The sequence below is a fragment of the Eretmochelys imbricata genome, chromosome 6 (assembly GCF_965152235.1).
Source record: "Eretmochelys imbricata isolate rEreImb1 chromosome 6, rEreImb1.hap1, whole genome shotgun sequence".
Taxonomy (NCBI): domain Eukaryota; kingdom Metazoa; phylum Chordata; order Testudines; family Cheloniidae; genus Eretmochelys; species Eretmochelys imbricata.
The window spans coordinates 23,070,877-23,213,931 of NC_135577.1; the positions used below are offsets into that span (position 1 = coordinate 23,070,877).

A 143,055-nucleotide genomic window follows, 5' to 3' on the forward strand; every position below is an offset into this window, starting at 1 on the left:
ACAGATTTATTAACTATAAGGATAGATTTTAAGTGATTATAAGTCAAAGCGTAACAAGTCAGATTTGGTCAAATGAAATAAAAGCATTCTAAGTTGCTCTTAACACTTTCAATGTCCTTAAAAACTTAGATGCTTCTAATCACAGGCTGGCTGGTTACTTTTCAGTCAGGCTCTCCCCTTTGATCAGCGTTTCAGTCCCTTGGTGGTGGTGTCTGTAGATGTAGGTGGGAGAGAGAGAGAGCATAGCAAAATCTCTCCCTTTTATCATGTCCTTTCTTTCCTCCTGGCTTTGCGCACATGCCATGCCGCCCCCACAGAGGCAGGTGAGCATTACCTGATTGCAGTCCCAAACTGACCAAAGGAAGAGGGTGACTCCCTCGAGGGTCTAACCGATTCTTTTGTTGCTGCCTAAGCCAGTGTCCATTGTTCCTGTGAGGCTGAGCTAGGTTTGTCCTATCCATACCCTGACGAGGTGTGAACTGCCTCCCTGTTCTTGGAGAGTTTTTGCATGGGCTTACTTTAAGCCAGGAGGATACATTTTCAGCTTCATAACTATATACATGAAATTATAACCTTACTGTAACAGTTACTATAAAAACCATGCTCAGTGCATTATGAGCCTTCTGAAGACACCCAACATGACAAACTTTGCATTGGATACCACATAATCATTTTATAAAGATGAACATGGGGGTGTAGGGTGTCCCCCTGAGGTACAGAGAGTCACATGGGGTGAATAAGTCTTGGGGTGCAGAATTAACTGGAATCTTGGGACTTGGGGAGAAGTAAGGAGCCCTACAGGCACACAGGGAGAACTCCTGTGGGGTGAGTGGGTGTGCATATGTGTAAAAATTGTTACTCTATAAACTTTGGGAGAGTTGGCAATACTGTTCTTGCCAGGCCTATGGGGAACGTCACTGGACAGACCCAAAACCACAATCTATCTCTTTAAAAACAATAAAAAACAACCCTCAATTTTGGGGGCCTGACTCATGACATTGGAGCTCCTGCAGCTGGCAATATTGCACACGGGAGTATATAGGTTATCAGGTTCTTACAGGGTTCAGAAACTTTTCTGAAGTGCTGAATGCTGACGGCTCCAACGGGGCACCCACAACTGCCGTCAACGTGTGTCCAAAATCACAGGCTAAGCATTTTCCTCCCATCTCTTCTTTATCTTCTCCTGCCCCTCCCTTATCCAGCAGTTTGGACGGTTAAGTCTGATCCTCAAAGTGTACTGGCCACTTAGGAATGTGGCAGAAAAGTGTGTACAGGTACACACGTGGACACACACACAACTCAGAACAAATGTTTTGTTGTACAGCTGACTTTTCTTGAGGCTGAAGTAGCTGGTAACTTTCAATGACCAGTTTGCCTTAGTCTTTTGAATAAAAAAATAAGTTAAAATTAAAACAGAAAGAGGGGGTGTGTCTTATTTGATTATTACCTGGTTAGGTTCACTCCCTCTGGGGCACCTGGCTTTGGCCACTATGGGAAGACAGGATGCTGGGCTAGATGGACCTTTGGTCTGAGCCAGTAGGGCCTTTCTTATGTTCTTATTCGCTGACTCGGGATTCACTGTCTCTGTGGTGCTGACTGCAGTGTTTTTGCAGCCATGTGAGTCCGATGAAGTGAGCTCTAGCTCATGAAAGCTTATGCTCAAATAAATTGGTCAGTCTCTAAGGTGCCACAAGTCCTCCTTTTCTTTTTGCGAATACAGACTAACATGGCTGTTACTTTGAAACTAGGCTATTAGAGAGACAAGGTGGGTGAGGTTATAGCTTTTATTGGCCCAACTTCTGTTGGTGAGAGAGACAAGTTCTCAAGCGAGCTGCTCTGCCTCCAGATCACAGTAGGCTGCATCCGATGAAGTGAGCTGTAGCTCAGGAAAGCTTATGCTCAAATAAATTGGTTAGTCTCTAAGGTGCCACAAGTCCTCCTTTTCTTTTTGCGGCTACAGGCTAACACCGCTGCTACTCTGAAACTAGGCAGTTATAGTCCCTCTGCCCACTAGGGGTCTCTGGGTTATGGGAGAGAAGGATCAGAGTTTATTCAAACAGTTAAGCCTTGGAGCAGCTGCTGGCTGGAACTGCGGGGACTGGGAGGGGTCTGGAGCAGCGGCTGCAGAGCAGGGCTCGCGCTGCCGGGTCTCACTGCGGCGGCAGCTCTGCCGGAGGGAAGGTGGGACTCGCTCTCCTGCCCCAGGGGTTCGGGACTCGGCTCGCCGGGACCAGGTAAAGGGAGGCGCGCGGGGCTCTGCTCAGCCTCTTCGTCTGTCTGCAGGGGAGAAGCGCGCAATGGCCAAAGCAAGGAGCTGCTGGCGCGGGGACCGGCAGGGGGACGCGCACCTGAAACAGCAGCAACAAAGGAAGCCCTCTGCCCCCCTCGCCCCACCCCTTCCCTTCCCAGGGCTAGCAGAGGAGGAGCGGAGCCTGGGTTTGCCGGGCTGAGTCAGCGAAGGGCACGTGAAACGCTTCCCGGGGATTTCCCCCGAGCTGGGTATTGTTAGAGAGGGGGGCCGCGGTACAGCACGTTCCCGTGGGTGTCCCCTTGCAACCCAAGACGCGTTTTGTTTACACGGGGGTGGCTAAACTCTTCTTCCACCCCCAGCTCCTCGCCTTGCAAAGGGTCTCCAGCTTCCGAAAGGGCTGGTTGGGAAGAGCCGAGCTCTCCCTGCTGCAAGGCAGGTTTCACTGGCGTTTTAAACTGCAACAATCCCAAACTCGGCGAGGTACAAAAATGCCGTGGGTTGGGTGTTTTTTTTTTTCTTTTCTTTTCACCACTGCGTGACTCAAGAGGTTGCTGGCTCAGACCGTGACTTCAGAGCGTCCCCCGCCAAGAGCGGCCTAAATCCCAACCCCCTGGGGCAATGCCCCGCTGTTCCCTGGAAGGCCACGAATTTCCATGCAGCCTAGGCGGTGCCTCGTGCGAAATCCAGACTTCTCCCTTTTCATTTCTCTAGAGCCATCGGAGGCATAAAGCAGTTTGGGGACTTGCCCCAGGGCGCACACGTTGTCGGTGATCTCCTGTGGCCAGCTCTAGGGCTTTAATCGCCAAACCCTTTTCCTCCCTACTGAGAGGCGAGTTTCCTGAGTTGTGGTTGCCTTTTTTAAAAACACGATTTCCTCTATCGCCAGCAGATCCCTAGGGATCGCCTTGCCACAGGGCTTCTGTGTCGTCTCTTGACTTAGTTGCATAGAGCTTCTCTCTCTCTTCACTTCTGGCTTGTCTGAGGCTCCCCTTCTGGATAAATAAGATCTGGGCTTTAGGTTGAAATACTGGTGAAATCCGTGGGGTGGGGTGGGGAAGAGAGAACATATTTACCAGGAAATCCAATCAACTGTTCTGCTCCACCTGCTGCTTGTTCTGCTTCTCTGTTCTCCCTGTCTCCCATTTTGAAACTGGCAGGCCCTGTGCTGGCTGGGTGTTACTGTAGCTGCACCACCCTTGTTCCTTGACATGCAGAGCCTTCCCCAGCAGGCTTTGCTTCATGGCATCGAGTGTAAAGGATAGACAGCCTTCAGGATGTCTTGATCATAGAAGCCCTTGATCATGAATCCATCCCATTGCAGCAGCTTGTTGGTATTGAGGAGGAGTATATTTAACGGAGAAACCTCTGGATGCCCTATTAAAATCCCTGTAACTTATTCTGCTTCCCCCCCTCCCCCCCCTTCTTGCTCTTGGGTTTCACAAGGTGCTAAAGATCAGCCCTTCCCATGGATCAAGGGTTTAATTAAAGGTTACAGAGGTGATGCACGGTGGCAGAAGTTTTGGTAAAGTTATGCCATACAAGACAACCATTTGGGACCCCATTTCAGAGTAGCAGCCGTGTTAGTCTGTGTTCGCAAAAAGAAAAGGAGTATTTGTGGCACCTTAGAGACTAACCAATTTATTTGAGCATAAGCTTTCGTGAGCTACAGCTCACTTCATCGGATGCAAAAGTGAGCTGTAGCTCACGAAAGCTTATGCTCAAATAAATTGGTTAGTCTCTAAGGTGCCACTAGTACTCCTTTTCTATTTGGGACCCCAGTTCAGAAAACTGACTTCTACAGTCCATGATGTTTTAACAGTGGCCTAGGTTCTGAGGGAGGCTTCTAGCGTGACAAATATCATCTAGTTAACATGCAGACCAAAAGTTCTCTCAATTGTTTAAATCAACATGAAGACAGAGCTGAAAGGTCTGCCCCGTCCCTGGACTTTGGCATCACTAAAACTGGTTGCTGCAGATGGAGGAGACTCAGAAAAGCCCTTTCTGAGTTAAAACCTCAGCCCCTGGGTATTAGTTTGCAGTGAAGGTAGGAAGACAACACTTTATAGCACCTAGCACATAGTTTGCCTTTAGGCTCTGTGGGTTACCATAGCCCTGCTGTCAGGGTGGATTTGATTTAGTCAGGGAGACTCGATTTAATCATGGATTTCTACATAAAAGTGAATTCTGGAATATGCTGCTCAAACAGTTTCACTTTTGTTTGTACTGCCTGTCCCTCCCATCTCACATTTATCTCCAGACTTTTTCTCCTTGTCCAGATCTATTCTGCCCCCAACAATCTTCTGTTCATTGAACTTTTTGAAACTTTGCACTTTTAGAGAGAGGTAAGGGATTGACTCTGAGTACACAAATTTGCACAGGGACAGTAGGGTTAAGGTCTGTTATGTCTCACCTCTATATATTATTTATTTAAAAACATTTTTGCTCTTAACAAGTATGTTATCTCTGGAGAGACAAATCCACAGTTTGAGAACTGCAAACTAAGCGTCTCTGATGGTATCTTCTAGACTGAGCACTGAGTCCCATTGGGTAGATAGAAAGATTAACCTAAATAATCTATACGGAAGCCCCTGGAACCCAATAAGATTGGGTCTGTAATCCATGAACTATTGGAACTCATTTACAAAACTTTTCTTAAACATTGCATGAATATATTGTCTCATACTATAGAATTTATAATCCCTATTCCATGATATATTTGAGCTATAATGTATCTTAATTAAAACTGTCTTTAGATTGCTTTTTGAGGAAAAAACCTTTTTATCCAAAAACTCCAATTTAAATAAAAAAAAATCAGATTTTTTTAAATTTTTTTTTTAAATAATTAATTTTTATCCACCCTGGCTGCTGTTAACCTGCCTCTTGCCATAGGCTAGGGAAAGTGGAGTTCAGGGCAAAATGGGCGCAGCTTTTGTGTGCTGTGACTGATCTGCTGCTCTACTTGATCTAACAAACATAATAAGGTTTCATACACTTTGATCACAGTGGTGCCTTTTTGACTTTAAGCTATGCTGACGTAGGCTATCAAATGTCACATCTTCTACTACTGTGTTTATACGTTGCTAGCCCAATGGAGCTGCGTTCTTGGGTGGCACTTTTATGCACTACTGTAAATCAACATGATTAACAAACCCAGTGCCTCCAGCAGGAAAGGGAATTGTACTTTTCTGTTACGGAAGTGAACGCTACTGAGCTCAGCAGATCCCTATGGTAACAGACTACCACACTGTGACCAGGAGAGCTAAGCTGTTTTTTGAGATCTGCAGCTTCTGACCCCTCTCATACCACTTCCTTTTCCCTCCATAGTTTCAATATTCTTCACTGCCTCACCTGAAATTGTTGTGTATTATTTGTATAAGCTTCTGAAACAGCTTCTGAGCATTCTCTAGCTGGCCACTTTACAGTGCCAGATCAATTAGTCCATGTCTCCCTGTGTTTGGTGTCTCAAAAGGCAAGAGAGAAGTCCAAAAGAGCCTATTAGTTCAGTCTCCCAGAGTCACCATGAGACTTTCCACTCCCACTGGTACAAAGGCCTTGCAGCCCTGCTGTAGTTTTGAGATAGGTTACCCCATGTAACAGCCCTCCCCACCTCATTCTCCTCTTCTCTAGGCTCTTCCTCTGAGCTCTTCTTACGGTTCTCAAACCGGTTCTGCATTCACTCATTCCTGCTCTGCTCAGTTCAGCTGCACCCCTCGTGCTCTCAATTCCTACCCCATGCCCTCTTTGCCAGAGTGGGTGGGCATCAAAGTCTCCCTTCCCCTAGGTGTTGTTTCTGCGGAGGCCAGGTGTGTTTCAGAAATGCTTGTTCTAATGGTTTCATCTCTGTGCAGCTAGTATAGAGGGAGCAGAGCACTGTTTAGGATGAACTCCCTAATAGCAAGATTGGCCTGATTGCACCCTGCTCTGGGGGTTGTGGGGGTTAAAGGAACCACCTTATGGGCATCCCGTACTGAGCATTTGTATGGCACTTGCCATCTTCAAAACACTTTGCAAACACTTAAGCCTGCTGACGGGCCTGCAAGATAAGGAAGTGTCGTTGCAATTTTATGGATAAGGAAAATGAGGCAGACAAATTAAGTAACTTGCCTAAAGCGGCTGCAAAGTCAGTGTTAGAACTAAGATGAGAACAACAAAATTCCTGGCTTCTAGAGCTGTGCTCAGAGCACATCTCTGAGACGACATTATCGTGTAAAATGTGTGGCAACAGCGCTCATGGTCACCAGCATCCTTGCAGTGCGGTGGCCGGAGGGGGTGATATTGTATTGCTCTCATGAAACCAGTGGTTTTTTGGACTGTGGGTGTCTCACCTCCGTCAGGCTCTCTGGCAGGCCCAGATCTCCCTGCACTGTCTGCTCTTGCTGATCAAATGCAGTAACTGTGGTGATGACCTTTGCTAGCACAGACTCTCTCTCTCTCTCTCTCTCTCCCTTGCCTAGATGCAGCCTGGGCTGTTTCTCTGGGTGTTATTTCTCTTCCCCTGCCCCCATCTCGCCAGGCTGGAAATGATTACAGAACCTGCCTTAGTGAAGGCACGCTCCCACTCAGCCTGGTGCTATGCTGACACACTGAACATTGACAGGTTTCAGAGTAGCAGCCGGGTTAACTTAACATTGCCTCTCCTGAAGTATAATAAGGTGCTTCCTGTCTAAATCCTGGCTCCACAAGGGACATTTCCAGTGTGGCCTTCCTAGGCTTAAATGAGAGATTCTTTGGGAGGGGATGGAGAGAAGCTGCCATCTTTCTTTGTAGAGCAGAACAATGTTTCTGCCTTGGGTGGCTGATACAGGGCTAATATGGCTCTCAAGAGGCAGATTGGATTATATGAAGCTAATAATAATGGTAGCTCGACTGCTGTAGCTGCTCACTCTGTGAGAATGTTACAGAGTCTGCAACTATGTATTTGCTCACCCTCAGAAAAGTTGTCCCCTTTATGATGTCCCAAGCTAGGTGGCCAAAAATCAAGGTACCTAAAAATCTCTAATTAGTTCAGAAAATGTTGGCCCTTGCTTGCTGTAGGGAGCTACTTCCTTCTTCCTCTGGCTAAATATGCATGTGTTATAGTAAATGTGAGTGTTACTTTAAAACTCCCCTCAGTGAGAGTTTTTGGGGAAGGAAAACAGCTGGATATCTCTACCCTCCGTGCATCTTTTAGCAATATTAGCAGAAAGCAAACTGTCCTGTCAGATCTCTCCATGCATCTCATTGTAGCTTCTTCACCTGGCTTCCAGCTGTGGTGCTGTCCCCACTGCCCTCACCCCTATCGCATGTTAGTTTCTAGCAGGTAGAGTCCAGTGCATGCAATACAGTGCAGCACTTCCCATAGGTAACACACACAAACTGAAGAAAGAGTGGGATCAGAAAGGAAAAGAGCGGCACTTACACGTCTCCCCTTTCTTGCTCCACGCCCTGCAAACCTCTGTCGGCATTTCTGCTATTCTCTCTTTGCTTTTGCTCCCCCATCTCGTACCTGCCCAATTACTTATGGGAGTCAAGAGCCTTCTACTCTCTACCTACTTCTAGTCTCCATGCCCAGTTATCTCCGGGGGAGGGGGCTGCTGCTGCAGCTGGGCCATGTGTCCCAGACAAGTTAGATTAGAGGACTGGTGTCAGCCAGAATGAATCAGGGTGCTCCACCAATAAGTCAGGCCCCTCCCTATCATAACAGTCCCAATGGGCTCCCACCAAGACCAGGAAAGTAAGTTAGTCTTGACAGTTTCAAAACTTCAGGAACCTGAGGGTTGATCTCCCTCCATCTCTTGCATTCCCTGACACCCCCTCCCCCGCCCCCCTCCGTGTCCTCTCAGCTGTTGGGACCCACTGTACACCTCTTAATCTCTTACACCCCATGTGTTCCTTTCCCTGCCGCACCTTCTGACTGCAACCAAGCCTAATAAACGAAGCCAATCCTACTTTGCAACATGGCCATGCTTTCCCTTCCTCCTGCGTACGTCCTTTCTGGGAGCCTGGTGACTGTGTGTGCATAGCCATCCTGGATGGGGGTTTGCAAACTTCTCTATCTGGGGAAATGCCCCCCCCCCCGCCATCATGGTGCCCTGAGTTGGGGTTCACTCACATGGAGGGTGGGACGAGGCCTGGAGGGGATGGGGAACTGCAGACTGAGAATGAGGTTCCTTGGCAATAGAGCAGGTAGAGTCTTAGGTCTTCCTTCCCTGTGACGCGAAGGGAGTTCACACCCAGCCCCTGTTTAGAAGCGTCAGAGCTCTGTTAAGAGCGTAAGTGACAGTATGTTCTCGTTTCCTGCTCCATCCCGGTGCCTAAGTCTTTACCAGTAACCTGCTCGTACCAGCATGTTGGATTGTTCTGTTCATGATCTCAGCAGCTTGACATACAGAGGAAGCTACTTCAGTCAGTCACATTAACCCCGTGCCCTGGCTACTGTGTAATAAACTACTGCACAGCAAAGGAAAGACAGCAGGACTATGATTATTAAAGACCCTGTGGCACTTTTTGCAAGAGTCATGGCCTTCACTTTGGTGTCACAGCCACATTGCGCCATCCTCATTTCCACCCTAAATTCCCCTTGCAGGTCTAGGTGATGGGATTCTTCACTTTCTGCTGTAAACTGTTGTGGGATGTTGCTGCTTGGTTCTACTCTAGCAATGGTTACATTTCAGCAGTTGGTAAAATAATCCTTGTGGGTGACTGAAAGTGCTTTTGGGTCTTGGAGGCATATAATAAAATGTAGCTGTCATCTTCTGCTTCAGGGCACACGCCAGCCACTATCCACATGAGCTAAGGTTATTCCATTCTTGCATCTTTCTTGGATGCAGCTGGTCCTGTCCAGCATAGGCTCCAACTCCGGGGGTTCTCTGGGACTGGAGCACCCATGGGGGAGAAAAATAGTGGGTGAGCAGGGGTCGGAAAGGGCGGGGCCGTGGGGCTGGGGCCTTGGGGTGAAGCATCCCCTGGAAAAGTAAAAAGTCAGCACGTGTGCTGTCCAGTATGGGAGACAGGATACTGGACAGGATGGGCCATCAATCTGATCCAGCAGGGCAATTCTGGTATAGGATAGTACGTACTATGGAGGCTAATAACAAAGTTGCCCCTTTTGCCCAGTGGAGTTGGGTCACCCACCTATGCCATTGTCAGCTGTGTGTTGCACCTTGGCCACTGGGAAAAAACGGAATGAGACATACAGTAAGTGCAGCACCAGAGCGGGTGTTAGCCAGACCTGTGGGTTGATCTTGGCAACAGTATCTATGATCTGCAGGAACAAACAGAGCTGAAAGCTGGGAACAAAGTAGCTGCTTGGCATTAGATGCTGGGTTTTTTGTTTTTTTTGTTTTTTTAATCTGGTGCTGGAGCCTAATATTAAACGTGCAAAGTCTGCTTTTGTTTTCTCTTTTCTCCCCCTTCCCCTCCACCCCAGATGCGTAAGATATTCAGTGCACTTTTCTCATGTCCCCCAAGGGGGCTGAGTGTGCAGAGCGCGTGTACTCAAGGGAGGAAGGGCACTGAAAGAGATGTTGGCCTGTGTGCGTCCCTTCGTGCACTGATGCTGCTCCTGGAGGCGCAGCGTGAAAGGCTCCTGTTCTCAATAAAGATGTAGGTGCCAGTGTATGCTGTTGAAATTACAACTGCGGCGCCCCCCTCCTGGGTGAGTCTTTGCAGGGGCAGAGTGGGCATGGAAGAAGAGAAGAACTTCGCGAGACGTTGTCACTAATGTATTCGAAATCTGAGTCTGAGAAATGAGCACAGTGAATGCGGCTTATGTCAGCCAGCTCTGTTACAGGCCTCTGCTACATCACGGTGCCACATTCCTTGTCTGTATCTGAAGCCGGGTTTGGGTTGTGTTGAATGATACTGAGCCATGGAAAGCTGGAGCAGGGTTGGGTCCTGTGTGAGTTGAGGACCGTTCTCCCTGGCAGAAGGTCAGCGCCATTAACAGACTGATCAGCATCTTCTCTGAAAATAATTAGCTGCTGTAAAAGGTTTTTAATAAAAGTGGGAGTCTGTAAGCTGCGGAGACTCTTGTAAATGTAAGGACTTAAGCTGCTGTGAGATGCAATCAGAACCTTTTCCTGGGCCTCTTTGCTCCTCAGTTACCAAAGCATTATCCTGCACTAAATCCCCTTCAGTGTACAACGTGTAAACCGGCAGAAGGGGATGTGGTTAGATGTTTGGCTGCATGTGTGTCTGTTCTCTGTGTGCTGTCACAGCTCTGTGCAGCGAACTGCCTAATGACCACAAGATCCATTAAGGTACGAAGGCATCCAACCAGGTTTTTTGCCAACAAAGCATGTTCCTAGCTCCCCGGATCAATGTCTACCGTTACACTAGCCCATGTATGCCCGTGACAATGGACACAGCTCAGTCAGTGGCGGTTCTTCCCATTGCCCCCTCAGGAGGCGAAAGACGCTCCCTCTAAGATACATCTTTATACACCAATACAAACAAATTACGTATTGCCCCATACGTATCAGGGTGCCACCCTCTGACCTTTTAGGATGCCACCCATTACCTTGTACCTGTAGATTTGATCAAAACATCTCTATCCATCATGCTGTCATCCTGACCTTATCCTTAAGATGGGTCAGCGTGTTCCTGTTATCTTTGGGGAATGTGTTTGGTATTGAGGTGTTCTGGTGTCACCTTTCTAGAATGTGGTTGCGTATATATTCTTGTGCCTAGCACTACTTAGGAATGTGTGTTTCTGCAATAGCAGCCCTGTGCTTGCCAAATTCTGTGAGCTGGGCCTGCCTCTTGTTCACAACTTAACTTTGCTTTATATCAGCAAAGTTTTCACTACTTTAGCTCAGGCCTCTGATACGTGTTTCAGGGCCTCTTCTTATTATAGGGGGGCTGAATTGATGATGGGATCTAGAGTCTTTAGGCCATTGGTTCAGATCCAGTCCAGGTGGCATTATCGGCACTCTCAGCAAATTAGCAGAGAGGCTGAGCTCCCTTCTCAGAGCTAGGGGTGATCTCTCCTGCTTATCACACTACTGGGGGCAGAGGGTATCAGTCTGATACTACTGCTTATATTGTATGTGTTAGTCTGGGACTCGGGAAATCTGGGTTCAATTTCTATCTCTGCCACAGACTTCTTGTGTCACCTTGGGTGAATCACTTAACCGCTCTGTGCCTCAGTTCTCTGTCTGGAAAACGAGGATAATAATACATTCTTTGTCTGTCTTGTCTATTCCTACTGAAAGCTCTCCAGGGCAGGGACTGTCTCTTACTCTGTGTACACACAGCACCCAGCACAATGGCACAGTGAGCTCAGATACCATATACAAATGATAATAGACTACTGATGTCAGTTTAGCACATTTAACCCACACAGAATGCAGTGAAAATTTGGGACAGGAGGAACTGGAGGCAGGAATTTCTGGTGACTTTTTAAAATTGTGTGTGTGTTGTGGATCTTTTTTTTTTTTTAAGTGGCTGATTAGTAACCCCTAAATTCTAAAAGCAGATGTTGCCTTTGGTGTGTGCAGAGCTGTGTTTCAAAGGTGCTTTTGTCTCCAATGAAGGTAATGCAAGAGCGGAAGAAATATAGTGGAAGAAAGACTTCAGCAGAATCACCATGCTCGGTAGGCCCAAGCTATGCAAACAAAATCATGCCAGGATTTTGGACATGCTGTCCAGCCAGCAGCACAGTTTAGGTGCCAGGAGCAGTGGGAGTGAGTCATGGGTTGTGAATCTCTCTTGGTATCTTGCATTGGCCTCCGTGGAATCCGTAAGGGAAGAATTAACATCCATTTCCCCTGACAACAGTGCCTTGCCCCATGTTTAATTGTTTACCTTCTTGCTTGAGGGCTGCACCCTGAACTTCCCCCGGATGCCAAGGGGAGCTGTGCATGCAGTCACAGAGCAGCGTCTGGGGCTCTTAGTTTGTGCAAATGCTTGTGTTCTAAGTGCCACCGCTGAAGGAAGTGCTTTAGATAGAACTGATAACACAGTGGGTTGAGGTGCCACAAACATTCTGAGCCGTGTTGTCTTTAAAAAAAACCAAGACCCTGTTTGGATTCCTACCCTGTTTGGATCCCCACCCTCTTCCCCCTGTTTGGTTCTCTGTCTTCTGATTAAGTAACTGCATAACAACAGGAAAACATTTGCCTTTGTGTTTGCAGACTTCTCTGCAGTGGCAGTAAATCAAGCCCTGGAGTGGGAAGGGATGAATTCAAAGGTGTATTGAAATGCAGCCTAGTAAGAGGCGGAGCTGCCCTCTAGACTGAAGCTGTATTTTGGGTTCTGTAGCCCCACTGACACCAGTCACCTTGTAATCCCAGGAAGCCCACATCGTGATATGCAAGGGAGTTTAGGAACCTCTCCTCCTTCAGGGGGCACATCAGTTTGAGTCCTCTCCCACCCTTGGCCTTGCCTACACCGGGGATTTGCCAACCACTGAGGCAACTGCACCAGTAAAACCCCCCAGCTTCCCAGGTCTACTGTAGGGGTATCAGCTGCTCAGATGGCTGAAGTCAGGGCAAATCCACACTGTAGACAAGGCCTTTCTCTGTGTTTGGGGAGGAGAAACCATTTGACTGCTTTCCCTTGAGCCTGTGGCTGCTGTGTGAGCCCAGAGGTTGGGTATCAGTACTGTAGGAAACCTGCTGCTGTAGTGGCTGGAGAAGGGTGCAGGTCTCCCTGTGCCTGGTCCTCAGATGCAAGCTCTGGGATGTGTAGCAAACACTGCCCCTCTTCACCATCCACTCTTGAGGGATTGTTCGCACCGGGAGTTACACTAGTGTAACTCTTTCAGTGTAACTATACTGGTATAATTCTACCTGTATAATGGGTGACACTGTCCCGTATAGACAAGCCCTGAGAGTGTTAAATATCTCTGGCCAATGGGAGGGGAGCCAGCACACAGCCCAAGGCCATTAATATCGCAGCAAGGTTGTATTTCAGCCCCCACCCCCCTTGGGCCAGCCTGTACTTGTGTTCCTTGTAGCTCCCTGTTCAGATTCTTTCCTTCTCTGTGTTTGTGCTGCGATAATTAGAGTCCAGGTTGATTGTATGGGGCCTTTTAGCCAGATGCTGTTTTGTAACTCGTGTGAGGCTGATGTGAGGAGTTTATTCAGTTGCACTCGTACGGCCCTGATCTTGCTGCCTTTGCAGTCAGTAGCAACCTACCCGTCAACTCATTTCAACAGGAATGGAATTAGAGCCTAGTGGGGTCGTCATGGCTACTTTCAGCATGATGTTTAGATTTAAGCCAACCTTTGCAGACATGACTAGTGGCTTGGGGTGGTTGTTTTTTTGTTTGTTTTTTATGAGCCTCATTTTTCAGTTGCTCAACTTAAAAGGGCCTGACTTTCAGAAAGTGCTGAGCTCCTGCCCTCTGAAAAATAGGCCCCTTCAAATTATCACCATGTTGGGCACTCAAAAATGGAGGCATCTAAAAATCACTGGTCACTTCTAGACACTTTGGCCGTAGCTTTCCTGAAAATTCTCACTATTTCTGTTAAAAACCGAGGACTGGAAAGATCCCATTCTTAGTGCTGAGATCTTAAAGGTCGAATTTAAACACTACAGCTCTGGTTGTTCCCCCAACCCCACTGATGCCATGGGGATGATTTGGGAAGCAGATGGTGAGCCAGCGATACCTCGGACAGTTGTCACATTGGCATCTTCCCTTTGAACTCTGCTAGTATTTAATGAACTTAAAGAAGCAGGCAGAGCCATCTGCAAGAGCGGAACCGTTGGAACAAGCTACCAGGCATGTGGTGGATTCTCCATCTCTTGATGCCTTCAGAAAGGCGTCCAGTCTTCACTTGGAAGATTATGCTTTAGTCAAGTCAGTTATTGGGCTCAACAGAGGGTTACTATATGAGATCATCTGGCCTGTGTTATACAAGAGGTCAGACTAAATCAATAGTCTTCAGCCTGTGGTCCACAGACCCGTGGGGGTCCACAGACTGTCTAAGTTTTCCAAAGGGATCTGCACCTCCATTTGAAATTTTTTTTAGGTGTCCGCAAATGAAAAAGGGTTGAAAACCACTGGGCTAGATGATCTAATGGTCCCTTCTGGCCTTAAACTCTATGGGGAGAAAATAGAGGGAGTGAACCCAAAACTGCTTTTATACTTCGTCTGTGATGAGGCTACCTCCTTCCTTCTGGGGTAACCAGAGAGATGGAAGGATGGAAGAAACCCCATGTCGGCTAGCTGCAGAAATCCAGTCCAGGATTTCCCAGCCATAATCAGAGTGCTGACTAACAGACAGCGTTGGAATGCAGTGGATCTCTTCTCTCAGCTACAGATCAGTGGTGTATTAATTCTCAGTAAGGATGGTGATTCGCTGAGGTGGCTTCAGAGTCTACTTTGCATACTGCTAAAACTGCATCCGCTCTGCGAGGCGTGGCACCACCTTAACTGTACCGGTATAGTTAAAGCAGCACGAAGTTGTGTGTCGACAGTTCCTTAGTGACGAAGCATTCACTGGTACCTGTAGGGACAGTGGAGTATGAATGGGGGCAGAGAAGGAGTATGGCATCTTTCAGAGGAACCTGATTTACAGCTTGAATGGTGCCAAGTATCAGAGGGGTAGCTGTGTTAGTCTGTATCCACAAAAACAATGAGGAGGATGCCTCTGAAGAAGTGGGTTTTTAAACCCACAAGAAAGCTTATGCCCAAATAAATCTGTTAGTCATTAAGGTGCCACCGGACTCCTCGTTGTTTTTGATTTACAGCTTGTTTGAGTGTGCTGTTCCCCCGCCCCTCTAACACTGGCACTCAGCCAGCTTGTAATTGCCTTTAAACAGCCCATGCCTTCCCCTTGTTTATTCACATGCTGATACTTCCCTGTGATGTTTGCAGGCTGCTCTACAAACAGCTGAGTAAATGGTTTTGTCGATCCATTAAAGTTTGCTGCAAAAGAGAGGGGGAGGGAGGGATGGAAGGATGGAAGGAACTTCTGTTTCTAGCAACGGGGTGTTAATTTTGGTTCTAAGGAGGATTATTTTAGAGGCAGCTCAGTCCTGAGTTTGCTGCACATAACATGTTGCTGTTGCTACAGCAGCAGAGAGAGAGGCTCCCACTGCTTCAGGAGATGAACTATCATTTAATTTGCCCTTGAACAGGCTCAATATTTGATTTTTTTAAAAAATTTTTATTTGATTTTTTTTTTTAGTAAATGATCTCAACTGTGGAGAAAAGAGAGAGAGAGAGAGCTACTCAAAGCCTTAATCATAGCCAGAGATACTCAGGCTTCAAAAACGGAGCCCTCAGAGAAATGGAAACCAGAGACATGTTGGGCACCTGCGAGTCTATCCAGATAGGAGCAACTTTAGATTGCTTTTGGCATTCACAGAACAGCGCAGTGGGTAGACAGTCGCTTATGGGCTTGGGAAAACAAGCACTGAATGGTCGGATTGTGTTATCATGTGGGTTGGTATGACGAGCAGTGGCTACAGTACTTCTGGATGCGGAAAGCCACCTTTCTGGAGCTGTGTGTGGAGCTCGCCCCTGCACTGCAATGCAAGGACACCAGAATGAGAGCCGCCCTATCAGTAGAGAAGCGTGTGGCAATCGCTGTGTGGAAGTTGGCAACTCCAGACTGCTACCAGTCGGTCGCGAACCAATTTAGTTGGAGTGGGGAGGTCAGCCATTGGGGCTGTGTTAATGCAAGTGTGCAGGGCAATAAATTGCATCCTGCTACAAAGGACTGTGACTCTGGGAAATGTGCATGAAACAGTGAATGGGTTTGCATAAATGGGTTTCCCTAACTGTGAAGGGGTGATAGATAGCACACACATTCCAGTTTTGCCACCAGACCACCATGTAACTGAGTACATGAATAGGAAGGGGTACTTCTCCATGGTATTGCAGGTGCTCATGGTTCACTGTGGGCATTTCACTGACATCGGTGAGGTGTGGTCCGGGAAGGTGCATGATGCACGCATCTTCAGGAACACCGGCCTGTACAGAAAGTTGCAAGTGGGGACTTCTTTCCAAACCAGAAGATTACAGTGGGGGATGTTGAAATGCCCACAGTGATTCTGGGAGACCTGGTATACCCCTTACATCTGTGGCTCAAGTGGCTTACACGGGACGCCTGGACAGCAGTAAGAAGCGGTTCAGCAACAGGCTGAGCAGGTGCTGGATGACAGTGGAATGTGCCTTTGGCAGATTAAAGGCACGCTGACGTTGCCTTTAGGGCAGGTTAGACCTTAATAAAGATAATATTCCCCTGGTCATAGCCGCATGTTGTACATGGCATAATCTCTGTGAAGCTAAGAATGAAAGGTTTGCTCGGGGTGGAGTGCTGAGTTAGACTGGTTAGCTGCCAGATACCAGGGCTATCAGAAGGGCCCAGCGGGGGGCAGTTCGAATCAGGGAGGCTTTGAGGTCTTAGGTGAAGCACTGGAGCAACAGTTTGCCTCCTTTGCCTTATGGTATGCCTGCCTCCATTTCTTTATCTTTACTCTGCACTGCAGCATGTCCTGATCATACCCTTTTCGCGCAAGCCTCGAGAAATGTGCCCATTGGTATCCAAGTGTCTACAGTTCAAGCACAGCTGTGACTGCACAGCCTCCTCTCCCCATAAACTGACCAGATCCAGCAGCTGCGCAGTGGTCCAAGCAGGAGAGTGTTTGCTGTGGTAACCTGCCATGGTCACCTGGAAAGATGTGATGAGACTTCTTGGAATTTCAAAAATTCCTGGGGCTTCTAAGGGGGAGAGGCAGATGGTTGTTTACCTGGCTGCAGGGCAGTGGAGTTCAAACTGCTGACCAGAGCAGTCGCGGTGGGCATTGTGGGACACCTCAGGGCGGCCAGTTAAAGTGATAAAATCAAGCGTGGTGTCTACACTGGCACTTTGAGAAAAATGTAGAGGAAAAAGATTTATGTCTCTCATGGGGGTGGGTGTATTTTGTTGCCAAAACCGGGCATTTTTCCCGACAAAAGTCACATCGCAGTGTGTATGCATTCATTGGGGGGAGCGATAGCTCAATGGTTTGAACATTGGCCTGCTAAACCCAGGGTTGTGAGTTCAACCCTTGAGGGGGCCATTTAGGGATCTGGGGCAAAAATTGGGGATTGGTTCTGCTTTGAGCAGGGGGTTGGACTAGATGACGTCCTGAGGTCCCTTCCAACCCTGATATTCTATAATTCTTTTGTCAACAAAACTTGGTAGTGTAGACAAGGCCTTAGTCTGCCTGTGCCTTAGTTCCCTTTCTGTTAAATGGGGACAGTGCTGCTCTACCTCACAGGAGTGTTGTGAGGATAAATACACTAATGGTGGTGTGGTGCCCTGCCGAGTTGCTATGACGACTCTGGGGGCTATAGAAGCACCTTAGCAGCTATTGCATCTTCCAGTGGTTCTTGAAAATATGTTTTATTGCTCTGGTTAAAGTCTACTAACTGTGAATTATCACTGCATGATAACTAACTGCCAGCATTGGCGTACACCTAACACTGCATGTAGATCCAAAAATATGCCTGGCTTGGGGACCACCACTGCGTCTCCCGCTGGCACATCTGGGAATTAGCTCTGTCCATTGTGGAGCGCCCTCTGCCGGTGGTGTCCCGTCCATCATCTGCTCCCCCATTGGTACCCGGACTCGTATTGCTCCCCGCTCGGCAACATCTACTTCAGGACACTGCCCTCCGGCAGTGCCCCCCTTGTCCATCCTTACCCCTTTAACAGCGGGTTTAACAGCAGTCTTCCAACTTGCCCCTGCCGCAGTGGCCAACCACAACCTCCAAAGTCTAGCCCCTCTGCTCAAGAGCCAGTTGCAGTCTGTCATGGCCACTCTTTCATGGCCAGGTACAGTACCGGGGGGGAAGGAGGGGACCCAGGCCTGCCCACCACTCTGAGTCCCGACCCAGGGACCCTCTAGTGGCAGCCTCTCTGCCCTCCTTCTCTCCTCTCGTCTGTCCATCCTCCCGGGGTCACTTCCCCGCTGACCCCTTGCACCCTCTAGGCCCTTCTAGTCAGGGTCCGCAGTCTGACAGGTATGGGGCTGGAGCTCTCCTCTGCTCCCCCAAGCCTGCCCTGCGCTGCACTGTCCGAGGTGCTGGTCCCCTTAGCTCAGGAGACAAACCTTCCCCTCTGAAGGTCTGGGAGAAACTGACTGCTTCTCTCCTGGACAGCCTTTATATAGGGCCTAGCCTGGCCCTGATTTGCTGCCCTCTGCTCAGCACTGATTGGCTTCCCCACAGGCCCTCTCTGATTGGCTGCCATTCTGCGCAACCGCTCTGGCCTGTTGTAGCCCAATCTTGCCTGGGGGTGGGGCACCACCCCACCACAGGAACTAAGATGATGATGAGGGATCTGTGAATAATAAATAGAAAGCACCTTCTATAAGAGCTCTGTGGACTCAGTTCAGCTAACAGTGTTTACCTGCTGAGCTAAAAAGTTACAGTGCAGTTTGGCTAGCCAGTGTCGATGAGGTGAAACTGTCTTGTAAAAAGAGCTTGATGTACACTTGAGAAATTCAACTGGTTAAGGCCCTTAGAATATTTGTTGAGCACTGCACCCCCACACACACATTCCCCTAACTGTCTGCAGGTCGGTTACAAACCGTCTAACCAGTTCAGTTTGAACTGATTTAGTGCCATCGTGGATTCAGAGAAGCTGAAAGGATTCAACGAGTCCTACCACAGTGCACCGGGGACCTTGGGGAATGGCCCCAATGCGTCGTCTGTGGGAACTGAGTGGGAATGATCAGGGAGTTGATCAAGACAGCATCAGTCTCGTATGGAGGGGCGCATAACTTCCATGGATTCAGCACGGTCAATGCAGATGCACTAAATCGCTTGTGATTAAACTGGCATAATGCACTGGATCCAGTTCTCGAGTGTAGACAAGAGCCCTGCCCTTTAAATAAGGGCTTTGAGTGGAGATGGATAGCATGGTGTCGAAAACACCAGAGGCCAGACTACCTAAGTGCTCCCTGTCTATAGGCTACCACTGCCACCACTGCGGAGCTTCACCAGCAGTAGTAACAACGGGGAACTTGGAGGGGAAAAGGAAGTGTCCTCACAGCAGGTTTGTCGTGTCTGTCAGCTGAGACTGACCTAACTCATCCACTGTTCCTCGGGTCCAGATCTCAAGGAGCTCTTTGCAAACACACAGCAGGCCCTGAGCTCTGGCACTTCTCGTGAAGAGTGAAAAGCCTTTTATTATCCCTCTTTTCAGCTCAGTGGCTGGTGAAGTGGTTCCTGTGTATAAATAGTATAAAGTGCTCTGAGATCCTTGGGGATGAAAGGAGCTTTCTTTCAGACATGAGGATGCGGTTTGCATGGAAGAGCTTTCATTAAATCCACGCAGTGGAGTGCCCATCTCCAAACCTGCTCTGTCTGCAGCCCTGTATTTTGCACTGTGTACCACCTTCAGCTGTTTTGGAATCTGTTTTGAGGGACCCGTTGCTTTCCAGAGGATCAGGTTCTGGGAGCTGTGGCCTGTAGCCTCCTGGCCTAGGGTTGCCAATCCTCCAGGATTGCCCTGGAGTCTTCACAAATTGAAGATGAATCTTTAACTAAATCTTTAACTAAAGGCTATGTCATGTGATGAAACCTCCAGGAATGCAGGAATATGTCCTGCCACGGCAGCCGCCAGGAGCTGGGGCTGGGAAGGAGGGGAGTCTCTCCCCGGTGGCCGCAGCTCTGGAGCTGGGGAAAGTCACCTCTTTCTCTGGCCGCTGCAGCCCTGCATGTCCCAAATTCCCTTCACCCCCTCTTCTCACCCCACTGCCCCCTCCCACCTACCTCCTATTCCCCCCAAGGCCACCACCTCACTTTCCATGTGCGTCTTCTTGGGCCAGGCACCTAATTAGTGGAGCCACGGCTGCGTGGCTCCACTAATTAGGTGCCTGGCCCTTCATTCTCTCATGTTCAGCCGCCCCGGCTTGCACCTTAGAGCGAACTATCTGTAGACCACCTGAATGGAGCTCGTGGACCACTGGTGGTCCATGGACCACAGTTTGAGAATCTCTGCACTAGATCATGCTTCCATTCAAAAACCAAAGAGGAATCAGAAGATGGGGAGGGGAGTTCAGCTCCATGTCCGTTCCATACGCCTGCCCTTGAGTAGCTTCCTTGTCTCATATAGTTTAAGGTTTTGATCACACTCATGCTTTTCACCACCCCTAGAGGCATTGATGGTTTGACTTTCAAGCGTGTTCTAACTGGTTGAAATGAAAAACGCATTTTGCATCCTGGGGACAATTCTCCTCTTGCAAGGGGAAAGGGCATGGGGGCAGGCAGCACCATGATGAGCTTCAACAAAGGGCAGAACACAGCTGAAGTTCCTGAAGATTTCAGGCCCAGCATGTCATGGGGAGGCAGGACTGGACATTTGGCTCATGAGTTGCTGCACTGTCTGAGCCTCAGTTAAGAGTCTGAGAGCTCTTAGAGCTAATGAGCGCTGCCAGGAGTGCAGACAGCCAGGGGAAAGATCTGGTGGAGACCTGTGTACACATGTAATGACTCTGAATCTGGCTGAGCTAGACTGAAGGGCTGGTCCTAGGAAATCAGAGCCCTTGTCTGGAGTGCTGGGCTTTGAGGCTGGCAGCTTTACCTCAGGGAGGAGGAGAAAACAGGCAGTGGTGCTCTGTCACTCAGTGTCGGTCAGCTGGTGTAGAGTGTGTCTGGAGAAGAGGTTGGCAACCTTTCATAGAATCATAGAATCATAGAATATCAGGGTTGGAAGGGACCCCTGAAGGTCATCTAGTCCAACCCCCTGCTCGAAGCAGGACCAATTCCCAGTTAAATCATCCCAGCCAGGGCTTTGTCAAGCCTGACCTTAAAAACTTCCAAGGAAGGAGATTCCACCACCTCCCTAGGCAACGCATTCCAGTGTTTCACCACCCTCTTAGTGAAAAAGTTTTTCCTAATATCCAATCTAAACCTCCCCCACTGCAACTTGAGGCCATTACTCCTCGTTCTGTCATCTGCTACCATTGAGAACAGTCTAGAGCCATCCTCTTTGGAACCCCCTTTCAGGTAGTTGAAAGCAGCTATCAAATCCCCCCTCATTCTTCTCTTCTGCAGGCTAAACAATCCCAGCTCCCTCAGCCTCTCCTCATAAGTCATGTGTTCTAGACCCCTAATCATTTTTGTTGCCCTTCGCTGGACTCTCTCCAATTTATCCACATCCTTCTTGTAGTGTGGGGCCCAAAACTGAACACAGTACTCCAGATGAGGCCTCACCAATGTCGAATAGAGGGGGACGATCACGTCCCTCGATCTGCTCGCTATGCCCCTACGTATACATCCCAAAATGCCATTGGCCTTCTTGGCAACAAGGGCACACTGCTGACTCATATCCAGCTTCTCGTCCACTGTCACCCCTAGGTCCTTTTCCGCAGAACTGCTGCCTAGCCATTCGGTCCCTAGTCTGTAGCGGTGCATTGGATTCTTCCGTCCTAAGTGCAGGACCCTGCACTTATCCTTATTGAACCTCATCAGATTTCTTTTGGCCCAATCCTCCAATCCTTTCATTACTTTTTTTTTTTTTTTAAACATTGCTGACGTTGCCCATTTGTTTTTAAATGGCTCTCCTAGGAACACAGACAGTAGAGGTAGGAAGGTCCCTCCTAGCTCACCCAGCCCAGCTCCCTGACAATTCTAGCTCCTCTGAAACCTGATTTATATTCCAGTGCTTTTCCCAGGTGACTTGCAAGCATCTTAAATGTTGGGGCTCCTCCCACTTACCTTAGGAGACTGTTCCATGATCTAAGACTTTGTCTATATTACTGATTACTTCGGTATAACTCATTTTGCTCAGGGGTGTGAATAATTCACAACCCTGAGCAACGCAAGTTATACCGACCTAAGCACTGGTGTGGATAGCACCAGGTCAGTGGGAAAGCTTCTCCCACCGGCATAGCTACCACCTCTTGCAGAGGCTGCAGTTACTAAACTGACAAGTCTACCGTCCGCTTAGATCATCTCCATCACAAGCGCTCCAGCCTTGCAGCTGGGCCACTGTACATGCTGCATTGTAGATGTGGTCTAATAGACTCTTCGCTGCCAGGAAGTTAACTCTGCTTCTTCCAGGGTTTTTTTGTTTTTGGCAGAGAGGGGGAGGAGGAGAATAAGGGATGTTGGAGGTACCTGAGACTTTATCCCTTGTACTTCCCTGTGGGCCATATTCAAACTCTTAGCAACTTCAAGGGGCATCTGCCTGACTAAAAACTGGGTGAGAACCTGGGGTTTTGACCTTTGGGTAATACTTACCCCTTTTCTTCCAGGTGTGTCACAAAGACCAATCCTTATAACATCCCAGCAAGGCAGGTTAGTCAGTATTAATGAAGACCAAGAAGTGAAGTGACTTTCCCCAAGCTTCAAAGTGAGTTAATGCCACAGCCGGAATAGAATGCAGGGAGTCCTGATCCTGTGCTCAGACTGCTGGATCACACCACCTTTGCAGGGGATAAATCAATGCCAAAGCCCCATCCTCAGCCCCAGCAGCATTGCCAGCAGGGGCAGAGATTTCAGGAGAGAGAAAAACTCTTGAACGTGGAATCCGCTGTGTTTCTGCATTGTCCAGCATTTTGAGAAAAATCTCAGACTCACTTGTTTCCTGTTGTTCTGCAGCTAGGAGTGTGACTTTAAAGACAACAGAAGTAAACAGTGTTCTATTCTGGGGTGGGGAACAGAAGCAGTGGGAGTAGAAACAAGTCAGCTCAGCCGTTAACACTATACTTCTGCTCTCCTTTAACTTGCAGAACCCCAGACAGTATTTTTGTTTGAGGGGGATGTGTGCAAACTGCTTACAAGTAGGAATTCCAGTTCCCCAGCTGAATCTCCACAAGCAGCTAAAGGGCAAGGCAAGGTGTGGGGTGGGGTGGGGTGGGGTGGGGGGAAGAAACTGTAGCATTCACACTGGGAGGATACATTAATGTTAGCTTTTCAGAGAGGCAGACTGATCATGGGAGGATGGGGATTTTTTAATTCTGTGTTTTGTACGGTGTTTATCACAGCGGGGTCCTGGTCTGCAATATAAATAAGTGGCTTTAGGTGAATTCCTGCCCCCTTCTCCCCTTTCATGTCCTGCGGTTTGTGACGAAGGATTCCCAAACCTTGCCAAATGCAGATTATCGGGAGCCTCAGGGCTGCACCTGATTTGGGCTGTAATTAGTTGTAGCCATTCTTAGTCTTTCTGTGAAGATGCAGCCCATGGAGACTTCAAGTCCCCGCATGCAGTGCTCTCTCTGGAGAACAGGCAAGTTGTCTAAACTCCTCCCCATTTCCTCCCCTTCCAAAAAAAAAAAAAAAAAAGAAGAAAAGAAAGAAAAGTTGGAGCTGGCTACCCATTTGACTTCACAGCGAAAGTCCTGTAGGGTTTCATTGCGAAGACTCCAGGAGAGGGCTACAGAAATGCAATAGGCTTGTATAGAAATTATTCTCAAAAGCCTGTAATATTTAGTGGAGAATGAGATCCTTTCTGTAGGTTTGTTTTTAACCCGGAGGGCTAGTCAGTTCACAATTGGGGGAAGAAGCCTTAGGCAGGGTGGGGAGGCAGTGGCAGGTAAATCACAACGGTGACCTATGTCCAGGCAGTACTGCTTGGGCTTATCATAGAATCATAGAGTATCAGGGTTGGAAGGGACCCTTGAAGGTCATCTAGTCCAACCCCCTGCTCAAAGCAGGACCAATTCCCAGTTAAATCATCCCAGCCAGGGCTTTGTCAAGCCTGACCTTAAAAACCTCTAAGGAAGGAGATTCTACCACCTCCCTAGGTAACGCATTCCAGTGTTTCACCACCCTCTTAGTGAAAAAGTTTTTCCTAATATCCAACCTAAACCTCCCCCACTGCAACTTGAGACCATTACTCCTCGTTCTGTCATCTGCTACCATTGAGAACAGTCTAGAGCCATCCTCTTTGGAACCCCCTTTCAGGTAGTTGAATGTCAGGTTTGAGGGGCCTTTTCAGCTGAGAGAGACACTGTGTTGCTGAGCATGATACAAAAACCTAGACAGGCAGGGGAAGTCAGATGGGAGCCAGACCTGGATCAGCTGTTCTTCTGGGCTGTCATTAGCCTGTTAATAAGATCACTCGCTGATAACTCGTGCTTGGACAGGGACTGGCTTGGCATATAGGCCCGAATTCTTGGTCCCCCAACTCCTGTGCTTGGGACAGAGCTGGGGGCTGGGAAAAGGTGACTTAAAACCACGGTTGTGCCCTGCATGTTTTGGAGCAGCTGGGGGCCCTTCCTGGCTCTGGGTGTCAGCCTCAGAACTGTTCTATCTGTGTTGGTTTCTGGAGCTCCTTATGAGCTCTGGCAATTGGTGAATAACAGTAGAACTGTGAGCTCTGGCCATGTGCCCCATTTCCATCCCTGCTTGCCCACTTCCGCCCACTCCATACCCCTGGCCCAGTCCTGACATGCCCCCTATGCCAGGGGCTGGGAGCAGAGCTGGCTTGGAGTCCTTATGCCAGCTCTACACTGGCTGGGGTGTCTTCCCGGGCAGGGCATATTCTCCATGGGCTTTCTCAGGGAGCCATTTCCACCCCTTCTTAGGCTCCTTTGTGTTGCCAGAGTGCACCTGTGCTGTGGTTTAGGCAGCCTTGACAGAAACAATAGCTGGGTTTACGTGATGTTACAGACATGTGAATATAAACCCAGTGACTGGCTGCCCCTTTCTGGGAGCTTCCGACACTAGAGGGCTACCTATCATATCTCCCAGAGTTGCAGCCTGGGCCTTCCTCTTTTCCTCCTCCCAACGCACACATGTAGCATGCTTTGTGAGCAGACGCTCTGATGTTACAGAATGAAGTTTTGATGGAGATGCGTGCTATTAGCTTTTTAATATAGGGAAAGGGAATATTTTTTTGCTGAGGGCTGTCTTCCTTCTTTTTCAGTTGTTCTGTTCCCTGTATCTCATTGAAGACGAGAGCAGGTGAAAGAGAAAGACATCCCCGTGGAGAACTGAGAGGTCTCATTTGTGTTCCAACTTTTCCTCCCCCTGAAAGGTGAGTGAAGCCGTGTTTGTTTCCCCTTTGAGCATCCCCTTTAGGCAGATAATAGCACTTAGCATTTATGCACTACAGAGCACTTCACAAGCAGCCCTTACAATGCAGCTGGCGGGAAGGCTGTATTTAATGGTTCATAGCTGTTTTCAGTGTCATAAAGCACCCAAGGGCAGAGGTGATAAGCAGCAGGATGACATTTTTTAAAATAAATCCTAGCTGGTAGATCAGGGAGTGCTAGTGGGATTTTCGTTTGGCACAGAGAGGTTAAGGGCTGGATTTTCAGAAGTGCTGAGCACCTGTAATTGCCCTTCAGCTTCTCTGAAAATTAAGGCCTTAAGTGATTTATCCAAGCCCAGCAAGTGGTTGGCAAAACCAGAACTAGAATTTAGTTCTCAGGTGAGACTATCTTGTGCATTACGTATGTGGGTGAAGATGGGCTGTGAAGTCCACTATGGACCTTACAGTACAGCTGCACTGCATCTGTCCAGCACTTAGCTACTGTGGCCATGGGTGCCACCAAAAGGTTGAACAGCTATGAACTCTATTTTCTGCCTGACTTGTGTTTAACTGGGGAGAAAATAAAGACACATCATTGGGCACACCCTGGATACTGCTTGCCTCCTAGTTGCTATTCATTAAGTGTTGCCTTTTATGGCCTGGGAGTTATTTAATTTACTTAGGTTAAGAAACAATGCCTTACCTCCCCATCCATTAGACATAGCTTCAGGGCAGGTTATGCAGAAAAGTCTTCAGGACCGGCTTGCTTTCTTTGCTGTCTAATTGACTCCTGGTACTGGGCAGGTAGAGGCAGATTCATTGAGCCACTTTGTGTGTGTGACTAGACAAGTGCCTATAACCTATTTGAATGCAGGAGCATGTGCTTTCATAGCCTTGGCATGTGCACATACATAGATGAGCTAACAAAATCCAGTGGGCTGGGGTGGGACCCCACAACAAGATCTTGAGACGCAGGTGCCTCAGCCCAGGATAATGGATGCTACAGTACCATGTTTAGGGCTGGACTGTCAAGTGCCACAGTTGGGGTTATTTTCGAAAGTGCTCAGCTCCCACTGTGTTACTTAAGCTATGGCCACACTTGCAGATGTAGAGCGCCGGGAGTTGAACCAGCCCTCGGAGACAGCAGCAGGGAAAGCACTGCTGTGTGTTCACACTGTGCTCCTTGTGACTGTGGAGCATGTCCACATTAGCAGCTCTTGCAATGCCACAGACAGCAGTGCATTGTGGTAGCTGTCCCAGTGTGCAAGTGGCCGCAGGGTGCTTTGGAAAGGGTTTGCAATGCCTAATGGGGCAGGCACAGCGTCACATGATGCCGATTTCCCAATCCCATTGTTCTATGGGCATCCGACTAGATTGCCAGCTGCTTTTCAAATGAGGGGGTGGGGAGTGTGACAGGGAGTGTGTTGTGTGTATGTGGGGGGAGAGACAGTGTGTTTTCGGGGGCAGAGTGTGTCAGCATGCTACCTTGTAAGTTCAGACAGGGGGAAGGGGAAAACCCGACATCAGCCCCCACCCACACTCTCTCTCACACACAAACACAAACACACACACACCTCTGCAGCAGGAGCATTCCACAGTAAGGGTTTGCTTTGTGTCCCTGGGCTGTCAGAAATGAGCTTTGAAAGGGGATATCCGCAGGCCTGCAGTCAGAGTTCAAAACAATGACCAGAGTGCCCACTGGACTTCAGGGGATTATGGGACGTTTCCGGAGGCCAATCACAGCACAATAATGCCACACGTCCTCCACACTCACACCCCTGTGCTCCAGCCGGGGCGCAGCAAGCTCTATGCTTCTCATGGAGGTGGATTACCAGGAGCGCTGCAGCTGCAGAGTCCAGGCGCTCGAAGTGCCTTGCCAATGTGAACACCTCAGGAGTTATAGCACCTGGGCCTGATTTAATGTGCTCTAACTTGCAAGTGTAGACAAGGCCTTATGGCCATATTGTCGGAGGAGCTCAGCACCCAGCATGCCGAGGCCCCAAAGGATCATTTTAACGCTCCACATCGCTCCAGGGCTTTTCCAGCAATGATGCAGTTAAACATCATGGAAGGCATGGATGCTCACCACTGCTCAGGATCAGCTTCTTAGGTGCTTGGGCAAGGGGTTCAATACAAATGTATCTTTCCTTTGTCTATTTCCCTGAAGATGGGTGTTGCTCCCTACAGGGCAGCCTGGAATAGCCTCTCGCAAAGAGCTAGTCAACTCTGTGTGGTACAAGGAAAAGAAAATGCATTACACACACAAGGGAGGGTCCAGAAAGAACCACGTGTTTCCATGAATAGTTTCCTTGGCTAGTCACCAAGCATTCAGGAGCAGCCTGTACTGGCTAGGAGGAATAGATCAAACGAAGACAGCCATGATTGCTCTGTGATTCATTGGCTACCACCCTTCCATGAATCATCTGTGCTTCATAAACCTGCAGCTGTTCTCTGCCTGCTCTTTGAAAACACACACAGAGGAGGACCTCTTGTGTGCTTTTACTGCTCCTCTTGTCAGAACAGCTGAGCTTAGTTCTGCAAGATCCTCTGAAAAGTCCTTACCTGAGGCTTGTTAGAAACATCTGTGTGTGAGAGAGGGAATTTCCCAGGAGGCCTTGAGCAGTGGCAGAGGTTTTGGTGTAGAGGGTATGTAGTGACTGCCTCACCCAGGGTTGATTAGAGCCTAAGTGGAAAGTCCATTGCCCACCCCCCACACCAATGCACAAGATTCTGGCAAGTCTGACATCTCCCACTTTAAATACATGGGACCCTTGGGAGGTGTCAATCAGCAGGGGATCTGGCCCAGGGCAGGGAGAGTGAAATACTAAAAAGGCAACCCAGCGACAGTAACAGGCTGTACTTTTGCTGTTTGGCAGTGAAGATGTCATCAAAGAGCCCCTATTTTGGGGGGGGGGGGGGGGGGGGGATGGAAAAGTGTGGTCACCTAGTTAGACTGGGAGATTGGGTGAAGTGAAAATCTGATCCCATGGAGCTTAGGGGAAGTGGGTGCATTGTTCAAGATACACGGCAGATCCTCAACGAGTGTCAATCAGCCAAGGGAGCTATACTGATTTACACTCACTGAGGATCTGGCTCACAATGATAACTTGCCGGTACTCAATAATGACAAAAATCAAAGTCTCCAATCCAGATCTCATTATTAATTATTGGTGTTACAGTAACACCTAGAGGCAGCGGTGAAACTCAGGGCCCCATTGTGCTAGGCTTAGTGTGTGTGTGTGTGTGTAGAGAGAGAGAGAGAGAGTTTACAATCTAAATAGACAAGACAGGCAAATGCTGAGAGGAGACACAGAGACACTGAGCATGACTTGCCCAAGGTGTCCCAGTAGGACCGTGGCAAAACCAGGAATAGAACCATGGTCTCCTGACTCCTAGTCCAGTGCATTAGCTACTAATCCACAACACCCCTCTTCAAATTATGCTCTCCTCAGGGCAGCCCAGAACCGTAAGCCACTGTGTTATTCCTCTGCCTTAGCCAGTGTACTTTGTGGGCGATTAGACTGTGTCAGCTCCCTGCCATACCAGTCTGTCCTCTTCAACCACAAGCTCCTTGAAAATCCTCCAGTCTTAACCTTGCTTTGCAGATAGCAGTCAGTGAACCCCAGTAATTGAGTTCCCCAGAGATGTCTGTCTGTAGTTTCTAGTCCCTCTTACTGGATACTCGGAAATTATTACATTTGCTGCCCCGAAAGAGACAGTGTATACACCAGCCTGCTAGGTTAGCTGTGTACTTTCTATATTTAATATAATAGCACTGAGATAGTTTAGAGTAAAACTAAGAATAAGTTTATTAATAAAGAACAGAGATTTAATTGATACTAGGCAAGTATAAAAGAGAGAAAAAAGGGTTACAAAAATAACATATTTTCTAGAGCCTAAAATGTAATTCCTTAAAAGTTATACCTTTGCTTAAAACAGTTTCTCACTTACAGCAAGTTATCAGCAGCTCCTGGTCTTCAGGCCAAGAAGATCCACCATTCACAGGCTCAGAGGTTGCTGTTCCCCTAGTGATGGATGACTAGAATGTCTTTTTGTTTCCTCTATATTTTCTGTTGTTCATTGTTTTTGTCTCAAGAGCCAGGAAGACTTCCTGGGCATGCAGACTCACTAAACTGTTTCCTCCTCTACTTGATTGCTTTGTTTACCTTATATGTAAATGTACTTTCATTGTTCTCTGCCTGTAATCAAGCCAGTCAACAGTGAAATCCCCATTCCTTTGGCTAGGGCAGACATGCTGTATACACTGCCTCCAAAACACATTTGAAGAATGTGTTTCTAACACACACATACACACACACCTTTATATACAACCTCTACATACATCACACAATGATTTTTGGGACCAGCATGTCACCAGTTTACATGTGATACCTTACACAGACATCTTTTAATTATATATCATCACAGCGTGTGGGGGTAATGAGTGTGTCAGGCTTGACACAATTTATGTTATATTGGGGCCTTGACCAGCGAGTATTGAGGGGCTCTTAGGGTCACACCTCGTCTCCCACTCAAGCTTATCTCTTCCAATGATATCCCGTCCTGGGGCATCTGACTGTCTCTTGGGAAGGGAGGGGAAAGGCTTGCCTTTCCCCCGCCTCTTCTCTGTATTAGTTGCTGTACATACGTTATAAGGATACACCGTAAAGTGCTGTATTGTGTGAGGACACCCTGCTGCACCTCTCAGGAATCTCTTACTCCCAATATGTAGCAAGCAGAAGAGCAATTCGCCGGTACCGTTTACACTGAGTGCTCAGCATAGGCTTTGGCTTCAGAGGGAATTAAGAGCTACACACACACCCCCTTCCTGGAGACACCTCACTGGGGGTAGGGTGCTGATGAGGACAAAGAACCAAAAGGCTCCTCCTCGCTACATGTTGTTGTCATAGTGGTTTGGATCTTGCGGGGAGTGTAGGGGAAATCTAGTGCTGGTGGAAGTAAATCACTGGTAGCTTGATCCAGAAATAGCTGGGATAATTGCTCAGCAAGCTTCCCTCTCACACAGATCTGCCTGCAACTAAACCTTAATCCACCACGCCCTGCTATTTCATTCCTGCATCCCCTTACGCAGCTCAGCCAGTTCACCTCAACTTTGACTCCTCTTCATCTCTTGCTCTACTATTTCTAGTTTCTCTCCTTTCTCCTGCCCCCACCCCTACCCCCCGGGTTGTGTTATTAAACCTCAGACCTAGCCTGCTGCTCCTCCTCCTGTCTTTGGTTTGGATCTTCTCTTGGGGAAAAATGGCCACTTGTGTTGCCTCATATCCAACTGTTGGGTGGATTCACGATGTGAATAAATATCTACTAGGGACTAAGACATATTTCCATCACTGATTTAACGTACACTTACATCCAGGTTGCTGTATGTGAAAGACCAATGCACCAACCTACCGTGGTTGCACTTTCTAACTAAAGCTGATGCAGTGTCAGGTGACTGCATAGTGCGGTTCTTTGTGGGAGCAAGAAAATGTTGCGGGGGGCATCTGTATCCTGGGATCCTATGAGGGTAGGAGTGGGCTCCAGTGTTGGGTGCTGGATGGTTCAGGGGATTAGCAAGGGTCTATTGTAGACTTTTCACATCTAGGTTGCTAGTTCAAATCCTATACAGCTTGGCAGTAACGGTTACAATTTCCTGGTTATTTAGTTAAATGAGTTTGTTGATCTCAGGAGGGTTCACATCACAATTTGCACTCCATGGCCCCTTCCTGGCAGTCTTGGGCAATAGGTCAAGGACAGCATGGGCCCTAGAGACTGAATTACGTAGAGATTGTCTAAGCAGGTGTAGGCTGAGGCACACGGATAGCACAGTGTGTAGAAACTAGCCCCACTGCTGCTGCTAAGTGTTCTGTGGTTAAACAAAGATTTTGGGACTTTAAATCTGTCACCTTCCAGGAACCTGAAATTCATAGGACCATTGTTTAAAAGGAGGGAAAAAACCCTCTGATATTACAAGTCTGTTCAGAGCAGATGACGGCACTATCATCCGCTCCCTCATGCTTTTGCTCAGCAATGTGTTAATTAATCTTCTCTAAGGACATGTCTATGCTGGCAGAGTTACAGCACCGGGAGTGACAGCGCCGCTCAGAGAGCGCTGAAGGGAAACCGCTGTTGTGTGTTCACACTGTCAGCTGCCCGCATAATAGCGTGTTCACACTTGCAGCACTTGCAGCGGTATTCGGAGTGGTGCACTCTGGGCAGCTCTCCCACAGAGCACCTCTTCCTCTTCTGCCGCTAAGAGTTGTGGGAAAGCGGAGGGGGTCGTGGGGCATCCTGGGTCCTGTCCCAGTGCCCTGTGATGCATTGCTTCTCATCCCAGCAATCCCTGTGCTTCCGTCGGCATTTGGCGCCTTCTTTCAATGGTTTCTGTATTGCGCGCCCTGCCTCTTCGGGCTGCAGGAATGGATCCCGAACTATTGACCAGTATGCTACTCGCTCTGACCAACCCGTCACGAGTGGCAGTGGAGTTATACCTTAAACTACAAAGACAAGAGGCGTGTGACATTGATCTCACCACACGTAGTAGCTATGACACAAGATTGCTTGTGGCATTCACAGGGGTGCTGACCACAGTGGAACGCTACTTTTGGGCTTGGGAAACAAGCACTGAGTGGTGAGATCACATCGTCCTGCACATCTGGGATGATGAGTAGTGGCTGCAGAACTTTCAGATGAGGAAAGTCACATTCATAGGACTGTGATGAGCTCACCCCAGCCCTGCAGTGCAAGGACATGAGAATGAGAGCTGCCCTACCATTGGAGAAGCGTGTGGCGATTGCATGTGGAAGCTGGCTACTCCAGACTGCTACCAATCAGTCACTAATCAGTTCAGAGTGGGAAAGTCTACTGTTGGACTCGTGTTGACGGAAGTCTACAAGGCCATTAATCGCATCCTGCTCCGAAAGACTGTGACTCTGGGCAATGTGCGTGACATTGTAGATGGCTTTGCACAAATGGGCTTCCCTAACTGTGGAGAGGCGATTGATGCCATACATATTCCAATTCTGGCACAGACCACCTAGCCACTGAGTACATTCATTGGAAGGGGTATTTCTGTATGGTTCTCCAGGTGCTTATGGATCACCGTGGGCGTTTCACAGACATTAACGCAGCCTGGTCCAAAAAGGTTCAAGATGCATGCATCTTTCAGAACACTGGCCTGTTCAGGAAGCTGCAAGCAGGGACTTTCTTCCCGGACCAGAAGATCACCGTAGGGCAAGTCAAAATGCTCATTGTGATCCTAGGAGACCCCACCTACTCCTTAATGCTGTGGCTTATGAAACCATACATGGGGCAACTTGACAGCAGCAAGGAGCGGTTCAACAACAGGTTGAGCAAGTGCAGAATGACTGTTGAATGTGCTTTTGGCTGCTTAAAAGCCCGCTGGCGCTGCCTCTGTGGGAAGCTGGACCGATGACTATTCCTATGCTTATAGCCGTGTGCTGTACGCTCCATAATTGTGAAGGGAAGGGTGAAAGCTTCACTCATGGCTGGACCACAGAGGCTCAGCACCTGGAGGCTGAGTTTGAACAGCCAGAGACCAGGGCTATTAGAGTGGCACAGAGCAGGGCCATAAGGATCAGGGATGTCTTGAAACAGCAATTTGAAGCTGAAAGACACTAATGCTCGTTGCTATGCTCGGGATTGCAGTGCTTGTAATGCTAGGAGGTGATTGGTGCAGACAATGTGGGTTTAACATAATTGTATGTTGCTTTGCAGTGTTCTTTTTGCTTTCAATTAATAGAATAAAGATTGCTTTCAAACCAACACAATTATTTTATTAAAAAACGACAACCGGAGGAGAGAGTCAAGCCAAAAAAAACATAAGCAGTGAGGGGGATAAGGGAAGGGAAGGTTCCAGGAGATGGAGGGGTCGCAGGATGGCTAAAGATTTGTGTATGTCCAGGGCTCATATCCAACCTTCTCCTTTGGAATACAATGCAGCGGATACTGTGCTTCAGCTGGGCCAAATTGCAGAGGGATAAGTGTTGAGTGCCGTGGGTAGTGGGAGTCCGCAGTGCTGGGCTGTGATGGGGGAGGAGTGGAATGCCGCGGGTATAGGCTGGAGTCAGGAGGTTGATAAGAGTGTGTTGGTGGTGTCTGGGGGAGCATGAGAAAGAGTTTTGCGACAGCGGCTGCAGGGGAGGGCAGGCGCAGAGCTGCTTGGTTTGCAGTGCTAGTAGCGCCTGGAGCGTGTCTGCTTGGCGCTCCATAACCTTTAAGAGCCTCTCCATGGCTTCATTCTGGTGTGCCGTGTTCTCCTTTTGGCCCCTCTTCTCGCTGTCCCGCCACTCCTTCAATTCCTGTTTCTCAGCAGTAGAGTGCATCATAACATCATGCAGAAAGTCCTCCTTAGTTCTTGGCCACTTTCTAATTCTGCACAGCCATTCAGCCAGTAACAAAGGGGGAGGCTGGACTCCCAAGGTCATCTCTGTGAAGTTTAAATGCAACATTTTACAGAAGCAATATTGTTTGCAACACATAGAACACTAATTCAGGGATTTAAAACACAGTCAATACTCTTACACCTCTCACTAACTGGCTGACTCCAGGCAAGCACACATGAGCCACAAGACCCCCAAAATGATGAGTAGCGGCAGGGCCAGGGTAAATCACGCGTCCCAGACCCTGCTGTACACTGGGCACGTGGCTCTTGGGGAGAGCCAGCACTGTAGGGGGTCTTGATAATCATTTCTGTCCCCACACTTTCCACAGGATGTGATCGTTATGGAAGAGGGTGAGCAGGGAATTAAGGGAGGGTCTTCTCCAAGACTGCATCTTCCGCCCTGGCCCTAATGCGGCTCGCCTGTGTGCAGTAATGGTTCCCCCACTCCCGCTCGTGATGGCACAGTGGTGCGGGAAATTTACCGTTAATGGGGCAAGAAACAAAGCAGCTCTGCTGAAGAACCTGCAGCAGTGGATTGCCCAATATCTCCACAAGAGTTTCCTGGAGATCTCTGAGGGAGATTCCCATGAAGTGACGGAGTCAATCAACAGCCTGTTCCGCCACTCAGACTAACATGTGGTGGGAGACATGCCTGCTTTCTGCAACCCTCCTTCCCCCCACCATCTCGCTTCAGCAATTCCCAAAATCAAATCCACTTACCAGGGGCCTCCTCTCCTGTTTGCGCTTCACCAACATCTGACAGCTGTGACTGGCTAGTCTCCGGGGTAGAAAAGAGCTCCTGGCTGCATGCATCTCTGACCTCCGAGTCATCCTCTGCCTCTGGGTCATCCCCCATACATCCTCATCTAAGATTTCCTCCTCCTGGCTTGGTCCACTTTCGACTGACACGTGAGCCACTGAAGTATCCACAGTGGCCTTCACAGTGGAGGTGGGGTCGCCGCCGCGTATCGTGTCCAGCTCTTTGTAGCGCCGGCAGCTCATGGGCGCAGCACCGGAGCGGTGGTTTGCCTCCCGTGCCTTGTGGTAGGCGTTCTGCAGCTCCTCCACTTTGACCCTGCACTGCAGTGTGTCCCGGTCATGGCCCCTTTCTGTCATGCATCGTGAAATCTGTCCGTAGGTATCATAATTCCTCCGGCTGGAGCACAGCTGAGACTGGACAGCCTTCTCTCCCCAAATGCTGATGAGGTCCAGCAGCTTGGCATTTCTCCAAGCCGGGGATCGCCTGGTGCGTGGAGCAGGCCTGGCCACTTGGAAAGATGCACTGAGACCACTGCACGAGTCAGCGAGCAAGCAGGAAGCGGACTTTCAAAATTCCCAAGGAATTTATAGGGTGGGGATGATGGTTGGTCACCTGAGAACAGGGCAGCAGAGTTCAAACCGATGACCAGAGAGGCAAGAACAGGCATTGTGGGACACCTCCCAGAGGCCAATTGCAGCCCTGTAACCGACCACGGTGTCTATACTAACAAGGAGGAGTCCGGTGGCACCTTAAAGACTAACAGATTTATTTGGGCATAAGTTTTCGTGGGTAAAAAACCACTTCTTCAGATGCAACACTGGTCTACACTGGCACCGCAGCGTAGTAGCCCCGGTGCAGAAAGCTGCACGCCTCTGGTCGGGGTGGTTTTTTTTTTTTTATAGCGCCGTGCAGTTTCCGCACACGAAGTGGGTTGGCAGTGTGTACACCTCAGGCATTACAGCACTCAAAGCTGCTTCACTGCGCACAAACTTGCCAGTGTAGACAGGGCCTGGGTGACAGTGGAGTTGCCCAGAGGCCAGGGGAAAAGAGCCTGATAGTTATTCTCCCCGATAAATACCTCCATCTCAGAGCCACTCCCATCCCATGTGAAGTGACTTTCTCTTGCCAGCTATGGTGTCATATCCTCTTCTGGGCAAAATGTTTCCTTGTAAAATCAGGACAGGCTGGGGCAGATCAGCTTTGGGGATGGGTGCATTCCCATTACTGCATTCCTATGGCTGATTTGCTGGCTCCTAAAACACTGGCCTATCCTGGATGTTTGCTGACCAGAGAAAAGCAAAGGGAAATTTCTCCCTGCAGTGGGCTGACCTGCCTTTCCGAAGGGCTTGTCTACATGTACAGCGCGATAGCTGCACTGCTGTAGTTCTTTAGTGAACACACAACTATGCTGATAGGAGAGCTTCTTCCATCAGCATAGTCAATCCACTGCCATGAGAGGCAGGAGAAACCCTCCTGTCGACACAGCGCTGTCTACACCAGGGGTTAGGTCGGTATAACTGCGTCGCTCGGGGGTGTGCAATGACCAGCAGATCATATGAAACCAATTTGCATGTGCTCTCCCTCCTAGTATTCGTTAAAACTGACCTTGGGAGCCAGAGCTGGCTCATGGAAAGGGCTTAGGGCCTTCATGATCTATAGAAGTAAGGGATAACATACAATTAGTAAGGCTATGTTGTAGTCACGGGTATTTTTAGTAAAAGTCATGGACAGGTCACGGGCAGCAAAAAAAAATTCACGGCCTGTGACCTGTCCATGACTTGTACTATACCCCTCACTAAATCTTGGGTGCTTGGGGGGGAGGGGCTGCCCAGGGGCACCACAGGCGCTCTGTGGGACGGGGCGACCCGTGACCCCCGCTGGTGCTCGGGGGGTGGGGGTTGGCGGGCTGGCAGGCTCCCTACCTGGCTCTGTGTGGCTCCGCAGAAGCAGGGACATGTCCCTTGGTTCCTAGGCTGAGGGATAGTCAGGGGGGCTCCGTGTGCTGCTCCTGCCCTGAGCTCTGGCTCTGCAGCTCCCATTGGCTGCAGTTGCAGGTGGAGGCAGCGCACAGAGCCCCCAGTCCCTCCACCTAGAAGCCAAAGGGCATGTCTCACTTCTGGGCAGCCCCCTGAGGTAAGCGCCACCTGGAGCCCTTACCCCTTCCCGCGCCTGAGCCCCCTCCCACACCCAAACTCCTGCTGCTGTTGTGGGGGGGAGGGAATGGTGGCCCAAGACTGCCCTGAGCTGCTCAGGTGGCCCCCGGGACAGCCGCACTGGCTGCTGCAGAGGTCTCAGAAAGTCACAGAATCCGTGACCTCCGTGACAGACTCACAATCTTAACAATTAGCCATTGGAACCCATTGCAACAGGATATCTCTTGGGCCAAATGCTTCGCAGGATTCCAAAAAAGAATTGGATATTTGTTAGGCTAACAAGTCCAGAGTTATAATAGTCAGGATTAAAAATAGGCAGGAGTTTGGAAGGGTTATAAACTTTCCTGCTTAAGGGTTTAAGGCAACCTCTATTAAGTTATTAAGGTTAGGAGGGAACTTTTCTAGGGGGCAGATACCCCACAATTGTGAACTGCGGGATTTCTTGCTCCTTCTTCTGAAGCAGCTGGTGCTGCCTGCTGTTGGAGACAGGATACTGGACTGAATGGACCAGGGGTCTGATCCAGTCTGGTGATCCCTAAGAGAAGTGTTGACATAAAGGATTTAGGCTCAGGCAGAAGGGGAAGTGGTTGCTACAGGAGTTCGTGCTGGTGATGGTTGTTGAGTGTAAGGAAGAATTTCAGGGAAGGGACTGAGTCATCTGGACAATGTCTAGGATGGGAGGATTTTTATCCTGAGGGTGAATCACACTTGTATAGCGCTTACTCTTTCCTGTCCACGAAACTCCTCTCCGTTCCCTGATTTCTTCTCATGGAGTGATTCCTGTTTGATCTGGATAGTGGATGTAGTTTTGAACAGGCCTGGGACTTGCATTTCCTTTGTTCAAATAGTGGGGTGGTAAAATGAAAAGGGGGAGGAGCATGTGTCCATTTTCTTCCTGAGATGTTTCCGTACTGTGATGTTTGGGATTGCTATTATAGTAGGCAGTACAGTGCCCCAGTCAGGATTAGGGTCCCATTGTGCTAGGCTCTGTGCAAACATGTGGGTAGCCTGGTCCCTACCCCAAAGAGAGTACAATCCAACTGCAGATGAGCCATAAGAAGTGTGCCTAACAAATAGCGGGAGGAGTGGATGGGTGATAACACAATAAGATGAGATGATTACACAACCTTTCTCTGATTCTGTCAAGGAGCGATAGAATGGCCATCAGGATGCAGGGGGTTCATTTTACAGCAATGAGACTTTCTGGAGTCCCATCACTCACCATGCTGGGATTCCTTGGTTGGCCACCTCAGCACAGGCTTTGAGGAGTGGTTGCTGTTTGCAAGAGGAGAGCAGTGATGCCGCCCTGCTGGGAGACAGGAAAACTAACAGGCTTTTCTTCTTGTGTCACGTTTCAGAGACCTGCTGAGCCGGGAAGATGCGCGAGTACACGGAGAAGAAGGAGACGTGCGGCACTATCTGCCTCAAATACCTGCTCTTCATCTTTAACTTCTTCTTCTGGGTAATGTGCCAGCTTTTGTGTGCCTCAGCCCATTTGTGTGCCTCACCACATCCCTCGTCGAGGGCTCCATCTGTTGTTTCAGTGGCCAGGGTGGTGGGATGGATAGCATGGGTGAAATCCTGGCCCCACTGAAGGCAATGGCAAAAATTCTGCTTGACTTCAGTGAGTCCAGAATTTCACCCCAGGTATCTGACTAGACCCATGCTGCCAACACTGGGGAGAAGGACTATAACCTGCCTAACCAGGAGTAAGCCCTGAAGTGATCAGCTATCGACAGCAGTGGGTGGCCTGAAAAAGTGCTTTTTGCCCACTTCAGGGGATGGTGACCCAGGGCACAATTCTTAAGGCATCAGATACTCCAGGGCAGCCCATAGACACAGGACATCATTCAGTTCCTCTCTCGTCCTGCCCAGCAACATAGCACAGGCTGGCAGTGGAACGAAGATGGCTAGGCTGGGATTATGGGGGTAATAGCTGCGGTTATGTCTACACTAGAATTTTTACCTCAAGTTAACTGTTGGCCAACGGATCAGACTATTGTCAGCCACAGACATTCGTGGGCTGGAAGAAATGATTGGGGAGGGTCCAGACTAGCCTTTACAGAGGAATGAATTATGAACTGCCTCAGTGAATTGGCAACCAGGTAAAAACCTCTAGGGAACACAAGGCCCATAAAGAGGAAGGGGAGCCTGAAGGAGAGATGTTGGTTCACCCAGTGTGCCCCGACTGCAGGGGTATTCCTGTGCTAATGTTCATTCTCACTGGAGTTTAGCTAACCAGGATTCCCACCTTTTACAGCCTTGCCCCGCAGTGGTTCTGTCCTGGAGGGAGGTAGACACAGCTGTTGTTTAGAAGCAGTCAGTATCACTCCTGGATCAGCCAGCAAGGGTGCAAAGCAAAGCATCCCCTCCCTCTCCTCATCTTCATTCCCTGCGTCTAGGCAGCGCTCAAGCAATCGTGAGAGCCAAGAGCCTGGTTAAGGTTGGAAACTTAGAACTCCAGTTACAAAGTTCCCCACTCGGTGTGGGCAAACCCCCAGCCAGCTGTCATCCCCTTCCAGCTGGAATATTGTGCCTTGACGCCCTGGAACCTCCCAGGGCCCTTGAGAGACTGGGGAGAGAGGAAGAATCTGCTTCATTTAAGGCCTGATTCAAAGCCCATTGAAATCAGTGGGAGTCTTTCCCTGGACTTGAATAGGTTTTGGATCAGGCCCTTGGTCAGCGAGCTGAAATCTGATCCCTGTGGCCCAGCAGGGGATGCCACTTCTGAAAAAGAGGAAGTGCCCACCTCAGATGCATCTCACGGGCTTGCCTCTCTCTTTATTAAGCTGGCCGGTGGGGCGGTGATGGCGGTGGGGATCTGGACTCTGGCCGAGAAGAGCGACTACATCAGTCTCCTGTCCTCCAACACGTACATGGCGACCGCCTACATCCTGGTGGTGGCGGGAATTGTCGTCATGATTACTGGCATCCTCGGGTGCTGTGCCACCTTCAAAGAGCGGCGGAACCTGCTGAGAGTGGTAAGGTTTCCTATTTGCCCTAGGACAGCACGGGGCACCGAACGTCTTGTGTGTATGAGGAGAGAGTTGCATCTCTGTTCCTCTGGACTTGGAGAGCTGTACCAGTGACTTGCCCGCTCTCCCTGTTGGGAATGGATGGCCTCTATTACAGAGGAGACTCCTTTCTTTCTGTCCCACCCAGAAAATTTATTGGTTTCTGTGCATTTCAAAAGGTGCTAAATAATAAATATACGGTGCTTTTCATCTGAGCATGTCAAAACATTTCCAAGCAAAGGAAATGTTCAGGCTGGTAGGGAAAAAATGGTAATAAATTCAGGAGAGAAGGCAGGGTGGGACAGTTTAAAACCAAAAAATAAATAATTGTGTTTCCACTTGATTCAAAGCAAAACATTTCTTTTGATTGGTTTGTTGAGCCAAAATTTCGAACCGTGCAAAAATTTTCACACATACACCCAATTTTTTTTTGGTCCAAAAAACAAACAGATGAAAAAGCACTTGAGATTTTTGACCAGCCCTCATATATCTCAGTTCTGGGCTAAATTGCAGACCTATATAGGTGTAACTACGTCGCTCAAGGATGTGAAAAATCCACACCCCAGAGTGACATAGTTATACCAACCGAACTCTCCATGTAGACAGCGCTATGTTGGCAGGAGAGCTTCTCCTGTCAATATAACTACTGCCTCTCGGGGAGGTGGATTAGACTAAAGAGCTCTCTCCCATTGGCATAGAACGTCTTCATTAAGATACTACAGCGGCCCATCTGCACCGATGCACTGTTTTAAGTGTAGACTTGCCCTAATTCTCACTCGCGCTCTCTCAAATCTCCTTTGCGGTCCAGACGGTGGCAGTGGTTCATTAAGCAGCTCATCTGCAGTGGTGAGTGTAGTGACTGAAAGCAAAGGGCCATTAATTGTCATTTCATAGTAACAAAGGGGGACTCTTCCACTCGGGCCTTCAGCATTCCTTCAGTTTTACAAGCTGCTGCTGGCCTGAATGTCCCATCCCCTTTGTCCGAGTGGAGTGGAGACTGGGGTGGGGTTAGGGAAAGGAGCCATGATGAACAATACCTTCTGACTGTGATCCCACTTTGTGGGGAGTGGCTGTGAACTGAAACTACAAGGTGGTGGAAAATGCCCCTAAAAGGCCTGTGATGAGCACTCAGGAGCTCTTGTTAGTGGTTCATTCATTTGGTTCTGAGGGATGGTATTTGGCCCCTGGCCCTTAGCAGTTCATTTTGGTATAGCACAATTACTCACTGTTCTAAAGAGCTCTATTCATCTGCCTTTGTCTCTCTCTCTCCTCCCCCGCCCTTCTGAAAGTTACAGATGAAAATCTGGTGGGGTTTTCTTTGTTATTCTGACACAGAAAGCGAACAGTTGTCTCATGGAAACAAAAGGTTGTTCTCTGTCTTTTCTTTCCCCCTCTGAGTGGCTGCCTGTGACAGATCTATTGTCTCATCCCTCCTCTGGTTTATCTGATACTAAGTAATCCACAAAAGAAATATTTTGTGCTGGGCAGGGCTGAGTTGGTCTGGCTGGAGGCTCCTGCCAGCTCTGAGCTCAGCCAGTAATCCCAACATCTTCACAACAAAGAGAAAGGTGTCTGTGCCAGTCGGTCCCAATTTCTCTCTGTACCAAAGGGCCATGTATTATACAGAGAGACGCTGTGATAGGGAGTGTCCTGTAATTTTCCAAATCCAGAGGCTCTTTAAAGCAAGTTGCAAGAATAATTTCAGATGGGGGGTGGGGATGTATGTGCACTTGGGGGGGGGGTGGTGGGTTTGAACCCAGAAGGTATATTCTAGCTACTTTTATAGCTACTGGTGAGTTTTCACTCCCAGTTCAAGGCTTTCCCCTGTGTTTTGTTTCTCATTGCTGATTACCAGGACATTTGTGTGTCAAGAGCATTTTTCCTCTTTCGCAGCCAGCCTGATTCACTCAGGGATGCCACAGTGATCCAAGCACTTGTGATACCACAGTTGCTTCTGTGGGTTCCAGGGCTGCAGCCTGTTGACTTCGGTGAGAGACACTCCCATGAGCAAGAGCTGCAGGATCAGGCCTGCGGTGACGAGCTGTGATGTGTCAAAGTCTGGCTTGTTATAGTTCACCCTGACTCTGAGTTTCAGACTCCCCACCAATGGCACAGCAGGCCAGGGAATCGTCTGGTCCCTAGAATAGGCTGGAGCAATCCCAAGGCCTACTCTAACTGGAGCTCAGATGCTATAGCCATTCTAACAGTAAAGAACAATCAGGGCACAGGGATGGTGAGGTTGCACACCCAACACACCCTGAGATGTCCCTATCCTATGGACTGCAAAGGTGTAGGGTTGCCACCTAGGATCCCCCCTTTGCCAAGGAAATGGCCGTTAAGCCAACTTTCATCATACTTTACACTGCTGGGATAGCATAAAGCAGGGAGAAACATAACTGAGAATCAGGAACATAATGTATATGTCACTGTTGGTGTACACAGCTCATTACAAGCAGGTAGGGTGATCATCGGTCTCTTAACAATCACGTGGAAACAAATACAGTGCACATGATAAAAGCAGGAGCCAGTCGGGGGTCACCAAATGAAATTAAGAGGCAGTGGGTTTAAAACAAACAAAAAGAAATATTTCTTCACACAATGCACAGCCAACCTGTGGAACTCCTTGCCAGAGGATGTTGTGAAGGTCAAGACGATAACAGGGTTGAAAAAGGAACTAGATAAATTCATGGAGGATAGGTCCATCAATGGCTATTAGCCAGGATGGGAAGGGATGGTGTCCCTAGCCTCTGTTTGCCAGAAGCTGGGAATGGGTGACAGGGGATGGATCACATGATGATTACCTGTTAGGTTCATTCCCTCTGGGGCACCTGGCACTGGCCACTGTCGGAAGAGAGGATACTGGGCTGGATGGACCTTTGGTCTGACTCAGTATGACAGTTCTTATGTAGGATAGAAGAGCTGAATATAAAAGATAGCCCTTGTTTTTCCCACATACACATGCCTCTCTCAAATATTTACATACATTGGAAAAGAGAATTGGTGGAAAGCATTTTGTTATTATTATTTGGATTACAGCTCTGTCCAGAGGCTACATCTAGGCTGGTGGCCCATTGTACGAGGTGCTGTACATACAGAGTAAGAAACCGTTCCTGCCCCAAAGAGCATAGTCTAAATAGATAACGTGTGACAGGTAAATGAAACAGCCAGGCAGGGCTAACAATAATAACAAGATGTTTTAGCACAGTCTAGCTGAATGGTAGCTGTAGTAACATTCACTCTATATAGGCTTTGATAAAACCTGTTTGCTAAAACTTGGGAGGGCTCTTTAAGATAATATGGTGAGCTGAGGCCTTGTGATACATGCCAGCTGCACTGGAATGCCTTTGACATCAGTGCAGAAAATACTCTGTATGTAGAAAATAGATGAAGGAAAGAGAAACTTTCCAGTTAATTGGTTGTTTTCTTTCCCCTAAAACAGCAGCCTGACAGCACCATGATGTCAGAGAGGTATTATGTAACCAGGCTCCAACAAAAGAAAGAAACCTTTTGTTTAGGAGTGTTCCTCTCCTTTTCTGTCCCTTTCAGCCTCCCATTAGTGTGGTGCCCAGCCTTTGGTTATCCAGCCCTCTATCGGGTGACTCATTCCCGTGGTATGAATGCGTACCTTGTACAAGCATGTGCAGACACTTGCACTGTTCAGCTGAGAGCCAGTGGGGGGAGTTTAGGGCTGGGAGTGAATGCCTGAGATTGTACACTCCTATTAAAGCCCAGCCTGCAGATAAAACCCAGTTGTCCCTCACAGGCAGCTGCTGAATCCTAGCAGAGGGTGAAAGAGGAAATCTGACCCAATGGACAAGGATTCTGATTTGGCATAATCTCACTGGGGCAAGGGCGTTTTGATTACCTGTGTCTTCTGACAACGAGGGGAAGCGCAGTGAGAAACGGAGGTGTCGCTCAGCAAAAGACGAGCTGTGATGCAAAGGCAAATTTGTTGTCTCCAGTCCTTTGCTTTTCCTAGCAGGGTGTTGTGGTGGTCTATTTTTTGTAACATACAGATGCATTTATTTGATGCCAACCATGGATTTTTGGAGGGGTGTGTAGCTCCTTTCGTGGGGCCAGGGCTGTAATAATAGATGGTGTGCTGGTACAGCTAGATATCAAATCCGATAGTGAGTGTGTTTCCCATGCAGAACCACATGAGGCTGCAAAGAGAACAGCCATCATGGGTGGGGCAAAGATGGGACTTTCCAGCATGACTTCTTTCTGTGAAATAAGCTTGTGTGCATGGGGCAGTGTCTCTGTCCGGTTCCTAGTGGAGTAAATCACCATCAGAACTGACGCTACCTGACAGTCTTTGCAGAAGAGCCACAGTTAGAATGAATACGGAGCCATGACAGTCCCTAGAGGTGGTGTCTCCAGCTCTAGGCAAAGTTCTCTGGTGGGGCAGTGTGTGGGGAAGACGGCATTGCCGAGTGCTGTGCTGTGATGACCTAGAGTATTACGGGATGAGCCCGAATTTAGGCCCTTAGAGCTGTAGAATGACCTGGCCGTAGCCGCTTAGGTGACCATCACCATGTTGACATGACAGTCAGGATAGTAGCTTAAACAAGGGCAGGGCATAGCCCTGTTTTCTGAGAAAATTGTACACGATGCGTAGATCCTACAGCACTGGATGCTTTAGAAAGAGAGCATTGGGTGGTCTTCAGGGATGGCAATTTGATTCCTTCACCAACTTTAAAATTACATTAAGAGCATTTTTTGAAATTTTAAATAGACACAAGGACTGCAAAAGATTAAACAATATGCCCAGATTCAATTCATCCCTTCTGTATCTCAGTGGACTCCAAGAGTTACCCCAAGGGTGGAGGTCAACTCTCCATGGTTAATTGTTGTGGGTGAAATTCACTTCTAGGGCTTACGTACCACTGTGACCAGTACAATGTATGCACTGCTTAAGGTGAGGCTCTCTTATGAGGGTTACTTGGGACCGGTGTGGTGCATAGGGATGAATTTCGCCCTGTGTGAGTAACAGGCACATTTCAATACAGAACTCCAGTGATGACGTTGCACTCTGCATTCTGCTTGAAGGTCCCCAGAGCAGGGAATTTCCCACCCCAAATCAGGAGGCATTGCAATTGCCAAATAGTGCCACCTTGTTGCATTGTTTCCTCCTTTGAACAATTGGCTGACTATTGAGTACAAAGTCCCTGCACTTGCTGTCTGTACTGCAGCCTCATCCTTGGCTTCTACTCAGTTTTGAGAGCCCTCCCCATAGGATGCATGGTTATTCTGGGACTCCCACCGCCTGGTGCAGTCAGATGTTCCTCTCCTATTTAACAAGCTAGTGTTGAGTTTCTACAGAGGAACTGGTGCAGCTGCATTTTGTGGTGGGTGGCATCAGCAACTGAGCTGTTGCATCCGTGGAATCTAGTTAGTTGCATTTCATTAGTTATACGTGACGGCTCATATGAACGACCTTACCAGATCACACCCATGGTCCAGCCAGCCCAAAATCTTATGTCCGTCGCTGGGCAGTACAGGCTGCTTCAGAGAATGATGCAAGAGCCCCCAGAGAATAGACAATTATGGATTAACTTGCCCAGAGTGATAGTTTCCTCCTAACACCTTTGAGCTATGCCCTGAAACATGAAAATTTAGTTCTCTTATACATTTTCTTTATCCCACCTAATGTGACTGGGGATGTTCTTAACCAAATCAGTGTCCTGACTCTTTTGGAACCATGCTGAACTCTTGCCTTCATGATACATTGTAGCAGAGAGTTCCTCCCGCTAAGCGTGCATCATGTAAAAAGAGAAATCCTGATATCAATAAATGTTACTTTTCCATTTCATTGGATACCCCCTTGTTCTTGAAGTAGGAAAAAGGGTAAATAGGAGCCTGTCTCTTCCAGTTCAGCTGTAATTTTTGTCTTGCCCTTCACTAGATACATTTATATCACTATTACTCTCATCTGTCCTTCCTCCTCCACTTCCTACTCTTTGATAAGCCCGCTTGTTGCTGCCTGTCTTAAATGACATTATAACCTTTTCCATGCCCAGCACCCAATACAATGAGCCCCTCATACTGATCAAGTCCTTTGAGAGCTGCTGTAATACAAACAATAATACTGATAGATTTAAGGCTTTTTCCTGATAATCTAAATTTAACTTCCAGGACTTCTCTCCCACCCTTCCTGATGCTCTCTTTTAACACAGACAATTTTACCATTGTTTTGCAGTACTTCATATTGCTGCTGTGCATTTTCCTGCTTGAGATCATTGCGGGTATCCTGGCCTATATCTACTACCAACAGGTAAGTGGATGTCGAGCTAAGAGGATCAATCCAGAGAAAGAGGGAGCAGCTACTTATCACCCAATTTGTATTTAGAGATGGGGCCTAAACCAACATTTCAAGGGCTTTGAATCCGTGGTTGGGTTTGGGCCCATCTATTCCTCACCCCAGCTTGATCCCTCCTTACTTACATCCCTCCATATACAAAATGCATGAGGTTATAAGCCATATTTGACAAGGCATTAGTCTGTTATGTGTGTATTTGGGAGTCAGATACAGTTCAGCTCCTTCCTGCACATCCTCTTTTCTCCCCCTCCCTCTGTGATGCCTTATGAAGAGAGCTGCTGGAGTGAATCGTCTTGTTTCTAGTACAGAGGGTCAGCCTGAGGATTTTTCTGACGCCCAGGAAGGTAATGCAGGCAGTTGTAATGACAGTTGTGCCATCTAGCATGTCCATGAAGCAGAACATAGGAATGGCCCATCGAGCCCAGTATCCTGTCTTCTGGCAGCGGTCGTCAATGGCGGCTGCTTCAAAGGGAATGAACAGAACAGAGCAATCATCAAGTGATCCATCCCCTGTTGATCGGTCCCAGCATCTGGCAGTCAGAGGCTTAGGGATGCCCAGAGCATGGGGTTGCGTCCCTGACCACCTTGGCTAATAGCCAAGCAGAAACGCTCCCTGCTAAACCCAGCAAGCTCATAGACGAGAAATGGTCTAGCTGGGGATAGAGCACCACCGGCGTAGCTCAGAATATCTCTGAGGGTCTGCGGCAGTCGTAGACAGCTGAGCTTGAAATCCCCACGAGGGAGCGATGGCTTCATGTTATCACACTGGATATGGCCGATGAGAGGCATACCACTTGGGAGGCTCCCTCAGACAAGGCTGCCCACATGTCTTCTCTTCCCCCATCCTTTGAGGAAGGCTGGGTGTCTGAAGAGGGCAGACTGTTGGAGATTGTCTGAGGAGGTGTGTCTGACAGGGAAGTGTACATTGCAGAGGGCTGCAGGCGTTTTCAGTGGCTCTGTGTTCACATACTGTAGGCTTCCCTGGATTACACCCTTAAACTGGGAATTTTCATCCTGCCTCAGGGCTCCCAGGCTTTGCCCCTCCTCCCCCAAGGGTGGCATTAGCAATTTGCCTGTAGCCAGAGAGCTACGCCTCATTTGTATCAAGTGGAATACATTCCAGCTGCCTCCGTCTTTAATATGGAGGGATAGGCCCCATGGAGGCTATGGGACCCAGAAAGCCATGCTCCATGTGGAGCTGAGCAAAGACTAAAGTAACACTTGGCAATCAGTGAAATGGTGGAAACTTCCTGGATTAAGGTGGAGCGTGGCATGCTGGTATTGTAGTCTCTCTGGCAGAGCCGCAGGCTGCTTTGTAGATCACCCACTGGCATTTGGCTTACTAGCTGCACTGATCCCCCCACGCTCTTTTATGTAAAAGTCCTTCCTTCCCTGGGCTCCGGCTGCTTTCTCTCTTAGCAGTTGGTTTTCTTTCTCCCCTTCCCTTGCTGTCCTGTCCAATGCGTGCGTGTATATAAACTGTGTGTTTCTTTTGCTGTCTTTGTTCCATGCTGCAGTTCTTCCCCGTGAGCCTGCAGGTAACTGCTTTTCTCCTGAGTAATATTTCCACCAGTAGACTCTTTCTCTTTGTTTGCCTTTGGTGCCCATGAGCTCCCAAACTTTTCTTCTTGTCTTTGCTCCCTAAATATTTTGCGCTTCTAAAGAGCCTCCCATCCCAAGATCTCAAAGCACTTTGCAAACGTTAATGAATGAAGTCTCGCATCACCTCTGCGAAGTAGGTGTTATCCCCATTTGACAGAAAATTAAGACCCACTGCTACATTCAGCAGATTTGAAGTGGGGGAGGAAAACTCAGGCCATATTCCCCCAAACCAGTGTAACCGAAATTTTCTTTTCCTGCATTCCACCGCACAGTTATTGCTTATTACTAAGAAGTACATGTACATAGAGAAGCTTTTCCCTATCTGGCCATCTGGCCTTTCTCCGTTTGGTTTATTCAGTGATGCCATTTACACCTGTGACGACATTGTTCAGGAGCATGGGAGAATTGTGATTTCACAGGCACTGGATTATGGCATCATTACTGAATGGATCAGGCAGGAGGAGGCTGATTAGAAAGGAGGCAGACTTCAGCTATATTTTGTGTATCAGCAGGGATGGGCAGGAAAATACCAGGAAAGGACATCGAGTGGTGCATCAGCCAGCTCAACAGAGAGAGACAGTTGTGGATACATTAGTGTGTGTGTGTCACTGTAAAGGACACTTTTATGCTTGACATGCTCCAAATATCAGACCCTCTTTCTGAGCAATATCATTCTTGCTTTCTGAACCTATCTCTAGTATCACAAGGGCTGCAGCCAGGGAGGCAAGAGTCTTAAAATCCCTCCTCATGCTCTCAATCTCCTTGTGTTACGTCCCATTCAATGATATAAAAGGTATTTAGACTGCACAACTTCAGCCCAGCAGGCCCAGGGATCTGAATTCCTAATACTCCTCGACAGATCCTTTTGGATTTAGTGCTTCCAGAGGCATGAGAGCCCCTTTGATCCTAGAGGAATATTCATAAGGCAAGAATGAGATTTTTAGAGAAGGGCAATCCTGTTCTGGGGCAGGCCTGTCCCTCTGGATGGTATCCCTTTCAATGTGGAGGCAGGCCCATGCTGGGACCCTTGCAGTGCAGCATGCCACAGACGGACACAGATTTGGCCCCGTGAGAGTCTTTTGCACTTTAAAATGGGAGAATGATGTTTAAAGAGCCAGGAGAAGCAGAAATAAGCAAATGTGCTTTCTTGGAACCAATGGGGTCTACATTGGAGGCAGGGTTATAGCTTCCACAAAGTTCTCTGCTGTTCTCCAGGAATGAAGATGATAGAAAATATAAAGGGGTGATGATAAGGAAGGTGTCCGCCTCATGATTTCACCCCCAATGCCCCTTTTGTTTAGCTGAGTATGGAGCTGAAGCAAAACCTGAAAGAGACCATGACCCAGAAGTACCGGAAGGAGGGAGAGGAGGGCGTGACCAGCGCGGTGGACAAACTGCAGCAGGAGGTAGGCTTCAAAGACATAGGGAGAATTAAACCTATGATAGAGATAAAAAGTATACCATCCTTAGATCACTGGCTCTTTATCATTGAAGAGATAAAGGTGTTCCCGATGTCACACTGTCTGGAGTGGTCCATGCACACCAGCCTCAGGCAGACTGTCAAAAAGCAGGGCAGAGACCCCAAACTTGTGGTGTGTTCTACAATTGGATTTCACCAAAGCAGTAACAGATGTGAACTCCTGGATCACTGTGCTAGTCTTACCATGAAGTAACAGATAGTCACTTTGGGCACTCCGGTCTGTCTTGCCGCCCAGGCAAGCCAGACTTAGTGACAAAAGGTCACTTACACCAAAAATCACAAAATATTCAGGTTGCTTCCAGTCCCAAGAGAATGCTTTTGTTTCCTAGGTCCAGCCCTTGCGAAAATCCAAACAGCAAAGATATAACCATTTTTTCTTATGAGCATCTTTATATGTCCTTCCCCCAGAGTTCAAACTGATGGGATGAGCGCTCCTGCACATAACTTCTTCATGGGTGGATGGGACGATCAACAAAGTTTTTGTCCAACATTGGCCCATTTAGTCTTGATAGTCCTCCTTGATGGGCGGGCGTTTCCTGCCTAGGTTCACCTGTACTGAGCAGGCATTTTTATAATTATAAATCAAGACTTTCATATTATCGTATAGCATGGGATACAGGCATTACAAATAAGATTAATATATGCAGCAACTTACAAGCATTCTATTGAGTCCAAACATTAAACACATCCTTTCAAGTCTAACGCCTACCTTGAACAATATTAACATACAAGATGCGCTGGTGTGGTTTCCAGCTATGAATTTGTCAGTGCTCAGCTGACACCTCCAGCCTTGGCAGGAGCTGGCACCTGGCTTACCAGCATCACACCCCACTTCCCCCAGCTCAGACAGGATGGATATGATGCTGCGTCTGCTGTCATAGAGACTGGGACTCCTGCTCTCTGAGCAGTGTGATTGCTTGAAAGGGGAAGGAGGACATTCACATCACTTGTTGAATGAACTAGTGCTGGCCAGTTCAGTATTGATAGCTGCTTCCAACAGGTTGTCTACCAGAGGAGTTTGGGAGGAATTACTAATGTTAACTAAGCTTCCCAATACCCTGGAGAGTGAAGTATAATAACTGAAGTGCCCTGTTGCTCCAGGCACTGCCAGAGAGTTGGGGGACTGAGCCATCGGAATGGCTGAATAGTCCTGATAACTTCATAATCCAGTACCTCTCAACCCCTCCCCAGGAGACATGCCCTTTGCTATAGACCTGAATTTACCTCCAACCCACACCAATCTGATGTCCCACTGCCTGACTCTCACTTCTGTTATGATACATGTCCATGAGAAGTGCAGGATCACTTGACGTGACATTCTCGGGAGGGTTGTACAGGCTTTAGAACTGACTCCCACGTCGCTGGGGTGGCCTGCCATGGCGCTTTCTCACGTTCCCCATTCTGCTCTGCTTTCTCATGCCCCGTGTTAAGGTGTTGAGCGGCTCAGTGTGTATTCTAGTGCTTGGTGTCTCCTGATTCTGTTCTCAAGGTACGGAATCCATAGAGCTGAGGGCTTGTGGCTTGTTTAGGTCACAAATAGAGAGAGGTCCAACCTTCAGCAGTCAAAGCAGTTCTGTTTGTGAATGAATAATACTAACCGGCAGCTCTGTAGTGCCTCCTGTCTGAGGACCCCAGAGCAATGCACAAAGGTTAATCCGGGCCTTGTCGCTATCAGGTGAGTATTTTACAGATGAGGAAGCAGAGGCAAAGTGCAACTAACAACGCAGTGCCCTCTGTGACGGAGATCAGAATTGAGCTCTCCTCTCCTGATTCTCAGTCCTTGGCCACAAGCCCGCCTTTCCCCTCATCATTGCCAACAGGATCTGAGTGTGCCGAGGGCACACGGATGCAGCCCTTTATGGTCTGAGGGCATGAGTTGTTCCCAAAAGTGGGATGAGAGACAGACAGCTGTGCGGGGACCCACACAGGGAACAAGCTCATTCTGCCTACTACAACTACCCCCTAGGCTGTGGATGTGCTGAACAGCTAAGTTGCCCGCAGTCGTCTGTAATTTGATTCAACGTGCGCATGATTGGTGCTGTTCAGTTTTGTTGTCAAGACCACAAGGAGCTGCAGACGAGGCCCATCTCCGTACAGAGAAGTAAGTGGCACTGAGGCCACTGCAGCTAAAAGAAAGGCACTGCAGATCTTTAAGGGACATTTTTAGGAACCTTAGGCACAAAGGTCGCTCATAAGTAGAGCAGCTCATAAAAACACAGGCAGACATAAGCAGCTGGACTCGCCGATTGACGATGCTCTGTGGGGAATGTCACTAGGAGCTTGGTGCGGTGAGGATGGATGTAGGGGATGGTGCTGTGCTTTCTGGTGACAAACTGCAGGCTCACCCTTTGCTTTTGTGCGCATACAGTTCAAGTGCTGTGGCAGCAACAATGCTACAGACTGGAGCGAGAGCATCTGGATCAAATCCGCAGAGGCCGGAGGGCGGAAATTCCCAGACAGCTGTTGTAAGACGATAACAGAAGGGTGTGGCCGGAGAGACCATCCTTCCAACATCTACAAGGAGGTAAAGAACAGGCTGATGTCAACGTTCCCAGGATCACACTGGGGGGACCTGCTGGCAGGACCGGCTCTAGGCACCAGCAAAGCAAGCACGTGCTTGGGGCGGCCCATTTCCAGGGGCGGGCACATTCATAGGCGCCAACTTTACCCGGCGCCGGTGGGTGCTCGCCCCGGCCCTGCCCCAACTCCGCCCCTTCCCTGCCCCTATTCCAACCCCTTCCCCAAATCCCTGGCCCCGCCTCCTCTTCCGGGCACGCTGCATTTCTCCTCCTCCACCCTCCCTCCCAGGTTTGCATGCGAGGAGGTGGGGGCTGCAGGAAGTAATCTTTGGTGGGGGGCAGAGGAACCGCTCCCCGCCGCAGCTCACCCCCATTCCGCTTCCACCTCCTCCTCCAAGTGTGCCACTGCTCCACTCCTCCCCCCTCCCTCCCAGGCTTGCCATGCAAAACAGCTGTTTCACGGCAAGCCTGGGTGGGAGGGAAGGGGGAGAAGCGGAGTGGCGGCAGTGCACTCAGGGGAGGAGGGGGAGCGGGGTGGGGAGCTGCCGGTGGGAGCAGAGCACCCACCAATTTTTCCCTGGGGGTGCTCCAGCCCCGGAGCACCTGCGGAGTTGGCGTCTATCCATGGGCGGCATATTTCTGGGGGTGGCCAAAAATTTTTTTGCTTGGGGCAGCAAAAAACCTAGAGCCAACCCTGCCTGCTGGACAGACTGGTTTGGTGCTTCCGTAGTGCTGAATACAAAGCCTGTGGAAGTCAGGGGGTGGGCAGGGACTTTCCATTGAAGACTTGAGTTCTCGAACTTTGTTCCCCACCTCCAATCCCAAATGCTGTACTAATCACAGCTGTCATGGGTGTGGGATCAGAGCTGATGTCCTGAGTAAGCATGGTACAAGTTACCTAGGCAGCATCTTGCAGATGGGAGTGTGGATTGGGCAAGTAGTTCATTTAAAATCAGTGCAGAAATCACCTTCCAAAGCTCGAGGAGCATGTTAAAGAATCCTGTGCAGCAGACAGCAATAGCGACTCGCAGCACAAGGAGCAGGAAACTTGGTTGTGGGTGGGGAACGTGATGCTGACAAGAAGTGCACCCCAGGAAATGGGGAAGGGAAGAGTAGGAAGCATGTTGCTGATGGGGGAAAAGTGAGGCTGGCCTAGTGCTTCTCCTCTTCAGTTCTGGGCAGGAAACCTGGGTTTGAGTCCCACAATGCATGTGGTATCTCAGCAGCTTTGGCAGGCTTTGAATGGAGTCCCATCCAGTCCTCGTCTGAAAGGGTGGTAGGATGGTAGGGAAGATGGATTTAGCCTCCAGCATGAAGGAAAGAGGTAGGAAGAGGAGGGAAAGGGGGTGTCGTAGAGTCAAATTAGTAGAGTCCCCGTTGGCTAGAGCTGGGCTAGGCAGTGTTTGAGTAGAGGGGAAACCCCGCTTTACTCAGACAAACAAAATAATCAACAAATTAGCAGAGCACACAAATGGGTAGCTAAGCAGTCATCTACCTGACTCGAGGAGGGGTGAGGTCTTGCAGGGGGAATTGATTGTGGCACCCACCATATTGTTGCCCTTTTTGACTCGAGCAGCTAGTCAAATTTTGGGGCCCTGAGGATGTTCCAGTTAGAAGTGGGAAGCAATGGAGTCTGGTATTCTCTTTAATGAAATCTTATTTATTTTCAAGGAGCGCACCAAGTCCTGCTTCTCGGGAGGAACCAGGAACAAAAGGAGCCATTTTTTAGTTAACCACACCAAGAGAGACCCCAAAGCTCTCTCTAGCTTTCCCCAAGATCACACAAGCTACTGCTTGCTTGGATTTCTTGCTTTTGGCCTCTGCTTCCCTCTCCATTCTTGTTTGTTCTCAGTTTCTATTTTTTTCTCAGTACCGAGTGTAACCCTGCTCCCACGTGGGGCTAGTTTCTGGGCAGGCTCTAGAAGGCCTTGTTTTAGGTGTGTTCCCTTAACTGTCTCTTACAGCTATTGTTCACACATAGGTTGAACAAGGTTTTAACTAAGCCTATAGCAAAGTTTCACCTGACTCATAACAGTATAAATACATTTGCCTCAACCAAGGGACTGTTCACTGGCTTTCTAGCCTGATCTTCCCAGCAGCATAGCCAGCGCTCTAACCTGTGGAGTCAGCACCTTGCCTGGCTGCCTTGAGACTGGTAATTAGAGGGGTGGGGAATGCCTGCTGGAGTCTTTTCCTTGTTTATAATTTCCCACGTTAGAGACACCGCAAATGAAGAGGTGGCCCCTTTAAGTCCGATATTCCTCTCACAGAGCATGTGCTTTCAGCAGGGCTCACGTGAGGATTAGACAGTTTTAGGAGCATGAGTAACATTTGCCGCTAAGTTGAGCAGATCAGATGGATATAAGGGAAATCAGCCCTCATGCCTCTGGGCATGAATAGTGAGGGTGGAAGCAGAGACTCTCTGGTTCAGCACAGTCGCCTCAAGTTCAGCTGCGTAGCCAGACTGCTCTGAGCTAGGAATGTCAGGAGAAAAGGGCGAGCTCAGGAGATTTGTGGCTCTGGGCTGGTTGGCTAGAACTGGGTAGAGCCTCTTGCCTGGCACTTCCCCCACATCTGCTCCTGGCCCCAGCAAGGAAGTGCAGAAGTGAAACCAATGACGGAGGGCCCACAAGGCAACCCTGGGACAGCGTAACGGAGGAACCCATGTCAGAGATGGAGTTGGGGGCTGCCTTTTTTGCCTCTCACTGCCCGCACAGCTGCCCAGTTGACCTACAAGGTGGGTGTGGTGATACCTTTCATTGGACCAATTTCTTTTGAGCTACACGGAGCTCATCTTGTCTCTCTCACCAACAGAAGTGGGTCCAGTAAAAGATATGACCTTACCCACCGTGTCTAATACCCTGGGACCGATAGGGCCACAGTTACACTGAGAGCGAGCGCCCAGGGCTTGGAGGCTGGGTTAGCTGGCAGGAGAGCCCATCGGTGGTGGGGGCCAGGTAAGCTGTGGAGAGCAAGAGACTGTGGGATAGCGGGGGGCTGGGTTAGTTCTGAGGAGAGAGAACCTATGGGGTTTCAGGGGCTGGGTTAGCTCTCGGGAGAGAGAGCCTGCACAGTGCCCCCCCCAGGGTTTGGCTAAGAGGGGGTAGTTCAGGCAAGATTTTAGTGGGTTTGAAAAAATTAGATAAGGGTTGGGTAATGAAGGTAATAATGGCTCCAGAATGGGGCAGCTAGGGGTAGTTTAGATTTTGAAGTCCAATCACGGAACAAGCAAAGTCTGGGCCTCTCCACCCCAACCCCCTCTGCCTGTATGTTACACTCCTCTCCCTTCCCTCTGTCTCTCTCTGTAGGTTGTAAGCTCTCTGGGGCAGGAGCCTTGTTACCCTCTGTTTGGAAGCTGCCCTTCCCCACAGAAGATCTGCCTCGCTAGATTAACCCACTTAATCATTTAAAGACCCTTGGATCAATATTCAACCAACCCTGTTGCTGCTTCTGTGTCAGCAATGGCTTGGCAGGGCTGGGAGGGGAGCAGGCTGCCAACCAAGGACACAATTACAAGATGAAGGCGGGCAGTGCCTGACCTTTTTGGGCCCACGCCGCCCCACCTCATCACTCTTAGAAACAATCCTACATGGAGTTCTCCTTTAAAGGGCTTCTGCTGTTTTAGGAGACCTTGTGGCTGGTGCAAACTGCTATTCCTGGAGACCCGGCAAGGGCTTCCATGTTCTTTTTCAGGTCAAAGCCGTTACAGTTGTCGGGTGGAGCCTTTGGGGTCACTGGGTATCGATGCAGTATCCCCTGCAGGCAGGTTCTGGCAAGGACGAGGCTTTCCACATAGCTTGGGGTAAAATTTCCTCCCTGCCACCAGAACTCAACTCAGCCCCAGGCGTATGGGAGGTCATGGTCTCACCCATCTCTGACTGCAGGGCTGATGTTGGTTTCTGTGAGGGCACTGCCTCCCCATCACCTGTGCCCAGCTGGGCTGCTGTCTTAGCCTAAGCTCTGCGGTCACTGCCTCGCTCGCTTGCCATTTGTAAGTCTGTTGCCCTGGACCTGTTGAAGCCTGCTTGCCATTTCTGGGGAGCTGCCAGGCTCCCTGCTATCACAGTGGTTACTGTCCATGCTGTACTGTTACATTTGGTATCTGTAACAAGGGTGGAAGTTTCAGAGTAGCAGCCGTGTTAGGGTGGAAGTGTAGATTATGAGCTCTCTGTGTGCTGTCTGTACAGCACCTAGCACGATGGGACATTGATGCCTGACTGGCGTTCCTGGATGCCACCATAACACAGATAAGAATAAGTTGTATCAAGGAATCCATCCTGTTAGTTTTCACTGCCATTCATTCACCCACTTTACAGGGTTACAAACGTTGTAAGGCACGAGGGGCAAGGGATTAAACCAAAACTAACTCCCATCTATCCTTCCTGTTCTCCCCCCCACACCCTTCCAGGGCGGCTGCATCACTAAGCTGGAAAACTTCATTCAGGAACACCTGAAAATTATTGGAGCGGTGGGGATTGGCATTGCTTGTGTTCAGGTAAAGGGACTGACTGACTTCTCGGGATTGGGGAAGCTTGGCTCACGTTAGAAGGACCCTAGGCCAGTGAAGCACCATCTGCTGAGCCCAGAGCATGGCTAGGGAGTTATGGCACTGATTCATTGGAAGTATGGTGTGTGGGTCTCCACAAACTGTGCTAATCTAAACTTGTGGGATGCAAGGTTCAGATGCCCTGAGCTAGTTCCCTTTCCTTGTGTCTGTGAAAACGGAGGCTTTAACTATGCTTCCGAGAGAGAAATTCTGATGCTAAAACCCAGTGCAGTGGGCTGGGGAGAGCTGAGTTACGCGTTTGCTCTGAAATGCGGACACGGCATGGGTTCTGCTGTTCTCTACTGCAGACTGAGGGAGACCTCTAGCGGGGACCCCCACAATTGCCAGCATAGATGTTGCCGATCTGGAGTAGTTTTGTGCCCTGATTTTTCCTTTTGCTTTGTCACCAGAGGTGAATGGTGCTGTGGTCTTGATACCTCTGTGAGGATAATGTGAAAAAGGGACACACATTCCAGGGGCGGTACATGTCGTCTTAGCCTGCCTGTATCTTAGAGGAAAGGTGCAGGGTATTCTCTCTGGTTCAAGATTCAGGCTTTCACAGGGGAACGACAGTGGGATATGATCTCAGTTCCCTTTTTTTCTGGCTAGTAACTCAATGGCACCAATTGGATGTCTGTGTCTGGTTGTAGGGGGAGACACCCTGCTTTGCTCATCATCTCTTCTGCTGTTTTATTGAAACACAGAGCTTGGGTTTCCCAAATGCTCAGCTCATCCATTGAGCACCCATTGCAATTAAGGTCCGGTAGGAATATTACAAGCTGCTTTCTCCTCATCCTCTCTACATCCAGAATGACCAGCTCCCCTTCCAGAGCTCCTGGAAGTACAGTAAATTCTCAGATGCTTTAAATCCTAAGGGGCCTGATTTTCTGGAGGTGCTGAATACATGCAGCTCCCAGCGACTTCAGCTGGAGTTGTGGGTGCTCAGCACTTCTGAAATCAGGTCCTGCGTCAGATAGAGGAGTCAAACTGGCCTCTGTGAGAAGACCCAACTGGCGGATAGCTGTTAACCCATTAGGGTACATAGACCCATCTTTACACAGCTGCCCCTAAGCACATGTCATGTTTCTCAGTCTCTTATCTCCTCACCCTTTAGATCTTTGGAATGATCTTCACCTGCTGCTTGTACAAGAGTTTAAAGTCAGAACCGTACTAGGAGTACCAGGAAATCCATCAGATCCCCCTCTACCACCACCCTCAGTGTCTCAACCCCACCAGCTTCTACCCAGCAGCACAGAAACATCAGTAACCCGAGGACTTGCCTTCCTTATGAAGTGACTCTTGGATCATCCAGCACCTACCCTGCCTCTGCCAGAGAAGGCCACCCTCCTTAAGGTGGCACAGGACGGCCAGGAGTTCAGTGGGTTCCCTGTGTGTTCTAGAGCAATTCAACTGCAGATTCCACTCCGCTAGAAGCTTTAACAAACCAGGCCCATGTTGCAACCTCAAAGAGAAATCATCCAAGCCCTGCCGTGAGATATCAGGATTCCACATAAGAACAATGGTTCGCTCTGGCTGATAGACCACTCAGCAGCCTGTGCACCGACCATGAGAACAGATGATGTCTCTGTGCTGGGTGGGAGCCCACACCAATTCTTACATCCAGATGGTTCTCCTTGTGCCGTGCCCATGCCCTGACAGAGCTATACTCCATCTATACCTGCTCTTGGCAGTTGCTGCCATCACCTCTCTCAATCTCCCCAGCAGGAGGGTGACCTGCCAGAACTCTGATCTTGCCTGAGGTGTGACCGGCTGGGCTTACACAGAAACCTTGCCCCTTCTTCCTCAAAGCTTCCATCCCCATCAGAGCCCATTGAGGGCACAGGGGCTTTTTGCCTTCAGTGACTGGAGAGGGGATGTTCAATCATTTTCTGATTCTCGCGATTTATATTTTATTTACAAAAAAAAAAGGAGGACTTGTGGCACCTTAGAGACTAACCAATTTATTTGAGCATAAGCTTTTGTGAGCTACAGCTCACTTCATCGGATGCATTCAGTGGAAAATATTTAGTGGCTTCCAGTGTAAATGGGAAAAATTAACTTGTCCCCCCTCCTGCTCCCTGTCTGACAGGCCCTACAGTGGGCCATGAGGGGAATGTGTTGTACCTTGCCACATATGGGTGTTTAAATCCTTTGCCTTTTCAGTTGCGGGAACGGCCTACTGGAACACCACTCTCCAGAGAAACCCTCTTATGTGACAAGATACTCCCCAGCCATATGGATTAATTCTTGCCCAAGAGAGACAGATGTGGAGGCTGCAAAGGAAATGCACTAAGGGTTTTATACAGGCCTCCCTGGATCTCATTAATCAGTTAGGCACTCTCTGGCGCTAATTAAACCTGTAACCCTGCTTTTTCATTCCTCTCACCTAATAACCTGCAGAGTCAGTTTCATGTGATCGCAAAATATACTTGGTAAATTGGTAGTACCAGGGGATGCTAGTTAACTGTCTGGTTAGTGTAAATGCATGGTGACTTCACTAGTCTCCATGGCACTTTTCAGGGCAAAAGACATCTATTGCCACCATAGTCTCTCCCTATGGCTGTGGACCATGATGCCAGCTGGGTGCTAGCCTGAATTCCTGGCAGCTGCTGTGCAGTCCCAGGTATGTTACTCTGAATTGCCAGTGTTCCATCAGTGCTTCCAAAGGATAGACCTGGCACATGGGCATCTGGCAGGCTTTGCACACACAAGTTGGTGCAGCTGTGAAATTTACATAGCACCTTTAGAGACACATGGGTGAAAATTTGGTCCTCGAATGCCCAAACTGGCAATTAGCTCTGAAGTGAAACTAAATCAGGATTGGATGCCTTTCTGAAAGCTTAACCATCAGAGATAGGTTTGATGTAGGAGTCACTGGGTGGAGTTCTCTGGCCTGTGTTATGCAGGAGCTCGGACCAGATGATCAGAATGGTTCCTAGTGGCCTTGAAAGCTAGCTCAGGTCTGTAGAGTGGGTGGCTAGTTCCTGAAGGGAGCAGCGTGTTCTTGAGGCTGCAGTATGAGAAACATCCATGTGGGTTATGGGAAAGTGCTTTTAAAACATTCCAGGCCTAGGGGAGTCGGTGAGCTCATCCTTAGGGGTTGGTGCAGGGCATTGTGTTGCTCAAGAACAGCCTCTTTGGCTCACCGAGAAGCAGGTGCGATACTCAGAATTGTGTGTGGCTGGGTCCTGTCCAGCCCACTTTGGTGCAGGGCCCTGAAGTATAGTCCTTGTGGGAGGGAGGGGTTCCCATTCTAGCCACCTTTGTAGAAATCCAAACTCTCCCTGGGCTTGCCCCTGAATATTCCTTTCCTTTCGGAGCCCTCCAGGCTCTGCAGGGTGACCATGATCCTGGTCCTCCCCAGATGCTGCAGTGCTGATCCCTGTTTCACCACCAGCCACTCCTGGCTCCTTCCCATCATAAGCATTGTCAGTGACGCCCTTCCATCCCAGGAATTCACTATACGCACCTAGCACAGCGTCCTGTGTATGGTGACCCCTGCTCCAAAGGATTTACATTTACAGCAATAGATTCATGGGATTCCATGGAGCTGGATCCTATACCCTTCCATGCTCTGATTAAGTTCTGCTTCACAGAGATCTCTGTGGTCCTGATGATGGAGGGGAGAAATCACAAGCTACTAAGGCACGTAATTTATCCCTGATGATCAGCAACTGCAAATCCCATCCCCCAAACTGATCATACTCCCCTCTCAGTCCCTTCAGAAGTTGGCCAAGGACAGCAGATCCAGGGTAAAGTGTTGACTGAAAAGCACACGTTGGGTTGTGCAGTGAAATGAATAACTCAGGGCTGTGTGGGTTGGCTTTCTTGAGAGTCCCAGCCAAAGAGTGTCTGAGGGTCCTTGGAGATACTTCCTTTGTCAGTAAGAGTGAACAGAGGTGGGGTGTGGGTTGGGAAAGTCCATTCACTGCAGGAAGACAGTATAAGCTGAGTGACTTATTCCCTTTGTTGGCCTTTATGGAGTTTGTTGTGACTCTGGGCACATACTGAGCCCGGCAGCCAGACAGTTAACAGTTCTGGAATCTCCTAGTGTCCCACAGGGCCTGTTACACCATCAGGAGGCTTTGCTCCACATACCAGAAGCCTCCCAGTAAGCGGTTAAAAGGTGATGAGGTGAAAAAACAAATAAGGGCAGGTGAAACTGGGAATCCCCAATGCAGCAGCATAATTAAATAATTCTCGATGCTAACACAGGCAAAGAGTGTGGTGGAGGGGCATTTTTGCCCCTGGGGTGGTGGAAGGGGGAAAGAGAACCTAAATTATTACAGAACGCTCTAAAGGATAAAACTCTAAATTATTGCTCGTTTTACTCTTCAGTTCCTGAGAAATTGACTGTTAACAAAAAGGAAAATACTGAGCACATTGCTTGAAGCAATATTTTTAGTTACTTAAGTGTGTATTGCCAGTTGTCTGTACCCGCTCCCTGGAAGACGTACTGTCCAGAGGGAGGGAGTGACCAGGCAGAATGGCCAGGCCTTTGTCTTCTGAGCTGTTTTATATTTCCCCCATGTAATATTCATGCTTTTTTTTATAACTCAGTTTAAGTTGCTGGTCAATAGACAATAAAGCTAGAGACTCTCTACTTATCCTTTGTAACCATACCAACGAGATAACATGCAGTAGTGGTTTAGCAGGGTTGCAGCGACAGAAAGGGTCTCAGAGAAAACAGGCCAAAGCTGGAAAGCAGAGGTTCTAAGTCTGGGGGTTCACGATCCTCAAAGGGGTTGCAAACAACTGTGAGGAAATCACAACGACCCTGTCCTTCCCATGTTGCTAAGTGGGAGTGGGGGTCTCCGTATGGAAAAGCTTGAAAAGCGCTGATCTCCAGGAACTGGTTTTCAACGTGCTGAGCACCCGCGGGTCCTGGGAGCTGTTGATGCTCAGTACTCCTGGATAGCCGATCCTGCAAGGTGCTGAGAGCCATTAAGCCCCACTGAAGCCAATAGAAGTTTAGGGCACTTGACACCTCCTGTTCCCCAACAAGAGGCCTGATCCAGAGCTCATGGACATCTATGGAAAAACTCCCATTGGCTTCACTGGGCTTCGGATCAGGCCCATGCTGAAGCCTATGTCTCGGGGCATGGGCACGAGTGTGCATAGTATACAGTACATAGTGTAAATAAATAGCGAGCATGGGACAGAATAAAAAATCCCGCTGGACCCAGCTGGTCCTTCTAACCTGAACAAGTTGATCTGGGAGAATAGAGTGGGAAGCAGGAGACAAATTAGTTCCTTGGCACTGTTTAGCCAGCTTTATAGGGATCCAGACCCACAAGGTGCTGAGCAACCACAGCTCCTATGGTAGCTGAGGACCCAGGATCTTGTGGGGTCAGGCCCTGAGTGAGCGCACACAGAGGTGTTTACGCACAGTGTGCCGCACCGTGTGTATTACAGTATTTTTCAGGAGGCTCAGCTTCACGTTCATTGCCCGAGTGGGAAAGGCCCTGCTGGCCATGATACGTGCAAAGAGTGGCAGCTGAGGCCAGCTCAGTATGGCTCCCACAGGCTCTGCCAGGGGGCAGCTCCTATCCAGCCCAGCTGCTAGTGTTGCTGCCTCTGGCCTGCCAGGGGCTGTGTGTTCAAGTCCTGGCAGCAGTAACAGGCAGGATGTGCGTGAACAGTGAGTCCAACCCCTGGCCGGAGAGCCCGGTTAATTCTGCTCTACTGTCTGCCCACCAGTTGCACCCACGCACCCTAAACTTAACCGAAGTCCTCCACATCCGGTACGGGGGCTTGCACTAGCTACTGCAGGGCAATGGAAGGCAGTGCCAGGGTCGTGCCATATGATGAGCTCTACTTCTGTCCTGGGGCCTGTGCTGCAGGGATGCATTCCTGTGTCTGTGGCCTGGGCACACGCGTGCCCTTGGCGTAGCTCAAAGCAGTCGAGCCTCAGCCCTGGATGTGTGCACGGAGAGTGCCGGAGCGGATGAGTCTGGCAGCCTCTCTGCAGTCCAGCTTTGAGCTCACTCTGTGTTTGCCTTAGGAATTAAAAATGACAACCATAACCACAAGTGTCCCCCTTATTAGCCCTGTGCCAATGTGATAGGAGCAAAACCCTTGGGGGAAATGTCCTCCTGCCGTTAATATATCTGACCACAGAGTGGCACTCTGCATGCCACAGACAATGCGGCGTATGAAGCATTGCTGCATCCCAGCTACCTGAGCTGGGCCTAATCCAAGTGCAGCTTTTGGGGGGAGGGGTGCGTGCCAGGTGTCTCGCCGGAGCTGAGAAGAGCCTATTGCATGTAACTCCAGAAGAGTCGAAGTGGAGAGGCCTCTGCTCCCCTCCTCTGACGGAAGGAAGTTAGTCGCAGCTCTAGAGAAATGTGCATTTTCACATCGTATGGTAGATTTTGTTACCGCAGACTGCGTTGAGGTTGGCCTGGGGAGTGGGGAAATGTTGCAATGTACTCAGGCCTAAAGCGGGGATGTGAGAGCAAAAGCCTGTTCAAACCACCTTATGTAATAAATGCAGTTCTTGGTTCATCCTCTCCCTGTCCTTCCCTCCTGTTCCTAGCTTTGTTTCCTCCCTTGACAGTTCACATGCATTGGTACGGGCCCAGCCAGAAGTGTCACACAGCACTTCCTCCACTGAACACCATCGGCTTGGGATGAGCTCATTCACTTGTATGTCCTGAGCTCACTGCGGGCCAGTTACACTTTATTGTTACGCCCATCACGGTTCTAATTGGCTTAGCTTTTGGAGCCCAGTGGGCACAGGACAAAATCTCTGGTCCCTTTGGAAAACACACCACTCCTCCTGGGATAGTCCTCCTCACTTTCACACCTCAGGATAACCCCACTGCCCCCTCCTTATTGCCGTATGCTTCACACTAACCCAACTGCCCGTTCCCCAGCCCCATTGCCCTCTCCCCATTGCCGTCTGCCCCACACTAACCCAACTATCCCCTCCCCATTGCTGTATGCCTCACACTAACCCAATTGCCTTCTCGCCATCTCCAAGGAGATGCCAAGCCAAGAACATGCATTGGGATCTCTGCAGAGAGCCCCATTCCTCCCATGTCTCCTATTTAATCTGGAGGGTTTCCCATGAGACCTTTTGTTTCTTTTGCAGCCTATGAATCCCCTCCTTGGCGTTGTTCCTGGCTGCTGGTTCCCCTGGCGCCTGTGCACAGACCCCGTGCCCATCCCCACTTACTCCCTCTCTCTGACCATGGGGCTGCCCATAATATCGTTCATCCCCTTGATCAAACAGGAATTATTTTGTGGAAGTCCAAGGGCTCGTGTTATACAGGTCAGACGAGGTGATCACAGTGCTCCCTTCTGGCCTTCGAATCTATGAATCTGCCTCATGCTGCTCTGCCCTCCTCTCAGTGCTCTGAGCGGGGTTCAGCAAAGCACACTGCTTCATGGAGAACATAATATTGCGAACGCCTTAGTTGCAGAACGGTGCTTTTAGCCATGACTGATTTTTTTGTATAACTGTTTTTGTACTAATGTGGAGGGCGGTTGACACTGAAATTGGGATTTGCGAGATGTTAACCCATTACCAGGGCACCTGTTAGCGTTTCGTTGCCAGCCGCCTGTCTTTGGTTCCCAGGGCCCTGGCTAGCATGGCTGGTGCAGAGACCGAGGCGCTGCACGCACGTCACGCATTGGTTAGCCCTGGCCAGGTGCGTGCCTGTGAGGTGCACATGTGTTGCTCACTGCACCGCTGGCTAACGTTGCTCGCACGCGGCCCTGGAAGCTGCTATAAAATGCTAAACAGCAATTGGGGTTTTACTATTCTGCTATTTGTAACTTGGCCTGTTTCCATGCTATTAAAGTGCAGCTATTATAACCTCCAACTGTGTCACGTTCCTCTTTGGGGAGAGGTTACTGCAGGAAAAACACCAGCTAATAAAGCTGCTCTGTTTAAAAGCCGCGTCATGACTAGGGGCTGTGGCTGTGTTGGTGACATCTCCTGGCTTGCTGGGAGGGTAGGAGGAATAGATAACAGAAAGATCAATGCAGAGTCCCTAGAAAAGGTAAGTTGGGGGGGGGGGGAGGGGGCGGGTTATTCACTCAAACAAGGTATAATCATGAACAGCAGGGATGGCTGGTGCCCAATGAATGTATTCAGTGAATCATTGTTCAACCATTAAGCATACAGGGGTTTAAAACCTTCTTATTCACTGTAAAGGACGCCTGTCCCCTGGCATCGTAACCAGGGCCTACATTAACAGAAAGTAGTTCACACACTGAGCCTGTTAAGATCAGTTGCTGTCTCTCTTTATAACTGCTGCTCCGTGGTAACGACAATAGCTTTTCAGTGCTCGGCATTTCCAGCACTCGTTGCTAGCAGAAACCGCTATTATTCGCACCGAGGGAAAGATTCCTGTATGGCCGGGAGAGTGAGCTATCTTCCCCGTGTGAAATGCTGGTCCCTCTCAAGTGCTAACACTCTTGCAAACATACCCCAGGGCAGGATTTCCCAAACTCTGGACAGTTGAGCCAGCACCAGGAAAACAAATCCACGAGCATCCCCTTTCAGTTCGGCGAGGTGCTGTAAAAGGCCTATCGAAAACACCAGCTCACCGAAGCAGCTTGTGTAGGTCTTCACAATATACGTCCTCTCTATTGTTACACGTTTTGGAGAGCAGTGATATAGTTAACAGTGGTGGTATGTAAAGTACCATCACTGGATCTGAATTAGAACCCAGTGAGGTGAACAGAACAGCTTGCTCTTCAGCACTGTTGTTTCAGGCTCTCTGCAGACTCCGGCAGATATTGCAGCATCGGTTACACTTAGGTTATGTGTTGAAGGTTTTCTTTGCAATTGTAACAGCTCGAGATGCACTTTTTTTTGTTTGTTTAAATGCAAGCTGAGACTTTGGAGACAAATTGAGAAGCAAGACTCACCCAATGTGCCTTCCGGGGAGGGAGTGCCCTTAGTGCCATGCTGGGGCATTTACTCAGTACTGACTAAAGAGGGAAGAGTGCCCTGGGCTGATTCACAAACGTTATTTCTTGCAGCACCTGGTGTTCTTGAAGGTCTCCATCCAAGCACTGGCCTTCCTTGACCCTGCTTAGACAAGGAGGTACACAAATAAGATATGCAACGTGTAGCCTATTTCCTTCCCCCAAAATGCTTCCCGAGTTAATTGAATGAGCTGGCTGGCTATGCTGTCCTGATTCAGAACTGCTCAGCTGTGTGTCCTAGGCCATATACTTGTAGCAGCTAACGGAGATTCTTCTTCAATATGGGGAACACAGTCCTGTGATTTGAAAACAGGAGGAGGATCTGGGTGAAATCCCTGCTGCTGTTGTGAAATGCTTGTGGCCACGGTGTGCAGCGTAGTGACAACCACGCTGTCCCAGGCCGCCACAGATTTGTGACAATACAGTAGCAGAGGCAAGAGGGGAAAGCGACGTTTTCAGATCAGCTCTTCTCCTTCTTCTCACACATGCAACGCCGCCAGCTCTCCCGCCATCCAGCCCAATTTTCCTTTACTCTGGCTGGCCCATCAGCAGGGGCAACCCACACCTGCCGTGCTGCTGCGTGAGGAAGCTGGGGGAAGGAGTTTGCAGTGGAAGCAGAAGAGCAACTTTTACAGATTGGATTTTTGTTTCCTAATTTGCTCAGAATGAAGGTTCCCACTAAAATGGCTCCCCACTAACTGGTCACCATAGAAACCTGCTCGGGTTCTCAAAGAAGCACTGCTCCCTGCAGGGAGAGGGCCTCTCTTCTACTTGACTGCCCCTGGAGTTTTAGCTGACCTGTTCTCACACATTGGCAGCGACAAAGCACCAGCTGCTCCCCTACCTGAGGGACGTCTAGGCCGGGTGCCTCTCCCAAGAATATCCAAGCTCGTTGGCAGGTCATTCCACAGCACACAGATTGCTTTCTCTACAACCTAGATGGGCCCAGTTTAATTTTCAAGTCAGGGCTCTGGCCGCTCTGAGGCATTACAAGTAATCCTGCCCTATATCTTTATATTAAAACCTTTCACACTGGTAATGGTAACATTACCCTAGCTGCTTGCCGAAGCCCTTTCATTGAAGGGAATCTTATACTCATGTATTAAGGCTCACAACTCCCATGTGAGGTATTATTTCCATTTTACTGATGGGGAAACTGAGGCAGCAAGAGGCCAAATCTTGTCAAAGACCACACAGCAAGTCAGAAGCAAAGCAGGCAATGGAATCCAGAGGTCCTGAATCACAGCCGTATGTGTGGATTTTCTGAATTTCCAGTATTATAAAATGCTGTACTCAGTGGACCACATGCCCTCAGAGATACTGAGCTATTGCTTAGCTTTAGTATGTCTCTCTGCTCCTTTTCCTTCAAAATCTGCCTATTTAAGCCACACTTAGGCCCCCCTTCACAGTTCAGATCTTCTACACCTTTAACCCCCATGCTTTGGATTCTCTTAAGTTGTTAATGCCTGTTCTGTAATGTGGGACACCAAAATGTACAATGAGAGGAGTGACAGTCTTATGGGCGAGACTGGGCTGGGACTCAGGAGATTGGGATCAGTTCCTGGCCCTGCCACAGACTCCCCTGTCTTGTCTATTTTGAGTTCTAGTGTTTATCTGTACGTGCAGTATCCGGCACGCCGAGGCCGCTAGGCACTCCTGCAGTACAAATAATAAATCCTAGCTAATCAAGGTAGTAAAAAGAGCCATCCTTACCCCTCTATTCCTACAGGTGCCAACCCTGGTTCTATACCGCAGAAGGGCATTGTTATCTTTTTTTTTCACCTGTGTCACATTGCAGGCTACTCCCCCTCTTCCCCCCCGCCCCTTCGCTTCCCACATTGTTCCTCTTGAGACAGCACTCTCCTGTTATATGTGTCTACGCTTGTGCGTCACAGAGTATTTTACGTTTAGCTGAATCAGACCGCATCCCATTTAGACTTCTCCGTCTCTCCTGGGCACGCTGTTATTTCCATTCGTCCTCCTGTGTTTTTTTCAGTCCCTTCTAGTTTTGTCTGATTCGCAAATGTGATCAATATTGTCATTTACTCCCTCCCCATCCCCCAGGCCATTCATGAAAGTTTTAAATAATATTCCAGCCCAAGACTGATCTGGTGCTACTTTGCTTCATACCTCATGCTATGTTAAAGGGGTTTGGCTCAGGATTAATTTATTTATGGTCTGTCAGGTCTATATCCATGTGACAATCATCTCAAAAGGAATAGTTCAATGATTTATCCAGATTTCAGAATCATACAACCCTGAATCAAATAGAATGGAGCTGGATTTTTAAAATACAAACCTCCCCCCGTAAAACTTTTTATTTAACTGTGGCTAAAGCACTGGACTGGGAGTCAGGAGACTTGAGTTCATTTGCCAGCTCTGCCACAGATTTGGCCAAATCAAAAGAGTTCTGTGCCCATTTATGCACCTAGAAGAAGGGCCCAGATTGTCAGATGTGCTCAGCACTTGCCAGCTTCCTCTGTTTTCTATGGAGCTGAGTAGGGTTCAGCACTTTAAGCATCTAAAGCCAGATTTTCCCAGATGGGAGCTGAGCTCACCCAAAAATCTGGCCCCACTTGTAGATGCAGCTGGGCCCCTTTGAAAAATCCAGTCATTAGTCTTTCTGTGCCTCTGTTTCCCATTTGTACAAACAGGGCTATGAATATTTCCTTTGGCTTGTCCCTTTAGCTTGTAAGGTTTCTCTTACCGTGTGTATGCACAAGGCCGAGCACAACTCTTATTCGTCTGGGGATCTGAAAGTGCTCCTGTAACATAAATAATAATAATAAAAATTATTGCACCAAAGTGGTTATATGTCCATGAAAATGCTGAATGTCAACAGCATTTCTATTACATTGATTTCAATCGGGAAAACAAATCTAGTTTCAGCAAGTATTTCAATTTTTGTTCGGTGGCAAATATAGTTTTGCTTTGAGCTAACTCAGTTCTGTTTGTTTTATAGGCAGAAGGTTTCTGGAATTTGTATATGGACACAGATAAGCTGTATTCTCCACACACCCTTGGAAAGTGCTTCTCTTTCTATTGCACTAGCACTAGTCCTCAGCTGAGATGGGGTCCCATTGTGCTAGGTGCTGTGCACACATATTGTAGCAAAGTGTCATCGGCAGGTATCTAACAGGAAGTCCTGCAGGTATCGAACAGGAAGTAGGCTAGAGACAGAGTAGCAACAGTTTAGAGTTTTTCCGAGGAAGATACTGACTCCGTCATCATCCATTATGTTACAGATGCAATGGTTAAAGAAAGGAAATTGCATTGACATCTGAGACTCATTGCTTCTCAGGAACTCTACTGGTAAAGCAAATGACAGCCCATACCCCAACAGCTTACAGTCTAAGTTAACTGCTTTCCTGTTATCTAAAGGTGCGAGGGGAAAGGAGAGATCTCCCTGTTCACCTGCTTGAAAACAGGCTAAGGAGAATAATATTCCAGGTGTGGCACATTCAGGTGATTAGCTTGTCTTCAGTACCCTCCCAAACAGGAAGTTTCTCCCAGCCAGTTATCCATATGCTCTAATGAGCTCCACGCTGGGGCAGGGAGGGGCCTGCTTATGTTGAGCTCATTGCCAAGGCTTGGGAGAAGAATAGAGTGAAGAAGCGTGTGTGTAAGGAGCATTGAGGAGGCAGGAGGGAGAAGAAGAGGGGATGTAGGAAAGGGAGAGTAGGACTGGGACGTGACACAAGCGACCTGTGTGATTAGAACATCCAGTGAAATGGGGCCATAAAGGGGCTTTTCTGCTGTGATGTCCTGTGGTGCTTCCCAGAACCAGGGGGAATGGGTATGTGTTGCTTTTCCTTGGGAGGATGATTTTATTATTCTCTAGATAGGTGCTAATTCTGTCTTCCACCCCAAGAGCAGGGTAGGGGAAGAAGTGAATCTTTCCAGTGACTCTCTAAACATCTCTGGTATAAGGTAAGTGCCTTTAAGCCCTCTCTTTAGAGACGGGGATGGGGGTCTAGAAACTTTCCTCCACGGTTCAGCTATGTGATGACTTTGCAGCCAGTCTCTCCCATGGAAGTGTTGAAACATGTACTTGGATCTTCTTAGTAACTTGTTTGTTTATATGACTATTTCTCTCTACAGCACTGGATAACGGGAAACTCTCCAATGTCTTCTGATTAGAAGACATCTCATCCCAATCTGCTATTTTTCCACTAGGGACTCTGCCTAAAGCCTGTCTTCATCTAGCTATATTAAATTCTCTTCTTTCCCTTTGTCAGCTAAATCTGCAATTTTGTCGAAGTAGGCAATCAGGTTTGTCTGGTACAATCTGTTCTTTATGAACCTGTGTTGCTTATCGTGTTGTTCTTTCATAAGGGGCTGACACATTGATTCCCTTACTATGTTATCGCGTCTTGAAAATGCACTTGCTGACAACAAGTGAGTGGAACTGACAAGTGGGTGTGCAGACCTTGCCAGAGATCAGTGACCCCTGCTGGCAACACCGTTGGCAGAGTGAGGAGAGGGCTGTTCGTGTATCGGGGGAACTCTGACTTCCTCTTTATTAGTGATCACTTCTAAGGGCCTGATCCAAAGGCCCATGAAGTCCATGGAAAGATTCCCACTGACACCAGCGAACTTTAGATCAGGCCCTAAATCCCCTAGTGCCTCACTTCTTAACTATTTAAAACAGAAAAGGAGTACTTGTGGCACCTTAGAGACTAACAAATGTATTTGAGCATAAGCTTTCGTGAGCTACAGCATCCGATGCAGTGAGCTGTAGCTCACAAAAGCTTATGCTCAAATAAATTTGTTAGTCTCTAAGGTGCCACAAGTCCTCCTTTTCTTTTTGCGGCTACAGACTAACATGGCTGCTACTCTGAAACCTATTTAAAACAGGAAATTTGTTCTCTTAGCAAGTCTTGCCCTATTGTTTCTTGTGTGTTCGTCGGTAGATGTCCTGGTAATTAACACACCGCCTGTGAGCAGCTTGTCTTGAGGGCAGGTCATACATTAAACGTGGTTCATCTTTAGCTTCCTTCCACCTTTGTGGTTTATAGGATGCCAAATATTAATTCTCTTCCCTTTTGCTCCATTCCTGCTCCACAGAACTTCACGGCTGACCCGCTGCTGTTCTCGGTCTGTTTTCCACTGCCAGCGTCAATATTTCTCTGGTACAAGGCCCATGTGCAGGCTATTGCTGTATAAAAGGAGAAACGTAAAGTGAGGCAACATCGGCAACTGCAGTATTGAAGCAGTTCTTAGACCAATCTAGGAACTTTTAATAATATCTTAGCGGTGTGTAGTGCTTCAGAGCATGATGGGCCCACTTTTTGCAAGGATAAAGCACATTGGGGGCTGTGCTTTCAGTGTGGGGGGGAGGGATAGCTCAGTGGTTTGAGCATTGGCCTGCTAAACCCAGGGTTGTGAGTTCAATCCTTGAGGGGGCCATTTAGGGATCTGGGGCAAAAATTGGGGATTGGTCCTGCTTTGAGCAGGGCTTGGACTAGATGACCTCCTGAGGTCCCTTCCAACCTTGATATTCTATGATTCTATGACCGTCTGGCCACGAGCATCACAATGGGAGCTCCAATAGCACTCAGTGCCCAGAACGCCTGGCCCTGATTTATGCGCCTCCACGGGAGCGGAGATCTCTTGACTGTCAGGCCCTAATTGTGAATGATGAGCTCTTGGAAATCTGGCCCCCCACGAACACTGAATAACAAGTCTCCCGACATCTCCGGGGAGGGAGGCAAATGGATGTAGTCCCTCCATAGACTGGAAAAGCTGATGCAGAGATAGGTAAAGTGACATGCCTGAGGCAACATTATCAATCGGTGACAGAGCCAGCTTTAGAATGCAGGGGTTCCCGTCTCCTATGCTTCAAGCATGCCACCTCTCGGATCAATTCACAACCATGCTGCACCTTAAATTCTGGGTCTCTTTTTATGATTTCTTTCCAGTTACTACAGCCCCCTTCTGCACGCCACCCTTCCCGAGTCAGCAGCTGTCAGAAGCTGGGCAACTCAGCTGCTTTCTTGTCAGCTGGTCCTGGCCGTGCCATGGGACTAAATCCAATCTGTACAGCATCTGTCTACAACTGTCTCGGGGACCCAGGGCTCAGTCACTGCCTGAAGTAGCGTCTCCTGGTGCTGGTGTAATTTGGTCACTGACATGACTTTAATACAACTCTTAAGTATGCATTTGTTTCCAGAAAGCCCTTGAGTACTGCCAAGTCCTTTTTATATTGAAATCCAGGCTCCTCCATAACACTTTATTATGAGGTTTGCTATTTTGGGAGCTGCAGTTACCCTGTTATGAGCAAGGCACATAACATCTTTTGATATGAAATTATTAAGGGCACAGCAGAGTTCATTACAGGGGCATTTCACTGTATTAAGAACAAATCAATACCACGGACTAATATAGCAACATGATACCTGGCTTCAGTTATGAATAGTGCAGCTAGAAATGGAGACGATATTCTCTTGGCCTCAGTGTGCTCCCCTTCCAATATATTACCTGTTGTGTTTTCCCTAGTTGTTGTGATGGGTTTATATTTGGACATGATCCAATAGCTGTTTTTTTTTTTTTTGAGAGATCCGAACACTATATTTTTAAAGCATAGAAGAAAGATGTATCCAATGTAACTTCCTGATCAAGCAAGGATGCATGTAGACCCCCCATTGATTTCAAGTGAGCTCCATGGGGGTCCTTCCAGAGAGCTTTGGGCCCCAATGCTCCATCTTTTCATGCTTGGCTCATGCACGTTTTCCTAAGTAATAAAAAGTACAGAACAAGCATTAGAAACTTCAGCCTAGGAGAGGATTTTGAAGGGAGGGAAGAAAGGAAGTTATAAAACATTTTAAGCAGAAAGGAGGGCACTGCTGACAGCAAATTCTCTGGAGGGTCACTTTCCTTTGGAATGATCTGCCCTGGATCAAGATCTGAATTAGCTGTCCTTCTGGGCATGCTGCATAGCCTATCTAGTTGAGTCGGCATTGGTGGAGGGCTGAGGTGGTACAGGGTGGGCTTTCTGTCTACTGGGAAGGTGTTTGTGGGGGTGGGGCAAGGGCATTCTAAACTATTATTAACGTGACTAAATGATGGGCAGAATTCTTTCCAAGGAAATCAACAGTGAGTCTATCCCATAAATAGGATTGGAACTCTGGCCTCCCCCAGCCACCTGCCTTCCAGAGCTTCTCTGTAACCATCAAGCCCTGCTCTTGTGCATCTTGAGACATTCCCTTTTGCTACTGACCTGGTGATTTCCCCCTCCCTCCTCACATTTCTTGTGCCCATCACAGTGTCTGATGTTGATGTGAATCTCCTTCAGCAGTAACTTTGTTGGGGTAACTCAATAATCCCCAGAGGATGATAGGGGTGGCTTTGTTTGTCTGGCAAACAAACAATTATTCAACTGTGGATTTTAATTTTTTTTTGCCTCTTGAAGTTATGCCTAATGGAGAAGAACAGCCATTTGTCAAGGCCACGCTTAACACTGACTGGAACCAAAGGGGGTTTTCTTAAAGCCACGCTGACAATAAAAAATCAAGTTAGCAGTGCTTGGTGCTGTAGGCTTTCTCCATAATGATCTGACTTGCTCAAGCCATTATTAACTTAATGCTTTCATTTACTAGATCATTCCTGGAGGAAGCCCTCCTGGTCTAACTGCTATTGCTAGTTAGAAAAAAGTACAGTTAATAGCTTGAGCTGCACTGGGAAAGGCCTACAGCTCAAGACAAAGTGAATTCAGTTTCATTTTGTTAAATTTCTAGCATGAACTTAAGCAAAGCCTCTTGTTCTACACTTCCAGCCCAGGTGTTAAGTATTTCATTATTGTGAATTCGTTTGTAAGCTTAATTATAAAAGTACTGAACTTCCAACTTTTCAGGGCACAGCTAGCTTTAGGGCTTCTGTATATTAGGAAAATCCTACTGCATTTAAAGACAATTGGTAAGAGTCGTGTTAGCTGGCATGGTACTGACTGGTCAGTGTAGACAAAGACAAGTTCTGTTTCAGCAACCCAAAATTTAATCGTGAGTAGCTGACACAATGCTGAACATAGTTTGTCCTGTTCTGTGATGACTAGTCAGTTACATTTAGCACCACTCATCTTGTCTCATTTCTATCTGAACAAGGCTAACACTAGTAATATAGACAGGCTTTAGTGGAAAACCCCCATAGCTTGTAGTAGTCACAGCAGTCTGTGAATAAACAAGTTGAGATCACTAGACTATAACTTGATAGATTTTAGACTAGCAAGGACTACTGTGGTGATAATATAATCTGAAATCTTGCATAGACTTTCAAGCACAACAACTACTCATTGAACTTGAGTATCTCTTCTAGAAAGAGATCCCATCTTGATTTAAAGACTCCACCTGTTGATGAACTTATGAGGTTTTTCTCCCTTCCCACTAGCAGTTCTTGAACAAGTTATTTAATAAGGGAAAGCAGGAAATATAGCTAGAAAGTGATGGTTAAAGTGGTTAACCTACCTGTTGTGTTCTGCTCTGTGTGACTGTCTGTCAGTCCAGGGTAGGGTTTCTGTACACAATTAAATTCCCAGTAAAAGCTCCATCCAATATTGCAGGAGTGCACAGTACGGTGCCCAAGGGCTAAACGCAACCCATAGAGGAATAATAGAACCTAGTTCCTGGCTGTGCTGTCCATGTAACTGCAGAATGAGTATGAAGCTGATCAATTTACTGCAAGTGAACTGCCGTCTCCAAAAAGCCACTTCTATTTATCAGTCTAGAAAGATAGAAGTAGAAGCAAATGTTAGGGACTATTACATCATCTGAAGACTTTTCTATGGTGCTTGTCACAATGGTGTCTGAAAGCCTCATTAGCTAGCTAGCTGTCTCACAAGTGGGAGAAATTGAGGCACAGAGAAATTAGGTGACTCGCCTAAGCCCACTTGGGAAATCTGTCCTTGGCTCTGCTACTGCACTCAGATCTTCTGAGACCCAGCCCAGTACCTTACCTACAAGCCTGTCCGTCCTTCTCTATAGCTGTGCATATTTACTGCTTGTTTTTCAGCTGTGCAAATGAGTGTGCTAATTAGGTGGGGTCTTTCTGCTCCTGGGCAAGTAGTTAACGTGGCCTTCATTGGGGCAGAGATATGGGAAACATCCCAGGTAAAGCAATGGGAGTCCTGCCTGTCAAGGGAGGATCAGATGGGGCTGTTGGGCCAGATTGGAAGCTCATTGAGGTCAGTATCCCAGATCAGGTCCCTAAAGAGAGGTATAGATGGTGATTTTTGTTTAATACACATGGCATATTTAAAGCATTGAGAGAGCATGGTATTAAGAAGAGCATAATACTGAGGTAGAAGACATTCAAATCCAGGGGTTTAGTGCAGGCCCTTGTCTAGTTGTTAGTTTAAAGTAGACAGGGTGCTGATACAGAGCAAAGTGTGGATCCTAACCTTTTCGCTCAGGTCCTTCTTGTTTAAAACCACAGGCCTATATTTTTCAGAAGCAACTGGTGACTTTTGGGGTGCCAAACTTAAGACGCTTTGTAGAAGGGTCTGAAATTCAGAAAGTCCTGAGCGTCTGCCCTCTGAAACCCAGACCCCTTCAAGTTGCCTCACGTTGGGCATGCAAAGTCACTTCTGGAAAACTTAGGCCATAGCCCATAACATACATACTTACATATATTTTTAGGAGTGTTAACTATCTTTATTCCTTACACGCCCAACAGCTGATGAAATGCTTCCTTTGATCACCATTAGGTCTGCCCCCAAAAGCAGAAAATAACCAACTGGTTTTATTAAAGCGCTTACTCTTACATTTGGAAAGGATTTTCCTGCATCTATTTCTGATTCAGCTCTTACAAGGCATTACGATTACATTCAGCACAGCACATGTAGAGTAGGTACCACAAAAAAAGTGGGTCAGGCTATGGAAATCCTGTGCACTGCTCTGGGGTGCTGCATCTTAGCTATAGTTATAGAGAAGGGCATTATGAAAGGAGGTGTCTGACTGGCTCACTGAGGCTTTGACAGTGTGTATCACTCTGTAAATAGGGTGCCAGATCCAAAGCAGGTGCAAACTCCTCTACAAAGTGCTGGTATGTAGAGATCATCCTAGGAATGCTCCCGTGTTAATCTCTGAGCCAGCGGAAGCGCAGATCTCTAGCATAAAGGGCTATGTTGTATCTTCATTCATCAACAGTATTTGAGTATCAAAGTCCAGGTTGAATTTGCAGGACTGGTAGCTAGAAAATCCGGTAAACTCAGGATCTGGAGTCACTGACGAGACAGTAAACATGGAACCCTCCAATGGGATCTTTACAGGCTCACTTTTCAGAGAAGAACTGCCCTTGAAGGTCTGAGGCCCAAGATTTTGTGAGCATCTGCACTAAACGTGTTTCAGTTCATGTGCCGCAAAAGCGTGATCAACAGTATCTTTGTAAAAATTGCTGTTTCAAAGAACTATAAAAAATGTTGCAATAATATTGATGCCCCATTGTGCTAGATCCTCTACAAAAGCATTAGACACAATCTCTACTCCAAAGAACTTAAATATCTGTCACATACTGCTCACTCACCATTTTTGTTAGTCCTAAAAACCCAGTCAAAGATCAGGCCCCGTTGTGGTAGGCACTGAGCAGCCGATGACCGCCTATAATTCAGGTTGCTTCTAGTTGTTTAATTCTTTCTATTAAAGTTTTTTTTTGATTTTGTGTCTGTTCTAGTTTCAGGTTAGTATCATCTCAACCACATCCTTCTACCATAGAATTCCAAACTCCACTTGAAAAATAAGAATGATTATGAAGCAGGTAAGCGACTATGCTGTAGCGAAATCTCTGTGATATCTACAGGTCCCCTATCCAATAAGATTTCTGCATTTAATTTAGTGTTGCTCCAATAGCACGATCTCTTCCTGTAGTGTGTTTCTGAGTAAACCAAGCTGAAGTGAAAAGTTCTCCTTTTGTGAAGATTCTGGGCGGATGAGGTTTGCCTAAAAAAACCCCGAACCCACCATCTTAGCTTTCAAGGGTAAATATTGATTATTTCTGCTGTCCTGTGCATCAGTTTGATGACTCTTTTCAAATAGACTTGGTGTCCTAGAAAGACAACCTGATGTGCTCATGTTAGCCTCTAGCCTTTTTCCCTTTTACATTTTTTGGGGATTCAGAACTGTATTCAAGAACTCAGGTGTCCTGTTTACATTTAAATTCACTTCTGTGTAATGACAACAGCCTAACACAAATGCTGACTACGTGCAACAATAATACAAGATGTGCGGGAGATTCAAGTTCTTGTAAACACATGACTGCCTGCTAAGGCCCTGATTCTGCAAGGAGCACTATGTGGACACAGGCAGGGGAGTTACTTACAGGTTTGGGATATTTATTCTTTAGTGCAGATAATTTAATATCTACTCAGTAGCACACAGAGCCAGCGCCAAATTCTTCTCTACTACGTGGGAGCAACCCCAATGAAATCAGTGGCAATGCACCCATTATCCCAGAATGATAATTACTTCCATAGCCTGTAATGGCTTGTGCACTGAACACTTAGGGGTTTTTTTTTTCTAAAACCCACCCCTAAAATAAGAGAGACCACTGGATTAATTAGATCTGTGCTTTCCCAGTCTAAACATCACTCTTTCCACACAGCTTAAAGAGATAAGAATGGGGGGAGGAGGGTGTTCTTGAAAAACCTGCATGTTGTATTTTAGAAATAGAAACATGCCCTCAGATGCTTAGAACTCGAATTACTGTGTTGTTTTGATTACTGGAATGAACTGAAAGCATGCTATACACCTATTCCACACACAAAAGATACAGACTGTGTTGGTTTTTCATCTCACCAGTGCGATGGAAGGTTTGACATTCTGTTTCTGAACTCCAAACACACATTACCCGACATATTTCAGAACATGTCTGTCCCTATGTAGGTACACAAGTGTTCATCATACAGTCTTGGTCCAGCTCAGCTGACATAAATTGGCATAGCTCCATAACCTGTCATTCCAGTTCATACCAAATGAACAGCCAGCCTTTGGACTCAATCCACATTATCCAAAATCTAGGGTTTGGGGGAAGAGTGAGTGTATGAGTAGCCTAGTGGTTAGGGCATCCACTTGGTAGGTGGTTCAGTCACTTTCCAATTGTTTATCCCCAGTGGAACAACTTCAACAGAAGAGACTGAGGGAGCCCCACATCAGAAATCCCAGAGGTCAGTTGTTAAAGCATTAAAGAGGTAGGATCTGAACAGGGGTCTCCCTTTCTCCCACTCAGGCAGAGGAGGGACTTGAACAGCTGTGCTCAAACAACCTCCTCTGGCTGTTTTCTGTGGAGCAAGGGAGGTGCCTAACTCATTCCTGCAAGAAACTCCTTAGGCACCGGATTCCTCTCTGTGGATTATTAAGTAGATTGGGGCCTCCCTGCACCCCAGACTTCGATACCTGCTGCTTATCTCAGAAAGGGGCAGGGCCTAGCGCACACCCCTGTTGTCAGCATCTCCCATTGCCTAATTTAGGCAGCTCCCCACCTAGCATGCTAGCCTTTGTGGATCACATTCTAAGTCACCTCTTCTCTCCCCATTCACTGTATAGGGAGCCTAGGTGCCTAACTGAAGCTTTCTGGATCACAGCGTTGTTCCTGTGATTCCCTCCCGCTGTCCCTAAAAGTTAGGCATGGGGATGCTCAGTGTTGTACCACCTAAGTTCCTTTGTGGTTCTGGGCCTTAGTGTCTATGGCACAACTTCACAAGCTGCTGCTGCATTATATTCTCAGTCTTTTTGCTGCCTCACAGTCCGCTTATGTCTTGTCTCTTACATTTTTTTTTTTTTCATTTGGCTAGGTCCAATACCTTAGCTTTCCTTCCTAAAAAGCTTTGCTTCAGAGGGATAAAAGCATGTCTTTGTCTGAGTAGCTAGGAAAACACTACAGACGGCTCTGAGGCCACAGACTGTATTAAGAGCAATATCAGAAGAAAGTTGGAGAACTCTGTTTCCTTATGCTTATGGCTTTGGTTGTATTTCATAAGGACTCTGTATACTAGTTTCTTGATACCGATGAGATCAGCCTCTAGGTTTTCCAACTAGCTAACTAAATACAGATTTCAGAGTAGAAGCCATGTTAGTCTGTATTTACAAAAAGAAAAGAAGGACTTGTGGCACCTTAGAGACTAACAAATTTATTTGAGCATAAGCTTTCGTGAGCTACAGCTCACTTCATTGAATGAAAGCTTATGCTGAAATAAATTTGTTAGTCTCTAAGGTGCCACAAGTACTCCTTTTCTTTTTGCGAATACAGATTCTTCCTTACCTGTAGTCCCCAAATTAGCCATGTATAGGTTGAGAGATTGAGCTAAGACTTCAATTTTGTAGCTAAGTACTTCATGTGCCTGTTGCATCTTCTAGTGTTTTGTGCTCATTCCTGCTCAGCACCTTCCACTTTCTTTTATTCCTAAAGCTCTTGGGTTTGTGGTGTTGAGGCGAGCATTAGCCTGTTCCAGTACATTGTCCATTTGTGTGATCTCCTGACGGGTCATTTTCTGTGCTGATATCAACTCTCAGGATGGTTGACATATCCAGGACCTTAGCTAGGACTCTGGTGCGGATAGGTTGTCTGATGTGCTGTATATTTTTTTTTTTTTTTCCCCCAGTGCTTGTTTACTGTGACTTACCATTCCCCCACTTTTTTTTTTTGTTTAGCATAAGGTCCAGTCTCTGACTGGAAGACTCAATTTGGAGTCATAAGGTAGGAAAGTCCAAGATCTAAGCACAAACACAATGGGAGCCCGAGAGAAGCATGTCTTTTGAACTAGATCTGTGGTTTTAAGAAATAAATTACTACTTCCATTGTAGGACCTACACAGAGCTCTAGAGCTACTGCTGCTATTGTCACACTACCCTGTGTTGCATCTGTTCTGAAAGAGAATACACTTGTGTCCCCAAGATTACTTTTTTTTAGTGTGTGTGTAAAACAGGGCACTTGCTTAATATCATGGAAATTACGACCTGAAAAAGCCTTTAGCTCATCTAATCCGGCCACCCCCCACACAAGTGTGCAGGATTGCTCTCTAAGGGAAGAGTACTTTTGAAAAAGTATCTAATGTATGTGACAGTGTCCCTTTAACCACGAAGCCTTAAACAATGTTTTTAATGCATTTTCCTAGATAATGTGGCAGATGTGCAGAACATAAGCTATCCAACTGTGACACACAAATGCCAAAACTAATCACTTAATGCCCTTTCCATTAGGATAAAGCATGTGTTTTAAAATACAACATTCCGCAGTTCATTTGGAAAACTGTCAGTAATAAACTTAAAGGAAGTTTAAACTATAAAGATTCCTGGGACTGATCAATATAGCTAGAAAATTGATAACTTTTTTATAGAAAATTGTTAAAGCCCAATGAAAGGTACTGTGGCAAAACTGGACCACTGTATAGAGAAGCAGTTGTGCCCAGTAATAGTCCTAGTTATTAAACAGCACTCCTCTAGAAACCAGATTTTGTTTAACCCAACTTTGCAGTTTTCTTTATGGGGAAAAAAATCCAGTTACTACTTGCTCAGCAGCTGAGCTATATGTGCCAAGAAAGTGAATGCTGCCAAGGAATATGGTCTCCAAATTAGAGAATTACTGTATAATCTGCTCCAGTTTATCTTCTAGCAACATAGTGTGGCTACGAATTATGTCTAACATTTGCATGTAGGCTGAAGCTGCACTCTCAAGGGGGGAGTTCTGGGCATATACACAGTGCAGGACCTGTGCCTCTTACTCTTTGTGGGTGGTGAGGAGGGGAATTGCATGTGGAAACTAACTCTTTCAGCCAGTAGAGATACAGGTACCACATGTTGGGAAAGGTGCAGTGAGAGAAGTATAGTCCTTCCTTTAGCTATAAGACTAAATTGATGTCTCTTCTGACAGCATCCAGAAGTTAAGGGGTGACTATCCTCCAGACTTGTGGTGGAAAGAGTCTTACCTAACACACACTCCTAATAGCCAAGATTTATGTGAGAGTAACTGCTGAGGACCTAGTGTTCAGTCCTGCAAGCTGTTGAATATTCTGGCTCTGAGCCAGGAAAGCAGTTAAGTACATATGTCACATTAAGATGTGAATAGTCCCATTGACTGCAATAGAACTGCTCATGTACTCTTAAGTTGAGCGCCTGACTATGTGCTTTGCTGAATCAGGTGGAGGGTGCTCAGCATCTTGCAGGATCAAGGCTATAGACCTCTGTCCTGCCAATACTAACATGCATGCTCAACTTCACTTAAATTGTTAATTGGCTTTAGAGGGACAGCTCACAAGTTAAGCATGTAAGTGTGTACAGGACCAGGGCTATAATCGCTGCTCCCTTTGCTTTTTCCACAGTCAATGTTCTAAACTAAGTTCTAGCAAAAGTCATCTGCTTCATTCCCTGAGGTAGGAAATACCCCCTACTATGACTGACCATGAAGAGGAATATCTGCTCTTACAAAATGACCTCTCTTCTTACATAGTAAGGAAAGTAGATACTATGTTGGAACTCAGAACTTCAGACCCAGCCTCTTCCCTGTACACTAGTGTAGACAACTGTTCAAGAGAAGGAACAATTTCTTTTCAGTATTGACTGGTGTTTTAACTTTAACACCAGGAATAAGGAATTTCAAGTTTAGTGGACACTAAAACCCTATCCTTAAATTGGATTGGGGAGAGAAAGGGGACAACTAAATACAATTCTGTAATCATGAAACAACTTGGCTACATTTAATAAAAAAACTTTATTAAATACTGTTACTGGGTGAAAATTTCTTAAAAGTACTGAAGGAAAGAAAAGAGGGAAGGAAAACTGCCTACTTGACTGTCAGGCTGCTGCAAAAAAATCTTCTGTCCGCATTTTAATTAAATTCCAATACTGGACTGTAAGTGGATTTCATCTTTCAAATGCTTCCTTGGAAGAGATCAGTGGCTGGGGCAGTACTGTGGCTGGAAAGTGAAATCCTTCATTGGCTGGTGTATGAATGGCTTGCATCTGTCTAACTCCTGAACAGTACAGTTGGAGGCTTGCTAGTGGTGCTTTTTTGGCCCATATGGCTGCAGTATAAAACCTTCCACCCACTGCTTATTTCTCCAGAGGGGCATAATTCAAGAGCTTCTCAATCAGATCCACATGGGCTAGCAGCATGCGACGGCAACAGTATCTCTTCAATCCCAGGGCATCCAGGGCATCCCTGACAATGAACAAATGACACAGTGAAAAAGCATTCCTTAGAACAGTAGCATTGAAAATGGTCCTAAGCAACATACTTGAGACTTTAAACTAGAGTGACAAGAGAAACATAGGGGTAGTCGGCAGCTTTTAAGAACCCCTGCTCGGTCCTGGATGGGTATCTTTATTTCTGTTAATATTCTTTTCCAGTGTTGTTGCTGAGCAGGATACGTAGCTGAAGCCTGCTCTTCCTGTCAGATTAAATCAACAAGGGGGTCCCACTCTTTCTGTGGAACTAAAGTTAAATACAGAATCAAACTGACATTGATATTTCCACCTTGTTCTTACAGGTGGTAAATCTGACTCTGCCTAATTCCCATAGGACACAATTAACTGCTTTTGGAAATCCAAAAGCTCTATGTATAGTTCAGAAGGATTCTCTCCACTATGAAAGACAATGTCAAACTCAACCCATGACAAGTAAGCTGAATGCAAGTTTTTCCAGCTAGGAAACCTGTTTTTAGACTTCATGGTTGTGAACATGACTTTTAACTAAGCCCATGCAGCCTGTTTAGGCCCCATTTACATTATTATAACTGAGAAAGGGGACTTGGTTTCACCATTGTTGCAACTGGTAGCATAGAGGGGGACCTACTCTGGTTTAAAAATCCGGATGACCAGAGACGACAGCCTGGTAACAGGATGCTGTTTTGAACCTTGTACTGTAACAGCATCCCCACTACTGTGATAAGTCAAACTGTCCAGGATTTTAAGCCAGTTACTTGGATATAGTCTGGTCACATCTATACTAACTAGGAACCCTGCTACTGTTACAGTGGAAGAAAGGACAAGTGTGTGGTTAAGGCACTTGGAAGATGTAGATTAGTTTTCCAGCTCAAAGAATCTGTCAGTTTCCTATCTGTAAAACTGGGGATAATGCTTGCCTACCTCTGAGATGTTTAAGGGTCAATACATTAAAATATGAGGCACTCCTATTGCAAAGATGAAGGCCAAAAGTTACCTGAAAAGAAGCATAGACAAGTCTGAAGCTATCTTTTAATGGGTCACAAATGTGAACTACCTCTGTTCATAAATGGGATGCTTTAGTTGAACCAGATTTTCTAATAATTTAAGCATATGCAATTGCATGTGTGAATTGGGTAATAAGGCAAATGGCTCAAACAATACACACACTTAAAAGTGCCCTGTATTATTTTCCACCTTTTACCTACTCTTAAGTGATGCTAAATGTAATTACAAGTTTGGTCAATACCTGAACCATATTCTACCCTCACTCACTGTACACATCTCCCAGTGGATGTAGAGTAGCATCTGAACATTGTAGCCCCAACCCATGGATCATAAATAAATGTAGTTCAGTTTTCTTCAAAACTGGTTTATCCTCAAAATATATGGACTGAATCCTAGTAATCTTTAGACTCGCATTATTCAGTGCTGTAATAATCCAGTATTTGATTCCCAAAATGAACTTAACAAAACTGTGACACTGTACATGGGATTGAATGGGAAGAGCTGCTGTTCATGAACTCTTTGTAATCACTGAACGAAGTCCAGGAAGCTTTTACGTTAACTGGATCTTGGTCAACTGTTTGGGTGGATGTGATAAGGACTAAACAATGTTCTCAGAATCATAAGTTCCAGAAATTCTATTAAGTCAGCTAGTCCTTCCACCTGTTGGCTTAGGATTGCTCCTACAGTTTTTGCTAGTACTTTATTCAATTTATTTTAAGGTTTTAAAGAGGGGGGCTTCAACAGCAAGTATGTTTTCCAGTGCAAAACAAGTATGTGCAGAAGTTACTCTTCAAGTAGTACATGAGACAGTTGTTATAGTAAATGCATATTTTTGTGATAAGGGCACAAGAAGTGTGGTTTTTATGACTAACGCATCACACTGCATCTTCATACTTTCACAAAGCAGAACACTTCAAATGGGAAGAGTTTAAGTCTGACAAGTAACAGTTACTTTGGAAAATTCTGACCTCTCAAGTCATACTGTTCTGACAGTCAGAGCTGCAGAATACAAGAATGAGCTACAAGTTTAGAAATCGTGTACACTGTATAGTTTCAGCTAAATCAGTACTCAGAAGCACCAGTTCCTTAGATGTTTCCCTCTCTTCTTCAACCTTCCACAAACCTGTGCTTATAAGGAAGGAAAACATTTTTTTAGTGAGACACTGCAGTTTCTGCCACTACACGAGGGGTGGGCAAACTTTTTGGCCCATGGGTATGGAAATTGTATGGTGGGCCATGAATGCTCACGAAATTGGGGTTGGGGTGCAGGAGGGGGTGAGGCTTCTGGCTGGGGGTGTGGGCTCTGGGGTTGGGCCAGAAATGAGTTCAGGATGTGGGAGGGGGCTCCAGGCTGGGGCAGGGGGTTGGAGTGCAGAAGAGGGATCAGGACTGGGGCAGGGAGTTGGGGCATGGGAGGGGGTCAGGGTGCAGGCTCCGGGTGGCACTTACCTCAAGCAGCTATTGGAAGCAGCAGCATGTCCACTCTCCGGCTCCTATGCAGAGGTGTGGCCAGGTGGTTCTGTCCCCATCTGCAGGCGTCGCCCCTGCAGCTCCCATTAGCTGAAGTTCCTGGCCAATGGGAGCTGTGGGGGTGGCACTTGGGGCAAGGCAGCGCGCGGAGCCCCCTGGCTACCCCTAAACATAGGAGCTGGAGGGAGGACATGCTGCTGCTTCCGGGAGCCTCGGCACACACGCTCAGAGCGGCCTCCAACCCCGCTGCCCCAGCTGGAGCGTAGGAGTAGGGTAAGCCCCAGACCCCACTCCCCAGCGGGAGCTCGAGGACCAGATTAAACAGGTTGGAGGACTGGATGTGGCCCCCGGGCTGTAGTTTGCCCACCCCTGCACTACACATTGTTCCATTTTCCTCACTCATTTCTTAAGTTACAATAAGTGATTTCCGTTGCATCTGACATTTATCTGTCCAGATGATTGTCAGAAGGCTGCACACCATTACCTAAAATTGTATGCAGTTTCATTGCTCATGGCACAGTAGAGAAGAGCTTGCAGAAACTCTCCTCACCTTAGGGGATACAGGAATCCATACACCGAAATGGTACAAAAAAAAATCAATGTGCGCGCCTAGGGCATGCTCTATTTCAGGCTGCATTTATCATTTGAGCTTCTTTGTAACTCTAAAGCTATGTTTATGCTACATCTTATGTCAGCATAACTTATGTCGCTCAGGGGTGTGAATAAACCACTCCCCTGAGTGACATAAGCACCGGTGTGGAAAGCACTATGGCAGCAGGAAAGCTGCTACCACCACTCATGAGGGCTGGAGTAGTTAAGTTGCATCAGTGCAGCTGTGCCACTGTAAGCTCTCTTGTGTAGCTGTAGCCCAAGTTTTAGTGCCAGAAGCCTTGCTTCTGATATTACAATGGTGTAACTCCACAAAGTTGAATTGCTCCCGATTTACACTAGTGAGCTCAGAACCAGGTCCACAATATGTCAAGACAATCCTATCAAGTCTCAAATGTACATTTCTGCCACAAATAGTTCATGGCTTTGGCATTCCTCTAAGTAGAGTTACTTAAACTAAAGACTGAAAAAACAAATATCCTATCTAGGAACTGAATGGTCGTTAGCAAGCTGCCACTGAAAACAGCCATGATAAATAGCTATTAAAATGAGCATTACAAAAAAAATTCTTAGAACCCTGCTCTGTATTGTTACTATAAGCTATAATTAACTCTATACGATGAAGCTACAGCACAAATTGCCATAATTTCCTTGTTGGACCTGCAGTATCTGAGCTCAACAACATCCATTGGTGTGATCTTTCTGGAAGGGCACTTACAAGTACGCATTCCAGGACAGCAATGGGATTTAGGAAAAGTAGTGACTGGGTCTCACTGCACATTCATCTAACACAACTGACAAATGAGAAATAAAATCTCAGTTGTGAGATAAGTCTTTTCTACAACCTTGGCAAGAAGCTCTGAAGTGGCTAAAGGGGTGGATTATGAATCCCCGTGTGTTTAAAGCTAGGCAAGGGAAGATTTTAGTTTTGTTTTTTTTAAAACTAATCTCAGCTTCATAGTCTGTCTGGTAAAGCTGGGAGTCTTAAGCCCCAAACCTCATAGAAAGCTGGATTTGTTATAAATTGCCTTAAAGGGAAACTGACTGCAGAATAAACACTGGAAGTAGCAATACATAATGAATTGTCAAATGTACAATACATTATTTTTTTCTGATCTGCCAATTGTACATAACAGTTGGTAAAAAATTACAAATGATTTTGTGATTTACTTTTAAATGACTTATGAAAGGAAAGCTTATTTCAACGCACAGTGTTATGCTTCCTAATGTTCAAGCAGACACTTAGGATCTGTCTGGTGCATAACTGAGATTTATAGTGTGACTTGAGAAAAATCTCCAAGTTACAGGATAATTCTAGTTCTTGGGCAGCTCCAAGTAGACTATGCTAAATGTGGAGTAGTGTTTCGGTTATCAACCAAATATTGAGGGACAATTATGTGATTAATCATTTCATCTGAAGGATAGAACATACTCCCAAAAACCCCTCAGTCATCTCTCCTAGATGACTAGCAAATTTGGGTGCCCAACCTGAGACACCTTAAAAGGGACTTGACTTTCAGAAACTACGTGCTCTGGCACACAGCTCAAGTGGGTAGGTACCCAAAATTACTAGCTACTTTTGACAATCTTGGCCTCCACTTATAATGCCCTCCTCTTTCATGTATTTTCCAGTTGCAGTCCTGATGTAACAAACTGCTGGCAAAGTTGAATTCAGTTTATTTTTCACCCCTACAGTGTTCATCTAAGGGCATGGCTACACTAACAAGTACGCAGGGGCGCTAGTGGCTGTAAATGTAGCCGCTCTACGCCAATGAGAGAGAGCTCTTCCAGTGGCTTAACTACTCCTACCCCCGTGAGTGGCAGTAGCTGTGTCGGCAGGAGCAGCTCTCCCGCTGACATAGCGCTGTCCACGCCAATGCTTATGTCGGTATAATTTATGTCGCTCAGGGGGTTGGTTTATTCACACCCTGAATACACTACAGCTTATGTTAGCATAACTTATGTCAGACAGCCTGAGATTGTTTGGGTCTTTACTCAAGCCTCCGATCATCCCTTTGGCGAGGTGATATAACGGCTTTTTTCTGCCTCTATGGTTGAAGGAACAGTGGTGTAGGCTTTGTGGTGAAGTCTCCCCCCTTCAGCTATTAGAAAAAGCGCTGGACAGAAAGGGTAGTTTTTCTAAGTTGCTCAAAAAAATTGGTTAGTCTCTAAGGTGCCACAAGTACTCCTTTTCTTTTTGCGAATACAGACTAACACGGCTGTTACTCTGAAACCTGAACACTTACTGGCTTCAATAAGAGATGTGAATGCCCAGTACCCCTGAAAAATCAAGTGGTGGGTGCCCTTGCTCAGTTTACAGACAAGACGTAGGGGGTAGGGCTGGTGAAAACTCCTATACCCCTGCGGGAAACTTAACAGGCAGCGAAAGCAGTCAAGTGGCAAACGAGGGCCTGTGAATATTTACACACATACTTAACTTAAGGCACTGCCCCAGCGAAGTCAAAGCATGAACACTGAGGACCTGTCTACACTACAAAATTAGGTCAACCTACAGCCACCACAACAATTAAATCGGCTCTTGGTGTCCACGCTACCCTCCTTCTGCCAGTGGTGCACATCCTCACCGGGAGCGCTTACTCCGACTGCAGTGGGGCATTGTGGGGCACTGACAGCTGGAGCAAGGGGCATTGTGTGCCCAGGGTGGGGATCAATTTCACAGCAGGGAGCTTACCAGAAGCGAACTGACATTTTTATCAGTTTCATGGCTGCTATTTCACATTTCTTCTCCAGCTCCCATTGAGACCAATGCCCTGCTGACAGTGCTGGGGGCGCGGGAAGAGCTGTGAACCTGGTGGCCGACTGTCTGTGATGGGGCCAGGTCTCCAGTGCCTATATAGACACTGGGCTACCCTAACTTCATTGACCTAAGCACATCATCTCTCATGAAGGTGGCGTTATTAAGTCGATGTAGTGGGCAATTTACATCCGCGGGAGCACCATTGTAGTGTAGACAAAGACAGAGTTAGGTCAACGTAAGATGTCTTACATCAATCTACCTCTGTAGCATAGACCAGGTCTGGCTAAGTCTTTGCAAGATCAGGGCCAAGGAGCATAAAAAAATACTTACCCTTCTGTGTACTCTGCTTGCAGAAGGCCAAGATATGCCTCCCACTTATTTCCAACTATTTTGCCGCAGGTGAAGCATCTGACCGGGATAATCATTTTCTTGCAGTAACTGTCAAAACATTAACCAAATAACGTGCTTGTTGCTTGCGTTTACATGTCGGAATGCATTTGATGCATCTATAAAATATGACAATGGAAGTTCTTCACATAGGGCAAAAAGGAGGTGGGAACTCCAGGACTGCACCACAGCTGGAAGGGTCAGCTCCACCACCCAAGTATAAACATTCTCCTTTTGTTTATTTTAATGATACTACTGGATTGATTAACCTATTATTAGTATAGAGCAGCTGTACATTAGCCTTTCAGTTCAGACACTTATGTTTTGTTGCTTAGAAGTTTCAGTCCACAAGCAGTTTTAACACAACCCCCCTGAGGCTATGTCTGCACTTACCACTGCGTGCAGAGTACAGGCATTACACATCTAGCTCCGCACTGCCGTGAAAAGCAGGCTGTATCCCCATTCCTCACTGTGGTATGTATGACAGGTTTCAGAGTAACAGCCGTGTTAGTCTGTATTCGCAAAAAGAAAGGGAGTACTTGTGGCACCTTAGAGACTAACCAATTTATTTGAGCATAAGCTTTCGTGAGCTACAGCTCACTTCATCGTTGAAGTGAGCTGTAGCTCACGAAAGCTTATGCTCAAATAAATTGGTTAGTCTCTAAGGTGCCACAAGTACTCCCTTTCTTTTTGTGTTATGTATGTATGTATGTATGTACGTACACAGCGCAGTGAAAGGCTCTGGCAGCTTCCCTGCTGCTGGAACATATTCCTATTGCGGGAGAGGAAAGGCTCTGGCAGCGGGATGGTAAACTTGCTAAAAAGAGCCATGTAGGAGACACTGTGGGGTGCCTAAAGAGCCTGTGTGGGGCCCTTTAGGGTACATCTACAATGCCCATGTTACAGTGTGGCCACAGCAATGCTGTGACATGGGCAGCGTAGGGTATGTCTATGCTACCCACGTTACAGCGCGGCCACTGAAGCGCTGTGACGTGGGCAGTGTAGACGTGCTTTATCGCTGCGGGAGAGCTCTCCCGGTGATAAAACCGCGCCGCCCCTAACGAGCAGTGGTAGTTTTATCGCCAGGATAAAGCGCTGTCTTTACTGGCGCTTTTCAGCACTAAAACCTTTGTTGCTCAGGGGTGTGTTTTTTCACACCCCTGAACGTCTAAAGTTTTAGCGCTGAAAGTGGCATTGTAGACACAGCCGTACTCGTTTGAGCAGTTTACACCGGTGGCAGCTAGGGACCCTTGCTCGACATACCTTGGATTAGAAATTTAAAAAAAAAAGGGGGGGGGGCGCACGCGCAGCAGCTGAGTGGATCAAGTGCCACTGAACAGCAGCTCGGCGCTGCAGCCCTGTTAGACCCAAGGGTGGGAGGCAGCTGCTGGGGGGCTGGTTTGTTCAGAAACACTGTGGGGGCCTGGGCTGCAGCGACGGGGGGAGATGCTATTTCACTGGGCGGGGGGTGAAGCCCAGGCACGGGTTACCTAGGGAGGTGGGGGAATCTCCATCCTGAGAGGTTTTTAGGGCCCGGCTTAGCTCGAATGATTTAGGTGGGGCTGCTCCTGCTTTGAGCGGAGGGGTTGCACTCGGGGTCGCTCCCAACCCTGATCTTCTCGGATTCCGCGGGACCCTCGGGCCCTTTAGCTCCGCGCCGCTTCGGGACAGCGCCCGGGCCCCCTCCCCGGCCGCGCACGGGGGCCGGGCCCCGCCTCACACTCACCACGCGGATGCGCTGGCCCAGGACCGTCTCCCCGCCCCGCCTGCTGGGACGGCGCGCGCCGGGCGCGCTCTCTGCAGGCGGGGGGAGGGGGGCACTCGGGGCTCCCTGGCCAAGCACTGGGCGAACTGCGCGCGGCAAGCCGGGGGGGCGGGGAGAGACCCTGGTGGGTGTCTCCAAGGAAGAGGCGGGGGCTCCGAGCAGGGGAACCGCTGCTGGGAAGGCGGCGGTGACTGAAAGAGGGACCCGGGTCGGGGCAGGGGCCCGTTGGGGCTCTCACTCGCCCACAGCCCCCCTCCCCCCCGAGTCACTGGTTCCCGTTACCTCAGCAGGGCCTGCACCGCGCCCGGTAGCTTCACCCCCCACGCGCCGCTACCGCTGCTCCAACGGCAGTTGCCCCTCTCCGTCGGCGATACCACTATACCTGATTTGGCGGGAGAGGGGAGCAGACACAAGGCGCAATGCAACCGGTGATAATAGCGATTTACGGCATAGCGCGCGCGTGCGCGCGCGGGGAAATAAATAATTCAGCCCCACCCCCGGCTTCAGGATGGTACATCCCAAACCGACGGCGTCTCGGTTGGCTCAAGAAAGCCTCGTTCAGGGTGGGTTCGCGATTCGCGTGCGCTGAGTGACAGCTGGTGCTCTCGGAGCGGAGAGCGCCCAGCAGCAGCAGCTGGAGCAGCAGAGCTCAGAGGCTGGAGGCAGCTGCAGTGGCGGTGCAGTGTCAGGTACCTCTCTTCACTCCTAATGATTCCCAGGCGCTCTCTGCAGACACTTGTTGCTTGGGCTTTAATAACGGGATTTAAAAGAAGTCCGATTTCACTCGCCCCCTCATCTCCCACCCCAGTTAGTGCTTGGGTTTGTGCATGAGTGGAAAGTGCAACTGGTGGCTGCAGCTCAGCACCAACAAGTTGTGCTTGCTGCGGGGGGAGCAGGGGGGAGAGGCAGAGCTGAAGAGGGGCTTCTCTCTGTTGCTTGAGGGCATTCACCACCTACTGTTGTTTGGGGGGGAGGGTGAGGTAGGGCAGGGCACGGGTGGTTTCTGTTCTGGGCACCGCTAGTTTGTGGATTCCTTTTTTGCAATGCAAGAAATGCCCCCAGATCTCCGTAGTGGTTTGCAAGGACATGCCCCCAAGGCTGCTTGGAAGCCGTAATGGCCAGCTGAGATTTAGAAACAAGCAAACAAACAAACAAAAAAACACCCCAGAGTGCAAAATCCCGTATCCGAACGTGGAGAGACTTAAAAAATACCCACACAAAAACTGCCCTTGGAAATTAATCCGATCTGATTTCACAATGCTGTCTAGTACTTGATTAATATAGTGCTTTTGATTCGAAAGGGAGGGAGTCTCTATCCAAGTGAGTGAGACTTGATAGAGCTGATACTTGATGTCGTACAAAAAACTTACTCTGTACAAATACAAATCTCTCACGCTGAAGTAATCATCTCAAAGGTCAATGGAGGTGCGCCCCAAGGCACCATACGTTTGCAGGAAGGGAATTCGGATGTACTGCTATGTATTTTAATAATTTTTCTATTAAATGTGAAGTTTCTGAATTTGGTTGCCTGCAAACAATTGTGGAGGTATTTGCACAAAAAAGGTCACATACTCTGCCAATTTAAAAACAGACATCAATTATTGTTTGCAAGCAAATGTATTTATCTGTGACTAATAGCCCATACAAGTTTTAAAAAAGAAATCATTTAAAAAATCCAAGTTACTTGTCATTCTTTGTTTAGTTTTTACACTTCTCTCCACTTGTGTGAAGAAAATCACTGTGGTTTGTTTTACTTTTGTTTATTGTCAGTTTCACTTCCCTGTTCTCAGTGGTGAATTTCTCATACAGCAGGGGCATGTTTACTGGTTTAAAACAACTGATTTCATTGAAATTAAAACAAAATGGGGAGAGTTCTAATTATTTTAGATTGGTAAGAGAGTTTATTTTTACATAATCTAAACTAGAGCCAAATTAAACTTGAAAATGGCCTTGTAAGGGACAGATGTTAATGTGACTCATGTTGTTAATGTAAATTTAAAAGACAATGTGTGGCCAAAGCAAGAATGTTCCAATTTAACATTGGCACTACTCACCAGTGTTGGCTCATTTCCTTTGTGCCAAGGCAGTAGAGCTCCATCATGCACTGTTAGAAAGGCGTTGCAATATCTAGGGAGAAGGGCAGGGAAAGAAGGGGTCATGCCCCACTGAGAAGGAGTTGAGGGGTTGCTGTAAACAAGGTGACAAATGATCTCATTGCGTACCCCAAAAACTAAGAGAATTTTGGTAATGTGTAAAAATGCATCTTAAATTGTTTTGTTGTTGTTGTTAGAGGTATTACATTAGACTAAGTTAAAGATGTGAGGAAATGTATGTGCTTAAAAAATGTAAACAGGTGTGGCTGCTACCAGCTTTGGGGGCACATCTAGTTGTTTTGGGGGGTGAGGATCGTAGGATAGAGAATCAGTCTGACTCTGGACAATTCTTATTGTTCACTTGTTACAACATTAACATTATGCTAATTTTCTTTATTTAAAGTGGTAATTTTCTGAAGTATCTGAGATTTGATACAATTGTAAGCAGGGGAATAGTCCCGCTATTGTGGGGAGCTTTCCTGGCTTCTGCACTACCTTGGTGAAGTGGGCGAAGTGGGCTAGCGAAAGGATCTGAGTCCTCACTCCCACTTCCTTTACTCAGTGGCCTCCCTGCCCTTGAGGACTTCCCTTCCACTCTCCTGTCTGGCAGAGTCCTCGTGACCCAAACAAGGCTGAGTCCAGGATTCCTGGGGGGCTCGACCCCCAACCCTGCTGTGGTCACCTAGGACAGGGGCTAGGGTGGCCCCACTCCGGGGTACTCTCTCTGCACTGGGCACTTCTCTGACCCACTGACCATTACATACAATTTAAAGCAAATGCAAGTTATTTAATCAACAATTAATTTTAAAAACAATAAGGAAAAATGGGAAAGGTTAAAGGAAACACATCAACCCGCTCTGTGGCAGGGACCACCACAAACAGTGTCTCTGGAACGTCAGGGCCATTCACAGTCTGTTCCTTGTAAGTCCCAGGCCTTCTCCGGCCCTGGCTGTGCTGCAGGGATGCTGTGGGTTGGACACTTGCTCTGGTAGTGGCCACACGCTCTCAGACTCTAAGTGGTAGGACCCTTCTTCCCAGTGTCGCCCCTGCCCTGTCCGGGTTACGATCCATGTCTGGCCTGCAGAGCCTCTTGGCTGAGGTGTCTCCCTGTACTGGGCCCGCTGCCCAGGATCCCTCTCGCTCTCCCCAGCTCACCGCACCCAGCTCCGGACTGCTCCAGCCCCAGCTCCACCACTCTGTCTCAGCGCTGCTGCTGCTCTGCCTCCAGCTCCCTGGGCTGCCTCTTTGGCCCCTCTGCCTCTGGTTGCTACAGCTCTGCTCCCAGGACAGGTCTGCTCTGCAGGCTGCTGCCCACTTTGTCTGACCCAGGCGATTCCAGCTCACACGGAGGACATCCCTGGCCTCCTAACTCCCTGATGAGCCTGCCCGCCCTGTCATTCAGGCTGACCTGGAGCACTGGCCTCTCCCCATTGTTCCTGGGGACTATCAGTCTCAGGGTCCTGATTTCCCATCAACCCTTCCCCTTTGAGTACTGGGAGCTAGCAACTAAAACACTCCCACTGAATGTTAGTAAGGGGGCAACAGTCCCCTTACACAAAGGAAAGCGTGGAGCCATTACTGCCCGACATATAAATAATTGTCTTAATGCACAGCTTATGTTAATACATCTTACATGACTCTTATTTTGAAAACACAGATTATTGACCCAATGCGCAGAAACTCCAGACCCAGTTTGAACTGTAGAAGAGCAAATACTTCCATTATAACAAGTGAGGTTTGGGATTATAAAACCACTTATAAACAATTCTAAGCACCAACGAAACGACTATGATTTTTGCTGTCCCAGGAACAATAATTATATTTAGCTGTGAACAGAATGAATTGACTTGGCATCAATGGCAGATGAACTGCTGTGAGTTGTAGATTCTGAGGCCAATGAGAACTGTGTGCGTGTTCATTATTTATTTTTCTCCTTTGATTTTTTTTTTTTTTTGGTGAACTTCGAGATTGTGATTTGATACCTGTTCAGGACTGGGGCTCTACAGAAATTCTCTCGCTGAACTGCGAAGTGAAGTGTTTGTATTTGCAGGCAGAAAGTAGGAAGTGAGAGTGAGAAAGGGAGGTGCTGTTGCTGGGGGTTCGTGACAGAGAGGTAACCCTACAGGTAGGTCAGGGCTTTGCTGTTAAGTTGTGGAAATGTGTTTATTAATTTTAAGGAAGACAAAACTGAATTTTAACCTGACAGCAACTTTCAGACCTAAATTCTCAGACATTTCTTCATTTGTATCTTCATCAAGAATACATTACTATGCTTTAGACATGGTATTAATTTTAACATCTGATCTGTCCTGTGTACACAACCTACCCTGGCTGGGTGAGTGGCTTAATGATCTAATAGATTTTATGTCCTTTTTTGATCCTGTGAAATTTAAGGATTGTTATGTTCTGGGAACTGCAGAGATTGTTACATCTGAGAACATTTTATGCTGCCTGTTGTGTATCCTGTTGTTCTGAGCGTATTTTCCTGCCAAGCCACAATGGGCTGTTTAAACCATTTGTGTGTTTTAAGAAGCAGAGTCAGTAATTTATGAACCTTGGCACATTCTTATTAGGGTGATTCCTTGCTACTTCATTGGGTGGATAGCTGCATCCCATGGGATTTCCAGCTCCTCTACACTTAAATATTTTATACATTCTAATACCAACCCATGCTCTTTGGCACTAAATTGAATTGGGTCCTACTTGTAAAATATCTCCTTTTGCAAGTATTGGAGTTCTCTATGCCCCTAGAAGTGTGTAGTTATATCTCACACGCCAAGAAGTTTTCACACTATACTATTCCCCAGGCCTTCCACCACTTTCAGTAAGTGGCAGCCCCCTGATCTTTGTGTCTTTGAACAGTTATTAGAGGTTGCAGGATGCTTCATATGGCTCACAGCTAATGACCCTATCAGAGTGCTCCTCAACAATGAGCATAAGAGGGTCGTCTAGAACAGAGGTGGGGAAACTACGGCCCGTGGGCCACATCCGGCCCACTGGACCCTCCTGCACGGCCCCTGAGCTTCTGGCCTGGGAGGCTTGCTCCGGCCCCTCCCCTGCTGTTCCCCCTCCCCCGCAGCCTCAGCTCACTGCGCCGCCGGCGCAATGCTCTGGGCAGCGGGGCTGCGAGTTCCTGGGGCAGCGCAGGTGCAGAGCCGTGGCCTGACCCGGTGCTCCATGCTGCACGGTGCGTGGCTCACTCCAGTTGGGTTGGGTTGGGGCAGTCAGAGGGAGGGGAACAGGGGGATTGAATGGGGGCAGTCAGGGGCGAGGGTTCTGGGGGGGTATTCAGGGGACTGGGAGAAGGGGGGGTTGAATGGGGCAGGGGTCCCTGGGGGGCAGTCAGAAAGGAGAGGGGGGTTGGATGGGGAGGCGGGGGGCAGTCAGGGGTGGGGGTTCTGGGGGCGGTCAGGGGACAGAGAGTGGGGGGGGTGGATGGGGCAGGAGTCCTGGGGGGGGGCGTCAGGGGGATCGGGGGCCAGGCCACGCCACACCTGGCTGTTTGGGGAGGCACAGCCTCCCCTAACCGGACCTCCATACAATTTCCAAAACCTGATGTGGCCCTCAGGCCAAAAAGTTTGCCCGCCCCTGGTCTAGAACTAATGGAATTGGAACAGGTGGGGGGATTGTGGACTAGTTTCTTATTTTTGTTTGATTCGATAAGTTGCTTCACTATGATGAGTAACAAAGTGTGATACCAGACCCTCCCCCTAAACACATTTTTGGAGGGGCATCTCTTAAAGCAAACTTTGCCATTAGTGCTGCTTTGTTGTGAAATTGCAGCCATCTGTATAATGCACTCTCCGATTAATGCACTAGACATTAGGTACGTATAGATTCTCTTTGATGCTGGCGTAGCTTTCGAAGGCTACTTGTACTTACCTTGGCGCCAACACTGTAGGGGTTGAACAGATCTTGAGGACTTGGGATGGATGTAGACCTGCAAAGTACAGCTAGGCTTAGGGTATAAAACAATCATAGCGATGAATATTTATATCGTACATGTTTGTTTAAAAGGCAGATGCTCCTTCCTACTCTTTTGCATAAAGTACTTTCTGTGGAATACTGTAGTCTGTTGTTCCAGCAGCCGCTCTGTTGCCCTGGGGCACCTTTGCCTCTCAAGTAAGAGGGTTAAGAATATTCAGCCAATTAAGTGACCTGCCTGGCTGAACCATCCCCAAAGTGTTTTTATAATGTGTGAGGGCAAGTGACTTTCTGCATCTAGCCATGTTGAAAGGCTGCATCTCCTGTGACCTTCTCCTTTTGTAGTTTGTACTGCAGAATGGTGGCTTGATAGATGTGTGCTCCGCCTGCAGGTAAAGCTGAGAAACTGAAGGCATGTGTCTGGAGGCTTCCTTTTCGTAATCCCCTGAGGAGGGAGGGAGGGTGTGTGTGTGACAGAGAGATTGTGCTCTCTCTTGCAGATAGAAACTGATTCTCTGCTGCATCGCATGTTGTGTGAACATTTATACCTGTTCAGTAAGGTTGTATTTCTGAATTTACATTTATTTAACTCGGGGTAAATGACCACAAAAGGTGCAGAGCAGTGGTGAATACAGCCTGTTGTGACCTGATTTGCCCAGGCGTGGGAAACTCTGATTGTATCTCCATCACAACTCACGTTTGGTGAAAGGCAAAAGGAATCTTTTTTGTAAGTGTTCCTTTGAGAGAGGTAAAATTTTAGACCTGTTAATCTTGACCGGTATCCTTTTTAAAACCTGTAGACATTTGGCCCCTTGTCTAGTTAGAAGCAGAAGCTCCACTTCCTGCTTTCTCCGTTGGTCCTTCAGAGAAGAAATATCTTTATTGAGGTGCTCGGTCCATCTCAGGGAGAGTTGGTTCATCAGAAATCTCAATCTGATGCCTTAAACACTGGTGGTATCCTCTCAGTGCCACGCTACTGATCCTTAAATGAATCAAGGACAGTGAAAAATCATAAAGGAAAAAAGTGTGAATTTTAGGAATCGGAGTGAATGGGAAGATTTTATGGATCAGAAGTTGAGGACAGAGTGGTTGAGGGGAGAAAAGGAATTGCTGGTTTCTTCTTTCACTCTCCCGCCTCCGATTTAAGCAAGTTGATCTTGCATGTCCACACTACACTCATTGTGTCAGTGGAGTGCATCCTCACTAGCAGGGCTTGTATTGATGCATGGAGCACTGCACTGTGGGTAGCTATACCATAGTGCACATAGCCAAGTGGAATTTTGGGTTGGCTTGCAATGCCTTATGGGACCAAAACATTGGCGCAGGTGGTTATGGGAACATGGTGTTAACCTCCCATGATGCACTTACCTCCCTCCCTGAAATCAACGACAAACAAACCAAGCCTTTTTCGCGTCTTTTTTCATAAGCTTGGGTTACCCGTGCAGATGCCATAGCACAAGAAGCATGGACCCCGTCAGCTGTACACTGTTGTTGTAAACATTACAAACAACTTGCGCCTTATCCTTCAGTATTTACGCAGCTGATACATGAGCTGCCGCACAGAACAATATGATGCTACGCAAGCAGCCCTGCTGGAAGACCTAGAGCAGAGCAATTCACAGTTGTTGACGGCCCCTTGACATGGTTCAGCGCAGTTTCTAGGCCTGGGAAACCAACACTGACTGGTGGGACTGCATCATTATGCAGCTACGGGATGACGAGCAGTGGCTGCAGAACTTTCGAATGCGTAAGGCCAGTTTCCAGGAACTGAATGAAGAGCTTTCCCCAGCCCCGAAGCGCAGCAATACTAAAATGAGAGCTGCTCTGACAGTGGAGAAGCGAGTGGCAATAGCTGTGTGGAAGCTTGCAACGCCTGACTGCTACAGGTCAGTGGGGCTTCAATTTGGAGTGGGCAAATCTACCATGGGATCTGTTGTGATCCAAGTTTGCACGGCCATTAACAGACTTCTGCTAAGAAGGGTAGTGACTCTGCGTAACGTGCAGGACATAGTGGATGGTTTTGGCACGATGGGGTTCCCTAACTGCGGTGGGGCTATAGACAGAAGGCATATCCCTATCTTGGCAGCAGACCACCTTGCCAAAGAGTAAATAAACTGAAAGGGGTACTTTTCAATGGTGTTACAAGTGCTGATGGATCATCGGGGCCGTTTCACCGACATCAGTGTGGGATGGTCGGAAGGAGTGCATGATGTGTGCATCTTTAGGAACACAGGTCTGTTCAGAAAGCTGCAAGCAGGGACTTTCTTTCCAGACTGCAAAATAACCATTGGTGATGTTGAAATGCCAATTGTGATCCTGGGAGACCCAGCCGACCCCTTGCTCTCATGGTTCACAAAGTCATACCACGGCAGCCTGGACAGCAGTAAGGACTGGTTCAACCACAGCCTGAGCAAGTGCAGAATGGTGGTGGAATGTGCCTTTGGATGTTTAAAAGGTCGCTGACGATGTTTGTGTACAGGTTAGACCCCAGTGAAAGCAATATCCTCTCCCCATTGTTATTGCTGCCTGCTTTGTGTTCCATAGTATCAGTGAACAAAGGGAGAAAAGTTTCTGCTGGGGTGGAGGATTGAAACAGATTGTCTGGCAGCCAATTTTGAGCAGCCAGACATCAAGGCAATAAGAAGAGCACATTGAGGGGCTCTGCGGAGGCTTTGAAAGCCAGTTTCAGCAATGAGCCAGAGTAATGTGACACTTATCTGTGGTGTTCCTTGCCAAACTGTCCCCTCCATTGCATTTTCTCCGCCCGTAAACTCCACCCCCACCAACCAAACCTTTTCTCCTCAGTCCATTAAGTTTTCTATGCACACAAACACACTGAGACAGCAAAGAAAAGTAAGATAACACTGTGTGCGGGGGGAGAAACAAATAAAGCTTGCTTACTGATGCACTGCAATAACACTCACTCAAAGATGTGGGAATGGGCACCTTCTGGTGCTTGTACCGTCCCCTGGTGTTGAGTGCAAGGGATACCGAACTCCGCCCTACCTCATAGGATGTTTGGGGAAGGAGGATGTAGAACTGGGCAAAGATGGCTACAGAGGGACTCTAGTGGACGAAATAAGGCAGCCCTTCCCAGAAATCTTCTGCAAAGGATTGCAGAATACCTCCATGAAAGCTTCCTAGAGATCTCCGTGGAGGATCCCCATGCACATAAATAGTCTTTTTCAGAGAGCACCCTCTGTGTAGCTGGAGTGGCCACCAATACCCACTACACCTACTTTTTTTGTTCAGATTAAATATAAAAAATAATAGAAGGGACTCGGTAGTGTAGACAGCTACATTATTAGATCAACTTAAAGTGGCTTATATCGACCTAAGTTTGCAGTGTAGACCAGTCTCTCCCTACAAAGGATTTACCTTTGGTTTCCACTAGTCTTCCTGTACCACACAGTAGTGCCTGTCACTCACTGACATTCCATCCAAGCAGGGATGCATTCCGTCCAGTGCATTGCATGTGACTTCTTCTGCAACTAGTCAACACTGCTTTGGAAGGAGCCAGAAGAGTTTCTGCACAGTAAGTACCTTCCCCGAAAAGGGGTAAGAGTACTATTTTTTTTCCTCCTCCTAAGCACTCCGCCCTCTTCTGGTTAAGGGGCAAAGGGCTGAGCTGAAATCTTGACTGGCTGCCCTTTACATCAATGGCTGAGTGGGAAAATTGCCCTTTTTGCCCTCACTTGATGTACCTTCTGCATCCGACAATGGAGAGGTGGCAGAAGGTCAGAACAAAAGAAAGGGACGATGATAGGATGAAAGAATGGTCTACTCTTCCGGGCTGCTCAACGCATTGCATTGTTTAACAGCTCCATCAGCCCTGCAAGTGCTGTTTAATACCTGTCCAGGCCCCTGGATTTAGTGAAACAAATTCAGAAGCTGCTGAACCGGTAGAAATGAAGGGAAATATGACTTTAAGCTAGGGAACGTAACTGCAGATTTCACAGTGATACAGAAAAGCCTGATACTGCTGATTTCATTAAAAGCAACATTTGCAGCTTCAAAGCAGGGTTTAATACTTAGTGTATTTTTAAAAAATGTGTTGACCTTATCTGGTAAGCCTGTAATATTTGTTGCAATGAAGAGCAGCTGCTGAATAAATACGTATAATATCCATTGCCAATTCTGAAAGCTTTGCCGAGACCTTGACTTGTTTGAAGTGGGGCTGCTATTAAAGGCAGGTGGCAGGCTGTTTATTCTACACCTTGCTAATTGCATTTTTTTCCCAGTGTAATTGGCTTTCTAATGGGGGCGGAATGAACTCAGTTTCGCACCCATAGACTTCATTAGTGACGACCGATGGAAAGGATTCAAAGAGTTGCTTTCTATTATCGGCATAACGTCCTTTTATATACAAATATATGTTGAGTAGCAGATGTTTCTTAAAATCCCCAGTTTTTAGGAAAATAAAACGTGTGACAGTCCCACCAACACATCCCAAATACATATACAGTATTTCACCGTAATACTGTGTAAAACATTGTGCTGGATGTAAAGTTTGTTCTATTGTTCATGTAAAGATTTATTTTATTTTTAGATTGTAATCTCTTTGGGGCAGGGAGTGTCTCTTTTTTTATTTTTATTTTTTGTCATGTTAGTACAGCACCTAGCACAATGGGGTTCTGGTTTATGACTGTGCCTTCTACGTGCTACTGCAATACAAATAATTAATACTAATTGTTCGTGTTTTAAAAGATCCCTTTGGAAAGTGGCAAGAATTGCTGCATTTCTTGTCTATCTAGTCAATCTGTGGAGACAAGGGTTCTGATATGGGGCAGGAACAGAGGTGGGGAACAAAAGTGGCATTTAGCTGTGTTCTGTGGCAAGTTGTCGCCTCTGGTGTAAGTCCAAGCTGCCTGAGGGCTGCTGTAATTTGACTTGCTTCCCCAGGCCCACAGTGGGTCTTGGCCCTGGAAGTAGAGAGTAGCTATAGAGCCGTATACTCTGCCCATGCCCCTCCCCAATATGTCCCCTCTGCTGGGAGCAGAGCCCTTATGCCAGCTTTATTCTGCCTGGGAACACCTTTTGCACAGGGAGCATTCTCAGGGGGTACTTTCCATTCATTTTAATAAGACTTTTTTTTTATTTTGACAGCGTCGTAAAGGGGCCTTAGCATAACTGAGAATCAAGAGATGTCCATTGGACATCTGACATCATAAAGAAGTTTGTCTCACAAAAACTATTGTTGTATTGTGAAGGGGCACCTGCAAAAAGTGCCATAGATTGAATGAGTGTGAGTGTATGTAATATATATAATTCTAGACCTGCCTTTCCCTGCAATGGTCTGTCATTTCTCACAGAAGAAGTGAGATGGGAAAGGACACAAACAGAACTCCATAAGGATCCCACCTCCACTCCTCAATTTCCCCAGGTGCAGATATGTAACCTGTTAAATGCTGCATTGATCTGATATGTTTGGTTTCAGCAAGGTTGTTTCAAGGCAAAACTAATTTTTGCCTCTCTTGGTCCTGTTTATGCAGTGAGCTGATTGACCCACCTCACGAGAGAAAAGTCTTGATGACATGAATATATTGCTAGCTAATTGACCATTTCATGTAAAAAACCCACAGACAAAATCTCAGTAATATCCCATGGCAGCATTTTAATCAATAAGACTGCACCAGCTGTCCATCAGCTCTGCCATTTCCTGCAAGTGTCCTCAGATGTCATAATAATTATTCTCCTTCTTGGGGTTACTTTGTTACATTTTCCTTCAAAAGGACCCAAAAGTGCTTAGCAACTCATGGTCTTGGCTTCTGCCAGGCAGGAGTAAGTGTTTGTAGGATTGATCTCCAAGAGCTTGATTGTGTTCCCGGTTAAAGTCAGAAGCACATCCAGTAGAAGCAGAAACATTCATACAGCACCATGGAACCATGGCCATCTTCTGAGTGGAAAGGTCCTAGCCACATTAATAACCAGTACATACAGTACTGAGGGGAGAGAAACATTTTGGTTAAGGATACTGCAGCAAAACACGGCTCTTTTAAACAGGTGTTCTGGTTTTCTGAGCTCATTAATGACTACACAAAAGATCAAAGCTTTGCTGATTTCTTTCAAGATCTTATATGAGAGACCCCTACACGTGATAGTGAATTTGTGCCTTGGAATGATGAATTACTGAGTCCCTGATGGGATTGAACCTTGTGATTCCAGAGCATTTTTGTGGTTGCATTTCAAGTCTGATTTTAGGCTGTCCTCTCTGCATATCTTCTGTGAAGGATCTCTCTTGCTCCTTGCAAGACTGCATAGCAACATTAGGAGTAGGAACTCCAACTGTAAGTAGGAGTCAGTTTTGGCTGAATCCATGGATCTGGGATTGGGGGAGGCCCCTGAACCCTAATATTTGGATTCAAGCTCCCGGGACTAGGGAAGAAGTAGCAATGGTAGGGCAAGGAGCAAGGTAGGCAAATTCCCCTTGTTAAATGTTCACATGCCGTGCTCAGATTGTGATGCTGTATGGAAGGTAAACATTCTAAAGCAGCCCTTCCCTGCGAGAGGCCTGTCACATCTTGATGAGAGACGATCCTCTTTCTAAGCAACCATCCCTGTCGGGAAGCAGAGCCTGAAGTCTTGTGGGATTTCAGCAATTGGCATGAAAAAAAGGTGTAAACACAAAGGAGATAATATATCACTTGGATGAAATGGGCCATTGCACGTCCAGGATTGTTCCATCTAGAAGGAGCGTGCTATCTCTGTTTACTGAGTTGCTGTTTTGTTTTTTAAATTAAAAAACAACCAAATGGTTCATAAAATATTGACAGGCGCTGCTTCGGCATCACTCATCAGATTAAGCATGTTACTTTGTGTGCCCTTAGGGTGATAAAGCTGCTCAGTCTGGTGGTTCTGTCACTTTAAGGATGCATTAAGGCGACATGCTTGGTCTCACAAGCGGCGCTGAATCTATTGCATTGCAGAAACAGTAACTGTAGGGGTCCAACACTTAAAGTGCAGATATTAAATTGTAATTTAGCAGAGAGTTCATTGAATCACTCTTGTTGTATTATTATTATTTTTTTTTTTAATGAACTTCATGGTATTCAAGTGGTGGCTACACATGCACAGTAACTACTCTGCAAAAGGGTTTTTATTGCACTTATTTATATGATGGGCCAGGAACTGTTATGTTCTAATGGGTAAAGAGGAGGAAAAAAAGCCATTTAATCCTTCCCACACCTTTATAAATATGGATTCCGAAGCTGGTTTGGTCTCTAGTGAGTTTCTCTCCCTCTGCCCCCTTTAAAGTGCCACTTCCAGGATTTTGTTCACATTGTAATAGTGGCACTGGTGTAACAGAGGGCTGCAGGTCAGGATATGAGATGCTCTGGGAGGGGAGAGGCCCTGGAACTGTAATAGTACAGGGAGGGAATTTGACAGCCTACTGGTGAGCTGCATTTGGGGCCTCAGGGGATGTTGCATTAGGGATTGAGATACATTGGCAGAGCTGTTCAGGGGAAGCTTTCACAGAGCTTTCCAACAGCGTGATCAGCTTCACCCAGTGGTACACACCCTTTTTTTGAACAGTGTGGTGATATGGTAGGGGGAGGGAATGTGCTGAGTTATAAACAGTACCTTGGGTAACTGTGTCAAGTATCAGGGGGTAGCCGTGTTAGTCTGCATCCACAAAAACAACAAGGAGTCCGGTGGCACCTTAAAGAATAACAGATTTATCTGAGCATAAGCTTTCGTGAGTAAAAACCTCACGTCTTCAGATGCATGGAGTGAAAGTTACAGATGCAGAAATAAATATACTGACATATGAAGAGAAGGGAGTTACCTCACAAGTGGAGAACCAGTGTTGACAGGGCCAATTTGATCAGGGTGGATGTAGTCCAGTCCTAACAATAGATGAGGAGGTGTCTGTTAGGGGGCTTATTCCTTCACCCACTTACTTCCCTGGTCCTTCTCGCATGAACAGAGAGCAACAATACCCGAAGTCCAAAGGTGCAAACAATTCGATGTTTATTGGGATAAACTTCCAGCAAGCATGATTCCAGTTTCCTTCCTTAGTGTCCCCCTTCCCAACTCTGACACCACAGAGGCTTGCTTACCTGTGTCCCTGTTCCCATTTCCCCCTTTAGCTAAACATGATTCCAATTTCCCCACCCACTCACTTCCTGATTGACTGCAGACTATATAGTAAAACTTGAGTTCTGCTTAGCTATACCTTAACCAGTCATTTTACTGAAATTTAACTAACCAATCCTAACATATTGTAATGTGATTATTTAACCAATTATATCCCACCACCTTAATTAGTTTACACCCAGCAAAATTAATTATACAGCAGACAGAAACCATCACAGAACCAGACAGAGATTATACAGACAAACAATAGGGAAATGAGGACTACAGTGATAGAACAACACAGAAATGAGGATTTCACATCCCAGCTATTGATAAGTGAGTTCTTGCCAGACAGGATGCTATCAAACTAAGTTTCCTTTTACATCTTCTAGGCACTTCCCTTTCTCTGGAGGTGATAGGCATTATCAGGACAGAACTGTATTCCTAACAGCCCCATAGCACCTTATTTCAATGTGACTAGTTTGGAATGTGAGGATCTGACCGTTCGCTTCCCAACTTATGGCTGCCTCTGCTGCTTAGCCAAAGGCCTTAGCCTAAGCACAGGGCCTCAGACTGTCACAGTAAGAGAAGGCTCTTACACTGGCAGACAGTGATTTTGATTCTTTCTTTTATACCTCTATAACTAGCCAAGTGATAAGAATACACCTAAATTCTTAGAGTATAGGCCTTTACAGACAGGCCTGAATATCTACATCCTAACCATGTCAATTCCAGGAGAGGCAAAGCTGCTTCTGTAATGAGCCAGCCACTCCCAGTCCCTATTCAAGCCCAAATTAATGGTGTCAAATTTGCAAATGAATTTTAGTTCTGCTGTTTCTCTTTGAAGTCTGTTTCTGAAGAGTTTTTTTTGTTCAAGTATAGCTACTTTCAAATCTGTTATAGAATGTCCAGGAAGATTGATTTCAGAGTAACAGCCGTGTTAGTCTGTATTCGCAAAAAGAAAAGGAGTACTTGTGGCACCTTAGAGACTAACCAATTTATTTGAGCATGAGCTTTCGTGAGCTACAGCTCACTTCATCAGATGCAACTCACGAAAGCTCATGCTCAAATAAATTGGTTAGTCTCTAAGGTGCCACAAGTACTCCTTTTCTTTTTTCAGGAAGATTGAAGTGTTCTCCCACTGGCTTTTGTGTGTTGCCATTCCTGATGTCCGATTTGTGTCTATTTATTCTTTTACATAGGGACTGTCTGGTTTTGCCAATGTACATGGCAGAGGGGCATTGCTGGCACATGATGGTATATATAATATAAATAGACATGCAGGTGAATGAGCCTCTGATGTTGTGGCTGATGTTGGGTCCTCTGATGGTGTCACTAGAGTAGATCTGGGGACAGAGTAGGCAATGAGGTTTGCTACAGGGATTGGTTCATGGGTTAGTGTTTCTGTGGTGTGGTGGGTAGTTGCTGATGAGTATTTGCTTCAGGTTGGGGGGCTGTCTGTAAGCAAGGACTGGCCTGTCTCCCAAGGTCTGTGAGAGTGAGGGATCGTTTTCCAGGATAGGTTGTAGATCGTTGATAATGTGCTGGAGAGGTTTTAGCTGGGGGCGGTACGTGATGGCCAGTGGTGTTCTGTTATTTTTCTTGTGGGGCTTGTCCTGTAGTAGGTGATTTCTGGCTACCCATCTCGTTCTGTCAATCTGTTTTCTCACTTCCCCAGGTGGGTGTTGTAGTTTTAAGAATGCTTGATAAAGATCTTGTAGGTGTTTGTCTCTGTCTGAGGGATTAGAGCAAATTCGGTTGTATCTTAGGGCTTGGCTGTAGACAATGGATCATGTGATGTGTCCTGGATGGAAGCTGGAGGCATGTAAATAAGTATAGCAGTCAGTAGGTTTCCGGTATAGGGTGGTGTTTATGTGATCATCACTTATTTGCACTGTAGTGTCCAGGAAGTGGATCTCTTGTGTGGACTGGTCCAGGCTGATGTTGATGGTGGGGTGGAAATTGTTGAAATCCAGGTGGAATTCTTCAAGGGCTTTCTTCCCGTGGGTCCATATGATGAGGATGTCATCAATGTAGCGCAAGTAGAGGAGGGGCACTAGGGGATGAGAGCTGAGGAAGCATTGCTCTAAATCAGCCATAAAGATCTTGGCATACTGTGAGGCCATACGGGTACCCATACCAGTGCCACTGACTTTAAGGTATAAGTTTTCCCCAAATCTGAAATGGGGATAACTGTGTTGTATCATATAATTAATTCTAAAGGAACTCTTGCCTGGTCAAGTGAATTAAGGACTGAGAGTCAACTTTGAATTTCCAGGCTGTCAGTGTATGTCACCTCTTTAAACATTCTAAGTAGTGTTGTATGTGTGGCATGTTCTGACTCTTGCATTCCCAGGGTGTGTGATTAAATCACATATCCCGGCACATCAGGGAACAATTATTCAAGAGTTTGTACTGATTCATAGATTCATAGATTCATAGATATTTAGGTCAGAAGGGACCATTATGATCATCTAGTCTGACCTCCTGCACAACGCAGGCCACAGAATTTCACCCACCACTCCTACAAAAAAAACCTCACTGAAAGGCAGCCTCTACTCCATCTGATCTGATATGCTGCTGCAGCCTGTGGTGAGTGGGAATAATAAGAGAGCCTTTAATCATATGATCAGAGCATTGTCTGTAAAGATTGATAACCCCTTTCAGAACAGTAGGCTGGTAGTTGGTAGCCAGCTATGCTCAGGAGCTGAGTATTTTGCATTCATGTTTGGTCTGAATAAACATGAAATTTGATCAAGGTTACCGTTTTGTCCATTAGCTGCCTTCCCCCCCTGCCTGGCCGAAACTGAGGCAAGATCCCTTTCTTCTTCTCACCTGCCCCTTCCAAAATTAAATATGAAAAGCCATTGAAATTTCTTTGGAGAGTATATTCTTCATCTCCACCCAGGATATACCGGGCATTGTGAGTAACCCTGAAATTCTTTCATATCTTAGTTAATTTATGCTAGATCAGTGATACTCAGACTATGGCTCACAAGCCGCAAGTGGCTCTTTAATGTGTCCCCTCAGTGCACGATATTAAAACAATGTGATTTAGTTATTAACTCAACAGGATGCTTTTACTCTTAACTAATTAAGTTATGGACTTGTGCTAAGTTATTAATTTATTTGCTGTCAAAATAATATATAGATATAAACTAAATAATTTTCCTGTCATTCACACTACTGGGGCTCTTTTGGGTAATGTTGACCATTAATTTGGCTCCTGAACTACTGAGGTCTGAGTATCACTGTGCTAGCTAGACTGTAAATCCAAGGCAGCATAGGTCAGTTTTTTAAACAGAGGCAGTGGGTATTCTAATGAATAGAGCCCTGGACTGGAAGTTGAGACCTGGGTTCTGTTCCTACCTCTGCCGCTCACCTGCTTGCTGTGTGACCTTGGGCAAGTCACTTCTACTTTGTCTTGGTTTCCCCAACTCTAAAAGGGAATAACATTTACCCTGTAAAATGCTTTGAGATCTAAGGATCAATAGAGCTAAGTATTAATAATAAATACTGCTTTAATATAAAGAGAGGATATTTTCAATATGTGTGTTGGTTAAAGATCAACAATGTGTTGGTTTTTTCGCACTTTATTCTCAGACTAACTATTGACTTAATTTTTAAATAACTGGATTGTGCAGTGGGTTAATTTGCTGTGTGGAATAAGAAGCCTTTTCGGGAAGTATCTGGTACCCATGTGCAGTAGATACCTGATATGCTGGTATCTCCTCACGGCTGGAGGGCAGGAGCAATCCCCCTTACAGGTTGGATTTAAAGCAGGCTCAGGAAGGAAGGAAGAAACCAGTTCCCAAGGGGGCTCAGTTCAAGGCAGCAATTTTCAACCTTTTGTTGTTTGGTGGCCCACAAAATAAAAAACTTCCCATATCCCACAATCCTCTATGGCTGCCGAAAAGTGTAGGATATGGGTCACAAGATGATTTTTTTTCAGCCATTTTGTTGGAGGGGCTTGCAGTGTAGGGGAGCTGGAGGTGATCCCGAGTATTGGGCCATATCAAGAGGCTGCAGAGCCGGCTCCAACGCCCCTTGGAGCATTGTTTCTCCCAGTCTAGAGCTGAACTGTATCGAAGGGAAACCTCACCCCAGGAGAAGGGGGCATTTGGATGACTGGGCATCTGAGAGCCAGAGCCACCTGAAGGGCAAGGTTAGCCTGACTACAGCAGGAGGGGATGTCGTTTGGATAGCCACTTGGTCTCAGATCAGGCTCTGGAGCACAGTTTTCCTCTCCTGAACACCATGGTACACTTTTGAAATCCCTGTGATTCTTGGAGCTCATCTGCAGGCTCTAACTGTTCTGTTAGAATAGTTTTGTTTGCTTTCAATGTTTGTAAATGGCTGTTTTTGCAGCATCCTGCATTTTTAACTTGTTTAGGGCCAGGTAGTAGGGCTATGTTTCGGGGCAAATTACATCTCCTATCCACCATTATGCTCTGCTACAGAGTTGCAGTTGCACTGCCTTCTGGGTATCCCGCTCTCAGTCCTTGGCACAGCTCCTAGAAGCAGTTATTCTGTGAGGCTTCAGAAGGCCTTTGGGAATTCCTTGGGGAGCCCAAGAGAATTGTAGGAGAAGAGGTCAAACTCCCATAAGTCCCTGGGAAAACTCTCTCCTAAGCCCAGGCATGCTAGTGCCATATTACATCCAAGTCTTTTTCTTAAAATGGCAGCTAGGATGAGCTCTTAGTTATTGCTCTTTGCTCACCTGGGAAGGTTTTATGTTGTTGTTGATTTGTATTGTGGTGGCAGCAAAGATCCCCAGTCAGCGCCCGGGACCTGTTGTGCTAGTTGCTGTAAAAACACTGAACAAACAGAGGTCCCTGCTCCAAAGAGCTTCCAATCTAAGTGTTGCTTGTTTTCCAGCTCCCTTCCCTGTCCCCTCCAATCCGGCTAATCCAGGCACAATCCAGGGATGTTGTTTATTTAACATTTATATTGCTGTAGCACTTGCAGAGACCTCAAGCAGGCCACGGCTCCATTTGTTATGTGAGATGTTGGTTCTGAAGTGGAGCTGTGTTACACACCAGAGCTGACTGTGTTTTACGGACTCACTGGTTGGTGGTTAGGGTGAGGAATGTTGATTTGCTGGCCTCTTGTTTGTTTTTAGCTGCCTCTCTCATAGGTGATTGGTGTTATGAGTCAATTTTCACATCTCCCAGAGAGGTCAGCTCTGATCTCTTGTTTGTACTGTATCTTCAAACTAGAGGCTGGTTTCTTATTCATTTTTCTGCATGTCTAGTCAGTGGTGCGAAGTCAGAAGGGGGTTATTTGAATCACAACAATCCGAGAAAGAGAACATTCACTAATTTTCTTCTGCTGTCAGTTCAGGGCTGTTCCCTTCAGCATACTGTGTGGGTTTTGTCTAGTCTTATTCTGAACATCCAGCGATGAGGCTTTCACTTCCCTTGGCAGGACTATTCCACAACTGAATGATGTACATTCTTTGGATGTCTTTTCTTGGTAACTAGTCCAAATTTTCCTTTTATTAATTTCTTCCCATTACCCCTAGTTATAATCCAGTGATACTTCAGACTACGGCTCATTGCAGCGCATGATATTAAAACACTGTGTAACTTAGTTATTAACCAATCAAGATGCTTTCAGTTTCTTATTGACCAATTAAGTTATCAACTAGTGCAAAATTATTAACTTCTTTGCTGTGGGACTATAGATATATAAACTAAATATTTCCCCTGTCATACTGTTTAAACATGGATACTACTATAATAAATTAAACAATGAATTCGTGCTGCTGTGGCTTTTTTTTTTTTTTTTTTTGTTGATCGCTCATTTGGCTCCTGAACCACTGAGCTCTCACTGTTATATAATCCATTGTAAATCTAGAGGGGTTAAAAAAATTTCTGATTCTGAATAGTTGATGATTAAAAATCATTTGAGTGTGCATTTAAAAAAAAAAAAAAGAAGAAGTTGGTGCACGATACATCTTTCTGTCCGTCCTTGGGGATTCAGCTTGGATCAAATCCAAGCAAAGCCACGTGAGATCCCTGTAGGGAAAAGTGCAATGTAAATTGGAGGTAGAAAAGTTGGTCTAAGCTTGAGCTTGGCTTTGGCTTTGACTTTGAATACATGCCAGCAATGGATGAGCAGAACTATGATAAACATTTAGCTTACTGCCATACAGTCCATGGAGGAAAACTGCAATCCTACTGTGACAGATATGGCAATTTCCTGCAATATCTTTGGGAAATCTTACTGTATTAAGTTTATGTATCATTGTGGGCCAGGGATTATATGTAATTCTGTAGGGGAGGGTGACCACAGACCTTCCATAAACTAAGCACGGTGGTGGTGGTGGGGCATTAGGCAAACTCACTTGGGTTGTAACAGCTCCGGAGAGGTACCATCGCATGGGGAGGCTCATGTATAGAAGTTCAAACTGGATTCTCCAGAGACCAACAGACACAGAGGGACATTTGGATAAATAGCATGAAATTAAACACACTCTGGGCCTTCTTTCTGATCTAGAAAATGGACAGAATCTTCTGCCCAAGGGTGAGGGGTTGGGGGCAATCCCCACGGAAGGGGTAGAAGGACTGATGCAGGCAGAAAGGGGCTCCACATCTGTCCTGCACTGACTTGTAATGGCCACTTCTGAGCCATTGTGCCAACAAGAGTCACTGGAGCACAGTGCACTTTGATGCCAATTTCTGCCTTGCTGTGATGTTATTGACATGAATTGTGACCATATAGATCATTGTTGCAACCAAGGTCCTGTAGTGGCACCAAATCTTGCACAAAGGAGGTCAGGTAAGGTGTCTGTGAAAAGGTTATGATTTGCTGGTTATGATTATGCTATCTGTATGCATGTATCACTTTTGTATTTAAAGTTATAAGTATTGGCTCTGTACTGTTTGTATTTCAAACTTGGGCTATGCTTCTGGGTGACACCCCAGTCAGTTTGTCATCAGCACTGCCTAGCCTGCTTGATGGCCTGTTAGGGACCATCGCTATACAACTGACCCATTGAGAGAAGGCAGATACACCTTGTGACTCAGCAACACATGCAGGCACATGCCTATGGACAAAACTCTAAGGTTTTTCCATGCCATGTGCTGGGCAACTTGTGTTTGGAACAAAGGAAGCACAAGCCACATGGCAAAAGGACTATAAAAGGCAGCTGCATCATCTCCATTTGGTCTTCAATCCTGCTTCTTATCTCTGAAGAAACTTTCCTACAAACTGAATCTCTGAACAATGGACTGAATGACCCATCCAAGCTGTGGATGTACTCCAAAGACTTGACTTAAGCTAGCAGTTTATTCCATCACTGCTACGAGCCTGAACCAAGAACTTTGCCATTGCTGTATGTAATTGATTTCTTTGGTTAATTCTAACTCTTATTCATAAAAAGAAATATAGATGAATCTTTAGATTTTAGATTCTAAACGATTGGCAACAGCGTGATTTGTGGGTAAGATCTAACTGGTATATTGACCTGGGTCTGGGACTTGGTCCTTTGGGATTGGGAGAACCTTTTTTCTTTTACTGGGGTATTGGTTTTCATAATCATTCATCCCCATAAGAAGTGGTGCTGGTGGTGATACTGGGAAACTGGAGTGTCTAAGGGAATTGCTTGTATGACTTCTGGTTAGCCAGTGGGGTAAAACCAAATTCCTCTCTGTTTGGCTGGTTTGGTGTGCCTTCATAGTGGAGGAACCCCAGCCTGGAGCTGTAACTGCCCTGCTCTAAGCAATTTGTCCTGAATTGATATTCTCAGTTGTGTCCCACCAGAGGCCGCATTGTTACACATGCCCCCTATGCTGCTGAGTGAGAAGCAGGGGGGCACAGGATGAGCTGCACAGAGATAGCTATGCCAGCTTGACAGCAGCCGAGAATTCTTCCATGGCTGGGGGTTTCCTTTACTGCCCACATTTAGGGCAGCTTAAAGTCCCTTTGTGCTGCTCTGATGCTATGAAATGCCATCGGGGCTGAGGGTCTGGTCCTGTGTTTGGAAACCCAACCAGGATCACCCAGTTCAAGCTTTTCCTTTTCCTGGAGAGTCAAATATACTTGTTGGCCTTGAAATTGTCAGGTGCCAGGGAGCTCCAACATAGTCAGGGCCATCCCTACCCATACGCAAAGTACGCAGCTGCATAGGGCGCCAGGAAATTTGGGGCACCAAATTTCCTGGTGCCCAACACAGCTGTGTGCTGCTCCAGCCCCAGCCCCAGCCTCTGCTCTGCCTCTTCCCACTCCTGCTCTGCCCCAGCCCTGCCCCACTCCCCTGAGGACTGCAGCAGGGGTCGGACCTGTACTCACCGGCAGCGGTAAGAGTGACCTGGCGCCAGCTCGCTCCGCACCGGCGCTCCCAGCCGCACCACTGGTGAGTGCTGGGGGGCAGTTCCCAAGGCGAGTAGAGTGGAGCAGGCTGGTGCCAGGTCGCTCCACTTCCTGCCACCCTGTGGGTGCGGGGTTGGGCCTGGCTGCCCTGCACTCACCGGGCAGCAGGAAGTGAAGCGACCTGGCTCCAGCCCGGTCCGCTCCACTGGCTTGTGCTGTGGGGCAGTCGTTCCCCCCCCCGAAGCCTGGGGCCTCGGGTGACCAGACGTCCAGATTTTAGGGGACTTGTCCCGCATCCCTATTTTACATCGGTCGGGACACCCTTTGTCCCGATATCGGGACCGTCCGGACCGCAGCCACGGCGCCACTGCTCACCGCTTCCTGGGGCAGCTCCTGGCGCCCGCCCACCGGCAGGAGCGCCACGTGCTGCAGGCGTGGGGCTTGCAGGCGCCGGGAGTGGGCAGAGAGCCCTCTGCCCCCGTGACCCTAGGAGCCAGAGGGACCTGCCTGCCGGATGCTTCCCAGGGCGGGAGCCGCCCCATGTAAACATTGCCGGAACTCCCCACCTCGCCTCCTGGCCGGTCCCTCTGGCTCTTAGGGTCGGGGCGGGGGGCAAGGGGCTCTCTGTGCCCTGCCAGCACCTGCAAGCCCCACTCCACAGCTCCGGCAGCTCCCATTGGCGCTTTTCCCGGCCAATGGGAGCCACGGAGCTCGCGCTTGTGGCAGGCGCAGCACATGGAGAGTCTGGTCACTCCCCATGCTGCCCTCACCCTAGGAGCCAGAGACCTCCCAGCAGGGCTGGTGAGTACGGCCAGGGAAGGGGGCAGGGTGTGAAGGTGAGTGTCTAGGAGGTGTGTGGGGGGGGTGCTGGGCTGTGAGGGTGTGGAGGGCGCTGGGCAGTGGGGGAGGTTTGTGTGTTTTGGGGTGCTAGACAGTGGGGGCCTGTTGGGGGGTGCTGAGAAGTGAGGGAGATCTGTGTGTGTCAGGGCACTGGGGGTCTGTGTGGGGCATTGTGTAGTTGTGGTGGTGGGGCTGTGGGGAAGGGCACTGGGAGGGAGGGGAAATCTGTGTGTATTGGGAAACTAGGGAGTGGGGGGGGTTCTGTGTGGGGTGCTGGGCAGCTGTGGTGGGGCTGTGGGCAGGGGGTGTGTGTGCACAGCACTGTGCATTTGTGGTGGAAGGGTTGTAGGGGGGCTCTGGGCATAGTGGATCCAGGGAGCGCTGGGCAGGGGAGCTGTGTGGCGCCGCATGGGCCCGCCCCCAACAGGAAGGGGCACGCTGGTAGCACAGGGCCCGGTGGACCAGTGTGCCTCTGGCTCCAGTCGGGCCTGTGCACCTGTGTCTGTCTCTTCTCTACACCCCCCCTGCCCCGCTCACCCAGTGTGTCCTGATATTTCAGTCTTGTGATCTGGTCACTCTACTTGGGCCACACAGCCCCCCCAGGTGGCTAGGGACGGCCCTGAGCATAGTCCCCCAAAATGGGAGGTCTCTGATCTGTGGCTCTCCTGCCAAAGGGGGTGAAATTACCCTCCATCTCCCATCCCACAGGCTGAGAGTGGGCCAGAGTGGCTTTCACTGTCTGTTTGTGCCAATGGAGAGACATTGGACTGGCCCCGTACAGGGAGGGGAGGCGAGGCAGTGTTTTGTAACCTTTACATAAGGCTAGTGCTGTTGAAAACAAAGTGAGGCACTTCTATAGTGTTGGATGCTGCTCGTAGGCAGATCCGAGAGTGAGTCAATCTGCGAGGCAGCGAAATTGAGAATGACGTAACTCCCTTACAAACCTGTTTGAAAGGGAAGGATCTAAGCCAGAGGTGGGCAAACTGCAGCCTGCGGGGCCCTCCTGCCCAGCCCATGAGCTCCTGACCCAGGAGGCTAGCCCCCTGTCCCTTCAGCTTCAGCTCACTGCGCCAATGCTCTGGGTGGGGGGGCTCCGAGCTCCTGGGGCAGCGCAGCTGCAGAGCCTGGCCTGACCCGGTGCTCTGTGCTGTGCGGTGCGTGGCCGGCTCCAGCCGGGCCACGCAGCTGTAGTGCCGCCAGCCACTGGCACACCAGGCAGCACAGTAAGGGGACAGGGAGCGGGGGTGGTTGGATAGAGGGCAGTTCAGGGAGGGCGGGGTGTGAATAGGTGTCAGGGCGGTCAGAGGGCAGGGAGTGGGGGGGTTGAATGAGGGCAGGGGTCCCGGGAGGGGGGGCAGTCAGGAAGGAGGATTGGATGCGGTGGCGGGGGGCAGTCAGGGAGGAGGGGTGGTTGGATGGGGCTCAGGTCCCAGGGAGCCATCAGGGAACAGGGGGGTTGGATGGGGCAGGAGTCCCGGGGGGTGGTGTCAGGGGACGAGAAGCACGGGGGGGATAGGGGGCAGGGGCCAGGCCACACCTGGCTGTTTGGGGAGTCTCAGTCTCCCCTCACCGGCCCTCCATACAATTTCCGAAACCGGATGCGGCCCTCAGGCCAAAAAGTTTGCCCGGCTCTGATCTAAGCCATCCCTCTCTTCCCTGCCAGAACGGACAGGAATCCCATCCCTCTGCCTCCCCTCCAGTGTGTTCATAATGTCATGGGCAGCGTGCAGCAAACCCACTTGTTTTCAGTGAGGGAAGGTGCTGTTTTCTTTGCACTGCTCATGGAAAAGGAGGAGAAATCGTGCACATCTGTTACTTTGCCCCAGAGACCCTTTGGGCCGCCCAGTCCCATTTCTCAAATCTGTCTTTGCTTTTTAAAGCCTTCCCAGCATTCAGACCAATAAACAAACCAAAAGACAGGGCCCTGGCGCCGTGTAGAAAGGAGCCTTCCCTTCTCCCATTCTTTGCTGCTCACATTCCACTGGCGAAGCAGAACGGGGGCTGTCAGGGGAAGGGTGTGCACAGTGGCAGAGAGCAAGTGCCTCAACTTTGTGAGTCACGGAGTGTGGTTGATAGAGTGTGGTTGATAGAGAGACGGCTCAGTGAGGGCTGACCCAGGGAAGCAAACATGAGCGCAGAGAAACATGCTCTATAAACAGCTGGAAAGGGAAGACATCAGGCAACCTAGCCCTTCCTCTTTCCTGCTTTTGCTTTACCATTAGCAGCTGCAGAAGCAGATTGGGCATGTGATTGAGGAGGATTAGGGGGAGAGATTGCTCAATTGGTTTTTCTTTTCCGTGCTTAAGACAAGACTCCCTTTAGTGACCCTGAGAGGTCTGGGCTGGCTGTTTACTTTCTCTCCCATCTCACTTCAGAGTCATGTGGTAAGTTGTCACGAGACAGCCTGTTTCACTTCTCTCTCACACATTTTTTTGCCTTTACTTTAGTCCCTCCTCTGTGTTTTATTAGATTTATATAGCTGCTGCTATCTCTTGCTGTGAGTTTTCAGCAGTACACTTTCATCTTTCTTCACTGGTTGCCCAGTAGAGAAAACGAGTTCATATGGGGGAAGGAGAGAAGAAATATGAAATCCTCAGTGGCTTTTCCCCATGTTGTCAGCCAGACTTAGCCAGTTCATATAAAAGAAAAATTATACCTAGCTTTTGTATTGCACTTTTCATTTATTTATTCATTTATTGAGGTAAAGTGATTTAACCAAGGTAACCTAGCAGGCCAGTGGCACAGCCAGGAATAGAAACTTGGGTCTCCTGAGTCGCAGTCCAGTGCTTTTATCCACTAAGTCACACTGGCTCCCTTATGTGGTCATTCACTGATTTCCTTCCAATCTATGTATCTGAGTTAACTGCAGGGTGAACACAAGCAAAATACTATGCTGGTGCTTGGGTTACTCGCAATATTGTACTGCTGAGCTTTCTAGTGTAGGGAAGCAGGAAATGAACCTTCTTAAGTCTTCTATGATAGAAAGATCATGGCAAGGTCATTGATTCATGTTAGATCTATTGTTTACCCTGATGTTTGTCCCTTGCTGTGATGCAATTGCAGTTTCCCAAAACCCTTGAGTAAATTACATCAGCAGCAAAAAACTAGACTTAGCGCTGCTGAGACTTGGCTGCAGGGCTGGCTTTGCTTCTGCATAGATGGCATGCATGGGTTTAAAACAAAAAGGTTTTTCCCACTTGCAGGAGTAGAGGGGCCAGAAAGGTGCTCAGAGTGTCGGGCATTTCTGTATCCATCTGGAGGTGAATGTGAATGGTGAAGGCAGGATCATTGGAACGAATAGCAGCATTCAGAACATAACAAATCCCCAGCTAAGCAGGACAGTGTTACATTGGTATTAAACATCTGGCTGTATCTAAGACCTGGTCTACACTATGAGGTTAGGTCAAATTTAGCCGCATTAGGTCGATTTTTATAAGCAATGCGGCTACACAACCAACCCCATTCCACTGACCTAAAGGGCTCTTAAAATTGACTGCTGTACTTCTTCCTGATGAGGGGAGTAGTGCTAAAATCAACCTTCCTGGGTCGAATTTGGGGTAGGGTAGATGCAATTCGATGGTATTGGCCTTTGATTGAGGCCTGGTATTGAGCTATCCCAGAGTGCTCCAATGTGACCGCTCTGGACAGCACGTTCAACTCTGATGCACTAGCCAGGTACACAGGAAAAGCACAGGGAACTTTTGAATTTCATTTCCTGTTTGGTCAGCGTGGTGAGCTCAGCAGCACAGGTGACCCTGCAGTCCCAGAATCACGAACAAGCTCTAGCATGGAGCAAATGGGAGACACTGGATCTGATTGCTCTGTGGGGAGAAGAATCTGTGCAGGCAGAACTCTGATCCAGCAGAAGAAATGTGGATATGTATGCCAAAATCACACAGGGCATGGTGGAAAGAAGTTGAAGTTAAAGCAGTGCCGCATGAAAATTAAGGAGCTCAGGCAAACCTACCAAAAGACAAAGGAGGCAAATGGTCGCTCTGGGTCAGAGCCCCAGACATGCCGCTTCTATGATCAGCTGCATGCCATTCTAGGGAGGAACACTACTAGTACCCCAACACTCTCCGTGGACATCTGCAAGGGGGGAGTCTCATGCAACACGGAGGAGGCTTTTGTGGAAGAGGAAGAGGAGAATGTGCAGCAGGCAAGCGGTGAATCTGTTCTCCCCAGCAGCCAGGACCTTTTCTCACCCTGGAGCCAATACCCTCCCAGGACCTATTGTTCCCGGACCCTGAAGGTGGAGAAGGCACCTTTGGTAAGTGCACATTTGTAACTACAGTACAGGGGTTAAAAGCAATTGTGTTTAATGTTTGATTTGCCCTGAAGAACCAGGATGCATTCGTGGTCAGTACAGCTACTGGAAAAGTCTGTTAACGTGTCTGGAGCGGGAATACTCCAGGGACATCTCCATGAAGCTCTCCTGGAGGTACTCTGAAAGCCTTTGCAGAAGGTTTCTGGGGAGGGCTGCCTTATTTTGTCCTCCACGGTAGGACACTTTACCACGCCAAGCCAGTAGCAAGTAGTCTGGCACAAAGCATGGCAGTGAATGGTCCTGGGTTTTGGTCGCATTCATGCAATGTTTGGTCTATATCTTTCTGTGTCAGCCTCAGGAGATTGATATCGTTCATGGTTACCTGGTTGAAATAGGGGAAGTTTTGTAAGGGAAGAGTAATCCCCTCTGTTTTGTGATCCCTGACAGATTAGACGCCTGGCATGCTGGGCTGTTTGCACTTGGCTAAAAGGGATCATACCGGAGAATAGCCATGGGGAGGGGTGTGCTGCACATCCACCTCAAAACTGCAGTCCCTCCTTTTAAATGGCAAATACAACCGGCACTGGTTGCTATGGGAAAGGAGGGCGTTGCAGTTTGAAACCGTTCCCACATATTAAGTGTGGAAGAAGCCAATCCCGTGTACCCTTTGGCTTAGCATGGCTGCCTGGAAACCGAATTCTGTTGCCCAGCCATGTGTGATGTGTCACCATACCAGCAGGCGCTCAATATAAAAGGCAAAATGTGACGACCTTGTACCTAAAACACATGTGCTGTCTGATGTGAATTGCTTGATTCACTGTGAAAGAGTCTCCCTTTTGTTCTCAGAAATGTATCTTCTTAAAAGTCTACTCTCCTTTTTTTTCCTCCCTGCAGCTGCAAAAGCTTCTATGCTCCCCACATCAACTCCATTCCTGAGGTTATCATAGATTAGAAGGCGAAAACCCCCCACTCGCAATGACATGTTTTCAGAGCTCATGCAGTCTTCCCGCACTGATAGGGCACAACTGAATGCACGGAGGCATTCTGTGGCAGAGGCTAGGAAAACATACAGTGAGTGTGATCGGAACATGCAGGAGGAGATGCTGAGGCTAATGGGGGAGCAAACTGACATGATGAGGCGTCTGGTGGAGCTGCAGGAAAGGCAACAGGTACAGGCCCCCCGCCCGCATCCATTGTGTAACTGCCTGCCCTCCTTGCCAAGTTCCATATCCTCCTCACCCAGATGCCCAAGAACACAGATATTATGGAGCACACAGCAAGCAGCAATAACAATGGGAATATTGCTTTTGCTGAGATGTAACCTAGTCAGCAAGCAGCGTCAACGCCCTTTTAAATGTCCAAAGGCACATTTTCTATGAACAGCTGGAACAGATTTATATTCTGCACTTGCTCCTTACTAGTGTCCAGGCTGACTGTGTACGGCTTCATGAGCCATGAGAGCAAGGGGTAGGCTGGGTCCCCAAGGATAACTATTGGCATTTGAACATCCCCAACGGTAGTTTTCTGGTCTGGGAGGAAAGTCCCTTCTTGCACCTTTCCCAGCCATCCCACACTGATGTCAGTGAAACATCCCTTGTGATCCACCAGTGCTTGCAACACCATTGAGAAGTACCCCTTGTGGTTTATGTACTCTTTGGCAAGGTGGTCCGGTGCCAAGATAGGGATATGCGTTCCATCTATTGACCTACCACAGTTAGGGAACCCCAATGCAGTGAAGCCATCCACTATGACCTGCACATTTCCCAGAGTCACTACCCTTCTTAGCAGAAGAGTATTGGTTGCCCTGGCTTCTTGGATCACAGCAGCCCCTATGGTAGATTTGCCCACTCCAAATTGATTCCTGACTGACTGGTAGCAGTCAGGTGTTGCAAGCTTCCACAGGGTTATTGCCACTCACTTCTCAACTGTCTGGGCAGGTCCCATCTTGGTATTCCTGTGCTTCAGGGTGGGGGAAAGCAACTCAGAGTTCCATGAAAGTGGCCTTAAGTGGCGGAAGTTTCACAGCCACTGGGAATCATCCCATACCTGCAGCACTATGCAGTCCCACCAGTTTGTGCTTGTTTGCCGGGCCCAGAATCGGCATTCCATTGTATCAACCAGCCCCACTGCCGCCATGTTATCCCAATTGCCACATCTTGTGCTTTCAGGAATGTCTGTGTCCATGTCCTCCTCACAGTCCTCCTCGTGCTGGCAGCTCCTAGCTAGGCTCTGCACATACTGCAGGATAATGTGCGAGGTGTTTGCAATGCTCACAAAAGCAGTATGCAGCTGAGCGGGCTCCATGCTCGCCATGCTGTGGTGTCTGTACGGATAACCCAGGAAAAAAGGCACGAAATGATTGTTTGCTGTTGCTTTCAAGGAGGTATGGGAGCTAGGGAGGGGAGACTGATGACATGTACCCAAAACCACCCACGACAATGTTTTTGCCCCATCAGGAATTGAGAGCTTAACCCAGAATTCCAGTGGGCAGCAGGGACTGTGGGATAGCTAGCTACCCACAGTGCACCATTCCATGAGTCGATGCTAGCCATGGTATTGAGGATGCACTCCGCCAATCTAATGCGCTTGGGGGGACATGCATGATCAACTGTATAAAATCGCAAAAAGAAAAGGAGTACTTGTGGCACCTTAGAGACTAACACATTTATTTGAGCATAAGCTTTCATGAGCTACAGCTCACTTCATCGGATCTATAAAATCGGTTACTAAAGATCGACTTCTATAAAATTGACCTAATTTCATAGTGTAGACATACCTTAATATCGCTGTTTCTAATACACCTACTGCTCTAGAATCTAGTTGACATGCACAGTATATACTGTCTGACTGCGACTTCTCAATCTCTGTGGAGTGCAAAGCTAAAGGAAAGCTCACTTATGCTTAAAGGGGCATGTTCAAAGTCGATGAGTTCCAAATTAACTCTAGTTATATAGTAGAGCACCATCTAGCTACACGGCTGGTAAAGTGAAACTTGGCTCTATCCCCTGTGTTTTGCAGGCATATCTCACTAAATGCTGGGATTGGACACTTGGAGTCCTTTAAGCCTTCTGTACATTAGGAGACTTACCTGTTGCTGACTGACAGCAATGAATGCTGATGAACCAATGCTGAAAACTGTTCATGGCAAGTGTAGACAGGACCAAATTGCATTCTGCACCGTTTCAGAAACTGCACTTGAGTGTTGCCCTGAGCAGAGCTCAGTCACAGACATCAGATAAGCCAGGGTCTTATCCAGAGGGGCTTACATTATAAATGGTGAAAAAACTGAGCCTAAGGGAGCGAGATGAAGTGTGGCATGTGGCTTATCAGATTTTTTTTATTTTCCTTTCTCTACATCATCTTGCCATCTGTCCTTGATCCACCATACTTCTCAAATCCAGCATCAGTCATCCTCACCTCCCTGTCCCTCTCCCCCATCAGAGATCACAGATCTTGGGCCCAAGAAGGTTATGTCAGGAGGGATTTAAAATAAATAGATAATCAGGAACAGTTTTTGGCATTTCCAAATGTCTGGAGTGTCTAAAGGTGGTGGGGCTGCTGGGGGTAGGGCTAAGGCTCTTATGCCCTCCCTTTCCCTACATTTTAATGATATATGCTAGTGATTATATTATTCAGCTATTAGATGTCTCTGTTCTGTATAGAACTCCAGCCAAGATATGGTTCCTGGTAAACAAGGGTGACAAAGCTGGGGCTAAAGCTATGTGGAAGCCTGCTTGTTTGTAGTTTGTAGCTGTTCTGTTTAATAAATGTCTCCTGTTTTAAAAAGGTCTGTGGTTTTCTATATCATGACAACTCCCCAAGAATCCCAGTGGGGCTATTTCCCCACTCTTGGGTGTGGGAGTGGTTAGCTGTGTGGTTAGGTTATCTAGGGGCAAAGCAAATAGTCTGCTCTTGGTGAGTATTCTGAATCCTACCCCTCTCCTAGTCTTGTTCAGAGGAACCTGTATTACCCTGCCTTGGTTTGACCTTAGCATTGTTTCTGAATACTGTACATCCATCTTCTAGCACTGAGCTGTGCAGAAGTTCCAAGAAAGTGGAGTGTTAGCCTAGCAGCTTTGCCACCTTCCTCTAATTGATTTTGCTTTTCTCTTTCTCTTTAAACTGTGACAAGCTGGCTCTCGCATGCAGCCTCGAGTAGATAATTAATCTTTCTCTCAACTGGGCTCAGTTGGCCACGTTATTTTCCTTGATTGTTTGGAAAGAGAGGTGCTTTTCCATTACATTCGGAGAGGTAGAAGGCTACCTGTGACAGGCATCCCGTGCTCTGCCTAAGAAGTGCCACAGCAGATGGTAAAGCGTTCCTTACAGTTGCCTGACTGTATCTGTACACTTAAGATAAATTTCTCACGCACTGAACTGCAGCTAATATCTAATTAAAGAGGGGGGGAAAGGCTAGCTTTCAAGGGCAGCATTTTGTGTGTGTGTTGTGCAGTCTGTACAGGGAAGAGTTGGACTCTCACTTCTTCACATTCATGCTGAGGAAAACATAAAGGCCCAGCCCATGCTACAGGTTTTCAATGATTTTTTTTTTAACCATTTAGGGGCATGGTGGTCATAGCTGTTTACAAGTAACATGATTTGGTTTGACTCCACATAGTGGTGTTTCCTGCCATTACAGTTGTATTTGTGGTCAACAGTGAACATGCTGCCTGACCGTATTGTATTAGTGCATGCTGGGGAAATCAGGGCCACCCTCCCACGGTATGTCATCTGAGAGTAAAGGACATGCAGACAATGGAACCAGCAGAGCATTCTGGGATGTCCTATCACACAGTTGGAAGGAAAGAAGATTGGCCAGACTTCTTGCACATGTGATTAGCAGGTCTGCTTGCAATGCAAAAAAAAAAAAGGAAAAAAAAGGCAAAACAAAAAACCAGTATGTAGGACTGATTGCACGCCTAGGCTTCTAGCAAGAGTGACACACTGTCAGGTGCCATGGTTACTAACAACCATGTGTTGTGTGGACTCACACCACATTTAGAGACAGCCATGCGAGTCGCTGCTTACAGGCTCAGTTGAAAGTTGAGGACAGAGCCATAACGTTTGGCATGGATAAGTGTCTGTATGTCTGGTGGTGGTAATTTTTCATTCTTTGTTTGGATAGACTGGTTCTTGGACAGAGGTTCTTAACCTGGGGCAAATGACCATTGTCCCTGACATCTGATCTGCCAGCCATTTCCATATTACAGCATGAGGAGGAGGAGGAGTGGGGTTCCTGACTAAATGACAGGTTTCAGAGTAGCAGCCATGTTAGTCTGTATCCGCAAAAAGAAAAGGAGTACTTGTGGCACCTTAGAGACTAACAAATTTATTTGAGCATAAGCTTTCGTGAGCTACAGCTCAAGCTCACGAACGCTTATGCTCAAATAAATTTGTTAGTCTCTAAGGTGCCACAAGTACTCCTTTTCTTTTTTCTGACTAAATGCGGTAGTATTCCTGGGGCTTCCAGTATGGAAAAGATTGAAAACTACTGGTTTGGAACCATGGTCATCAGAGTTTGTTCCTGTTGTGGACCATAGAGACAGATACCTTGTCATGGGCCCCTCTGAATCTCTGTCCCATCCCTTCCCCATGGAAACTCTTAACACTTGATTGCATGAAACTGTAATAGCAGGACTAGAGGAAATTGCCTCAGTCCTTGCGTGGTTTCCCTCTCTCTCCCATTTTGAATCTGCACTGTTTATTTCCTTTCCATGGATCCAGGAGTTTATATTTTAATAGTACCAAATCTCGCCTAGCTGTCTGCAGCTAATGAACTGGTTGCAGTGTTGCTAAAATACTTTGTGCCACCACCCTGTCTCAACTAAAGAAGTGGTTTGGCCATTGAAAGGCGTAATGTAAACTCATTAAAATTCTTTTGTTTTTATGGTTGGGGGAAAATAACATCATGAAAAGAGACATTTACAAGAAAAAATATATGACTTCTATAGCATCCACCAAATACATGGTGACCGCAAGGGAGCTGTCATGGATATAGATGGAAATTATAAAACCCCCTTACCCATTGTTAAGGAGGGGAGAAGAATGGAAAGCCAGAAGGAAGAAGCTAGGTGGGGAAGAAGGGAAGGCTCATGTTCCCCACTCTTTGTTATAAAAAATAAGTACCCGGCTTTCTGATGATCATGCAGCTGGTGAATTGTTTTATCACTCAGGCTTCTATTCAGAAAGTGCTTCAGCACATGCTTAGCAAAGCACTTGGGGTCAGATTTGCAAAGGCATTTAGGTGCCTAACAATGAAGATAGGCAGTGAGTAGGATTTTCAAAAGCCCCGAACCAGGTTAGGCACCAGGCTCTCATTAAAGTCAATGGAAATTAGGTACCTAACCTGCTTAGGGGTTTTTGAAAATCCTACTAGTCGCTTAAGTACCTTTGAAAATCTGGCTATTAAGCACTTGCTTGCTTCTGTCCCTATTTAGCAGAGCACTTCAGCACATGCTTCAGTGCTTTTCTGAACCATGGCCCTTTTGGGAAAACAACTGGCAGATTGTAGGATAAGAAATATGAAAATATGGGGTCCATATGTACTACCTGGAAAATGAAGGGACTGTTGGGCTTAGCAAGTGCTTTGCTGAATAGGGATGGGGAGCTGCTCATTCGGAGCCATGGGGCCTGGTCCAAAGTCCATTGACGTCTGTGGCAAGACTCATGTTGACTTCATTGGGCTTTGGATCAGACCTACGGGGACACTGTTCTTCAAAGCACTTTGTGGCTCACGCGTTCTAGTGAAATGTGCTCTAGAACTTGAAGGTGTGGTGGTGGTGATGAGCAGATAGGTGGGCTCTTGAATTACAACATATCATAATTGCATTGCTAACATAGATGAATCGGGGAGGGACTTGGTGGATGCCACAGTGCCATTTAAGTTTTACAGTGGAGCAGAGCTGTTGTGAGCATCATAGATCATGGGTAAGTGGAGCCTCAGCTAATGAAGAGCTCTGTTTTATTCCTTTTCCTCCAGTGTTTCCTTCCAAACTTAATTTGCTTTGATTCTGCATGTTATCTGTCATTTATATTTACTGAGGGCTTGCAGTTTTGTGCTGGCAGGTGGCTGTTTTAGTGGATGGTGGTGGTTGCTACTACTTTGTGTTGACATAATGCCTGGAGGCCCCAACTGAAACCAAGTCCCATTGTCCTTGGTACTGTATACAGAGAGAGAGAGTGTGTGTCTCTGGCTTCAAGAATGTACAGTCTAAACCAGGGGTGAAAGTAACATTGAACACTTACTGGTATGGGGGCGTGCTGCCTGGCTGGTGCCACCTGGGGCTCCAGTGGTGATTTCAAGGGCCCAGGCTGCTGCCGTGGTAGCAGCAGCCAGAGCCCTGGGCCCTTTTAAATTGCCAGCCCTAGGGCAGCTGCTCCTTTTAGCCCCCCCGTCCCCCTCCCTGTCGGTGGCGGCAAAAGGGGCAATGCAGTGCTTTAAGCTGGGTCCTTAAAGCGCTGCCATGCCAGCCGCTTTAAAGTAAGCTGCGTACAGGCAGGGCCTGGCGGCCACTTCTTACTGGTATACCATACCGGGCCATACCATTTTACTTTCACCCCTGGTCTAAACAGGCAAAGTTTGGGTGCGGAAACAGGCACACAGAAAGAGATGAGGTGACTTGCACACAGCAGGTGAGTGGTGGAACTGGGACTAGAACCCAAGTCTCCTGAGTCTTAGCCCAGTGCCCTGTTCACCGGGCAGTACTGTATCCCAGCTGTGAATAGTAAATCACAGCTGCTAGGAGAGGGATAACTTGAGAAGCCTCTGAGTCTTAGCCCAGTGCCCTGTTCACTGGGCAGTGCTGTATCCCAGCTGTGAATAGTAAATCACAGCTGCTAGGAGAGGGATAACTTGAGAAGCAAACATGGCACCGGGCTTTTTTTTTTTTGGTGGTGGCTGGCCAGTTGATCTTGGATTTCTGGTCCCTGGTCTCAGTGTGTAGCTGGTGCAACCAGAGCACTCCATGGGAATGAGTCAGAGGATCTGTGAACCTGGGCCTACAAATAAATTTAAAATAAATACGACTATAAATTACTTCATGCCCCTCTTAGAATCTGGGAACGTATCCAGATGCTTGTGGATATTCCAGGAATTCACATCAACAAAGTTTGGAGGAGGAATGCTTACAACTATCCTGTTGAGGTTTCCAAAATTGTGCCGGGCTCTGGATCTGGTTCAAATTAAAGAATGTCTCTCTGTGTTTACTTCTTATATGGAAGGGTTGTTAGTGCAACAGAAACCCATTTCCCCCAAACTATTGAATTAGTTGAGGAAAACCAGAGAAATGCTACATGCAAGTAAAAAGATTACTTCACCATTGGCTTCTTCTTGCCCTTTTAACCAATAATCACTTCTCTTTGAAAAACAATAGCTCCACATTCCTCAGAGTGCTGCCATGAGTCACTTTTCCCCAAGGGGTGGGGGGCGGGGAGGATTTGCTGCTGCTTGGGCTTACAATTGGATGAGGCCACTTGAAAAATAGCTTTCCTAGCCATCGGTGATCTTCCTGAAAACACCATCCTGGCCACTATGGATGTAGAAGCCCTCTACACCAACATTCCACACAAAGATGGACTACAAGCCGTCAGGAACAGTATCCCCGATAATGTCATGGCAAACCTGGTGGCTGAAGTTTGTGACTTTGTCCTCACCCATAACTATTTCACATTTGGGGACAATGTATACCTTCAAATCAGCGGCACTGCTATGGGTACTGGCCCCACAGTATGCCAACATTTTTATGGCTAACTTAGAACAACGCTTCCTCAGCTCTCGTCCCCTAATGCCCCTACTCTACTTGCGCTACACTGATGACATCTTCGTCATCTGGACCCATGGAAAAGAAGCCCTTGAGGAATTCCACCATGATTTCAACAAGTTCCATCCCACCATCAACCTCAGCCTGGACCAGTCCACACGAGATCCACTTCCTGGACACTACGGTGCTAATAAGTGATGGTCACATAAACACCACCCTATACCGGAAACCTACTGACCGCTATGCCTACCTACATGCCTCCAGCTTTCATCCAGACCACACCACATGATCCATTGTCTACAGTCAAGCTCTACGATACAATCGCATTTGCTCCAACCCCTCAGACAGAGACAAACACCTACAAGATCTCTATCAAGCATTCTTACAACTACAATACCCACCTGCGGAAGTGAAGAAACAGATTGACAGAGCCAGAAGAGTTCCCAGAAGTCACCTACTACAGGACAGGCACAACAAAGAAAATAACAGAACGCCACTAGCCATCACCTTCAGCCCCCAACTAAAACCTCTCCAACGCATCATCAAGGATCTACAACCTATCCTGAAGGATGACCCAGCACTCTCACAAATGTTGGGAGACAGGCTAATCCTTGTCTACAGACAGCCCCCCAACCTGAAGCAAATACTCACCAGCAACCACACACCACACAACAGAACCACTAACCCAGGAATCTATCCTTGCAACAAAGCCCATTGCCAACTGTGCACGCATATCTATTCAGGGGACACCATCATAGGGCCTAATCACATCAGCCACACTATCAGAGGCTCGTTCACCTGCACATCTACCAATGTGATATATGCCATCATGTGCCAGCAATGCCCCTCTGCCATGTACATTGGTCAAACTGGACATCTCTGCGCTAAAGAATAAATGGACACAAATCAGACGTCAAGAATTATAACATTAAAAAACCAGTTGGAGAACACTTCAATCTCTTTGGTCACTCGATTACAGACCTAAAAGTTGCAATTCTTTAACAAAAAAAACCTTCAAAAACAGACTCCAACGAGAGACTGCTGAATTGGAATTAATTTGCAAACTGGATACAATTAACTGAAGCTTGAGTAGAGACTGGGAGTGGATGGGTCATTACACAAAGTAAAACTATTTCCCCATGTTTATTCTCTCCCTCCACCCGCCCACTATTCCTCAGACGTTCTTGTCAACTGCTGGAAATGGCCCACCTTGATTATCACTACAAAAGGTTTTTTTCCCCCTGTTCTCCTGCTGGTAATAGCTCACCTTAAGTGATCACTCTCGTTACAGTGTGTATGGTAACACTCATTGTTTCATGTTCTCTCTGTATATAAATCTCCCCACTGTATCTTCCACTGAATGCATCCGATGAAGTGAGCTGTAGCTCATGAAAGCTTATGCTCAAATAAATTTTAGTCTCTAAGGTGCCACAAGTCCTCCTTTTCTTTTTGTGAATACAGACTAACACCACTGCTACTGTGAAACCTTTCCTAACCAAGTCTCTCTTAGTCAGGAGCTTCTTTTTGCTAACAGGTTCCCCGTTGCTTCTCAAGGGCCATTTCTAGATATCCTTTGACAACGGTCATGACTGAGCTTGGGATAAAAGAGGGATTGTGTTGGTCACCAAATGGGACTTTAAATACATTCTGGGGATCCTTCATCACTTAAAAATCACCTCCCTCTTACAAGGCACGTGGACCAGATTTTCAAAAGGGCTCTGCTCCCATTTAGTAATAATTTAGGCACCTAGCTAAATGGCCAGGTTTCCAGAAGAGCTCGGTACATTGGGTGGTGGGTTTTTTGTTTAAATCTACCCATAAGTGTCTCAATGGGAGCGGCTGGGCATTGAGCATCTCTGCAAATCTTGCTCTTGTTGGGGAGTTGTATAGTTATAGGTTCTCTAGCTATGTAATTCCCCTGGGCAGACGCTTTCCATGGAAATTTTAGATAGACTTAACACCGGCTGAGATTTCAGACTAGTGTGGGAAGCTTTAAAAACACTTCCCCCCCTATACAGTGTGTTCATTTTCATTTACTTGAAACAATAAGATAAAACCCAGCCTTCGTCTTAAAATAGCAAAGTCTTTTTGGCAAATTTTCCTGCAAAGAACCCAGGCGATGTTGCTAGTCGGAGAGCAGCCAGAAGGCAAGATCAGACTCCATGCATGCTAGAATCAAAGTCTTTGTGCTCATTATGCCATTACTAGCTTTGCAAATAAAACTTCACAGACTGGGCCCCAAAGACTTTTCTTTATTCAGCCTGGTTTGTTTTGTTTCTTGCCCACCAATCCCTGGGTCCAATGTCCTAATTTAAAGGGAGACACTCAGTTTAAAAATAATGCATGTTAAAAAACAAAAATTCTTATGTGTGTTACCAATAGTGTGGATTAGTCAGAAGTTATTCATCTTGAACAATGGAAAATATGCTAGTTCAGTGTCCCTTTTTAGGGTCACTTTAAGTTTTGGAAGGGATATAAGTCCTCATGCTTCACGGTTTAAACCGGTCTCTAACTATTTGGAATTGGGATGGGATTTCCATGGGGGAAGATTATCCCACATCTGCCTTCTGCAGGGTGTCTTGAACCTTCCTCTGAAGCAGCTTGTACTCACCTGCAGTAGCGATAGACGATGCTGGACTAGGTGGACTGTGGGTCTGATCAGTATGGAGATTCCTATATCCCCTTTCGGTTCTCATGAACTGTTACAGAGCTGAAGTGTCTTGGATGCTGTTGCTGCAAGGCAATGTTTAAATACAAAGTTTAAACCCCCCCCCCCCAACACATCTGTTTCCATTTAAACAAAAACAATCAATTCTAGTAACAGGTTTTTGTTTAAAAACATTTTGCAGATAAAACGATTTAGAAGCTGTATATACATACCAGACCAAAACAGCGGCATATCAAGGCCAGTGTGAAGAGTATGATGTTCATACTTAGCCCTGGTCAATACTGTGGGGTTAGGTCGAATTTAGCCGCGTTAGGTCCTTTTAAAACTAATGCGTCTACACAACCAACCCTATTCCATCAACCTAAAGGGCTCTTAAAATCGATTTCTGTGCTCCTCCCTGGCGAGGGGAGTAGCACTAAAATCAACCTTCCTGGGTCAAATTTGGGGTAGTGCAGACACAATTCGACGGTATTGGCCTCCGGGAGCTATCCCATAGTGCTCCAATGTGACCGCTCTGGACAGCACTTTGAACTCCGATGCACTAGCCAGGTACACAGGAAAAGCCCTGGGAAATTTTGAATTTCATTTCCTGTTTGGTCAGCACAGGTGACCATGCAGTCCCCCCAGAGTCACAAACGAGCTCTAGCATGGAGCGAATGGAAGATACTGGATCTGATTGCTGAGTGGGGAGAAGAATCTGTGCAGGCCGAACTCCGATCAAAAAGAAGAAATGCTAATATATATGTCAAAATTGCACAGGGCATGATGGAGAGAGGCTACAGCAGGGACACACAGCAGTGCCGCATGAAAGTTAAGGAGCTCAGGCAAGCCTACCAAAAGACAAAGGAGGCAAATAGTTGCTCTGGGTCAGAGCCCCATACATGCCGCTTCTATGATCAGCTGCATGCCATTCTAGGGGGGGACACTACTAGTACCCCAACACTCTCCGTGGACACCTGCAAATCAACCTAATTTCGTAGGGTAGACATACCCTTATTAGTGCATAACTTTCTTTTAACATGTACGTTTTGCCTATAACAAACCTGTTGACGATGTCTCTCTAAAGGAAGATTGAGCAGTTTGTACCATAGGCTCCTATTCTACAGTGAGCTCCCTGAGAGTGGATCCAGTGCCCAAATGGAGTGCTAGTGAAGTCACTTGCTTTGGCAGGGTCTTAGATGTTATTTACTGATGAGAGCATATAGACAGTCATAGAATATCAGGTTTGGAAGGGACCTCAGGAGATCATCTAGTCCAATCCCCTGCTCAAAGCAGGACCAATTCCAAATTTTTACCCCGGATCCCTAAATGGCCCCCTTAAGGATTGAACTCACAACCCTGGGTTTAGCAGGCCAGTGCTCAAACTACTGAACTATCCCTCCTGTACAGGAGAAACTGAACTTTCAGAACTTTCACCAGCAATAAGAATATCTACCTCTGTTTTAATATTGTCATAATGCTAAATCATCCTTGTGCCTCTCCTTGGGCATTATCTTCTTACTGCTGTTTTCCAGCAGGAAAACCAGTTTGCAATTTGAGACAGAGGACATGTATTTCCGGGGTCAAATGTAGCAATGAGGCTGAAGACTTTCACAGTTGCTAGGATGAATTTATATTGTTACACAGACAGAGGAAATCTTGTCTCATGAGTGTGGGAAAGGTCATGTGACAAATCAAAATGTTTCTCTTGTTGAGGTTTGATGTCAGCAATAATGAGGTCTTAACATAGTTGTTGGATCAGATTCTATATGTAAATTTTTGCATTGTGATTGGCTTCGGCTGAATTCAGTGAAAAATATTATTTCCCTGTCAGCCAATCAGATAGCATGTGGCTCACTCATCAGAGATGAATAATTTTTATGTGAGGAAAGTATAGTCCTGATGAAAAAATTATAGCTTTCTTCATGAACACCACTACTTGCAAATAAGTTTTATTAAATGAAACAAATTGTGTGCTTCAGGGAGGAGACATCTAGCTCAAGATTTTTTAAAATATACCAAATACCCTATAAAATATTGTGTGTGTACATAGAATCTTTGATGTTCTGCCAGTCTCTGATCCAAGTGGATTAATCTTCCATATGAATCAGCACAGAAGTCTCTTCCTTGAGCTACTACCTCTATTGCTGCCTTTTATCTTTCTGCTCAAGAATTTTGGACAGAGATGTGAGGCAAAGCAGCTTCCCTTATCTCTTAGGGGATGTTGCTGGAGCGCAGAAAGGGCAAGGAGTTGTAAAACTTGTCTTCTCTCTCGGGATTCTACCATCTGCATGCCAGGTTTCTAGACAATCCATTATGTTTACTAGTCAGTAGACTCACTAGGGGCTAATTGTCTGCATTTTGTGTCTGGAGTAGTGTACAGGACATCCTATTTTTCCCCCAGTCCAAAAAAGCCACCCCTTCTTCAAGAATTTCTCTTGCTTGCAATTTGAGAGAGTTTGCGACACTATCCAAACTTAACTCCTCCAGCGGCCTGCCCCCCGGCACAGCTGTCTTTCCTCTCTAGTACTCTGGAAGATGGCAGTACCCCTATTGCGTGTTTTCTTGTGTTGCTTTCATTTCAGCTATCACACACAGTCCTGTCATCATGGCATCTTGTCAGCTACCATACATTTAAGGCAGAAGTTGCAATGGGGCAGTAACTATAACTTAACCCACTGAAATGACAGCAAATTTGCCTTCAAACTAACGTCTTTTATGGAGTCAAAGTCTGTTTGTGATCCCCTATGGTTCTGGAAAAAGTAATTTGGCAAGATGAAAGTGACATGTCATCTGACTTGCATGTGGGCAATTAAAATGCATAACAAGCTATACTCCTTTCTTCTTCCTGTAGCTCTTCATCCGCATGGTACTTTCTTGCCCTCAATAACGTCACTTGGCTTCGAAATACAGCTCCAGCTTTGCAGTGCACAGACTTATTGGGTCCCTCACATTTTTTATTTCCCATGGAACTCCCATGTACGCTTTGTCTAAAGAGTGCTTGCAGTGCCCTTAGGGTTTTGAGCCTGTACCCTTGCGTCTCTCTCAGACAGCGTGCCTTAAGATGCTAGTTCATTTGGACTCAGACGGGCCTTCACTTTGGGTGGGGGCGGGGGAGGAGAAGTCATTTTCAAGGCTGTTCGGATGAGAAATACAGCAACCCAGAGATGGAAAAGAAAAGCTCTTAGGTAGAGTGATGATGAGAGTACATTTGATGGGTATAAAGGAGTTCTGCAAAGGGAAAACAAATTGGCTTTTTGTACCTTTTTAATGATGTAAATATAAGGTCAGAAATGATTATTTTTTTTAAACAGTTGGAATGTAGGTCTTGCCTATGCTGTTTTTCCTAGAAGACTTTGTGGATGACACAAACTGTTAGGATTATAAAAGTACAGAGATCATGCAAGTGATCTTTATTTTAGGCTATTGGGAACTAATTGCTTTTATTAACACATATCTAACTCTAATGCCTAATGAACCATTAGGAGAAGAATTATCATTGTTAAAGTTTGAATATCCCTGCTTATAGAATCATAGCATATCAGGGTTGGAAGGGACCTCAGGAGGTCATCTAGTCCAACCCCCTGCTGAAAGCAGGACCAAGAATTCTTCGATTAAGGGCTGAGAAAGCTCCTAACATGCATCTCCAAATCCTCTAATGAATACCATGGTAAAAGGAACTTGGCATTCTTGGTATTTTGAAGGTGAAAACAAAGAAAAACTTTTTATTTATTAAAAATAAAGAAAGAAAGAAGCAACAAACAAACAAAAATGGGGTGTGGGGACACACAAACCAGTTTCTTCCCATCTGTTTGAGGACACGAGTGGTGGTTTATTTTCCAAAGAGCACTCTAAGGATGCAGATCTTTGATCTACAAAAATGATATCTTGATAGACAATGTTTTCATAATTGGTTTAGTTTGGCTTGCTCATTTGCATGTGTTTTGGGGGTGGAAAGAAAGGAATGGGCTTTTTGCAGCTAAGGAAATGGAAAACAGTGAAATTTCAAATAAGTTTGCTGCATATAAAGGTGGCCAGCTGCTTTATATCCCTACTTTGTCATGAGATAATGGGGCTGAAGAAGTGTTAATACCTACTGCCATTTACAGATTTGTTTTCAGTTACTGTAACATGTAAGGTCACTGGAGCTCATAATTGAAAAACAGATTCCTTTTATGAACCATAAAAGCAGAGTCCACAAGTGGTATTGCTCTAAGGCTACTGCTGTATATACCAGCTAAAGAAATGTTAGGACTTCAGTCACTGTTTGCTTTTCTTTGGAATCACTATAGTTTGTTTCAATAGAGGTCCAATGGTAAAACATTGGCCCACTGTTGACCCTTGTAATTAGCTGATCAGTACAACACATTGGGAATGGCAAGGCAACGCCCAAGTTCAGTAACATTACAGTCTTGCTGTATTAAAAATATACAGCTTCTTAGGCTGATCTGTCTATAAAAGAACCGGTTGTCATTATAATGACCTAAAGCGGGTGGGATTATTCCATATGCAGAATGAAAATGCGTGATTTAATGTTTTCATTCCAGTTAACTTTCTGTGCAGAGAGAGATTCTGGAATACAGCTTTTGCTTGCTCATTCCACCACCCCTTTCCATTTTAATAATGTGTTTGTGCTTCAGTTAGTTACCAATTCTCTAAGCCCTTCAGTTGGACAGACCAACTCAACAGCATAAGCAGTGTGCACGGCTATTATTTCATTGTTTTTGTACACAGGAATTTTGAGCTGGTTGCCATTTTAGCTTGGTACCTACGTTCAAATATGCATGTTTTTAAAAATAATTCCATTACCTCCTCTGATCAGAGCCAAAGATGCCACCTGGGGAGTTGTTGGCATAGAAGAAATTTTTGGCTCCTATTGTTTGGACTGTTCATAGTCCATTCCCCTCATTTCCAAGTGATGGCAAAGTACCAGGTTTGTACAAAGGCTTCACTGGTCAATGAATTTGTTCTTTTATTTTCTTAAATGGTAAGCTAATTGAGTACTCGCAAAGAGCACCAAATTGACGGCCCGGGAGACTCAAGTCTTTAAATCCACAATGCAGGTGTAATATAGGCGGCTGCAACAGTGTAAGCTCCCCAACGCTGCCCTGCAAAAGTGCTTCAACCCTGATACAGGGGGACCCCCGCCGGGTGTTAGGGACAGTATAGTGTGCATGCTTTTCTGCTCAGAGGTTCCACGGAGGGTGCCTCCTTCTCTCCCCAGTTTTAATGTGGACACCTGATTGGTAGGAACAGAACTGAGACTAGAGCTGGTCAGAATCCTCCCAATATCCATTTTTTGACAATTTTTTTGTCACATCTTTGACTTTTGAGGAGGGGAGAACCCTCAAATTTAGATCCCAAGTTTTTTTTAAATTGTGGGTGTGGCGGCGGGGGAAGAGGGGCTTTGACCTGCTATTGGGCTGTTGGAATTTTTTTTAATTTGAATTTTGTAAAACCAGTTCAAACAGCAATTTGCACAGGTTCTTAACCCCCCCCGCCAGCTGTAATGGAGATCACCAAACTTGTTTCACGTTGACCACTGAACAGTAGTCAATATAGTGACTTTTTGTTATGGGTCTGAACTGGTGATTCACTGTCCCACTATCAGTCCTCTGAGCTTCCCAGTTGGAGCTAGAGAGAAGCGTTAGCTCAGTGACCAAACTGTTTAGTTTTAAAGGTATATAGTGTTTACCATGGTAATGATGAGTGCAGTGTTGTTGTAGCCATGTTAGTCCCATGTAGCAACTTAAGTCCCCTTTGGCCCCATCCAGTGCGTAGTCAACCAAGGAGTTGATGGTGGGGTATATGATGCAGCACACTTGTAGCCCTGTTCGAAAGCAGGTGCCAAATCACACCACGATGGAGTCAAAACCTCCCCGATGGTGAGATTGTTTCTTTGGCCAATAGGATTTGCTCCATCACAAGCTTTGTGGGAGGTGGAGGGAATCTCTGTTTGCTTTTTTCTTGTTATCTGGCATCAACTTCCAGTTCAGTCTTTGGTGGATTCTCTGCAAAAGATCCTTCTGAGCCCAGGACATGTTACTATAGGACCAGGATTCTGTCACCTCTGAAACTGAAAGGTGACCTGTTCTAGTCCTCTTTTCTTTCTCACTTCATCTGCTGCTGCTCTTTCTGTTCCCAAGTGTGCATTTGCCCAGTGGAGGGAAGAAAGCATGGCTAGATTTTCACAGTCTTGAGGGTTTGCCAAGAAAAGAAGGGAGTTTTTTAAATAAGCTTCTTTCCTCTAGAGCTGTTGGCATATATTCAATTTCCCACAAACAGTACGGATCTCATGAGACATGCAGAAATTTGTTCCTTTTATGCTGTATTTCCTTTTCTCCCGCTAGCTGCAAAATTGAATCTTGTTTTGCCTTTGTGCTCTGTACAAAGTCTGAACTGTTGTTTTTTCTGCATCTGATGTAAAGCCGTTCTTTTACTGGATAGTTTACTACTATTATTATTATTACTTCATGCAGGCTTGAAAAATTTATATAGTTCCTACTTGCCTAAAGACTAAACCTACAAAATCCTGCTTCGCCACATCCTCCCCAAACCACACCACTGTAATTCACGTTGCTGTATCTTCACTCCCCCACCAATAAATCAATTCTAGATGCCCTCCCCGCATCCAAGAAAAAAAAGAAATCTGCTGAAGCCCCTTCTCCTAGGTAATAATTTCTGGGCTCCACCTCTTAAATATGGCCTCCCTACTATTAAATTGTAGGCTTCCCCCCCACCCCCACCCCATACCGTGTAATGAATTTTTGGCTTTGCCCACTGATAAGTTCTGGGCACCCCCAATCTCTATTAAATTCTGAACTCTTTCATATCCTCTGAGAGAATGCACTGAAGGCCCTTCCCGGCTATTAATGAATGCTAGGTTTCCATCCCTCTTTGCAGGTCACTTCTGGGGTTGCCACTCCTGAGCACACAGGAGGCGGTCTGCCTTCCAGTTCTTCCACCCAGACCACTTTTCTTCTTGTTCCCCTCTCCTCCAGGAAAAGCAGTGGTAGCTCCTGTTCCCTCCTTTCTGCTCCATTTCCTTGCTGCCCCCTCCCCTCATGAAAAGGAGCATGTATTTCTTTGTGCTGCTTCCTAGCGGGGAAAATGGAGGGGACCTTTGAAAAATAAGAAAACCGGTCTCTTGAGGCTGTAGTGTCTGGTGGAGTCCCTTTGCTGTGCTGCAGGAATTCTGTTCTGCAGGGCTAGTCCTGTGTCAGAGTGACCTCACCGGTAAGACATCCAGATGTTCAAGAGACTGACTTGCTGACTTTGCCCAAGTTTCCTTTGTTGTCTTTGACTTTCACCTTCCTCTAGAGCAAATCCACCACTGCACCTGTAACAGGAAGGGATGCAGGGAGCAGAGCTGCTCTTTCTCTTTCAGAAACTAGTGCATCAGAGACATCACTTTTCCTTTGAGAGAAGGGGAGAAGGAGCAGAGCTGCCCAACATGCAGGCAATGCTGTGGAGATGCTTCAGTATGGCTTTAGGAATGGGTAGGATGCGTGCCTGCTAGAGGAGCGTATCTTCCCAGCTTAGTGTCAGAAAACTGCTTCAGAGGAAATTACTTTCCTGACTTGCACCCCAGATAAGTGTTGGGGGTTGACTGGGCCTTCAGGAACAGGATGGAGAAGGTTATCAGGAGGTGTTGCTGGCATGAGGCAAACTGAGAAATAAGTCTCCTTCTGGATCATCATTTCTTTCTTTTCAGTCTGTATTACTAGCAGAGCAGCACCCGAGTTTGTCACCCCCTGCTCTTCATCTGACCTCTGCACAGCTCCTCCTCTGTCTGTAACATTGCTACCCATACCCGTGTTCACTTTCACCAATGGCATTGTGCAACTTGTCTGTATGCTGGCTGATCTATGCTTCCCTCCAGAGACCCATGAGCACGGGTAGACTTATGCCATCTGAACGCCAACATAACGTTTTTAATTTCCTTGGGGCAATATTTATTATACTTTTTTGCTGGTTCTTCATAAAACCTTGTATGAACACATTCCTGGATCTCTCTGGCGAGCTGTCCCAGGTATGTTAGTGGTTCTGTTTGGTTAAATACTGATCTTGGTTACACCAGAGCAAACCCCACTCATGTCAGTGGGGTTGGATCAGTGTAATCGAGAGCAGAATTTGGCCCATTGTATATAATGCCACGTCTACTGTGTGAGATTATGGTTCTGTTGAGAGCAGAGGGCAACGACAGATTGGCCATTCTAGGTAGAAATATTACATTGCTTGTTTCATGGTTATCCCCCAAGGCAAACAAGCTGTTGCATGCCATCTGACCGCTAACCCAGCAGGGGAAAACTGTTGATGACAAGTGTTGATGTCTGTATTATTACAAAGCTGGGAGAAGAACCTGCCCATCACTCTAAAAAAATGTTGCCCCAGGAAGCTAAAAGTAATATATCATGATGGCATATATGGGGTAATACTTGGCTACCACCACCAATGTAATAGATAATAAATGACACCACAAAAATTATGGTTTTTTGAGGGGATGGGATATGAAGCAGGACTGATGAACTCCTAAGAAATAAAGATCCTAGACCCTGATCCAGAAAAGTACATCCTGCGAATATCCTTAGTGCAAAGAACAAGGGAAGAAAACTCCAGGAAAATGAGTTGTCAGCAGAAATCACAATATTTGTTTTAGTTTTCAGTTTTTCTGATGGGATTAAAATAATACAGGATGCAAGAAAATAGTCAAGCTATTCATTCAGGCCCTTACCTGAATGGTCCTGTTTTAGATCATATATAGAAGTAAATAGAGCCCCATATTCTGTCAGCTGGACAGGATATGAAGACCTTCTCATATTCAGAAATCTGAATCTAAAAATACTTGCCACTCACATAAGTATCTTTTATCTAGGCCCCTCAAGGCAAAATCAAAAGTGGGTTGCCATTAGGACGTAAAGTTTGTTAGATATTAAACAGTATTTCTGTCTGAGAGAAATAGGTCATTAAACCTGAAGTAGAATTATGTCTCATCATTTCTAAAGGACACAGGGAGAAACTAGTTGCAATACAGACCTGAAATAAAACTCTTTTTTATAACTCTGAGGCTGCTGTCATATTTACGATACTGTAATTTACCTCTTTTTGTCCTCTGCCTCCTCTCTAGAGGTCTATTGATCTACAGGAATGTGTTTGTCTGGAAGAGCAAAGGGGTTTGATTTACTGAGGTACCTTCTGTCTTGGAGCAAGGAGCAGTTCTCCATTTTCTTGCCTTATACCTGAAAAGCATTTCCTTCTCTATGTTATGGCTTTCTCTGTCTCAAGCTACCCTTCTGTTCTGGCACCCGTTTAGAGACAAGCATCCAAATTATGACCTCCAAGCAAGCTACATTGCGGAGTCATAATCAGGTTTTTCCTTAGAATTGTAAATTTTCACAATTGACCATTTGAAGGCTGGTTACTTGAGACCTTAGGATGATCTGTTTTGATGGTCTACCCTGCAAAGGTGATGGAACTGTGGAGTCTCCAGAGAGAGAATATTGGGTTATCCACAAACTGCTAAGGAGGGCTTAGAGAATTTGGCAGAGTGTAATTGCCCCATGATCCAGGGCTAATGTGAAAGTGGTATGGAATCTTTACTAACCAAGTGGCAAGGACTTTGGTCTTATGTCTTCCTTAAAAAACAAAACAAAAAATTCAACCACCAACAACAAAACCGGCATGCCCAGTAACATAGTACCCTCAAGACCAGCCTTGGATATTGGTTCAGCATTGGTGGTTGTTTCCTGAATAAACACCACGCCTTGAGGGTAGTGACTAAGCCAAGTCCTGGCTAAGATGCAAGATGTGACTGTTCACCAGTGGAGATAATCAAGGCAATGCCTTGATCAACAATGTGGGGATGGTGAGGACTGGCCTGATCCTGATGGTATAGTGATTAATGCTCTATATCAGCAAGTTGGAGAGTCAAGTGAGATTGTTTTTCAGACTCTGGTTCATGGGTTTGAGAGTGCTGCAGCAGCATGGTACCACCAGGATGGAATGCCCTGTGTCAACCCGCAGTGGCCGTCTCTGTCTGATTGAGGAAATTCCTTAACATTGGCCTCTTCTGGGAGTCCCCCCAGAGTCATCAGCCAGAAACATAATAGCCACAGATTGCAATACGTGGTCTTGAAGACTGGGGAAGGAGGCACTAAGGGGGTGTCAGTGAGCAGAAGGGCCCTTCAGGGTTCTGCCAGGAGTGTTGAACAACCCTCTGAAGGGGATCTGAGATAAGGGACCCCTGTGTGGATATGAGAATTGCACACTGGGCCAGATACTCCTCTGGTGTAGCTTCACTGAAGTCACTGTCTTGTGTAGAATGGTATTCACCTTTCACCAGTTCTAGCTGACTGAAAAATATGCCATCACAGACTAGTAGAACTTGGTACACGGAGGCCAAATGACACGTCCTTTATTTAATCCAGCTAGATAGAGTAAAAAGGAGGGCCTTGATAAGGAACAGATACCTCCACATTAAATATCCTGAGTACACATCACAACTAGGCTGACTTTGGTGTTATGGGGGAAGGGAGAACAATGTTTACGCCCCACAGGAAAGCCCCTTGCTCAGATCTTGGGGGAGGAAGTGACTTGTGTTGCTGTGTGTTGACTTCTGAGGCCAAGCAAAGGAAATGCTCATCTACTCAACCCAGTTAGGCCAGCAGAAGACACTGTGATGGCTAGGCTAGGCTTCATGTTTTGAGGGAACTTAGATGTCCTCCTGTTTTATCTTTAACTTCCAGGCTAGACACACGCTCATTCTAGTTGGTGGTGTGGATGTGTGTGTGAGAGAGAGAGAGATCTCTCAGGAGTTCTGATATCATGGTTGCTATGACAGCCAAATCTTCAGTGGTTTGTCATGTCCTAGGAATCCTGAAGATGCGGGCAGAATCAGTTGTGGTATTTTTATATAGTTTGGGGTCACTGAAAATTTTACAGGGAAAACACTTGTATTATTTACATGATAATTGTAGGACTGGAAGGGACCTCGAAAGGTCATCTAGTCCAGTCCTCTGCACATTTCATAGCAAAGGATCCCAAAGCACCTTGTACATAAAGCACTACTGAAACCCAGCTGCCTTTGAGGTGGAAGGCAGCAACCAACCAACTGTAACACAACACAGCAATGGGTGGAGGAAGGGGAATTCTGACCAGGAACACCAGGGCACAATTTCCTATAATTGTGGAAGTGTTATGGGATCTTCCCTGTCTGCTCCCTGCATAGGCAGTACTTTTTTGTTTTTGTTTAAACGTAACTTGATTTCACTTATGTGCTACAGTCAGATCAAAATTCATGATGAATTCTTCTCATATTTCTATCCACTTCTCTCAATCTTCCTGAATGCGTTGCCTGACCCCATCATGTACTACAGTTTGTGTTCTCTTCCAGAACAGACTCCACCAAGACTTTTCTTGGAGAGGGAGAAAAGTTGGGTGAGGTGGTATTTTTTATTGGAGAGGGATTCATTTAATGAATACCACAGTGGTAGAGGCAATGTGAAGGGCAGTACATCATGGACTTGTCACCTGTGCAGATAAGATGGTTACTGACACTGGACCCGGTGGGTAGCAGATGTTTTAAACTGTAGCGCTTCTTCAGTGTCTTTTGTGCTTAATGGCTCAGGGCAGAGGTCTAGACCTCCCATGGTCTCCCACTTCCTGCACTTACAATGCCAGTGCTGTTCATAGGATCTTTGTGCTCCTGTACAACAGAGATAGTAGATATGCTCCTGTGAACATCTTTTCTGTCAAGTCAAGTCAAGTCCTTAAGTTTTCATTGTCAATGTGTTTTTTTTAAAAAAAATTATCTATCTCTGATCTCCCTATGGAGTTCAACTGTAACTTTAAAAAAAAATCTTGTTAATGTTAAATCTGGAGCCAGCATTAAAACTGCTGGAGCCCCAAGGTCTTTTCTGGCTATTTCTTTCCATCAGTAGGATAGGTCGATATCTTCCATGTAGTAACTACATCACCTGGCAAATGTATCCTACAGTCACTTATGCATACTATTTCTCAGGCTATCCACTGCAGGCCTGGGGGGTTCTAAAGAAGTAGTATGTTCAATAGAGCTTGTTGTAATTTTTTACCCCTGTGGAAAATTTCAACTTTTTAGTGAACGTGGCGGGGCGTCGACTAATTGGCGCAGCGCCTCCTGCTGGTTGTCCAGGGAATTAGCTCTTTCCAGCTCTGGGATGCCTCCTGGTGGCTGGTGTCTTGCCTGCCGCGGGCCCCTGTGTCCCTCCCGGACCCCAGTACCCTTCTAGATCAAGGTTCTACCCCCAGCAGTAACCCCCAATTTGGGTCTCCCCACCCGGGGAACCCCCTAACCCTCTATCCTCACCTTGCCTCAGTCTTTGGCTACTGCCAGTCACCATCTAGCCCCCGCTCCCTGGGGCGGACTGCAGTATAATTGCCACTCATCAGCAAGGAGGGTCTGGACCTGCTGCTTCTGCCTACCCTTGGGCTGCCCTCTGCAACCCCAGTACCCTTTTCCTAGGCCTTCATCAAGGCCTGCAGCCTGGGGGTTTCTCAGGCCGGAGCTCCACAGCTCCTCCGGCCTTTCCCCAGCCCGGCTCCACTTTAGATACCCTGCTCAGCTCCCAGCAGTCAGGCCCCTCCCTCTAAACATCTAGAGAGAGACTGGGTCCTCCTGGCCCACTGCCCTCTTATAAAGGCAAGCTAGCCCTGGCTGGGGCATGGTCGCAGCTGTGGCTGTTTCCCCAATCAGCCAAGGCTTGCTGCTTTCCCTAGCAGCAGCCTGCTTGCAGCATCTGCCCTCTCCCAGGGCTGATTTCAAGTCCTTAAGGGCAGGAGCGGGTGACCACCCCGCTACAGTGAAAAACTGGAAATTTCCAGTCAAAAAACAGAGGTTTTAGTGTTCAAGTTCCTGGTTTTTTTAATGAAAATTTAAAATTTTCCATGGAGCGCAGATTTTCTTTCCACAAAAAAATTTGTTTAATTGAAAATCCGTCTATCACAGAACAGTTATGATGGAAAATTTTTGACCAGCCCATGTGTTCTGTTCTTGGAAGGAAGTGCATTGAGTCCATCAACAGTGCTAGATATTGGGACATCATTTGCTATTGACACTTCGTAGGGCAGGAAATAGGGTGACCACCCCGCTACAGTGAAAAACTGGAAATTTCCAGTCAAAAAACAGAGGTTTTAGTGTTCAAGTTCCTGGTTTTTTTAATGAAAATTTAAAATTTTCCATGGAGCGCAGATTTTCTTTCCACAAAAAAAAATTGTTTAATTGAAAATCCGTCTATCACAGAACAGTTATGATGGAAAATTTTTGACCAGCCCATGTGTTCTGTTCTTGGAAGGAAGTGCATTGTGTCCATCAATAGTGCTAGATATTGGGACATCATTTGCTATTGACACTTCGTAGGGCAGGAAATATTCTAGAAGCTCTTTAGAATTGACTGGCCTGTTTATGCTGCAAAAATGGATTTATATTTTTTACATTTCATACGAGCATCCTTATATTGTTTCATTTCCCATTTTTAGAACTTAATTCTTTATTTTACAGTCTAGATTGAGGATTTTCAATTTAAAGACCTATTGAAAATCCTGGTTTACATGCACAATCTAATATTACACTAAGATACAATCCAACATTTAATTTAACTTTTAAGAAGCATTATATGCTTGTCTGCCTCAAGGCATGAATGTGGAGATAAGGATGTGAGCAGATGGGGAGCTGAAACAAAGATAGATAAAGACAACATTATGGAGGTGGAGAAGGGATAGTTCTAGGTCAAGGAGAACTTCAGAGTTTGGTACACGTGGCAAGAAAATCAAGAGATGGGGAGAAGAAATTAAGTGGAGGGAAAATATTGATGTTACATTAATAGTCTTACCATATAATATTCCTGTAGCCTGTCCAAGGATCCCAAAGCATTTTGCAAACATTATTACATTATTTGTACTACAATAGTGCCTAGAGGCCTTAAAAACAAAAAGAAACAGACTTGACAAGCTCTGGAGTGAGGACTGTGGTCAACAACTCTGCTCCTCTGGTCCAGTGGAACTCCTTGCCACCAGGGAGGGTAGAGCTTATCTGTGCATGTCCCACAGGAACTAAGAATCATCACAGTAGTAGTAGTTATACCAGCTACCTCTTACATAGGGCCTTTCATCCGCACGTCTCAAAGCACTTTACAAAGGGAGTGCCAGTATCACCCCCATTTTACAGATGGGAAAACAGAGGCACGGAAAGGGGGAGTGATTTGCCCAAGGTCACCCCACAGATCAGTGGCAGAGCTGGGATAGAATCCAGATCTTCTGAGTCCTGCAAATCTCACCACCATCATGGCGAGTGCCAGGTGAAGTTCTTTGGTCTGCCTTCTCCAATAGAGAGACAGAGTGGATTTACATTTAAAAACTAAAACCCAAAACTGTACCAAAACACCACAACAAAATGCTCCGCTGCATATACAATTCTTCCCCTGGGGAGTGGAATAAAATGAACCACACGTGTCAGATGTTAGTCATGGCACTTAATGCACTACCAAGAGATCCTTGGATACTACAGTGATGTGAGCACAGTGTAAGAACCTGTATAGAGTAGAACAGACAGGACTGATGTGCCAGCAGATTACATGTTTGATATTCAGTGCAGGACGTCTCGAAAGCATAGAAATGTATAATCCCTGGACCAAAGGGATCAGTGCGTAATGGCCTGCACCATATTTATACATACATAGAGCATCTTCCAGCTCTGTACAACACGGCTCCTAGGGATCCAGCTGCAGGGAGGCAGCTCCCTTTTGGATTGCCTGACATAAGTGGCCTGTCACACAACCCACTGCAAAAAGGATAAGCAGTTGGTACATATCTTCTCTCCCCACTTTAGTCACTGATCCTCGTTTTTCTTCTTCTGTGAATAAAACTTGTTTTAATATAAGATAGAATTTTCAGGGAGGCCTATGGGGTTTAGGCACCACAATCTGTTGACTTTCCTTGGGATTTGAGCACCTAACCTTCAGGCTCCTTTGAAAATCCCAGCCATAACGTTTTGTTCTCTAGCACCTTTCATCTCAGGAGCACAGAATGCTATAGGAGTAACTTCTGAAGCCTCACAGGTAAGGG

General features: G+C 47.0%; 2 protein-coding genes and 2 long non-coding RNA genes across 6 annotated transcripts; 1 reads left to right on the plus strand and 3 right to left on the minus strand.

Annotated features, from left to right (window-relative positions):
• Nucleotides 1-2,105: 2,105 nt before the first annotated feature.
• Nucleotides 2,106-60,558, plus strand: CD151 (CD151 molecule (Raph blood group)). Of its 2 annotated transcripts, XM_077818238.1 has the most exons (9): nt 2,108-2,234; nt 25,051-25,161; nt 37,834-37,937; nt 39,265-39,456; nt 45,689-45,763; nt 48,712-48,816; nt 51,259-51,414; nt 55,818-55,904; nt 57,070-60,558. In XM_077818238.1, exons 3-9 carry the CDS (start codon nt 37,854-37,856, stop codon nt 57,127-57,129), a joined length of 759 nt encoding a protein of 252 aa, XP_077674364.1. In that variant the 5' UTR covers nt 2,108-2,234; nt 25,051-25,161; nt 37,834-37,853; the 3' UTR covers nt 57,130-60,558. The 2 variants fall into 2 exon arrangements, with proteins under 2 accessions (XP_077674365.1, XP_077674364.1); XM_077818239.1 differs by lacking the exon at nt 25,051-25,161 and having other exon boundaries at nt 2,106-2,234.
• Nucleotides 60,559-64,025: 3,467 nt separating this feature from the next.
• LOC144265557 (uncharacterized) lies at nt 64,026-68,715 on the minus strand. The gene is made up of 2 exons (XR_013346318.1): nt 67,606-68,715; nt 64,026-65,001 (listed from the first exon to the last, which is right to left on the minus strand). It is a non-coding gene; the product is annotated as an uncharacterized LOC144265557 (long non-coding RNA).
• Nucleotides 68,716-69,731: 1,016 nt separating this feature from the next.
• LOC144265558 (uncharacterized) lies at nt 69,732-73,607 on the minus strand. Its single transcript, XR_013346319.1, has 3 exons — nt 73,358-73,607; nt 71,379-71,631; nt 69,732-70,056 (listed from the first exon to the last, which is right to left on the minus strand). It is a non-coding gene; the product is annotated as an uncharacterized LOC144265558 (long non-coding RNA).
• Nucleotides 73,608-80,569: 6,962 nt separating this feature from the next.
• POLR2L (RNA polymerase II, I and III subunit L) lies at nt 80,570-89,471 on the minus strand. Of its 2 annotated transcripts, none has more exons than XM_077818240.1 (3): nt 89,320-89,471; nt 87,216-87,323; nt 80,570-81,038 (listed from the first exon to the last, which is right to left on the minus strand). In XM_077818240.1, the coding sequence occupies exons 2-3, from the start codon at nt 87,308-87,310 to the stop codon at nt 80,930-80,932; spliced, it is 204 nt and encodes a 67-aa protein (XP_077674366.1). In that variant the 5' UTR covers nt 87,311-87,323; nt 89,320-89,471; the 3' UTR covers nt 80,570-80,929. The 2 variants fall into 2 exon arrangements, with proteins under 2 accessions (XP_077674366.1, XP_077674367.1); XM_077818241.1 differs by lacking the exon at nt 89,320-89,471 and adding an exon at nt 88,999-89,101.
• Between the last annotated feature and the right edge of the window lie 53,584 nt (nt 89,472-143,055).

Excerpts from the sequence above, each read along its gene's own strand:
- CD151 (XM_077818239.1), top strand. The coding sequence starts at position 37,854 with ATGCGCGAGTACACGGAGAAGAAGGAGACGTGCGGCACTATCTGCCTC. Across the intron at positions 37,938-39,264 it reads TCTTTAACTTCTTCTTCTGG|CTGGCCGGTGGGGCGGTGAT; the intron begins GTAATGTGCCAG and ends CTCTTTATTAAG. Across the intron at positions 51,415-55,817 it reads CTTCCAACATCTACAAGGAG|GGCGGCTGCATCACTAAGCT; the intron begins GTAAAGAACAGG and ends ACACCCTTCCAG.
- POLR2L (XM_077818240.1), bottom strand. The coding sequence starts at position 87,310 with ATGATTATCCCGGTCAGATGCTTCACCTGCGGCAAAATAGTTGGAAAT. Across the intron at positions 81,039-87,215 it reads CAAGCAGAGTACACAGAAGG|GGATGCCCTGGATGCCCTGG; the intron begins GTAAGTATTTTT and ends GTTCATTGTCAG.